Consider the following 144,179-nt stretch of genomic DNA (forward strand, 5'->3'; position numbering starts at 1 on the left):
TTAAAAAATCTTTTTATATATATATTCAGTGTATTATGATGATATTTATTCCTAATTTCTCCCTCCAGTTCCTCCCAGCCCCTACCTCATCACTTGCCCAACTCCCTGTCTTATTTTTGTCTCTCTCTCTCTTTTTAAAGATTTATTTATTATTATATGTAAGTACACTGTAGCTGTCTTCAGACACATCAGAAGAGGGCATCAGATATTATTACAGATGGTTGTGAGCCACCATGTGGTTGCTGGATTTGAACTCAGCACCTTCAGGAGAGCAGTCAGTGAGCACTGAGAAATCTATTCAGCCATTTTGTCTTTTTAAAAAATAAACCAGTGAATCCATGCCACCTTACAGACCTAGATAGGCTCTGTTCTATTCAAAAGTCTTCTGGGTTTTCTGAAGAGCTTTTTTTTTTGCCCAGATGATTAATAGGCCCACTGGACTAGGTTTGAAAGGAGGAGAAATTGATGTCATTTTTTGTCAGAAAACCCTGTGCTAGACAGTAATCTTGTAATAGTCCTGCTAGTTCGGAAAGTCAAGTTTCTACTCAGGGTCAGACATTGTTCTCAGATAGTAGTACTTTTTTGATAATGGGAAAAAAAGCATAACTGAACAGATTGAAAGGGGCTAAAAAATGGCCTGGAGAGTTAGTTAAGTGCATTTGTGGTTTCTGGAACCTGCATGGTGACTTAACTATCTGTAACTACAATTCCAAGCAGGTGGCACATTTTTCTTGCCTCTGAGGAGAGTATGTATGCATGAAGTACACATAAAGACATGCAGAAAAATTCATATCCATAAAATAAAAATAAGCGAATACTTTTTAAAAGAGAAAAATTTCCACTTCCACCTTCATACCTTCCATGGACTCATTTTGTCACATTTCAAGTTCTGCCTGAGAATTGAGATTGAACCTTGACCAGGGATGGTAAGTGTTACTGCATCCCTCCTCTGAGGAGTGGCCTAGCCTGGCGCTAAGTGTGTAGATCTCTAAACCTGAAGATTGATAGCTTCTGTTGTTGGCATTTATCTTTCCTACGTTATGAAAAGGTTTAGAAGTTCTGAATAAGGAGGCTGTTATGGACCCTGCAAGCAAGTTAGAACAAGAATAGACTAATGACTTTAAGAAGTAAGGAAACTGTGCTTATATATAGAATTTGCAAATACTAATTATAACAAAAATATAATTTTGGGGTGGGTGTTATGTCACATGACTTTAATCCTAGCATTAGGGAGGAAGAGACAGGTGGATTTCTGTGGATTTGTTTGGTCTCCATAGTAATTTCAAGGACAGTCAGAACTACATAGAAAGACCCTATCTCAAAAATTATGTATGATTGAGTGTAAGCATGGTCTTAAAGATGGAATTAAGGAAATAGTATATGGGATAAAATATGTGAGAAAAGAAAAGTATAGCCCTTCATGAGAAGTTTCTGGAACCTGTCACCATGATTATAATATGAATAAATAAAATCTAGGTTTAAACTGAATTAAACTATCACTTAGAGCTATCTATCCAATATGGTGGCTTCTGGTCACTCATTTTTCACTGGGTATTTGGGATGTGTCTGGACTAGATTCAGAAATGCAATAAATGTGCAATACATACTAAACTTGAATATTTCATTTCAAAAAACGTGCAAAATATTCCAATAATCTTTACAGTGACTCTATGTTGAACTAATACTATTTTAGTATTTGGAATAATGTACAATATTATTTTTTTAAAGAAAGTAAGGGAACTTTTGAAAAGAAATGAGACAATTATACTCCACTGCCAAACTCCTCTATATCATGATATAGTTTTAAATGTGGTAGCAGCAGCAATTTCACAGATACCAGCCAACACCTATCAAGAGTGGTAAGTTTCCTATAAACAAAATACCCACTTATCTTGAGTTTGTTTGGGCATCTATCTAATAGCAATGCTATTCATTATGTAGTTTCATTTTTAATCTATAGCCTTCTGTGAGTTACAACTTATCAGATAATACCTCTTTGAGAACTTGCAAACCCTTTCCTGTAATTGACATGTTCCCTGAGTAGGGTTTTCTCATTGTCTTCTGAGTGTATTTCTGCAAGTATTCTAAGAATTATCCACTCTGTGCTTTTGACAATGTCAGGATGCAACTAAATGGAAGTGCTCTTTAGAAATTCCTTTCCTTCAGGAAGGACAGGATGGCTCAACCTGAAGCAGTGGTTCTCAACCTGTGGGTTGTGAACCCTTTAAAGGTCACAAATTGAATATCTTGTATACAAGATATTTATGTTGATATTAATAACAGTAGTAAAATTACAGTAATGAAGTTGTAATGGAATAATTTTATGTTTGGGTGTTACCACAATGTGAGGAACTATATTAAAGAGTTGCAGCATTAGGAACATTGAGAACCACTGGCCTAAAGATTTGATGTTAATATTTGGACCCAATTTGTCATAGTAGGAAACTATTTTTTATTAATTAATTAATTAACGCCAAAATGCTGCTATACCTGTCGAACTTCAAAGAATTCCTCCTCCCTTCCCTCCTCCCCTTCACCTCTGAGAAGGTTTTTCCTCTGAATATTCCCCTACTCTGTTACATCAGGTCTCTGCAGGCTTAGGCACATCATCTCCCACTGAGCCCAGTCAAGGCAGCCCTCTGCTACATATGTGTCAGTGTGGTGGGAGGGAGCCTCAGACCAGTCATTCTATGCTCTTTGGTTGACATCTCAGTCTCTGGATCTTCCAGAGGTCCATGTTAGTTGATACTGTTGGACTTCTTGTGGGGTTGCCATCCTCTTCAGGGCTTTCAATCCTTCCCCTAACTCTTCCAATAAAGTCTCCAATCTCCACACAATATTTGGCTGTGAGTATCGGTGTTTGTCTCAGTCAGCTGATATGTAGAGCCTCTTAGAGGACAGCTATGCTAGGCTCCTGTCTGCAAACAAAGCATAGAAATAAATTGAAGAATACCATAGAAGATGGATAGATCTCCCATGTTCATGGATTGGTAGAATTAACAAAGTGAAAATAAACATCTTACCAAAGCAATCTACAGATTCAATGCAATTCCTACTGAAATTTCACTACAAGTTTTTACCAGCCTTGAAAAAGTAATTCTCAACTTCATATAGAAAAATAAAAAACCTAGGATAGCAAAAGTAATCCTGAACAACTAAAGAACTTCGAGAGGAATCACCATACCTGAACTCAAGCTGTTTTCCAGAGCAGTAGTGATGAAAGATATGTGGGTATTGATACAGAAACAGACAGATTAATCAATGGAATAGAATCGAAGACCCAGAAATAAATCCACACATCTATTGGCAATTGATTTTTGACAAAGAATCCAAAACCACACAGTGGGAAAAATAAAAAAGCATCTTCAACAAATTATGCTGGTCTAGCTGGCTGACTAATTGCCTGTTTCTAAAATATTCTCTGTCTTATTTGAGATCACAATGATATAGAGATAAACAAATTTTGGGATTAGACCCCAGCAACAATTGGACAACTAATTTCTCAATGTATACTCAAACCAACAGGAGAAATATACAGTTAAGTAGTGGAAAGTTTTTAGACAGTTTATGACTAGTCTATACCATCTCTCTACCATCATAAGAAATGAATGGACAGTTTAAAACATTCCACATATTGATTACATAAAAATAAGATATAAAAACAGAACATATTTTCTGAGAGGTTAGCCAACAGAAGAAAGGAAGTGTCTGGAGGATTTAAGACGTTTGTACTAAACCACACAGGAAGCCACAGGCTCAAGAGCTCATGGTGTTATAGACTATATGCCCAGGGTAGAGAACTTTTCACACAAGGGGCAAGATGATGGTTACAATAATGTCTCTTTTCTTCTTTTCATCCATACACTAGTAAAAGTTTAAATATTTGAGAAATGGTGTATAATATATGAATAATATTTATTCAAATCTTACATTAAATCATTAAAAACATTCAATTTTGTATTGTTTGGTGTAGATTCCCACAAATATTCACTATGACATTCATGAAAAATGTGGTATTGCACTAAAGTTTCTGATTATTTAAAATATAGTGCTTGTCTGAAGAGGTGGGCTGGAAGTACAGCTTCACCATTTTCTTACTTTTCTATTGTTTCTACTGATACCATGACCAGAGGAATATATAAAAGAGAGCATTTAAATTGAGGATTCATGGTTTCAGAGGGTTAGAGTCCATGACATGCATGGGAGAGAGGGTGACATCAGGCATGGAGCTAGAGAAGTAACTGAGCACTTACATCTGATCCACTAGCATTAGACAGAGAAGCTAATTGGAAATAGTATGGGCTTTAGAAAGTTCGAAGTCCACCTCCAGTGATCCACTTCCTTCAACAAAGCCACACCTTCTAATTCTTCCCAAACAGTTCCAGGCTGTGGGGACCAAGCAGTCAAATACATGAGTCTTTAGAGTCATCCTTATTCAGTTCACCACAGCAGTTCTTACAAGCACTGGCTACCATTTCAGAGGACCTGTGTTGGGTTCCCAGCACCCACATAAGGGATCATAACTCCAGTTCTAGAAGTCTGACACACTGTCTCCACAGTCAGTGAGCACATATAATACAGAGCACACATATGCAGGTAAAATATTTAATTTAATTTAATATTTAAATTAACTAATTAATTTAAAATATGTAGTGCTTGGATCCAAGAGTTGTTGACTTTTTAAAAAATAACTTCAAATGGGCTTGTCAGTATTTTAAAAATATTTTCTCACTGTGTTTTACTTTAAATTCTGTATTATGTGACCTACTAACGTTATTATCTGATTTACTGAAAGAAAATAACTGATTTCTTTCATCATTATCAGCTTTTCAGATATTAGCTTTGGCTCACTCTTCAAGATATTCCTCACATCTCATTGTCTGCAAACTGAGTCAAACCAATCTGTACTGACTTCATAGTCTAAATAGCTTGAAGGTGGGTGGGATTGTTTTATTTTTTCTATCATTACTATTTGACATAAATCACTCTCATGATCCCCCATAAACTGGAGAGTAAATGTGTTATGATCATTTTATAGACACATCTGAAATTTAGAAATATTCAGTGACTCCCAAAAGTATTCCCAATAAATAACTATGCATCTATACATTTGTGTATTATTCTGGTTTGTTGATTATTTTGTAGGTAAGGAATGAAGGCCATCACCAAAAGCTGAAAGAATAAAAAAATAAAAGACTAAGCTTATACTCTTCCTCTGAGGCCCAACCAGGCAGTCCAGGGGTAGGGTAAAGGGATCCAATAGCAGGCAACAGAGTCAGAGACAGCCCCTGCTCCAGTTGTTACAGGACACACATGAAGCTGCATATCTGCTACAAATGTGTAGCAGGTCTGGCCCCAGTCCTGCATGCTCTTTGGTTGGTGGTACAGTCTCAGTGAGCCCCCATGAGTCCAAGTTAGTTAGTTGATTTTGTAGGTTTTCTTGTGTTGTCCTTTCCCAATCCTATTCCCTTTTCTTCCACAAGATATCCCATGCTCTATTGGTCTCTGCATTTGTTTCCATCAGCTACCAGATGAAGCCTCTTGGGATACAATTATGTTAGATTCCTGCCTGAAAGCATAGCAGAGTATCTTATTAGTGTCAGGGATTGGCTCTCTCACATAGGATGAGTCTAAAGTTGGGGCAGTCATTGACTGGCCATTTCCACAGTCTCTGTTCCATCTTTATCCCTGTGCTTCTTATATGCATGAAAATGTTTTGGATGAATGTTTTGTGAGTGGGTTAATGTCCCCCTTTATCCACTGGAAGGGGAACTTCTATCTGGATGTAATCTGAATTAAATAAACTAAGTTATTGAAAAAATACATACTAGTAAAAGAAAAAAAAAAGAAAAGAAAGTAGGAGCAATGGGGAAATGATAGAAAAGCCTTTGGAACTTTTTTACAAAATTCTACCAATAATTTTGTAATAATAATCCCCCTTTCATTCTTCTATAGAACATGGTAAGAGCCTCCCATTGCTTTGTGACCATTTTTCTTAATTAATAATTCTTATTGGAAGCTTTCCTGAAAGCATTGAATACTTGTTTTAAATTTACATCCTTATCAATTATATAAGAATATCAAATATTATTTTTGTTAGTTTAGTTGGTTGGGATTTTAATTTTTATTCTGCTTTTGTTGCTATTGTTGTTTTCTTGAGGTTGGCTTTTGTTTGTGGTTTTTTTTTTTTTTTTTTTTTGATGGTTTGGTTTTCAGCACAAGATTTTTCTGTGTAACACTGAAACTTACTCTGTAGAATTGTCTGGATACAACCTCAAGAATCTGCATGTGTTTCTCCCAAACCCAAGATTAAAAGATGTGTTGAATTCCTGTTCTTTCCAAGACTTTTAGCATGAAAGGATGCTGAATTTTGTCAAATGCTTTTTCAGCATCTAATGAAATGATCATGTGTTTTTTTTCTTTGAGTTTGTTTATATAGTGGATTGCATTGATGGATTTCCTTATATTGAACCATCCCTGAATTCATGGGATGAAGCCTACTTGATCATGGTGGATGATCATTTTGATGTGTTCTTGGATTTGGTTGGCAAGAATTTTATTGAGTATTTTTGCATCGATGTTCATAAGGGAAATTGGTCTGAAGTTCTCTTTCTTTGTTGGATCTTTGTGTGGTTTTGGTATCAGCGTAATTGTGGCTTCATAGAAGGAATTGGATAGTGTTCCTTCTGTTTCTATTTTGTGGAATAGTTTGAAGAGTATTGGTGTTAGGTCTTCTTTGAAGGTCTGATAGAATTCTGCACTGAAGTCTTCTGGTCCCATGCTTTTTTTGGTTGGGAGACTTTTTATGACCCCTTTTATTTCTTTAGGGGTTATGGGACTGTTTAGATGATCTATTTGATCCTTATGGAAAAGTTCCTGAACAGAACACCAATAGCTTATGCTCTAAGATCAAGAATTGACAAATGGGACCTCATAAAATTACAAAGTTTCTGTAAGGCAAAGGACACTGTCAAAAGGATAAAATGGAAACCAACAAATTGGGAAAAGATCTTCACCAACCCTACATCCAATAGGAGGGCTAATATCCAATATATACAAAGAACTCAAGAAGGGAACCAAATAACCCTATTAAAAATGGGATACAGATCTAAACAAAGAATTTTCACCTGAAGAAATTCACATTGCCGGGAAGCAGCTTAAGAAATGCTCAACATCATTAGTCATTAGGGAAATACATAGCAAAACAACCCTGAGATTTCACCTTACACCAGTCAGAATGGCTAAGGTCAAAAACTGAGGAGACAGCAGGTGTTGGTGAGGATGTGGAGAAAGAGGAACACTCCAACACTGCTGGTGGGGCTGTAAGATGGTACAACCACTTTGGAAATCAAGTCTGGCGGTTCCTTAAAAAACTGGACATGACACTTCTGGAAGACCTTGCTATACTTCTCCTGGGCATATACCCAGAGGATTCCCCAGCATGCAATAAGGACACATGCTCCACTATGTTCATAGCAGCCTTATTTATAATAGCCAGAGGCTGGAAAGAACCCAGATGTCCCTCAAAGGACGGATGGATACAGAAAATGTGGTATATTTAAACAATGGAATACTACTCAGTAATTAGAAACAATGAATTCACAAAATCTTTAGGCAAATGGATGGAACTGGAAAATATCATCCTAAGTGAGGTAACCCCATCACAAAAGAATATACATGGAATGAAATCACTGATAAGTGGATATTAGCCCAGAAGCTCTGAATACCCAAGACACAATTAGCATATCAAACGAATCCCATGAAGAAGTATGGAGAGGGCCATGATCCTGGAAAGCTTGATCCAGCATTGTAGGGGAGTACCAGGGCAAAGAAAAAGGAGGGAGGTGATTGAAGAATGGGTGGAGAGAAGAGGGCTTATGGGACATATGGGGAGAGGGGAACCAGGAAAGGCGAAATCATTTGGAATGTAAACAAAGAATTAAGAAAAAAAAAAGATGCATTATGCCATGTCTGACTGGGGTTTGGATTTTTGAGTTAGTATCTCATTCTGTAGCACAAGTGGGCCTCAAACTAATGTTGATCCTTCTGCCTTGGTTTCCCAAATTCAGGGATTATGGGTATAAACACTGTGATTGGCTCTATAGTATATATATCCTATATAGATAGGCTCTATACTCAGCCTTTTCAGTTGGGCACAGGTTTTATCTGGTATTTGGCAATAAAACAGATGTTGTGGAGAAAGTGTATGCATTTTGTCATACATGTTATTTCTGAAGATATATTTCATGGAGAAGCATACTTATTTACTTATTGTTTTTTAAAGAACCAATATATTTTGGTAAGCTTACATGCACTAATGTTATACTAAAAATCCCAATGCAGCCTGGGAGTATATTTACTAAATCTCACCAAGGAGACTTATTTTCAAATTTTTGAGGCTTGAGTTTAATGGAGATTATTGACTTTGCCCAGTGTATAAAAGTCATAAAATCTATTGATCTCTTGAACAAATTTAACCCAAAAATGACAAATAGTACAGATGTCCATGCTTTAAAAGACACACTTCTTATTTGAGTTAAAAAATTGAAAAGCCATTTCAAACCGAGTTACAAACTAAGTCATATGGTGATCATTAAGTCATCTATTCTACCTCAATTCCTGAAGCACCTTCCACTTGTACTCATTGATTTTCCGGTTACTGAGGCTATCTGTAACTTAATGGATCTTTAAAAGTCTTGATCAAAGTATAGAATGAACGTTTTCCTCTCTTTTCCTTTTCTTTCTCTTTCTTTTTCTTTTTCTCCCTCTCCCACTCCCTCTCCCTCTCCTACTCCCTCTCCCTCTCTGTCTCCCTCTCCCTCACCCTCTCCCTCTCCTCCTTCTCCTCCGTCTCCCATTCTCCTCCTTCTCCTCCTCTTCCTTCTTCTTCTTCCCCCCTCTCTCATTTTTTCCCTCTTCCCTCATCATCATCTCTTTCCTTTTCACCTTCATCCACTTATCCCCATGTAAAATAAATTGCCAGGAAACATACAGACCTATGGAGCAAAAGATTCATGACTCTCACCAACAGCCAGAGTGCTCTGAGAGTAGCAAGTAGAGAGCTTGCTAGAAGTAGATCCTCCCTAACTCTACCTTCTGAAAACTGATGTCATCACCTATACCCATAGCATACCTTGCAAAGACCTGCATTGAGGTATAATTTCTGTTCTTGAGGATTTTTAATTAGGTTGAACAAAGACCTGACAAAATTACAAATAAGAAGGCTTGCCTTTGTCTTAGAATCATTGATAACTAACACCATATCTGGAACAGGGGTAACCTTTTATGGGTCAAGAATTTTGACACATTAAATTCAGTGTGTATTTGATAATATTCCAGATAGAGAAAAGATAATAAAAATACATATATTTCTTAAAGAAAACAACAGACAGAACATTGCATGGTGGTTGAGTGACAAGAAAATCTGTCACTGGAAAGGTGAGTTTTCATGTTGCCTGTGGTGATTCATGATCAAATTTCTGCACTCAGGAGAGAATAGAAGAAGATTAAGAGTTTGAAGCTAACCTGGGCTATATAGCAAAATCCTATCTCAAAAAGCAAAAACACAAAGCAAAAGAAAAAGTTTCTTAGTTAACATGCATCATACATGTGTATAGAATATGCACACACATATTTGAGTGTAAGTTTAACTTCCAGAAATTATTTAGCAATAAATGGGTACTGTGGAGAATTTTAACATTTAATTAAGCATTAAAGTAGATTCTACACAAGTTTACCCTAAATGACACTTCTAAGTTTCCTTTAATGAAAGTACACTTTTTATTTCCTTAAATATTTTATAAATTCCTAAAACTGTGTTTGTAAAAATAATTATAAATAAGATTTTTCTATATTCAAAGTGTTTTGAACCTTCCTAGGGCCATAAAAAACAGGACAGTACCTTTCAGTGTCTTTTTGTATCTACTGTTTGGCAGGCTGTTCACATAGGAAACAATCATGGGCTGCCACAGAATGAATATCTAGCACAGGGAAGGTACTGGGATCATTGATATCAGTCAAATAAAGCAGTGAGAATAAGGAAGAACAGTATGAGTCCAAATATACCTTAACACAGCTGTCAATACTACTGTTTTCATAATAACAAGGGCTTGACCTGATTTACTTGAGTTTTATGTGAGAGGAGAGCCATCTTTACCAGGTATGTTCTGTATATTAGCAGATGGGGAATCAAGGAGATAATGTTCTTTCATTTGGAAATATTGAACCCAGCCTCAAAAATCACTGTAGATGTCCTGACTATCACTTCTACACAACTTCAGCTCTTTGTACCATTTGTGTGTATCACATGCAGGAGAAGCAAAGGTAAGCTGGGAAGAGAAATTCACAGATTTCTTGTGTTGTTGCGCATGTGTTCCAAGCTAATGATCCTGCTAACATAATGTTGGTCTGAACAGGAATAATATCAAGTCTTCTTCTTTTTGCCATGAGATTTGGCCAGTGGGAAAACAACCTCCTCAGTTATATCTGGAGTTGAAAGAAAGGAAGTGAGATAAGAAAAAAGGGTGAGTAGTTTCCTTCATAGAAGCACAGGAAAATCAGCACAGTACATACATGTCACATAGAGTACCTATTAAAGGTCATGGCACACACATCCATACTGTGTGTCACATAATGTTGTTAGTAAACATTGTAGCACACACATTCTCACAATGTCACATACATTGACTAATAAAAGCTGTTCCTCCATAGATTTTTTTTCTCCATACAAAGCATTACTCTGAGGGGCCTTCTTAAGTAAAATTTGCATTAGTGTTCCCCACCCTCTATGTCTTCAGGTTTGAGCACTACTGTCTTTTGGTGATAGAGGGAAAATATTTTGCATTCAAAGAAAGAAAATTTTAAGATGTTGTTGCTTCAAAAAGTTTTCCTCCTTCTGTGGGAAGCAGAAAAAGAGTCAGTTTACATAAAAGCAGAGATGTGAGGAAGCGGCCAGAGATCTGCAGCTTTGATAGCCTGAGAGCCCTAGGGTACTGTTAATTTTTCAATCATAAATCACAAATATTTTCATTATGATTGCTGTCTTTTGGAGCTGCTTTTTAAAAATCATCTCATTTTGCAGTGTAGAAATTTATCTACATACTGAACAACCAGGTTGTAAGACCAAGTTTTATAGCTACCAAGATAATAAATCTACAATTATTATGATGGTCCTGTATGTTTGTCTTGCCTTTGAGGGGTTTCCTTCTTTTAGAAACTGCATATATTGTTAAATTCTTCTATGGAATGAGTCCACTGAAATTTATATCAACTATAAGTATATAGTATTTCAGCATATGTTTGCATATACATATGAACACTCTAGTTCATCTAGTTGCTTGAAAATGATTTGAAACCACTAGCTCTCTTAATAACTCTAATCTTTGGCCCATGTCTTGTGACAGTGTTTAAGCTATAGTATGCCTTCCTTAGTTCAGATCAATATTGCTAAAGGATAGAGAGAGATGGGGCATCCAGAAAGCCTCAAGCCAACTTTGTCTTAGGTTTTCATTGGAGAGGTAGTATCAATGGCTATGAGAGCAATCAGGCAGCTAGAGCAGTAACTGGTAGGGAAGGCAAAAACAAATGGCTTTCGTATTGATGTGATTAACAGTTGTTACAAACTTAAGCTAATGGTTATATGAGATTCAACTAAATATCCTGAATTTTTTGAGGAAACTTACCTCAGGCACAAAGACAGACACTACTTCTGAGTAAAAGGCTTGAAATTAATTTTCCAAGCAAATGTTCTTAAGAAACCAACTGGAGATCTGTTCAGGAACTTTTCCCCTGTGCCCATGTCCCCAAGGGTCTTCCCCAGTTTCTTTTCTATTAGTTTCAGTGTGTCTGGTTTTACATGGAGGTCCTTGATCCGCTTGGAGTGAAGTTTAGTACATGGAGATAAGAATGGATCAATTCACATTCTTCTGCATGCTGACCTCCAATTGATCCAGCACCATTTGTTGAAAAGGCTATCTTTTTTCCACTGGTGGATCCTTTGTCGAAGATCAAGTGACCATAGGTGTGTGGATTCATTTTTGGATCTTCAATTCTATTCCATTGGTCCACTTGTCTGGGTTCTTTCAAGCAAGAGATCAAGAATTGACAAATGGGACCTCATAAAATTACAAAGTTTCTGTAAGGCAAAGGACACTGTTAAAAGGACAAAACGGCAACCATCAAAATGGGAAAGGATATTCACCAACCCCACATCTGATAGAGGGCTAATATCCAATATATACAAAGAACTCAAGAAGTTAGACCCCAGGGAACCAAATAACCCTATTAAAAATGGGGTACAGATTAAAAATGGGGTACAAAGAATTTTCACCTGAAGAAATTCAGATGGCCAAGAGGCACCTTAAGAAGTGCTCAACATCATTAGTCATTAGGGAAATGCAGATCAAAACAACCCTGAGATTTCACCTTATACCAGTCAGAATGGCTAAGGTCAAAAACTCAGGAGACAGCAGGTGTTGGCGAGGATGTGGAGAAAGAGGAACACTCTTCTACTGCTGGTGGGGCTGTAAGATGGTACAACCACTGTGGAAATCAGTCTGGAGGTTCCTCAGAAAACTGGACATGACACTTCCAGAGGACCCTGCTATACCTCTCCTGAGCATATACCCAAAGGATTCCCTGGCATGCAATAAAGACACATGCTCCATTATGTTCATAGCAGCCTTATTTATAATATCCAGAAACTTGAAAGAACCCAGATGCTCCTCAAAGGAGGAATGGATACAGAAAATGTGGTATATTTACACAATGGAATACTACTCAGCAATTAGAAACAATGAATTCACAATTTTTTTAGGCAAACGGTTTGATCTGGAAAATATCATCCTAAGTGAGGTAACCCAATCACAAAAGAATACACATGGAATGCAATCTCTGATAAGTGGATATTAATTAGCCCAGAAGCCCTGAATACCCAAGGCACAAATCGCATAACAAATGACTCCCATGAAGAAGTATGGAGAGGGTCCTGATCCTGGAAAGGATTGATCTAGCATTGGAAGGGAATATAAGGACAGAGAAAAAGGAAGGAGGTGATTGGAGAAGTGATGGAGAGAAGGTTTATGAGACATATGGGGAGGGGCGATCCGGGAAAAGGGAAATCATTTGGAATGTAAACAAAGAATATAGAAAATAAAAATATTAAAAAAAATAAAAAAAGAAACCAACTGGAGTATCCATTAAAATATAGAATAAAATAGACTTTCAACCCTAAGTTATCATAAAGATAAGAAAGGTTTCATACTTCATACTCATGAAAGGAAAACTCAACCAAGATGAACTGTCAACCCTGAACATCTATGCTCCAAATGCAGGGAAACCTACATTCAAAAAAGAAACTTTAATAAAGCTTGAAGCATACATTGTACCTCACACAATAATAGTGGAAGACTTCAAGACCCCACTCTCATCAACGGACAGATCATGGAAACAGAAACTAAATAGAGATACAGTGAAACTAACAGAAGTTATGAACCAAATGGATTTAACAGAATCTATAGAACATTTTATTCTAAAACAAGATAATATACCTTCTTCTCATCACCATATAGTACCTTCTTCAAAGTTGACCATATAATTGATCACAAAACAGCCATCAACAGATATAAGAAGATTGAAATAATCCCATGCACCCTGTCAGATCACAAAGGAATAAGGATGGTCTTCAATAACAACAAAAACAAGAGAAAGCCCATATACATGGAAACTGGACAACATTCTACTCAACAACTTGGACAAGGAAGAAATAAAGAAAGAAATTAAAGACTTTTTAGAATTTAATGAAAATAAAGCACAACATCCCCAAACTTATGGGACACAATGAAAGCAGTGCTAAGAGGAAAAGTCACAGCTCTGGGTGCCTCCAAAAATAAACTGGAAAAAACATACACTAGCAGCTTGACAGAAAATCTGAAGGCTCTAGAACAAAAAGAAGCAAATACCCCCAAGATAAGTAGACAGCAGAGGAAACTCAGGGCTGAAATCAAACACTTAGAAACAAAATGAACTATACAAAGAATCAACCAAATCAGAAGCTGGTTGGAAAAACCAACAAGATAATCTCTTAGTCAAACTAATCAAAGGGCATGGAAATAGTATCGAAATCAACAAAATCTGAAAAGAGTAATAACAGATATCGAGGAATTCTAAAAAAATCATCAGATCTTACTACAAAAGCTTATATGCAACAAAACTGGAAAATCTAGATGAAATGCACAGTTTTCTAGACAGATACCAGGTACCAAAGTTAAACCAGGATCAGAAAAATGATCAAAATAGTGCCATAACCCCAAAAGTAATAGAAGCAGTCACTAATTGTCTCCCATCTAAAAAAGCTCAGGACCAGATGGGTTTAATGCAGAGTTCTATCAGAACTTCAAAGAAATTCTAATACCAATACTCTCCAAAGTATTCCACAGAATAGAAACAGAAGGAACACTACCCATTTCATTCTACTAAGTCACAATTACTCTGAAACCAAAACCACAAAAAGACCCAACAAAGAAAGAGAATTTTAGACAAATTTCCTTTATGACTATCAATGCAAAAATACTCAATAAAATTCTTGCCAACTAAATCCAAAAACACATCAAAACGATCATCCACCATGATCAAGCAGGCATCATCCCAGGGGTGCAGGGATGATTTAATATATGGAAATACATCAATGTAATCCAGTACATACACAAACTCAAAGAAAAATAACCCACATGATCATTTCATTAGATGCTGAGAAAGCATTTGGCAAAATCCAACACCCCTTCATGATAAAAGTCTTGGAAAGATCAAGAACTCAAGGCTAATAGCTAAACATAGTAAAAACAGTTTACAACAAAGCAGTAGCCAACATCCAACTAAATGGAGAGAAACTCGAAGCAACTCACTGAAATCAGGGACTAGAAGGTTGTCCACTCTCTCCGTACCTGTTCAACATGGTACTCTAAGACCTAGTCAGAGCAAGTAGACAAAAAAGGGCGGTCAATGGGATACAAATGGAAAGGAAGAATTCAAAGTATCACTATTTGCAGATGATATAATAGTATACATAAGTGACCCAAAAGTTCCATCAGAGAACCCCTAAACCTGAAAAACAAGTTCAGCAAAGTGGGTGGATATAAAATTAACTCAAGCAAATCAGTAGCCTTCTTACACTCAAAGATAAAGAGGCTGAGAAGGAAATTAGAGAAATGACACTCTTCATAAAAGTCACAAATAATATAAAATACCTTGGTGTGACTCTAACCAAGGAAGTGAAAGATCTGTATGACAAGAACTTCAAGTCTTTGAAGAGAGAAATTGAAGAACATCTCAGAAGCTAGAAAGATATCCCATGCTCATGGGCTGGCAGGGTTAATATAATAAAAATGGCCATTTTGCCTAAAGCAATCCACAGATTCAATGAAGTCACCATCAAAATTCCAAGGCAATTCTTCATAGAGTTAGAAAGAGCAATTTTGAAATTTATCTGGAAAAACAAAATACCCAGGATAGTGAAAACTATTCTCTACAATAAAAGAACTAATGGCAAAATCATCATCTCTGACCTCAAGCCATACTTCAGAGCAATAGAGATAAACTCTGCATGGTATTGGTACAATAATAGTCAGGTAGATTAATGGAATAGAATTGAAGACCCAGAAATGAACCCACACACCTAGCTCTTTTGACAAAGGAGCTAAGACCATCCAGTGGAAACAAAAAAGCATTTTCAACAAATGATGCTGATTCAACTGGCAGTCAACATGCCAAAGAATACAAAGTGATCCATTCTTATCTCCCTCTACAAAACTCAAGTCCACTTGGATCAAGGACCTTCACATAAAACCATATACACTGAATCTAATAGAAGAGAAATTGGGGAAGATCCTGGAACACATGTGCACATGGGAAAATTTCCTGAACAGCACACCAATAGCTTATGCTCTAATATCAATAACTGACAAATAGGTTGGGCAGTGTTGGCACACACCTTTAATCCCGCACTTGGGAGGCAAAGGCAGGTGGATTTCTGAGTTTGAGCCTGGTCTACAGAGTAAATTCCAGGACAATGAGGGCTATACAGAAAAACCCTTCCTCAAAAAACAAACAAAAAAATGACAAATGCTACTTCATAAAATTCCAAAGTTTCTGTCAATAGGACACTGTCAATAGGACAAAACAGGAACCAACAGATTGGGAAAAGATCTTTATCAATCCTACATCTGATAGAGGGCTAATATCCAATATATACAAAGAACTCAAGAAGTTAGACTCCAGAGAACCAAACAACCCTATTAAAAATGGGGATGCAGAGCTAAACAAAGAATTCTCAACTGAGGAATGCCAAATGACAGAGAAGCAACTAAGAAAATGTTAAACGTTCTTTTTTTTTTTTTAATCTTTTTTTTTGAATCTTTTTTTTATTCGATATATTTTTATTTACATTTCAAATGATTTCCCCTTTCCTAGCCCCCCCACTCCCAAAATGTCCCGTAAGCCCCCTTCTCTCCCCCTGTCCTCCCACGCACCCCTTCCCATTTCCCCGTTCTGGTTTTGCTGAATACTGCTTCATTGAGTCTTTCCAGAACAAGGGGATGTTAAACGTTCTTAATCATCAGGGAAATGTAAGTCAAAACAACCCTGAGATCCCACCTCACACCCATCAGAATGGCTAAGATCAAAATCTTAGGTGACTGCAGATGCTGGTAAAGGATATAAAGAAAGAGGAACACTGCCCCATTGTTGGTAGGATTGCAAGCTGGTATAACTACTGTTTATATCAGTCTGGTAGTTCCTCAGAAAATTGGACAAGCCTTAAAGACAGCTACATAAAGTTCATCCTAGTATTGATGATGGACTCCTGAAATTTGATCATGGAGCTCCATACATAATTTACAGGCAGCTCAGTTGGTAGGAGGGTTATCTTTCCCAGCAATTATTACTGCTTATATAAATTTGCAAGAGGGTCCTTGTGTATCTTATGAATTTCATGAACTTTTTTGACTCTTGAACTTTATTAACTTCCTGGGTTTTCAAGAGACTCCCTACAGAAGAGACTCCTTTAGTGCCAAGGAAATACTTTACTTGACATAACTCTTAAGCTAGAATAAAAACCAACTATGACAAAACACTCAAAAAAACAATATAATTTCTAAAAAAAGGAAAGGTATATTTATATCTGCTCCCTTTCATCTTATTGGTATGTATAATTCACATTATTCAGTTCCATAAAAAATGTTTTAGATAATGCAACACATCGATTCTGGTGGAAAGAAAGATATTTTGTTGTGAGATACTCATACCTTTCTATTTGGTTCTTGGTCTACTGAAACAAGTTCTAAAAATTGTCAGTCTATCCTGTAGAAGAGACTGAAGCAAAGACTGGGGTGATAATTGGAAATACACTATGAACAGTATTTCTCATTTATGCATATCTCTTGAGCTCTATTTTAAATCTAAGCCTACTGTTTTTGTTTTTCTGTTTTCTGTGATAGTCAGATGGAATGCATCTACTTTCCCTGCTTTTCTTTAAAAAGCAAGAGATTCGTTTTCATAAGCTTCCAAAATCTCAGCTCAACACTAAGGATACTACTGTGGTTGTTTAATTCAAATGTACACCATAAGTTTAAGCATGTGAACTTCTTGGTCCTCAGTTGGTGGCTGTATAAGGAAGATCAGGAATTGTGGTCTTGCTAAAGGAAGCATATCACTGGAGGCAGGCTTTGAAATGTTAAAAGACTTTACTACATTTGGAATTAGCTTTGTCTGCTTCCTGCTTGTGATTCTAGATGTGAGCTACCATTTATTCTACTATGTCATTACTCACCATCATGGGAGGGTACAAACTTCTGGTACCCTAAGCCTAAAATCAACACTTGCTTCTATATGTTATCTTGGTCAATGAATTTTAATAAACATTAGTAAGCAATCCTTAAATGAACTTAGGAGAAAAAGAGTGAAAAGATGTCCAAGCAAACAGAACTAAGAAACAAACAGCCATATCTATTTTGCCAAAAAATTTTTTTTCAGACTGATACCTTTATGGAAAACTAATCTGACAAAATAAACTTCAAATAGAAACTTCTGGGAAGCAGCAGAAAAAGTCATTTCATATTAATTAAAGGAAAATTCCATTAGAAGATATCCAATTCTAAACACTCTCTGGCTTCAATGAAGTGATTCTCACTCTTTACTCCAAACTTAGAGGAAGCCTGTGGTCACTTGGGTGAAATAAATATTTGCACCATATGCATTTATGATTTCCTGAGTTTTCTCAGTGCCTGTTGTAAAGTCTCTCTTTTCATCTCTAATTATATTAACTTGGATCCTCTCAATTTACTTGGCTAATTTGGCCAAAGGTTTGTAAATCTTATTAACATTTCCAATGAACCAACTCCAGGACATGCCCCACACCTAAAAGTAACTGGATGACAGGACTTGATGAATTTTAAGAAAAGAGAAGAGCAAAGAGAGAATAGAATGGGTATGGAGCTAGGAGTAAAATAGGTATAGTTAGATGAAGGGAAATGAATATGATTGAAGTACATGGTATGAAAGTATCACAGAATTAATTAAATATTTTAAGAAAGAAGTTGTAGGTTAAAGTTTTAAAAGTGCTAAGCAAAAAGGGAGATACAAAGTTGCAATGGAATAGAATTAATTTACAGTGAAAGAGAACAAAGATGAGGCAAGAAAAAACTTTGAGAAGAGCTGGAAATACTCTTTTTTGGATTTGATGGAGGATTTCCTGTGTTTCTCAGTGGGGTATTATTGAACATGTTTTTAATCTCAGCACTTGGGAGGCAAAGGCAGATCTCTATGAGTTTGCGGGAGGCCTTGTCTATATAGCAAGGGCCAAGGCCAGTGTGTGTGTGTGTGTGTGTGTGTGTGTGTGTGTGTGTGTCCGCAGGCATACATATTTCTCATGACATGAAAAGTGAGTATATATTTTATATACACAAACTCACACCAGAAGTTCATTTATAAAATATTAAGGCAAAATGCCAAAACCAGAAGCATGCCTTTAATCTTAGTACTCAGGAAGAAGAGGTAAATGAATCTGAGTTCCAGGTCAGCTTGTTCTACAGAGAATGCCAGTATAGCTAAGCTTTACTGTATAATGCCAGTATAGAGAAAAGCTTTCTCAGAGCAAACAAAAACCAAACAAAACCACCATGAAAACCAAACGAACAGAAAGCAAATGAAACAAAACAAAGCAAAACAAAATAAAAACATTCAGTACACAAGGACACTAAAATGACATAATCAATGAACTCATGGGAACCTAAACATGGAGGAAATACCTAGAGTGGCATTATCCAGTCAATGGAATAGATACACAGATCCTAGATTAGAACAAGTTTCTGTATCAATACTAACTGTTCTGAGTTTTATCATCTGAGTACAGCTGTAAAATATAAAGTGTTGTCCATGGAAAATATTGAGGAATACACGTGTCTTGGTTTTGTTTGGTTTGTTTGGCTCTATGACATAAGCTCTCACTTTATTCATTTTTCAGCAATCATGTCTGAGCCTCCTAATAGCCAGTATCACAGTGTAAGCCACTACAACTTGCCAACTTCAATTGTTACCACCATTTCTATAAGGTCTCAACTCATCCTAGATGGATCAAAGTGGGCCAGTAGGACAACTGATGCCTTACATAAAAGATAATCAGCATTTCATTGAACTATGCTTTCAACTGCTCACAAACTTTAAATTATATTTTATAACCAAAAGAAATGTTTGTAATAATTAGAAAAACTTCTACAAGAAGCAAAACAACAAAAGAAGGAAAACCTACTTGACTAACAAATGAGAAATCAAAACCTACAACTACATTCTATCTCTTAATTGTGCGTTCAATTAAGAGGATTTATTCTAATGATAATGCAATACTCAGGCAGTTTATTTGGGTTCTTTATTTAATTCTGTAAGAGTTTAAGAAAGATAAAAAAAAAAAAACATAGTCCTGGAGGCTTTGGGGAAAAGTGTGTCCAAGCACCAGAGGAGATGTGTCTTGTCTCCAGCAGGAAGGAAGAAGACTCTGCTCTGTCATGTCAGATTCCAGAGAACATTCCCAACCTCTTCCAGCTCATATCTCTGCACAGTGGACTAACTCCTGTGAACAAAACAATTATTTGTAGGCATTCACAAATTATTACCAGAAACAAATGAGGATGAGCATATTTTATTTTTTATTTATTTATTTATTTTTATTTTATTTTTTCGATATAATTTATTTACATTTCAAATGATTTCCCCTTTTCTAGCCCCCACCCCCCACTCCCCAAAAGTCCCATAAGCCCTCTTCTCTTCCCCTGTCCTCCCTCCCACCCCTTCCCAGTTCCCTGTTCTGGTTTTGCCGGATACTGTTTCACTGAGACTTTCCAGAACCAGGGACCACTTCTCCTTTCTTCTTGTATCTCATTTGATGTGTGGATTATGTTTTGGGTATTCCAGTTTTCTGGGTTAATAACCACTTATTAGTGAGTGCATACCATGATTCACCTTCTGAGTCTGGGTTACCTCACTTAGTATGATGTTCTCTAGCTCCATCCATTTGCCTAAGAATTTCATGAATTCATTGTTTCTAATGGCTGAATAGTACTCCATTGTGTAGATATACCACATTTTTTGCATCCACTCTTCTGTTGAGGGATACCTGGGTTCTTTCCAGCATCTGGCAATTATAAATAGGGCTGCTATGAACATAGTAGAGCATGTATCCTTATTACATGGTGGGGAATCCTCTGGGTATATGCCCAGGAGTGGTATAGCAGGATCTTCTGGAAGTGAGGTGCCCAGTTTTCGGAGGAACCGCCAGACTGATTTCCAGAGTGGTTGTACCAATTTGCAACCCCACCAGCAGTGGAGGAGTGTTCCTCTTTCTCCACACCCTCTCCAGCACCTGCTGTCTCCTGAATTTTTAATCTTAGCCATTCTGACTGGTGTAAGATGAAATCTTAGGGTTGTTTTGATTTGCATTTCCCTAATGACTAATGAGGTTGAGCATTTTTTAAGATGCTTCTCCGCCATCCGAAGTTCTTCAGGTGAGAATTCTTTGTTTAACTCTGTACCCCATTTTTTAATAGGGTTGTTCGGTTTTCTGGAGTCTAACTTCTTGAGTTCTTTATATATATTGGATGTTAGCCCTCTATCTGATGTAGGATTGGTGAAGATCTTTTCCCAATTTGTTGGTTGCCGATCTGTCCTCTTGATGGTGTCCTTTGCCTTACAGAAACTCAGTAACCTTATGAGGTCCCATTTGTCAATTCTTGCTCTTAGAGCATACGCTATTGGTGTTCTGTTCAGAAACTTTCTCCCTGTACCGATGTCCTCAAGGGTCTTCCCCACTTTCTTTTCTATTAGCTTCAGAGTGTCTGGCTTTATGTGGAGGTCCTTGATCCATTTGGATTTGAGCTTAGTACAAGGAGACAAGGATGAATCAATTCGAATTGTTCTGCATGCTGACCTCCAGTTGAACCAGCACCATTTGTTGAAAAGGCTATCTTTTTTCCATTGGATGTTTTTAGCCTCTTTGTCGAAGATCAAGTGGCCATAGGTGTGTGGGTTCATTTCTGGATCTTCAATCCTGTTCCATTGATCCTCCTGCCTGTCACTGTACCAATACCATGCAGTTTTTAACACTATTGCTCTGTAGTATTGCTTGAGGTCAGGGATACTGATTCCCCCAGATTTTCTTTTGTTGCTGAGAATAGTTTTAGCTATCCTGGGTTTTTTGTTCTTCCAGATGAATTTGATAATTGCTCTTTCTAACTCTGTGAAGAATTGAGTTGGGATTTTGATGGGTATTGCATTGAATCTGTATATTGCTTTTGGCAAAATGGCCATTTTAACTATATTGATTCTACCGATCCATGAGCATGGGAAGTTTTCCCATTTTTTGAGGTCTTCTTCCATTTCCTTCTTCAGAGTCTTGAAGTTCTTGTCATACAGATCTTTCACATGTTTGGTAAGAGTCACCCCAAGATACTTTATACTGTTTGTGGCTATTGTGAAGGGGGTCATTTCCCGAATTTCTTTCTCAGTCTGCTTATCCTTTGAGTACAGGAAGGCCACTGATTTGCTTGAGTTGATTTTATAACCTGCCACTTTGCTGAAGTTGTTTATCAGCTGTAGGAGCTCTCTAGTGGAGTTTTTTGGGTCACTTAGGTAGACTATCATGTCGTCTGCAAATAATGATAGTTTGACTTCCTCCTTTCCAATTTGTATCCCTTTGACCTCCTTATGTTGTCAAATTGCCCGAGCTAGTACCTCAAGTACAATATTGAAAAGATAAGGAGAAAGGGGGCAGCCTTGTCTGGTCCCTGATTTCAGTGGGATTGCTTCAAGTTTCTCTCCATTTAGTTTGATGCTGGCTACCGGTTTGCTGTATATTGCTTTTACTATGTTTAGGTATGGGCCTTGAATTCCTGTTCTCTCCAAGACTTTAAGCATGAAAGGATGCTGAATTTTGTCAAATAATTTTTCAGCATCCAATGAAATGACCATGTGGTTTTGTTCTTTGAGTTTGTTTATGTAGTGGATTGCATTGATGGATTTCCGTATATTGAACCAACCCTGCATTCCCGGGATAAAGCCTACTTGATCATGGGGGATGATCGTTTTGATGTGTTCTTGGATTCGGTTGGCAAGAATTTTATTGAGTATTTTTGCATCGATGTTCATAAGGGAAATTGATCTGAAGTTCTCTTTCTTTGTTGGATCTTTGTGTGGCTTTGGTATCAGCGTAATTGTGGCTTCGTAGAAGGAATTGGGTAGTGTTCCTTCTGTTTCTATTTTGTGGAATAGTTTGAAGAGTATTGGTGTTAACTCTTCTTTGAAGGTCTGGTAGAATTCTGCACTGAAACCATCTGGTCCTGTGCTTTTTTTGGTTGGAAGACTTTCTATGACTCCTTCTATTTCTTTAGGCATTATGGGACTGTTTAGATGGTCTAGTTGGTCCTGATTTAATTTTGGTATTTGGTATCTGTCAAGGAAATTGTCCATTTCCTCCAGATTCTCCAGTTGTGTTGAGTACAGGCTCTTGTAGTAGGATCTGATGATTTTTTGGATTTCCTCAGTTTCCGTTGTTATATCTCCCTTTTCATTTCTAAGTTTGTTAATTTGGATACTTTCTCTGTGCCCTTTGGTCAGTCTGGCTAAGGGTTTATCTATCTTGTTGATTTTCTCAAAGAACCAGCTCCTGGTTTTGTTGATTTTTTGTATGGTTCTCTTTGTTTCTACTTGATTGATTTCGGCCCTGAGTTTGATGATTTCCTGCCTTCTCCTCCTCCTGGGTGAAATAGCTTCTTTTTGTTCTAGGGCTTTCAGGTGTGTCATTAAGCTGGTAATGTATGCTCTCTCCATTTTCTTTTTGGAGGCACTCAGGGCTATGAGTTTTCCTCTTAGCACTGCTTTCATTGTGTCCCATAGATTTGGGTATGTTGTGTTTTCATTTTCATTGTGTTCTAAAAAGTCTTTAATTTCTTTCTTTATTTCTTCCTTGACCAAGGTATCATTGAGTAGAGTATTGTTCAATTTCCACGTGTATGTGGGTTTTCTATTGTTTCTGTTGCTACTGAAGACCACTTTTACTCCATAGTGATCAGATAGGAGGCATGGGATCAGTTCGATCTTCTTATATTTGTTGAGGTCTGTCTTGTGACCAATTATATGGTCGATTTTGGAGAAGGTACCATGAGGTGCTGAAAAAAAGGTATATTCTTTTGTTTTAGGATAGAATGTTCTATATATATCTGTTAAATCTAATTGGTCCAAAGCTTCAATTAGTTTCACTGTGTCCTTGTTTAGTTTCTGTTTTCCTGATCGGTCCATTGAGGAAAGTGCAGTGTTGAAGTCACCCACAATTATTGTGTTAGGTGCAATGTGTGCTTTGAGTTTTAATAAAGTTTCTTTTATGAAAGAGGGTGCCCTTGCATTTGGAGCATAGATGTTCAGGATTGAGAGTTCTTCTTGTTGTATTTTTCCTTTGACCAGCAAGAAGTGTCCCTCAGAGTCTCTTTTGATGACTTTGGGTTGAAAGTCAATTTTATCTGATATTAAAATGGCTACTCCAGCTTGTTTCCTGAGACCATTTGCTTGTAAAATTGTCTCCCAGCCTTTTACTCTAAGGTAGTGTTTGTCTTTGACCCTGAGGTATGTTTCCTGTAAGCAGCAAAATGTAGGGTCCTGTTTACATATCCAGTCAGTTAGTCTGTGTCTTTTTATTGGGGCATTAAGTCCATTGATGTTAAGAGATATTAAGGAATAGTGATTGTTACTTCCTATCATTTTTGACGTTATTTTTTAAATTTGATTGCTTAACTTCTTTTGGGTTTGATGAAAGGTTTCTATCTTGCTCTTTCCAGGGTGAAGTTTCCCTCCTTTTATTGGTGTTGTCCTCCTATTATCCTTTTTAGGGCTGGGTTTGTGGATAGATATTGGGTAAACTTGGTTTTGTCGTGGAATATCTTAGTTTCTCCATCTATGGTGATTGAGAGTTTTGCTGGATATAGTAGTTTTGGTTGGCATTTGTGTTCTCTTAGAGTCTGCATGAGATCTGCCCAGGACCTTCTAGCCTTCATAGTCTCAGGTGAAAAGTCTGCTGTGATTCTGATAGGTCTTCCTTTATATGTTACTTGGCCTTTTTCTCTTACTGCCTTTAATATTCTTTCTTTGTTTAGAACATTTGGTGTTTTGATTATTATGTGACGGGAAGTATTTCTGTTCTGGTCCAGTCTGTTTGGAGTTCTGTAGGCTTCTTGTATATTAATGGGCATCTCTCTCTTTAGGTTAGGGAAGTTTTCTTCCATAATTTTATTGAAGATATTTGCTGGCCCTTTAAGTTGTAAATCTTCACTCTCATCTATGCCTATAATCCTTAGGTTTGGTCTTCTCATTGTGTCCTGGATTTCCTGGATATTTTGGGTTACAAGCTTTTTGCATTTTGCATTTTCTTTAACTGTTGAGTCCATGGTTTCTATGGAATCTTCAGCATCTGAGATTCTTTCTTCTATTTCTTTTATTCTCTTGTTGATGTTTGCATCTCTGTCCCCTGATTTCTTCCCAAGGCTTTCTATCTCCAAAGTTGTCTCCTTTTGAGTTTTCTTAGTTGTTTCTACTTTTGATTTTAGATCCTGGATGGTTTTGCTTAGGTCCTTTACGTGCTTGTTTGTGCTTTCCTGTAATTCTTTAAGAGATTTTTGTGTTTTCTCTTTCATGACCTCAGCCTGTTGACCAAGGTTCTCCTGTATTTCTTTAAGAGATTTTTGTGTTTCGTCTTTCATGACCTCAGCCTGTTGACCAAAGTTCTCCTGTATTTCTTTAATTGTTTTTTGCATTTCCTCCTTGTTGGCTTTTGTATTCTCCTGGATTTCTTTCAATGATTTTTGTGTTTCCCTTGCAAGGGCTTCTAACTTTTGATCCATTTTCTCCTGAAATTCTTTAAGTATGTCCTTCATGTGTTCCTGTACCAGCATCATGACCAGTGATTTTAAATCCAAATCTTGTTTTACTGGTGTGATGGGGTATCCAGGACATGCTGGTAGAGGAGAATTGGGTTCAGATGTTGCCATATTGCCTTGATTTCTGTTAGTGACGTTCCTGCGTTTGCCTTTTGCCATCTAGCTCTCGCTGGTGTTACTTGGTCTTGTCAATGCTGGACTCACCAGTGCAAGCTGCCCCTTCCCCGTTGGCCTCTGGTGCACAGCTTACACCCTGCACTGCCTGTAGACAGGGTGCTGCTGTCCAGGCTGTTCAGATCCTGAAGCAGGCACCTGAAGGCTCCAGCTGGGGCCTGCTGGGTTCACTGGAGCACACTGACTTCTCCCAGCTGGCTGCCCGGAAGCCCCCGCTAGCCTCTTGAGGGACCTGGAGATGTGGTGTGGCCGCCCAGGCTGATCTTAAGCAGAGAGAGTTGAGCTGGGGGCTTCTACCTGAGGCCTTGCCCCAGTTTGTGTCTGTGGACCAGATGGGGCCCGTGTGCCCTCCCAGGGAGCGCCGAAGGTGTATGGTGCTGTGACCTCCCCTGTGCTCCACTCACTCTGCTAGGCAGCCGTTTCCCTGATCGGGCTGGCGCACACAAGGTTAGCCTGGTCGCCCAGGCCCTGAGTCCAGGCAAAAGCCTGGGAGGCCAAGGTTCGAGCAAAGTTCCCCTAGGGCTATGACTGTTAATTGGGTCTGCCAGGTGACCCGGATGGCCGGCGTGCGCGTCCGCGCTCCCCGAAAGCACCTGGAGAGTCTGTTGTGCTAACAACCTCCTGGGCGGGTTGACTCACAGATGGTCCACCAAGCCGCCCAGTTCTTGGGGTCAGTCCTGTGCCTTTTGGGGCCTAGACCCCCGTTTTGTTAGCCTCAGGCTATGCTTGCTAGCTGTCTCTGCCCTCCCGAGCACTCTGGGTCCTGTAGGCAAGATGGAGGCGCGTGCGCCGGCCAGGGCAAAAAAACCTCCTGGCTGGGTTGGCACCCCGATGGTCACCCGAATGGCCCAGGGCCTGGGTGCAGGCCAACGACCGTCGGGCTCAGACCCCTGCGGTGTTGGCCTCGGATTATGTTTGTGTACCTCAGTCTGTCCGATCTCTGAAGTCCGTGATCAAGATGGAGGTGAGTCTCTCCTGACTGGCGGGAAGCCGAGTTCTGAAGTGGCTTCTGTGCAGCGAAAGGCTCCGCAGAGCCGCAGCGGTTTGCCGCCCGGCTGGTCAGCGAAGGTCAGTGGTCGTGGGCGCAGGGCCTAACTGGACCCTGTGTCGCCTTGGTTCCACCGCTGATGGCCCTTCAGCTGGAGCAGCCACTGCTGCCGCCGCCGCCGCTGCCGCTGCCGCCGAATCCCCTGAGCATATTTTATTTTTACCTTTAACTCTTTTTTAGCAAATATTATTTTTTGTTTTGTTTTTTATTCTTTTTTCTTTTTTATGGATTATTCTATTTATTTACATTTCAAATGTTATCCCCCTTCACAGTTTCCCCTCCACAAAGCCTTTATCCCCTCTTTCTCCCCCTGCCTCTATGAGGAAGCTCCCCCACCCACCTGCTCATGTCTCAGTGCCCTAGCATTCCCCTACACTGAGTCATCAAGCTTCCACAGGACCAAGGTGTTGCCCCCCCCCACACTGATGCCAGATAAAGACATCCTCTGTGACATATGCAACTGGAGCCATTGGTCCATCTATGTGTATTCTTTGGTGGGTGGTCTAGTCCCTGGGGACTTTGGGGAATCTGGTTGGTTGATACTGTTGTTCTTCATATGGTGTTGCAAGCCCCTTCAATTCCTTCAGTCCTTCCCTTAACTCCTCCATTGGGATCCCTGCACTCAGTCTGATTGTTGGCTGCTTACATCCAGATCTGTATTGGTTAGGCTCTGGCAGAGCCACTCAGGAGACAGTTATACCAGGCTCCTGTCAGTAATTGCTACTTGGCATCAACAATAGTCTCTGGGTTTGGTGTCTGCATATGAGATAGATCCCTAGGTGGTGCAATCTCTAGTCTCTGATCCACTCTTTGTCCCTGTATTTCCTTTTGACAGGAACAAATCTGTATTATTATTTTTGAGATGGGTGGGTGGTATCTTCCCTCAACCGAGGGACACGCGTATCTTTTGGATATGGTCTCTAGAGGCTCTATGTCTTCTTTGTTATGTATTTCAGCTAATATCATCCCTGTTGTGTCCTGGGAACCTCTTGGGTCCCTTGGCACCTGGAACTTTCTAGTGGCTACCCCCAGTTCCCTATGCCCCATTACTACACATCTCTGTTCAAATTCCTGACCCTCTGCACTTCTACCCTGTCTCCTCTTCCATCTGATTCTGCCCCCCTTTTCCTTCCTCCTCCTCTTTCCATCCCAGATCTCTCCTTCCCTGTCTCCTGTGATTATTTTCTTCCCCCTTCTGAGTAGGACTGATGCATCCACACTTTGATCTTCCTTCCTCTTGGGTTTTATATGGCCTGTGAGTTATATTGTGAGTGTTCCAAGCTTTATTGGTTAATATCCACTTATCAGGAAGTACATACCATGTGTGTTCAATCCTCACTCAGGATGATATTTTCTAGATCCATCCATTTGCCTAAGAATTTCATGAATTTATTGTTTTTAATAGCTGAGTAGTATTCAATTATGTAAATTTACCACATTTTCTGTATCCATTCCTCTGTTGAAGGAGATCTAGGTTTTTTTCTAGCTTTTGGCTATTATAAATAAGGCTTCTACGAATATAGCAGGTATCCTTGTTATATGTTGGATCATGTTTTGGGTATATTCTCAAGAGTGATATGGCTGGGTCCTCAGGAAGAACTATTTTCAATTTTCTGTGGAACTGCAAATCTGATTTCCTTAGTCGTTGTACCAGCTTGCAATCCCAGCAGCAATGGAGGAGTGTTCCTCTCTCATCACAACCTAGTCAGCATCTGCTGTCACCTGAGTTTTTGATCTTCATATAAGTTTGTATGGTTTGAGGTGGAATCTCAGGGTCGTTTTGACTTGCATTTTCCTGAAGATTAAGGATGTTGAACATTTGTTTAAGTGCTTCCCAACCATTCAATATTCCTCAGTTGAAAATTCTTTGTTTATCTCTGAACCACATTTTGAAAGAGTTATTTGATTTTCTGGAGTCTAACTTCTTGAGTTCTTTGTATATTTTCAGTATTAGCCATCTATCAGATGGTTGGTTGGTAAACATCTTTTCCCAATTAGTGGGTTGCCGTTGTAGTGAAAATTGCCACCTTACCAAAAGCAATATGCAGATTCAAAGTAATCCCCCATCAAAATCCCAACACAATTCTTCACAGAGATAGAAAGAACAATTCTCAACATCACATGGGATAACAACAACAACAACAACAACACAAGGAAAAACAAAAACCATTCTCAACTATAAAAGAACTTTTGGGGGAATTACCATCCCTGACCTCAAGATATACTACAGAGCAATAGTGATAAAAACTGCAACAAGCAGGTTGATCAATGGAATAGAATTGAAGACCCAGAAATGAACCCACACACCTATGGTCACTTGATCTTTGACCAAGAATCCAAAATCTCGAGTGGAAAAAAGACAGCATTTTGGACAAATGATGAAGGTTAAACTGGTGATCAACATGTAGAAGAATACAAATTGATACATTCTTATCTTCTTGCTCAAAGCTCATCAAGGACCTCTACACAAAACCAGTTATGCTTAATCTAATAATAGAAAAGAAAGTGGGAAAGAACCTTGAACACATTGGCACAGGGGAAAATTATTTGAACAGAACATTAATTTTTCTTTCTCTAAGATCTACAATTGACAAATGGAGCCTCATAAAATTGAAAAGCTTCTGTAAGGCAAAGAAAACTGTTAATAGGAGAAAGTGGCAACTTACCTTTAAATCTTGTTGGCAAGTCAATCAGAAAACTTACACAGTCTCTTCTCACAAATACAGGAGTGGTAGCTGTCACATTTACTATTTTCTAGTCTTGTTTTAGATAAGAACATACATCCTTCATCCTTTGCATTGTATTTCATTATGTTCAAGGCACTGAAGAACAAAAACAATAATGGGTAACTGTTTAACATTGAACATTCACTGAAATAAGTCAGGACATTAAAAATTTCATTGGCCATAATATACAGAATATGGAACTATAAATCATAAATGCATCACCAAAATATTTTCATTCCTCTAAGCTCATAAAAAGAAATGGTCTCTATATTACATAAAAAAAATCTCCATCTTATTTTACACTCACAATTTTTTGTTCAGCAGGTAAAATGGATTTTCAATGTTTCCAAAGATTTATTTAAGCTAAACCTTCTTTCACATTGATATTTTGTCAATAAAAATGTTAGGGTGATAGTAAATCAGATGTGTGCGGCACAGAGAACAAGGTCTTACATGTTTATGTTTGAAAGAGAAAGGGGAGATTTGAAATTTAATCATACGTGAGGGCTCATAACTAATGTTTTCGACTGTTTTCCTTTCTTCCTGCCCCCCTCACAATGAAGCTGAGACTTCATAGTAATCTACTGAATTTTCTGTATGTGACACAACTCTGATTTCTGCAAGAAGTTATATTAGAAGCCTTTCTGTTAAAAAATGCAGCTAAATAAAAAAAACAGAATTAGAACACACAGCAAATTATCACTAAAACAGAAAGATTGTGAGTTCTGGTACAGCCTGGGCTACATAGCAAAGTACAAAGTAAAAAAGATAATTATTTTAATAATTAATAATTAAGTTCCAGTTGTATAAAAAAATCAGATTATATTTCAGGGTGAGATGTTAGCATGAGTGGGACAAAAATCTCAGATGGTCACAGAAGCACTGTAGCCGGGTTTTTTTTCCTAGTGGAGGAAGCTGACTAAAAAATGCACTAAAAATGGACATCCTGAATGATATATCTACCCAGGCCTAGTGGTACTCCTAGTCCTGTTTTGTGGGGATGAAAATAGGAGGATCACAGTTCAAGGCTAACTTTTAACATATAGGGAGTTTGAGGCTAGTCTGAGTTAATGAGAGTCTGTCAAAGACTGAGAGAAAGAGAATTAAATTCACCCTAACTTCATGGACTGAGACTTCAAAGGGATCAGTCTTCAGCAAAGCATGTCAATGTCTTTGAATCTTTGATTTAAGATGATGAGAAATGAAATTTTCAAATTTACCAAATGTAGGAAAGTAAAACAACAACAACAACAACAACAACAACAACAAATAAATCAACCAAACAATGCAAGGTAAATGAAACTAAACTAAGTGACTTATGGAGTATATACATAACAGGTAACATTCATTAGGAAGTTTAATATATAGGAAAGTATTTTAAAGAAAACGGAACTGAGGTGATTTTCATAATTTATATTTTTAAAAAAATTAACAATCAGAAAAATGATAAATACATGGTATGGAGGCAGAAGGGTAATTCTGGGGATTCTAGGACAAAGTTGGATGAGTACTGGAAAATAAGGGACAGGAGGGAAGGGGAAGGATGGATTAACCAAAACTAAAGAGGTATAAAAAGGCCATATGGAAACCCACTAGTTAGTAAGCTTATAGTTGACCAACACAAAACACACTCTTGCTGATTTAAAGACACCTCACTTCCAGAAGATCCTGTTATGCTACTCCTGCGCATATACCCAAAAGATTCCCCAGCATGTAATAAGGATACATGTTCCACTATGTTCATAGCAGCCCTATTTATAATTGCCAGAAGTTGGAAAGAACCTAGGTATCCCTCAACAGAAGAGTGGATGCAAAAAATGTGGTATATATACACAATGGAGTACTATTCAGCCATTAGAAACAATGAATTCATGAAATTCTTAGGCAAATGGATGGAGCTGGAGAACATCATACTAAGTGAGGTAACCCAGACTCAAAAGATGAATCATGGTATGCACTCACTAATAAGTGGATATTAACCTAGAAAACTGGAATACCCAAAACATAATCCACACATCAAATGAGGTGCAAGAAGAACGGAGGAGTGGCCCCTTGTTCTGAAAAGACTCAGTGAAGCGTATAGAACAAAATCAGAACAGGGAAGTGGGAAGGGTTGGGTGGGAAAACAGGGGGAGGGAAGGGGACTGATGGGACTTTCGGGGAGTGGGGGTCCAGAAAAGGGGAAATCATTTGAAATGTAAATAAATATATCAATAAATTAAAAAAATAGAAAAAAAAGAAAAGTCAACAATTAATATAAGAGGAAAAGACATTGTCTTTAATGGTGTACCTACTAGTAAGGTGACTATACTCTTATAAACAGACTGTCACTCATATTCCTTTATGTAACTTTAATTAAACTCAATGGTCTTCACAAAAAAAGAATAAAGACTTGTGTCTGTGATTTTGTGTGTTTGCTTGTTTGTTTGGGGGCAATTTTTGTCTTTTGGGTTTTTTTATTATTTTGCTTGGTTAATAGATTTTCTTTCCCATTTTTGCTTTGTTTGTTATTGTTGTTGTTGATTTTGGGAGAGAGTGAAATAACATGAAGTTGAGTAGTTAGGAAGATAGGGAGAAAGAAGAAGAATATAGTGGGGAGGGAACCTGATCAAATTATAGTCCATGAAAAAATATAACTAAAACTATAATGCAAATTTATAAAAGAGTTACAATTATAGAAGATATGTGTTTTTAAAAGAAAACCAAAATGCAAGTCAAAGGATACCTCCAGATTAATTACTTACTGCTCAGGGAAATAACAGAGGTCCCCCATGCAGCACAGGCTATTGCTATTGCTCTTGCTTCCCATAACTACATGCTAAGGCCCTATTGCTAAAGATACTCAACATTTTGACATCAACACAAGAGAAGTCAATATCAAACCAATATTGAAATATCTTCCCTTGGGGTAGCTTTCAAAGGACTATAAGGTTCTTTTGCAGGTTACATGGAAAAAAAGATATGAGTAGTCCTATCGTGCAATGGACCTTACATGCTACAATGCATACCTGCTAGGCAAGACATATTACAGAATAAATAGATGCTTTCTTATTGTAACCATGGCCTTTATCATAAGGAAATCATGTTTGTTATTGCAATCCAAATCAAAACCCAAGATTGAGGGAGGTCAGAAGTAAGAAACTCTTAAAATCATTCTGCTAATATGTCAGGGGTTAAATTGCATTCTTAAGTTTTATAGTTGTTATGCCCTAGACCTGGGTTGCCCTTAATCTCCAGGAGAGAAGCTTCTTTTACAATGGATAGAATTTGGTGCAGGCAGAATTGGTCAAAGTGCTTAAGAGAAGAGAATATGTACTCAGCTCTAAAGGAGACATTTATATCAACTTCTTCCCCTCCTTTCCACAAGCAACACTCGGGGAACACCAGGAAAAAGGACAGAGGAAGAATATGAGACACCAAGAAGTGGAAGATCTCTGTGAAATGCAGCTTTCTGGACAAGATGATTTCTGCAAAAATGGGGCCGTGCTCTTTACATCATAAGAAATTACTATTACTAATTGACTACTACTGCAAAAGGAATATTCATTCCTTTTTGAGTGGTTTGTTACTGGTGTGTGTCCTAGCTTCAGTGAATGGCCTACAACCACGTACTTATGGACAGTTAATTATGAAGACATAGTTAGTTGGGCACATGTTAGAATTGATGCAGAGGCAGTTCCTGGATGGTGTGGAGATGACATGATCTTATTTTATGAATGTGAGAGTCTAAAAAATATTATTAATAAAGATAATCAGTGAACAGTTTTTATCAGATTATAAATAAACATAAAACTTGGAGTTTACATACCACAACATCTTGAAATGGAAGTTAGGCATACATGCATATGTATTTGTAAACAAACTGTTATATTTATAAGTAACCAACAATTATATAAGCTAATGAAAGTAAAAACATGTCAAGTGAATATGTGAGAAACTCACATTCATTGAATCTGTCATGGTGATTCATTGACTTCACACCATCTAAAGTGTACACTTTCTAGTACACTAGACATCTTAGAACACACAATCCTGAGATGTATAAAGTATTAATCCAGTTTTGGCCAGCTTCTGGACCATACATTTTCTGTCTGTATCACTTGCTCAGACACTGTGTTCTGAAACTTGTCCTTACCACTGACCTCTATAGTAAATGAGGAAAGCCATGTGAAATGAGAAAAAAACTCTTTGCACAGAATCATCCCAATTACCACAACAGTGTTAGAGTATGAAGGGTTCAGAAACTCACAGTTTAGATGGACCACTGTCAATCCATGTCCATTCCCTTTGTGTATTATCATATTTAAATCCAATCCAGTAACTGTCTGGAGTAACTTGGAATTGAAGGAAAATCTGTAAAGGACAAAACACACCTTATAATAAAAGTTCTGTTGATTTGATGAGAGGAGATTAGAACAATCAGGAAAAGTTTCCAGGATTCCTGTGTCATTGTCTGCCATCCTGTTTTCCCACTGCTCAGTCCCACCATGTTCATTTTCTAAAGTGACTTCCTATTAGAAGCACATGTAAATCAAAACTAATGCAGGTCAATAAGTTATTTAAAATAAATTTTCAGGTGTCCTGAAATACTGGGTTCATGAAATGATTTGTGACTGTGTTTCTTAGACAAAGTCTCATAATATAACCAAGCCTATTCTTGAACTCACAATCTTCCTGCTTAAGGCCCATAAAAAACATGGACTACTAAACAATTTCTTATGTGCTACAAAATTATTCAAATGTGCATTCCTGAATACTATACAAGCATATGGAAAATAATTATCTGTCTTCAAAGAAATATCATAAGGATGAAAAGTGCTATGTGGAATGCTGTGCATTGAGCTCCATGCTCCAGTGAGGAACTTTTCCTACTTCCAATCCAGAAGAGACAGAACTGAGAAAGTGGAAAGATATTTGGAAATAAGTAGAGTATCTTACACATGACATTTGAATGGTATGATGTCTAATTAAGTGACTGATTATATTTTATATTATGGGTGGGCTTAAATATAATTATGTTTATTATATCTGTGTATTTGTGTGTCTGTGTGTGTGCACACCAGCTTGTTTGGACTGGTATGGAATTACTTTTTTCCTGTTTTTTCTTGGATATAGTTATCCTCCTTGAGTTAGAGTTTTCCTTCTAGTATTTTCTATAGGGCTTGATTTGTGGAAAGATATTCTTTGAATTTGGGTTTGTGCTGAAATATCTTCTATTCTACAACTATGGTTGTTGAGAATTTTGATGAGTATTGTAGTCTAGGTTGGCATCTGCTATTTTAGAGGTTGCAATATATCTGTCTAGGACTTTCTAGTTCTTACTGTCTCTGTAAGTAGATGGGTGTAATTCTGATGTCTGCCTTTGTTAATTACCTACCCCGTTTCCCTTGCTGTTTTTAATATTCTTTCTGTTTTCTGTATATTTTTTATTTTGATTATTATGTGGAGAAGGACTTTCTTTTATGGTTCAGTCTAATTTGTGTCATATAAACTTCATTTATGTTCCCAAGCTTGTCATGCATTAGGTTAGAAGTGTTTTTTCCTACGATTTTGTTGAGAATATTTTCTGGGCTTGGAGCTGGGACTCATCAACTTCTTCTCCACCTATTATTCTTATGTTAGGTCTTTTCATCATATACCAGATTTCCTGGATGCTTTGTGTCAAGAAATTTTTAGAATTAACATTTTTTCTTCCATTATCTTCAAAGACTAAGCTAAACAAAGAATTCTCAACACATGAATCTTGAAAGGCTTAGAAGCACTCAACGAAATGTTCAAAGCCCCTCATCACTAGGAAAATGCAAATCAAAAAGATCTCTGAGATCCAGTGTTACTCCAGTCAGAATGGCTAAGATAAAAAACTCAAGTGATAGCACATGCTGGTGAGGATGTGAGGCAAGGGAAACATACCTTCATTGCTAGAGGGATTGTAACTTGTACAATCACTCTGGAAATCAATTTGGCAGTTTCTCAGAAATTTTGAATATTTCTACTTCAGGACCAAGCTTTACCACTCCTGAGAATATACCCAAAGAATGCTACACTGCCTCCAAAGAACACCTGCTCAACTATGTTAATAGTAGTTTTATTCATAATAGGAAGAAACTGAAAACAACCTAGATAGATACCCCTCAACTGAAGAATGGATGACGTAAACCTGGTACATCTACACAACAAAATACTATTCAGCCATGACAAAGTATATGAATTTTGTAGGCAGATGAATGGATCTTGACAACATCATCCTGAGTGAGAAAACCCAGTTCCAATTGGCCAAACATAGTATGCACTCACTTAAAAGTTGATATTAACCCTAAAATACAGGATGCCAGCTCTGCAGGCCACAGACTGAAAAAGGTTGGACAGGAAGGAGGGTACAAGCAAGGACGCTTAAGTCTCAATGGGAAGAGGGAATGGAGCAGTCTTGGCAGGCAAATGGAGAGGGCAAACTATGTAGGAGAGCATGAACTGAGTAGGAGAGGAGATCATGAGGGGAATGGAGGATCTGGAGTTCCAGTATGGAGAGGGGCAGAGTAGAAGGCTGGATGGCTGTGCAAATGAATGTTCACCTGGTTGGGAGGTAGGGGGCATCTCTAGGAAGAGAAAGAGACCTGGGATGGAGAGTCCCAAAGAATCAATGGGTGCATCCTTCAGTGTGACTTACAGCATTGGGCCGTATGAAGCCTGGGGAGACTATCTCCTGTGGCTTGGCAGAAGATCAAGTGGAGCTACAGAGCCACTAACCCTCCTATAAGACATTCAACCCCAAATTTATCCTGTCCACAAGAAATGCAGGAATTGTTGATAAAGCAGAGACTGGGGGAACAGTCAACCAAAAACCCGCCCAACTTGAGGCCCATCCCACGGCCAAGCACCAATCCCTGACAGCATTGATAATGCTCTCTTATGCTTGTAGTCAGGAATCTAGAATGGCTGTCCTCTGAGAGTTTCCACCTATCATCTAACTCAGACAGGTGCAGACACTCACAGGCAAACACTGGATGGATCTTCAGAACTCTTATGGAAGAATAGAAGAAAGGATTGTGGTCCCTAAGAGGATAGGAACTCCATAGGATGACCAACAGAATTAACTAACATGGAAGCTTGGGGATTTCAGAAACGGAACCACTAACCAAAGAACATACATGGGCTAAACCTAGGCCTCTCACATATGTAGCAGATGCATGGCTTGGTCTTCGTGTGGGATCCACCTGGAAGGGATCAGGGCATATCCCAAAAGCTGTTGCCTGTATGTGGAATATGTTCTTCTATTTGCACTACTTTGTCTGGCCACAGTGAGCCAGGATGCACCTATCTTCAAGGAAACCTGATGTGTCAGGGTGGAGGGATATCCACGGAAGCCTCCACCTGATCAGTGGGGAAGGACAGGGTGTATGGGGGAGGGATTGTAGGAGAGATAGACCAGTATGGGTTATTGAGTGGAATATAAAATGAATTAGTAAAATAAATAATAATAATAATAATGTTTACTGTATCAAATGGAAAATTATACTATTATTTGACATTAAAACCCTTTTAAGTTTTGTTTAAACATATATTAAATTGATGTATAAATATTCTATGGTGTTATAAGTAAGCAAAGTTTCAATGATGTTCTGAACTCATTATTCTTGAAACAAATAGTCTTTGTATTTTAAGAGATTTAATTAGAAATAATGTAAACATAAACTATCAGAATCTTGGAAACTTTGTTATTCTTTACTCATTTCCAAAGATAGGATTCATTTTTAAAAAAATAAAATTACTATGCAGTAAAAATTATAGACAGTTTCTGTGAAAATCGCAAGGGGGTTAACTGGTTAAACCATTAGTTTGCATGATTCTTATATTATTTCCATTCTGCAGACAGGTGCAGAGTTCAACTCTTGTCCTTGTTGTCACCTGATTATTTATCTCAGGCAGCTGCACTTCCCAGTTCCAAAGAGCAAACCCTATACAATGGACTTCAGAGATTTAAATGTCATTCTATAGAAATAACTGTCCATCATAGGAAGTGCTCTACCAAATTGTCTTGGCACTATGTTAGGAGCAGGAGGGAGTCACCTGAGACACTGTAACTGCACAGTTTAGTTCACATTACAGGAAAAACCTTATACAAATAAATGTAAAGGTCTTTCTGTAAAAAAACCTGAACACAGTAACTCATTATCCAACGAGTAGCAACAGAGTGTAAGAGAATAAATGGATATGTAAGAGTTGGTGGTACCAGTTCATCTTCATCATCTATCCTCAGAAGAGGTAAGCTGCAATCCTGGCAGATTTGTTTACATCCATTCCAGCTTTTGTCCATGATGAAATAATAACATTTTATGCCACAGCAGAACCAGTGTCCATCCACATGTTTGCCTGCAACAGAGAAGGTGAATGTTTTACCTATATATTTTCTGGAATTATGTTATCTGAACAATTTATTTATTAAATCTGTGTTAAACAAAGGAAAATCTCACAGGTCTCAGAGATTGAGATTCTATAATGCCCAGACCCCTGTATACCCACAATCTATGCAACATTGTTAATAACAGTAGAGATATAGAAATATTTTATGTGTCAAGCATGAATGAATAACTCGAGAAAATGTAGCACATTCACACAAAAGAATATTATTTAGCCTTTAAAGGGAAATTAATTAGCAGTGCATGATGACTTATGCCTATAACCAGAGCACTCTAAAGAGAGAGGCAAGAGGGTCACTACCTATTTGAGGCAAACCTAGGCTAATTGTGACTTCAATACCAGGCTTGGTTATACAGTGAGTTCCAAGTTACCCTGGGCTGCAGAATGACATCATGCCTCACACTGAAACCCAATGGCGAGATCCTGACCTAAGTGATGAACATGGATGAACTTGAGTATAGTGTGCAAAGTGAGCCACACCAGGCCTAGGACCACACAGTAGAAATAAAGACAAATAGCCAATCACTGGATGAAAATGAAGAGGCAGGCTTTCCGGAAAAGACAGGAAGAGGAGGCGAGGAAGAAGAGTTGAAGGAGACTGCTGACAAAGGAGGACAGAGGGAGAGATGCTGGAAAGATGATGGAGCAGATGTGCATGTCCTGGAGAAACTGCAAGTAGCAGGGATTTCATAGCTGGGATAGAAAGTGGTGTAGAGGCATATCTTCCCAACATATGAGTGCATTTTATAAATATATAAGTGAGTTGTGTTTTCCTTGCATAGACTTATTGTGGCTGGAGGTTTACAGAAACATCACATGGTATGATTCTATGAAGATCAGGATTCTAAAACAGCCAAGTTCTATGATGCAAAGTCTTGTGATATATCAGTTGCTGGATGTCAGTCTATGAGCACTTGCTACTCAGAGGCAGTTAAACTGATGACAAAATTCTAGATCTGCAGTAATCCATTGTGATCACACTGGTCCGCTTAGCATTGTGACATGGTCTATGTTAAATGCTCTTACCTTAAGAGAAATAAGAGACATACAAGAGAGATTTGGATGTAGTCTCCTGATTGTGGCAATGCCTTCAGTGTCATGCCACATGCTTAAATCTGTCAAGCTGAAGACATTAAAATGTGTGTAGTTAGTGTAACAAGAGCACCTCAATAGTATTTTTTTGCTTAGTGAGGTGCTGGGGATGGATATACTCTATTAATAAACTTTATCTCCAATGTTTTCTTTTCTGTAAAAAGGTATTATTTTGTAGCTCAGGCTGGCATTGAATTTCGTGTGCTGTCCAGATTGTCCTGAAGGTTATAATCTACCTCCCTCAGACTCCTAATCACAGGGATGAAATCATTTATAGATGAAGAAGTTATTTTAAAATAATGACCAGACTCTTTTTCCTGAGTCTGGAATACTTCAATGATATTTTTGGACCCTTTTTACTTTTCCTGTCAAATATTTTATAATGTAGCTATTTTAATGATAATAGACCTAGCATAATGAGGAACATTACCCACTACTAATACAGCACAGTGAGATTATACACAAGAACTTTTTGTAAACTTTAAATCCTGAAGAAAATAATGACAATTGATAAACTGTGTCAGTTAAAGATGACTGGTCAGGATGAAAATTAAGAAAGGTTACTTGTGACACTTGATATTTTTATCTTTCCAGCCTAATTCACTGTGTCACTGACAGAGTTACAATGTGTGCACAGCATGGTGAGGCCCCCATGTCTGTTCCAGGGTGGGTTCGTTTGTTACACACAGACCAACTCTCTGAGAACAAGTCATATGGAAAACACACACACACACACACACACACACACACACAGAATAAATTTTCTGAATGAATCCATATAAATGTTCATTTTAGAGTAAGTGTTTGGTAGATGCATTCTTACTAAAAGCTATCACATTCTGTCAGCAACAGTGTTAGAGATTCAGATTTTCCAGTATAGCACAAGGACCCGAATTCTTGGGCGTGCTGACTTGTGATTCCATCTTCTGGGACCAGTAGGAGACAGAAAGTTCCCTAAGTACTATCATCTATAAGATTCTCCTAGTCCAAAGAGTAATTTCTAGGCTTCTAGGACCTGAGACAAGTTAAAGAAACCCCAGACCATTAACTCACACATCAACAGCATCATAAGTGATACTTGACTTCAAAGATTTGGGAAGGAAAGAACAATAGAAAATAATGGAATTCTTTTTTCAAGATCCCCCTTTACCTCTGTGCTCTTAGCAATCCAAAACAATCTTGGTTTCCCCGTGGCATCTGTTCTGTTGCCTGTTGGTGTCCAGAAGATTTTTGTAGGAATCACATTGTATAGACTTATTTGTCAGCATCTCTTCCTTTAAATAACTTTGATTTTTCATGGTGCTGTAGTTATAGTGGAGGTTGTTTAAAGTTGCCTGCAGTTCATGTTTTTCTTGACTATACTGAAAAACTAAAGTTAGTAGCAGAAATAACATCAAAAAGACTCATAAGGAGTATATTGAAATTTAAGATTAGAGAAAAAAACTTCATGTTGACAACCAATACATGTCGTTACTTGAGTTCCTACTTTAACATTTGTAAATCAGCACTTCAATGAACTCACTGTACAAATAGTAACAGTAATATTCTCTATATGTAAGTTGAATATAAAGTAAATAATACAGCTCTATAAAATTGTTATAGAATATTCTTTATGCTGGAAGTAACTTCTAATTACTTAATTTTTACAGCATACACAAATAAATACCTAAGTAAAATATTCAGTGAATACATAACCCACAATGAAAATTTGAACTAAAAGAATGATCAGAACTGGCATAATTCTTGTTAGAGCACATGGAAATCAAAATATCCACATATATAAGTATGTTTAAGCACAGCCTGGAAGTGATATTCTGTATATGTGTGAAGGAATCCAATAAAGTTGGATTAAAAATTTAAAATTTTATGTCTTTTTACAGATGCCTTTTTGCTTAACCATGGACTCAATATATGTTGAGGCATAATGAAAGGAAGGTTATCATTTTTTTTTTGCACAGCTGTTCATCTCAGAATATTTATCTAAGTTCACAATTACCTGAGTTAAAAAAAAGCTGGTTATCAACAACTCCTTAGAAGAAACATAACAAAGACTAAGGAAGCACCAGGCAACTAACAGCAGTCCCACAGCTGACAGATTAGGTATGTAAGAGAACATGACATTGCAGCAAGTCAGGGGAAAATGTTAAAGTCCAGAGACTCTGGATCATCCCCTTATTATAGGCAGGATGATGGACAGAGCATGTAACTTCACAGTTCCTATCTAAAGCTATTCCTTAATCAAAAGCTGAAAGTAGATATGTATCATTTACTCACTGTTTGTCATCAACACTGCAACAATTACCAGCCGAAGGGAACAGAGGATTCCAAGAGTTATCACAATGAGCTGCCATGGGACTGAACATTCTTAAATCAACAAAACCAAGCAAGAAAATCATCAACATGAAAAGAGCACATCTCAATATGAATTACAAATTTTATAGCATGGAAACAGGGGAAAATTTTGCACAAGTCAATGATGCAAACATATTGAAAATGTAATGTCAAAATTGTACATTTCTCCCCAAAACGGACCCATTGTAGTTCACAAAATTTGAACCTATTTCTGCTTTGGCTTTATATTGTGACTCCTCCTGACTCAACCTAGGAGGAGCTGGATGACAGGAATGTGCTTTCACCCAGTGATACAGGAATAAAAGCACATTTTACAGAGGGCTTTGGAGGCATAGTTACAATCTAAGTACAAGATACAGAACTGGAGCATGCAGTCCAGTAAAGAAGATAACTGAGGATGGAGAGGAAGAAAATAGGGATGGATGTTCTTGAAAACTGGTAAAGAACTAAAGTTGCTCTGGACCTGACTATATACATCTCCATCCTTTAAAGGTCTGATAAGTCAATGATCTCTTTTTTCCTGTAAGTTAGAATTTGTTCTATATAATAGTAAATATTTTGCCATATCTAAGGCATTTGGAATCTGAAGTTCATGTTTCTGATCACCACTCCATAAAAGAAGAAAAAGAACCCAGCTGAGTACTAAGTAGTTAAAATCAAGTCAAAAGCAAAATTTCCTCTTTTTATCAATAAACAAATTATTCTTTGACATTTTGGGGGAACTTACAGTGGGGATTAGTCATTCCCACACCAACTAATACTCTCTTCCCCTCTCTCTTCCTCTGCACATTTGTTCTCAGGAGGAAACTTCCCCTTCTGGTGGACAATCGTTGTTGCCTTGTTGCATTAGATGTTGGAGATATTTATGACATTTTAAACAATTTCTTCAAGAGTAAAAGCATTGTTTCTAAATCATAGGCTTCATTTTCTTAGGATTTTATTTGCCTAGAATATTTGGTGTTTTTTCAGACTCTAGTTTTTCTGTCAGTTCTAAACATTTCTGAATTCTTCTTGATTAGACTGAATATAAAAATATCCTAAAGATTTCTCACATGTTCTTGATTTTCAAAGTTTTTTTTTTTTAATAGACTCCCAATTTTCTACTCTGGCCATCTGTCTTCTTCTATTGCCAGGTAACAACTAAAGAGTCGACCAGATCTAACACAACAATCAGGGCTTACACATCAATCTTGCCATTGTGCCATAGCATATAAAATTCATTAGAACATATTTGATCATTTGATAGAAAAAGAAGTAAGAAAAGCTGTTACCTGTGCCTCTACACCAAAGTGTTTCTGTTGGAGGAAATTGATTTTCCTATTGGGGGAAAAGTTGGTCTTTCCTGGTCTGTGTTCCCTAAGAGGCTGCAAGAGGAAAGGTAGAACTAAATTACCTCTAAGCTCTAATCAACCTCATAATTTTCTGCCCCTTCCTTTAACCAAACCGAAAAGAGGAAATTGCTTAATGAAACCTAACTCTGAGAGCAAAGCAGAGAAGCATCATATTATGCAAGATGCTGCAAAAATAATGTCCATATTTGATATTTGAAAAAGGAGAAGATGAACACTCCTGCAGAGAGAGCAAAACCAGTGTCTTTAGAAAAACTACTAGGATAAGGGGGGAATGACGTTCCTCTGCACAGTTTTGTAATAGGCTGTTGGAAATTTTCTTGTTACTATTTTTAATTTACTTCTTGATTTTAAATTATGCGAATTGTAGCTATGTATGTATTAGGAGTGCCTTTAAAGTACTCACATTTCCATTGGTAACATCTTCCTTTACACTCTTATATTTTTGTAATCATACATAATGTTTACTGTAAACACTGAAGCCATTCCATATGGAGTGGTTTACTGCTGACGTTTGCATGGTTCTGGGAAATCTAATCTAAGGCAATAAGCATGATCATCAAATATACTTCCCCTGATCTACAGTCAGGCCCCAGTTTTGTTTTGTTCTGATGATGTGTTTTCAGTTTGTGGGGACATTGTAATAGTGTGAAACTAGGGAGTAGTTGTTTTACCAGGGCTAGCTCTAGCCCTTTAATAACCTGTGTCAGAACTAACATCCTGTGAATAATAGTTAAAAAATTCATGAAATCTATGAAGATAGAAGACCACTAGCATCCACCAACATGAAGGCTATGAATGTCCTCTGATGACTGCCCCATCTTTTTTTTTTATTTATTGATATATTTATTTACATTTCAAATGATTTCCCCTTTTCTGGACCCCCACTCTCCAAAAGTCCCATAAGCCCCCTTCTTTCCCCATGTCCTCCCACCCACCCCTTCCCACTTGTTCTCCAGCTCCATCCATTTGCCTAAGAATTTCATGAATTCATTGTTTCTAATGGCTGAATACTACTCCATTGTGTATATATACCACATTTTTTGCATCCACTCTTCTGTTGAGGGATACCTGGGTTCTTTCCAAATTCTGGCAATTATAAATAGGGCTGCTATGAACATGATAGAAGATGTATCCTTATTACATGCTGGGGAATCTTTTGGGTATATGCCCAGGAGTGGTATAGCAGGATCTTCTGGAAGTGAGGTGCCCAGTTTTCGGAGGAACCGCCAGACTGATTTCCAGAGTGGTTGTACCAATTTGCAACCCCACCAGCAGTGGAGGAGTGTTCCTCTTTCTCCACATCCTCACCAACACCTGCTGTCTCCTGAATTTTTAATCTTAGCCATTCTGACTGGTGTAAGGTGAAATATCAGGGTTGTTTTGATTTGCATTTCCCTAATGACTAATGAAGTTGAGCATTTTTTAAGATGTTTCCCCACCATCCGAAGTTCTTCAGGTGAGAATTCTTTGTGCGGCTTGGAACAAAGGGTGTCTATTCTCCAGACACAAGCTACTGGATTTAGTAGATAGGAAGATGGCTTCTGCTCTGTTAAGACAAATTTCAGATCATTTCTTCATTTTCCGTAGCAGCATTCTGCACATCCCATAATGATGCTCATCTAGTTTTCTACACAAGAAGCCTGCATTAGACTTACAGTTGCTAAGTGGTTTTATTGCAAGATGACATTGTAAGCAGGAGCACATCTACATCTTTCCACTGGAAACCTCCTAACAACCAGATTTCCTTACTGGAGCCTCAGTTCTGGTTGTAGTAAGCACATCTACATCAGGGAAAACTTCTGTTGCTCAGTTCAGGCCCAAAAAATTCACTTAACCTGAATGCAGCCATTCTGTCCCCTGATAGAATGTTTTTGGAAATGTTACTACTTACCCATCTCTGCTAGTGTATGGTGCTGTAGGCTATCAACAAATTCTTTACCACTTGGTTGGTCATGGTGGAAAACAGCAGGAAGGCTGGGGCTTGGAAGAGAGAGGAAAGAGGCTATATTGGAAGAGCAAGCCTATGTGAAATTACTCTTCTTTTGCAAAACAAAATATGCAACAATATTGATAATTGTTGTATTTTAAATATATGAATACACCTAGTTAGCCTGTCTGTTCCATGGACACCTATACAACAACTTGCTTGTAATGTGCTAGGAGGCAAGAGAGAAAGTTGTTTTTCTGCAGATTTGTAACCTTGTATCCTCACGGGTAGTGCCATATTTAATCAGAATTGAGAGACTTACCCTGTTCCCAGGTACTGAATGAAAGACTCTTGAGGAAGTTACTACTATGGATATTATGCCTCAGATAATTTGTGCTGTTTTTGAAGAGGGAACTCATTGACTGCCCCAAAGAAAGTGACATGAGCAAAAGCCAGTAGAAACCATATGTCCAAAGCAAAAAACATCAGATACTACGATTATGATATAAAGCATAAAAAATAAGAATGGTTGATAACTTCACAGAGAAAATGAAGAGGACAGTCACAGTCAAACTTGCTTGTATGCCCAGCACCTGAGAGATAGAGATAGAGACACAATAGTCAGGAACTTAAAACAAGTCTGAGTAAGTGAATCTTTATCTTTAAAAACAACAAAGATCAATGAATATTAAAACAATTTTAAGTGATACAAATGCAATTTAAAATATATGTTATTGCTAGTGTTATTTTAAGAGAACTACATAATGCTTAAATGAGGACTTTCAATGATTAATGTATTTAAATACATCAATAAGCAGAAGGGGTAATAAACAATGTGATATAAAAAATAGAGGAGGGAATTACAAGGACTAAAAATTAAATGGGCATAGGATTTTAGGATGAGGGACAGGAGTCCTTACAGGATCCTTTTAAAGGACAAAGAGTGAGTTAAATAAATTAAAGGGTTTATAAATGACTGTATAGACATGCACTACTTAGTAAGTTCATAGGTAAGAAAGCCAGTACAGACACCATAATACTTTAATTGATTAAGGTTTTGTGTGTGTTTGGGTTTTTTACAGTATATTTTTCTATGATTTGATTTATGGTTGTTATTTGTTTGATTTTCACCTTCTTGCGAGAGATAAAGACCACAAAATTAGGTAGAGATAAAAAGATTTGGAGAATCGTGGAGGTGTTAGGGAGTAGGAAATCTGATCAAAATATATTCTTCAAGATTTATTATATATAAAAGGAAAAAGATAACTTTTAAAAAGAGAGCCATAAAACATGAGTAAATAACTAAAAATCAATACGAAAGGCATGGCTTATTACCATAGGAATTACCTGGTCTGGAAGATCACAGAGGTCTCCAATAGAGCACAGACTATCTCAATTACCATGTGTTATCATCCATACCTACATAGTAAGGTCCTATTGTGGGAAACACTACACATTTTAACATTAACACATAGAGAAATCAGTTTTAAGCTAATCAGAAACATATTCTTTTGGTTGGCTTACAAAAGATCAGAAGATGCTTTTCAGGCTGCAAGGGAAGAGAAGATAAGAATTGTTCTATACTTCACTTAGTCCTGCATACTACAATGCTGACCTGCTAGGTATGATGAGGCAATGGTACTATTATTACAGGACAAAAAGCTGCCCTAATTTTATTTTATTTTTTTGGTCTTTTTATTTGACATATTTTTTTACATTTCAAATTATTTCCCCTTTTCTGGCCCCCCACTCACCGAAAGTCACATAAGCCCCCTTTCCTCCCCCTGTTCTCCCACCCATCCCTTCCTACTTCCCTGTTCTGGTTTTGCCTTATACTGCTACACTGAGTCTATCCAGAACGAGGGGCCACTCCTCCGTTCTTCTTGTACCTCATTTGATGTGTGGATTATGTTTTGGGTATTCCAGTTTTCCAGGCTAATATCCACTTATTAGTGAGTGCATACCATGACTGATCTTTTTGAGACTGGGTTACCTCACTTAGTATGATGTTCTCCAGCTCCATCCATTTGACTAAGAATTTCATGAATTCATTGTTTCTAATGGCTGAATGGTAGCACTCCATTGTGTATATATACCACATTTTTTGCATCCATTCTTCAGTTGAGGGATACCTGGGTTCTTTCCAGCTTCTGGCTATTATAAATAGGGCTGCTATGAGCATAGTGGAGCATATATCCTTATTACATGCTGGGGAATCCTCTGGGTATAAGCCCAGGAGTGGTATAGCAGGATATTTAGGAAGTGACATGCCCAGTTTTCTGAGGAACCACCAGACTGATTTCCAGAGTAGTTGTACCAATTTGCAACCCTACCAGCAGTGAAGGAGTGTTCCTCTTTCTCCACATCTCGCCAACACCTGCTGTCTCCTGAGTTTTTAATCTTAGCCATTCTGACTGGTGTAAGGTGAAATCTCAGGGTTGTTTTGATTTGCATTTCCCTGATGACTAATGAAGTTGAGCATTTATTAAGATGTTTCTCCGCCATTCAAAGTTCTTCAGGTGAGAATTCTTTGTTTAACTCTGTACCCCATTTTAATAGGGTTATTTGGTTTTCTGGGGTCTAACTTCTTGAGTTCTTTGTATATATTGGATATTAGCCCTCTATCTGTTGTAGGGTTGTTGAAGATCTTTTCCCAATTTGCTGGTTGCCGATTTGTCCTTTTGATGGTGTCCTTTGCTTTACAGAAACTTTATAATTTTATGAGGTCCCATTTGTCAATTTTTTATCTTAGAACATACACTATTGGTGTTCTGTTCAGAAACTTTCCCCCTGTACCGTTGTCCTCAAGGGTCTTCCCCAGTTTCTTTTCTATTAGCTTCAGAGTGTATGGCTTTATGTGGAGGTACTTGATGCATTTGGAGTTGAGCTTAGTACAAGGAGACAAGTATGGATCAATTCTCATTCTTCTGCATGCTGACCTCCAGTTGAACCAGCATCATTTGTTGAAAAGGCTATCTTTTTACCATTGGATGTTTTCAGCCCCTTTGTCGAGGATCAAGTGGCCGTTGGTGTGTGGGTTCATTTCTGGATCTTCAATCCTGTTCCATTGATCTGCCTGTCTGTCACTGTACCAATACCACACAGTTTTTAACACTATTGCTCAGTAGTATTGCTTGAAGTCAGGGATACTGATTCCCCCAGAAGTTCTTCTGTTGTTGAGAATAGTTTTAGCTATCCTGGGTTTTTTGTTATTCCAGATCAATTTGAGAATTGCTCTTTCTAACTCTATGAAGAATTGCGTTGGGATTTTGATGGGTATTGAGTTGAATCTATATATTGCTTTTGGCAAAATGGCCATTTTAACTATATTAATCCTGCCTATCCATGAGCATGGGAGGTTTTTCCATTTTTTGAGGTCTTCTTCTATTTCCTTCTTCTGAGTCTTGAAGTTCTTGTCATACAGATCTTTCACATGTGTGGTAAGAGTCACCCCAAGGTACTGAATACTGTTTGTGGCCATTGTGAAGGGTGTCATTTCCTAATTTCTTTCTCAGCCTGTTTATTCTTTGAGTATAGGAAGGCTACTGATTTGCTTGAGTTGATTTTATAACCTGCCACTTTGCTGAAGTTGTTTATCAGCTGTAGGAAATCTCTAGTGGAGTTTTTTGGGTCACTTAGGTAGACTATCATATCATCTGCAAATAATGATAGTTTGACTTTTTCCTTTCTAATTTGTATCCCTTTGACCTCCTTTTGTTGACTAATTTCCCATGCTAGTACCTCAAGTACAATATTGAAAAGATAAGGAGAAAGGAGACAGCCCTGTCTAGTCCCTGATTTTAGTGGGATTGCTTCAAGTTTCTCTCCATTTAGTTTGATGCTGGCTACTGGTTGCTGTATATTGCTTTTACTATGTTTAGGTATGGGCCTTGAATTCCTGTTCTTTCCAAGACTTTAAGCATGAAAGGATGCTAAATTTTGTCAAATGCTTTTTCAGCATCCAATGAAATGACCTTGTGTTTTTTTTCTTTGAGTTTGTTTATGTAGTGGATTGCATTGATGGATTTCCTTATATTGGACCAACCCTGCATCCCTGGAATAAAGCCTACTTGATCATGTTCTTGGATTCAGTTGGCAAGAATTTTATTGAGTATTTTTGCATTGATGTTCATAAGGGAAATTGGTCTGAAATTCTCCTTCTTTTTGGATCTTTGTGTGGTTTTGATATCAGCATAATTGTGGCTTCGTAGAAGGAATTGAGTTGTGTTCCTTCTGTTTGTATTTTGTGGAATAGTTTGAAGAGTAGCAAACTTTAGAAGCACTTATAAGGGAAACACAAAAATCATTGAAAGAAATTCAGGAGAATACAAGCCAATAAGGAGGAAACACAAAAATCACTTAAAGAAATACAGGAGAACTTTGGTCAACAGGCTGAGGTCATGAAAGAGGAAACTCAAAAATCTCTTAAACAAGTACAGTAAAATACAAACAAGAAAGTGAGGAGTCAAGCAAAACCATCGAGGATCTAAAATCAGAAGTAGAAACAACTAAGAAAACTCAAAGGGAGACAACTTTGGAGATAGAAAACCTTGGGAAGAAATCAGGGGACATAGATGCAAATATCAACAACAGAATACAAGAGATAGAAGAAAGAATCTCAGATGTTGAAGATACCATATAAACCATGGACTCAACAGTTAAAGAAAATGCAAAATGCAAAAAGTTGAAACTCAAAACATCCAGGAAATCCAGGACACAATAAGAAGACCAAACCTAAGGATTATAGGTATAGATGAGAGTGAAGATTTACAACTTAAAGGGCCAGCAAATATCTTCAACAAAATTATGGAAGAAAACTTCCCTAACCTAAAGAGAGAGATGCCCATGAATATACAAGAAGCCTACAGAACTCCAAACAGACAGGACCAGAACAGAAATACTTCCTATCACATAATAATCAAAACCCCAAAAGTACTAAACAAGGAAAGAATATTAAGAGCAGTAAGAGAAAAGGCCAAATAACATATAAAGGAAGAACTGTTAAAATTACAACAGACTTCTCATCAGAGACCATGAAAGTTATAAGATCCTGGGCAAATCTCATACAGACTCTAAGAGATCACAAATGCCAGCCAAGACTACTATACCCAGCAAAACTCACAGTCACCATAGATGGAGAAACCAAGATATTACATGACAAAACCAAATTTACACAATAGCTTTCCACAAACCCAGCCCTACAAAGGATAATAAGTGGAAAACACCAATACAAGGAGGGAAACTACACCCCAGAAAAAGCAAGATAGTAAACTTCTTTCATCAAAAGAAATTTACTACTCAAATATAAAAATATCATAAAAAATAACATGAAGTAATAGTCACTATTCCTTAATATCTTTTAACATCAATGGACTCAATTTCCCAATAAAAAGATGTAGATTAACAGACTGATACATAAGCAGGATCCTACATTTTGCTGTGTACAGGAAACACATCGCAGTGTCAAAGACAAACACTACCTCAGAGTAAAAGTCTGGGAAACAATTTTACAAGCAAATGGTCTTAGGAAATAAGCCGTAGTAGCCATTCTAATGTCAGATAAAATTGAATTTCAACCTAAAGTCTTCAAAAGAGACCCAGAAGGACACTTCTTACTGGTCAAGGGAAAAATCCAACAAGAAGAACATCTGTGCTCCAAATGCAAGGGCACTCTCAATTGTATATGAAACTTTACTAAAGCTCAAAGCACACATTGCACCTAACACAGTAATTGTGGTTGACTTCAACACTCCACTCTCCTCAATAGACAGATCAGGAAAATAGAGACTAAACAGGGACATAGTGAAACTAATTGAAGCATTGGACCAATTGGATTTAACAGATATATATAGAACATTTCAGCCTAAAGCAAAAGAATATGCCTTTTTCTCAGCACCTCATAGTACCTTCTCCAAAACTGACCATATAATTGGTCACAAGACAGACCTCACATATATAAGAAGATCGAACTAATCCCATGCAGTCTATCAGAACATTAAGAATAAGAGTGGTCTTCAATAGCAACAAAAACAATAGAAAGCCCACATACACATGGAGGCTGAAGAAAGAAATCAAAGACTTTTTAAAATTTAATGAAAATTAAGGCACAACATATCCAAATCTATGGGACACAATGAAAGCAGTTCTAAGAGGAAAATGCTTAGAGCCAAATAACCCTATTAAAAATGGGGTACAGAGCTAGACAAAGAAATTTCCTGAATCAACTTCGAGTGGCTGAGAACCACATTAAGAAATGTTAGGCATCATTAGTCATTAGGAAATGCAAATCAAAACAACACTGAGATTTCACCTCACCCCAGTCAGAATGGCTAAGATTAAAAACTCAGGATATAGCAGGTGATGGTGAGGATGTGGAGAAAGAGGAACACTCCTCCTCTGCTGGAGGGAACGCAACTTGATATAACCACTCTGGAAATCAGACTGGCAGTTCCTCAGAAAACTGGGCATGATACTTCTGGATAACCCTGCTATACCACTCCTGGCCATATACCCAGAGGATTCCCTGGCATGCAATAAGGACACATGCTCCACTATGTTCATAGCTGCCTTATTTATAATGGCCAGAAGCTAGAATGAACCCAGATGTCCCTCAGTGGAGGAATAGATACAGAAAATGTGGTGTATTTACAGAATGGAATACTACTCAACATTTAAAACCAATGAATTCATGAAATTCTTAGGCAAATGGTTGCATCTGGAAAATATCATCCGAAGTGAGGTACCCTAATCACAAAAGAACACACATGGAATGCAGTCACTGATTAGTGGATATTAGCCCAGAAGTTTCGAATACCCAAGACACAATTTACCTATTGTGAATTGTGAAATGATTCCCAAGAAGAAAGGAGAGGTCCCTGGTCCTAGAAAGGCTTGATCCAGCATTGAAGGGAAGTACCAGGAGAGAGAAGTAGGAGGAGATTGATTGGTGAATGGGCAGAGGAAAGAGGGCTTATAGGACTTATGGGGAGGGGGGGAACTGGGAAAGGGAAAATCATTTGGAATGTAAACAAGGAATATAGAAAATAATATTTAAAAATTCTTAAAAAGAAAAGAAGTGAGCCAGATCTGCCATGTTCCCAGGCACTGAATGAAAGATTCCTGAGAAAGTAACCACTGTGTGTACAATTCCTCAGATAATTTCTTTTGAGGAAGAAACCAAATGAATGTTACAAAGAAAATGTCATTGTGAACAATAGACAACAGAAACAGTACATTAAGCTCATAGAAGTACAGACAAAATGATTTCCAAATAACATTCATAAAATTATTATTCACATCTGTCAAGATATAATAACACAGGCCTGCCTGTAGTTTTAACACCTGAGAGTTGGAGATGTGAGAATCACAAGTTCAAGGACAGCCTAGGTGAGATGGACCCCTATCTCATAATATCAACAAAATCATAAAAATTAATTTTCAAATTATATAAAAAGCACAATAATATCTAAATAACTAATTAATTAAGAATAATTAAATATAATTAGTTAAATTAATAAAACAAACTAAAAATAAAATGTAACTTTAAAAAAGTTACAATTACAGAAGATACATGTGTTTAAAAGAAAACCAAAATTTTAATAATTTATATTTCTAAAAATAAGTAACAATGAGAAAAAAGTGATAAATACATGGTATGAAGGCAGAAGGGAGATTTTGAGGGTTCAAATACAAAGGTGGATGTGTACTGGAAAATAAAGAGAAGGAGAGAATTAAAGATGACTTAACCAAAACTAAGGATGTATAACGGGCCATATGGAAACCCATGAGTTAGTAAGTTTATAGTTGTCCAACACAAAATACACTCAATGTTTTCTTGCTGGTTTGGAGTATTTTGTATATGTGATTTTGTTTGTGTGCTTGCTGTTTGAATTGGGACAATTTTTGTCTTCTTGGGTTTTTGATTCTTTTGCTTGGTTGATTGATTTTATTTTCTCTCTTTTTTTTTAAATTTTTTTATTCGATATAATTTATTTACATTTCAAGTGATTTCCCCTTTTCTAGCCCCCCCCCACTCTCCGAAAGTCCCGTAAGCCCCCTTCTCTTCCCCTGTACTCCCTCCCACCCCTTCCCAGTTCCCCGTTCTGGTTTTGCCGAATACTGTTTCACTGAGTCTTTCCAGAACCAGGGACCACTCCTCCTTTCTTCTTGTATCTCATTTGATGTGTGGATTATGTTTTGGGTATTCCAGTTTTCTAGGTTAATAACCACTTATTAGTGAGTGCATACCATGATTCACCTTTTGAGTCTGGGTTACCTCACTTAGTATGATGTTCTCTAGCTCCATCCATTTGCCTAAGAATTTCATGAATTCATTGTTTCTAATGGCTGAATAGTACTCCATTGTGTATATATACCACATTTTTTGCATCCACTCTTCTGTTGAGGGATACATGGGTTCTTTCCAGCATCTGGCAATTATAAATAGGGCTGCTATGAACATAGTAGAGCATGTATCCTTATTACATGGTGGAGAATCCTCTGGGTATATGCCCAGGACTGGTATAGCAGGATCCTCTGGAAGTGAGGTGCCCAGTTTTCGGAGGAACCGCCAGACTGATTTCCAGAGTGGTTGTACCAATTTGCAACCCCACCAGCAGTGGAGGAGTGTTCCTCTTTCTCCACACCCTCTCCAACACCTGCTGTCTCCTGAATTTTTAATCTTAGCCATTCTGACTGGTGTAAGATGAAATCTTAGGGTTGTTTTGATTTGCATTTCCCTAATGACTAATGAAGTTGAGCATTTTTTAAGATGCTTGTCTGCCATCCGAAGTTCTTCAGGTGAGAATTCTTTGTTTAACTCTGTACCCCATTTTTAATAGGGTTGTTCGGTTTTCTGGAGTCTAACTTCTTGAGTTCTTTATGTATATTGGATATTAGCCCTCTATCTGATGTAGGATTGGTAAAGATCTTTTCCCAATTTGTTGGTTGCCGATCTGTCCTCTTGATGGTGTCCTTTGCCTTACAGAAACTCTGTAACCTTATGAGGTCCCAATTGTCAATTCTTGCTCTTAGAGCATACGCTATTGGTGTTCTGTTCAGAAACTTTCTCCCTGTACCGATGTCCTCAAGGGTCTTCCCCAGTTTCTTTTCTATTAGCTTCAGAGTGTCTGGCTTTATGTGGAGGTCCTTGATCCATTTGGATTTGAGCTTAGTACAAGGAGACAAGGATGGATCAATTCGCATTCTTCTGCATGCTGCCCTCCAGTTGAACCAGCACCATTTGTTGAAAAGGCTATCTTTTTTCCATTGGATGTTTTCAGCCCCTTTGTCGAGGATCAAGTGGCCATAGGTGTGTGGGTTCATTTCTGGATCTTCAATCCTGTTCCATTGATCCTCCTGCCTGCCAATGTACCAATACCATGCAGTTTTTAACACTATTGCTCTGTAGTATTGCTTGAGGTCAGGGATACTGATTCTCCCAGATTTTCTTTTGTTGCTGAGAATAGTTTTAGCTATCCTGGGTTTTTTGTTGTTCCAGATGAATTTGATAATTGCTCTTTCTAACTCTGTGAAGAATTGAGTTGGGATTTTGATGGGTATTGCATTGAATCTGTATATTGCTTTTGGCAAAATGGCCATTTTAACTATATTGATTCTACCGATCCATGAGCATGGGAGGTTTTCCCATTTTTTGAGGTCTTCTTCCATTTCCTTCTTCAGAGTCTTGAAGTTCTTGTCATACAGATCTTTCACATGTTTGGTAAGAGTCACCCCAAGATACTTTATACTGTTTGTGGCTATTGTGAAGGGGATCATTTCCCTAATTTCTTTCTCAGCCTGCTTATCCTTTGAGTATAGGAAGGCCACTGATTTGCTTGAGTTGATTTTATAACCTGCCACTTTGCTGAAGTTGTTTATCAGCTGTAGGAGCTCTCTAGTGGAGTTTTTTGGGTCACTTAGGTAGACGATCATGTCGTCTGCAAATAATGATAGTTTGACTTCTTCCTTTCCAATTTGTATCCCTTTGACCTCCTTATGTTGTCGAATTGCCCGAGCTAGTACCTCAAGTACAATATTGAAAAGATAAGGAGAAAGGGGGCAGCCTTGTCTGGTCCCTGATTTCAGTGGGATTGCTTCAAGTTTCTCTCTATTTAGTTTGATGCTGGCTACCGGTTTGCTGTATATTGCTTTTACTATGTTTAGGTATGGGCCTTGAATTCCTGTTCTCTCCAAGACTTTAAGCATGAAAGGATGCTGAATTTTGTCAAATGATTTTTCAGCATCCAATGAAATGACCATGTGGTTTTTTTCTTTGAGTTTGTTTATGTAGTTGATTGTATTGATGGATTTCCGTATATTGAACCAACCCTGCATTCCCGGGATAAAGCCTACTTGATCATGGTGGATGATCGTTTTGATGTGTTCTTGGATTTGGTTGGCAAGAATTTTATTGAGTATTTTTGCATCGATGTTCATAAGGGAAATTGGTCTGAAGTTCTCTTTCTTTGTTGGATCTTTGTGTGGCTTTGGTATCAGCATAATTGTGGCTTCGTAGAAGGAATTGGGTAGTGTTCCTTCTGTTTCTATTTTGTGGAATAGTTTGAAGAGTATTGGTGTTAACTCTTCTTTGAAGGTCTGGTAGAATTCTGCACTGAAACCATCTGGTCCTGTGCTTTTTTTGGTTGGAAGACTTTCTATGACTCCTTCTATTTCTTTAGGCATTATGGGACTGTTTAGATGGTCTAGTTGGTCCTGATTTAATTTTGGTATTTGGTATCTGTCAAGGAAATTGTCCATTTCCTCCAGATTCTCCAGTTGTGTTGAGTACAGGCTCTTGTAGTAGGATCTGATGATTTTTTGGATTTCCTCAGTTTCCGTTGTTATATCTCCCTTTTCATTTCTAAGTTTGTTAATTTGGATACTTTCTCTGTGCCCTTTGGTTAGTCTGGCTAAGGGTTTATCTATCTTGTTGATTTTCTCAAAGAACCAGCTCCTGGTTTTGTTGATTTTTTGTATGGTTCTCTTTGTTTCTACTTGATTGATTTCGGCCCTGAGTTTGATGATTTCCTGCCTTCTCCTCCTCCTGGGTGAAATAGCTTCTTTTTGTTCTAGGGCTTTCAGGTGTGTCATTAAGCTGGTAATGTATGCTCTCTCCATTTTCTTTTTGGAGGCACTCAGGGCTATGAGTTTTCCTCTTAGCACTGCTTTCATTGTGTCCCATAGATTTGGGTATGTTGTGTTTTCATTTTCATTGTGTTCTAAAAAGTCTTTAATTTCTTTCTTTATTTCTTCCTTGACCAAGGCATCATTGAGTAGAGTATTGTTCAATTTCCACGTGTATGTGGGTTTTCTATTGTTTCTGTTGCTATTGAAGACCACTTTTACTCCATAGTGATCAGATAGGAGGCATGGGATTAGTTCGATCTTCTTATATTTGTTGAGGTCTGTCTTGTGACCAATTATATGGTCGATTTTGGAGAAGGTACCATGAGGTGCTGAAAAAAAGGTATATTCTTTTGTTTTAGGATAGAATGTTCTATATATATCAGTTAAATCTAATTGGTCCAAAGCTTCAATTAGTTTCATTGTGTCCTTGTTTAGTTTCTGTTTTCCTGATCGGTCCATTGAGGAAAGTGCAGTGTTGAAGTCACCCACAATTATTGTGTTAGGTGCAATGTGTGCTTTGAGTTTTAATAAAGTTTCTTTTATGAAAGAGGGTGCCCTTGCATTTGGAGCATAGATGTTCAGGATTGAGAGTTCTTCTTGTTGTATTTTTCCTTTGACCATCAAGAAGTGTCCCTCAGAGTCTCTTTTGATGACTTTGGGTTGAAAGTCAATTTTATCTGATATTAAAATGGCTACTCCAGTTTGTTTCCTGAGACCATTTGCTTGTAAAATTGTCTTCCAGCCTTTTACTCTAAGGTAGTGTTTGTCTTTGACCCTGAGGTGTGTTTCCTGTAAGCAGCAAAATGTAGGGTCCTGTTTACGTATCCAGTCAGTTAGTCTGTGTCTTTTTATTGGGGCATTAAGTCCATTGATGTTAAGAGATATTAAGGAATAGTGATTGTTACTTCCTATCATTTTTGACGTTATTTTTTAAAATTGATTGCTTAACTTCTTTTGGGTTTGATGAAAGGTTACTATCTTGCTTTTTCCAGGGTGAAGTTTCCCTCCTTGTATTGGTGTTGTCCTCCTATTATCCTTTTTAGGGCCGGGTTTGTGGATAGATATTGGGTAAACTTGGTTTTGTCATGAAATATCTTAGTTTCTCCATCTATGGTGATTGAGAGTTTTGCTGGATATAGTAGTTTTGGTTGGCATTTGTGTTCTCTTAGAGTCTGCATGAGATCTGCCCAGGACCTTCTAGCCTTCATAGTCTCAGGTGAAAAGTCTGCTGTGATTCTGATAGGTCTTCCTTTATATGTTACTTGGCCTTTTTCTCTTACTGCCTTTAATATTCTTTCTTTGTTTAGAACATTTGGTGTTTTGATTATTATGTGACGGGAAGTATTTCTGTTCTGGTCCAGTCTGTTTGGAGTTCTGTAGGCTTCTTGTATATTCATGGGCATCTCTCTCTTTAGGTTAGGGAAGTTTTCTTCCATAATTTTATTGAAGATATTTGCTGGCCCTTTAAGTTGTAAATCTTCACTCTCATCTATGCCTATAATCCTTAAGTTTGGTCTTCTCATTGTGTCCTGGATTTCTTGGATATTTTGCGTTACAAGCTTTTTGCATTTTGCATTTTCTTTAACTGTTGAGTCCATGGTTTCTATGGAATCTTCAGCATCTGAGATTCTTTCTTCTATTTCTTGTATTCTGTTGTTGATATTTGCATCTCTGTCCCCTGATTTCTTCCCAAGGCTTTCTATCTCCAAAATTGTCTCCTTTTGAGTTTTCTTAGTTGTTTCTACTTCTGATTTTAGATCCTAGATGGTTTTGCTTAGCTCCTTCACTTGCTTGTCTGTGCTTTCCTGTAATTCTTTAAGAGATTTTTGTGTTTTCTCTTTCATGACCTCAGCCTGTTGACCAAAGTTCTCCTGTATTTCTTTAAGAGATTTTTGTGTTTCGTCTTTCATGACCTCAGCCTGTTGACCAAAGTTCTCCTGTATTTCTTTAAGTGTTTTTTGCATTTCTTCCTTGTTGACTTTTGTATTCTCCTGGATTTCTTTCAATGATTTTTGTGTTTCCCTTGCAAGGGCTTCTAACTTTTGATCCATCTTCTCCTGAATTTCTTTAAGTATGTCCTTCATGTGTTCCTGTACCAGCATCATGACCAGTGATTTTAAATCCAAATCTTGTTTTACTGGTGTGATGGGGTATCCAGGACATGCTGGTAGAGGAGAATTGGGTTCAGATGTTGCCATATTGCCTTGATTTCTGTTAGTGACGTTCCTGCGTTTGCCTTTTGCCATCTAGCTCTCACTGGTGTTACTTGGTCTTGTCAGTGCTGGACTCACCAGTGCAAGCTGTCCCCTCCCCGTTGGCCTCTGGTGCACAGCTTACACCCTGCACTGCCTGTAGACAGGGTGCTGCTGTCCAGGCTGTTCAGATCCCGAAGCAGGCACCCGAAGGCTCCCGCTGGGGCCCGCAGGATCCACCGGAGCACACCGACTTCTCCCAGCTGGCCGCCCGGAAGCCCCCGCTAGCCTCTTGAGGGACCTGGAGATGTGGTGCGGCCGCCCAGGCTGATCTGAAGCAGAGAGAGTTTAGCTGAGGGCTTCTGCCTGAGGCCTTGCCCCAGATTGTGTCTGTGGACCAGATGGAGCCCGTGTGCACCCCCAGGGAGCGCCGAAGGTGTATGCTGCTGTGACCTCCCCTGTGTTCTGCTCACTCCGCTGGGCAGCCGATTCCTCAACCGGGCTGGCGCACACAAGGTTAGCCTGGTCGCCCAGGCCCTGAGTCCAGGCAAAAGCCTGGGAGGCCAAGGTCTGAGCAAAGTTCCCCTAGGGCTATGACTGTTAATTGGGTCCGCCAGGTGACCCGGATGGCCGGCGTGCGCTTCCGCGCTCCCCGAAAGCACCGGGAGAGTCTGTTGTGCTAACAATCTCCTGGGCGGGTTGACACACAGATGGCCCACCAAGCCGCCCAGTTCTTGGGGTCAGTCCTGTGCCTTTTGGGGCCTAGACCCCCGTTTTGTTAGCCTCAGGCTACGCTTGTTAGCCGTCTCTGCCCTCCCGAGCACTCTGGGTCCTGTAGGCAAAATGGCGGCGCGTGCGCTGGCCAGGGCAAAAAGACCTCCTGGCTGGGTTGGCACCCCGATGGCCACCCGAACAGCCCAGGGCCTGGGTGCAGGCCAACGCCCATCGGGCTCAGACCCCTGCGGTGTTGGGCCTCGGATTATGTTTGTGTACCTCAGTCTGTCCGATCTGTGGAGTCCGAAATCAAGATGGAGGTGAGCCTCTCCTGACTGGCGGGAAGCCGAGTTCTGAAGTGGCTTCCGTGCAGCGAAAGGCTCCGCAGAACCGCAGCTGCTTGCCGCCCGGCTGGTCAGCGAAGGTCAGTGGTCGTGGGCGCAGGGCCCAACTGGACCCTGTGTCGCCTAGGTTCCACCGCTGATGGCCCTTCAGCTGGACCAGCCACTGCCGCCGCCGCCTATTTTCTCTTTTTGTTTGGTATTATTGTTATTGATTTTAGGAGAGAGTGAAATGACATAAAGTTGACTGGTTAGGAATGTAGAGAGGAACAAGGAGTATATAGTGGGGAGGGAAACTGATTAAAATATATTCCATTAAAATTTAATTAAAAATAAAATGTAACTTTAAAAAGAGTTGCAATTATGGAAAATATGTATTTTTTAAAATATTTTTATTTTATATATTCTTTGTTTACATTCCAAATGATTTCCCCTTTCCCAGATCCCAATCACAAAAGAATACACATGGAATGCAATCTTTGATAAGTGGATATTAATGTGTTTTTAAAAGAAAACCAAAATGCAAGGCAAAGGATACCTCAACATTGATTACTTATTGTTCTGGGAGATAGCAGAGTCTCCCATGCAGCACAGGCTATTGCTGCTGCCCTTGTTTGCCATAACTACATGGTAAGGCCCCATTGCTGAATATAGTGTAAACTATGACTTCAACACAAAATAAGTTAATCTCGAAAAAATATTGAAATACCTTCCTGTGGGCTGGCTTTCAAAGGATTACAAGGTTCTTTTTGCAGGTTGCAGGGGAGAAAAGGTATGAGTGCTTTTATATATAAATGCACTGAACCCTTCATGCTACAATGCTGACCTGCTTGGAAAGATATGTTTTAGAATAATTAGATGCTGTCTTATTGTAACTGTGGCCTTTATCACAAGGAAATCATGTTTGGTATTGCAATCCAAATCAAAACCCAAGATTGAGGGAGGTCACAGGCCCTAGGTAGGAAACTCTTAAAATCACTCTTCTAAGAGGTCAGGAGTTAAGTTGTATTTTAAATTTTTATAGTTATGTCCTAGACCTGGGATGACCTCAACCTCCATGAGAGAAGCTTCTTTCACAATGGGAAGAATTTGGTACAGGCAGAATCTGTCAAAGTGCTGAAGAGAAGAGAATATGGACCAGGTAGTGGTGGCACATGACTTTGATCCCAGCATTCTGAGTTTGAGGCCAGCCTGGTGTACAGAGTGAGTTCCAGGACAGCCACGGCTACACTGGATTGTACAGAGAAAAAAACCAAATGAGAGAGAGAGAGAGAGAGAGAGAGAGAGAGAGAAAAGACAATATGTGCTCAGCCCTAAAGGAGACATTTATATCAACTTCCTCCCCTCTGTACCACCAGCAACACCCAGTGAACACTAGGAAGAAGGACAGAGAAAGAATGTAAGACACAGAGAAGGAAAAGCTCTGTGAAATGCAGCCTTCTGGACAAAATGATTTCTGCAATAATGGGGACGGGCCCTTTACATCATATGAAATTACTATTGTTAGTTGACTACTACTGAAAAGGGGATATTTATTACTTTTTGAGGGTGTGGTCAGTAGTGTGTGTCCTAGCTCCACTGAGTCACCTACAACCATGTACCTATGGGCAGTTAAATATAAAGTAATAGTTAGCTGGGCACATGTTGGAAATGATGCAGAGGAAACTTCTGGGGTGGTGTGCAGATGACATGATCTTATTTTATGCATGTGAGATTTTCAAGAAAATAGTATTAATAAAGATAATCAGTGAAAGTTTTCTATCAGATTATAAATAAACATAAAACTTGGAGCTTACATAACACAACATCTTGAAATAGAGTTAGGCATATGTAAACATGCTCTTATATTTATAAGTAACCAACAATTACATAAGCTAATGACAGTAAAAACATGTCAAGTAAATATGTGAGAGACTCACATTCATTGAATCTGTCACGATGATTCCTTGAATTCACACCATCTCAAGTGGTTGTCTGTCTAGTGCATTGGACATTTTAGAACACACAGTCCTGAGATGTATGCAGTACTAAGACATTCTTGGTCAGCTCCTAGACCATACATTTTCTGTCTGTAACATTTGCTCAGACACTCTTATGAAATATTTTTTACCACTGAGCTCAATAATAAATGAGGAAAGCCATGTGAAACAAGAAAAAAAGCTTTGCACACAATCCTTCTGATTCCCACAAAAGGGATAGACATTAAAAGTATCTGGAAACTAACAGTTTAGATGGGCCATTGTCAATCCATGCCCATTCCTTTTTACGATCATCATATGACAATCCAATCCAGTAAGTGTCTGTAGTAATTTGGAGCTGAAGGAACTTCTGTAAGAAAAAAAACACACCTTATGAGGAAATTTCCATAGGTTTGATGAGAGGAGATTAAAACAATCAGGAAAAGTTTCCAGCATTCCTCTGTCATTCTCTGCTGTCTTGTCCACTCACTGCTCAGTCCCACCATGTTCATTTTCTAAAGTGACTTCCTATTAATAGCACACTTAAATCAAAACTAACATCAAGTCAATAAGGTATTTAAAATAAATCTTCAGGTGTCCTGAAATACTGGGTCCATGAAATTATTTGTGACTGTGTCTCATAGACAAAGTTTCACTATGTAAGCAAATCTGTTCTTGAAATCAAAATCTTCCTGCTTAAGGCCCATAAAAAACATGGACAGCTAAACAATTTCTGATGCTCTATAAAATTATTCAAATATGCATTAATGAATACTATGGAAATGTATAGAAAATAATTTCCTGTTTTCAAAAAAATGTCACAAGGATGAAAAGTGCTATGTGGCATGATGTGCATTGAACTCCATGCTCCAGAGAGGAATTTTCCTGTTTCTAATCCAGAAGTGACAGAACTGAGAAGGTGGAAAGATATTTGGAAATAAGTAGAGTATCCTACACATGACATTTGAATAGTATGATGTCTAATAAAGTGACTGCTTAAATTTAATTATGTTGATTGTATCTGTGTGTTTGTGTGTCTCTCTGTGTGTGCACATGCCCTTGTTTGGGTTGGTATGGAATTACTTTTTTTTCTGTGTTTTCTTGGATGTAGTTATCCTCCTTGAATTAGAGTTTTCCTTCTAATATTTTCTATAGGTCTGGATTTGAGGATAGATATTCTTAGAATTTGGGTTTGTGTTGAAGTATCTTCTCCATTGATGGTGGTTGAGAATTTTGCTGAGTATTGTAGTCTAGGTTAGCATCTGCTATTTTAGAGGTTGCAATATATCTGTCCAGGCCCTTCTAATTCTTACTGTCTCTGTTAAGAAGATGGGTGTAATTCTGATGTCTGCCTTTGTGAATTACCTGCCCCTTTTCCTTTGCTGCTTTTAATAGTCTTTCTTTTTTCTGTATATATTGTATTTTGATTATTATGTGGCAGGAGAATTTTCTTTTCTTGTTCAGTCTAACTTGTGTTATATAATCTTCATTTATGTTCACAGGCATGTCTTTCTTTAGGTTAGAAAAGTTTTCTCCTATGATTTTGTTGAAAATATTTTTGGGTTTCGAGCTGGAACTCATCAACTTCTTCTATTCCTAATATTTTTTGTTAGGCCTTTTCATCATATCCCAGATTTCCTAGATGTTTTGTGTAAGGAAATTTTTAGATTTAACATTTTCTTTCAAACATCTCCTGCCACAGCACATCATGTCCAAGTAGCACAGAAAGCCAGGTATCTACCCAACCGTGTGGAGGAGACAGCCAGCATAGCCTGCACCCAGAGTTGATTGGGGCCACAGAGCTACATACCCAAATACAACTACAAAAGAGTGGGTCTCACAGAAGTACTTACATACTGGTATACACAGAGAGAATGGGTCTCTCAGGAGCACAGAGAAGACACTGTCAGCGATAGCAATAGCAGCTAATACTAGAGATAACCAAATGGCCAAAGGCAAAGGCAAGAACATCACCAACAAAAACCATGGCAATATGGCTTCATTTGAACCAAGCTCTCCAACAACAGCAAGTTCTGGATATCTCAACATATCAGAAAAGCAAGACGTGGATTTAAAAATCACACCTCAACATGCTGTTAGGGGATTTCAAGGACATTAATAACTCCCTTAAAGAAATTTAAGAGAACATGAGCCAACAGGTAGATGGCCTTCAAAAGGAAACACAAAAATCACTTAAGGAAATACAGGAGAACATGGTTCAACAGGTAGAAGCCCATAAAGAGGAAGCACAAAAATCTCTTAAAGAAATATAGGAAAACATCAACAACAGAATACAAGAGATAGAATAATCTTGGGTGCTGAAGATACCATAGAAAACATTGACTCAACAGTCAAAGAAAATACAAAATGCAAAAAGCTTGTAACCCCAAAATATCTAGGAAATCCAGGACACAATGAGAAGATGAAACCTAAGGGTAATAGGTATAGAAGAGAGTTAAGATTTACAACTTAGAGGGCCAGTAAATATCTTCAACAAAATTATAGAAGAAAACTTCCCTAATTTAAAAATAAAGATGCCCATGATCATAAAAAAAAGCCTACAGAACTTTAAACAGACTGGATCAGACCACAAATACCACCTGTCACATAATAATCAAAACATCAAATGTACTAAACAAAGAAAGATTATTAAAACAGTAAGAGAGAAAGGCCAAGTAATATCTAAAGGAAGACCAATCCAAATTACTGCAGACTTCTCACCAGAGACCATGGAAGCTAGAAGATCCTGGGCAGATATTATACAGATTCTAAGAGAACATAAATGCCAGCACAGACGACTATACCCAGCAAAACTCTCAATCACCATAGATGGAGAAACCAAGATATTCCATGATAAAACCAAATTTACACAATATCTTTCCACAAATCCAGCCCGACAAAGGATACTAGATGGAAAACACCAATACAAGGAGGGCAACCACATCCTAGAAAAAGCAAGACAGTAATTTTCTTTCAACAAACCCAAAAGAAGATAACAACTCAAACATAAAAATAGCATCAAAAATGACAGGAAGAAACAATCACTATTCCTTAATATCTCTTAACTTCAATGGACTCAATTCCCTGATTGAAAAAACATAGACTACTAGACTGGATACATAAACAGATCCTAGCATTTTGTTGCATACAGGAAATGCACCTCAGTGTCAAAGACAAACACTACCTCAGAGTAAAAGGCTGGAAAACAATTTTCTTAGCAAATGGTCCCAGGAAACCAGCTGTAGTAGCCATTCTAATAAAAGTTACTTCCAACATAAAGTCATCAAAAAAGACCTGGAAGAACACTTCATACTCATTGTAGTGGCTATTCTTGGTTGTCAACTTGACTATATCTGGAATGAAGTACAATCAGGGATTGGAAGGCTCATCTATGATTCTAATCTGGAGGCTCAGAGTTAAAAATATCTGACTTGGATCTTGGCATGGAGAGCTTGAAGCATAGTGGCTATGAATTCCAGAAGGTTAAGACAAGGAGATCACTGAATTCAAGGCCATCTAGGTTTAAAGGCATGGTGGCACCCACCTTTAATCTGGGCCATACCCTCTGCTGGAGACCTATATAAGGACATTGGAAGAAGAAAGATTCACTCACTCTTCCTTGCCTGCTTGCCTCATGGGACTGAGCAACTGCTAGATCCTTGGACTTCCATCCACAGCTGCTGCTGACCATTGTTGAGGAGTTGGCTGTAAGTCATCAACAAATTCCCTAACTGTATGGAGACTGTCCATATGTTCTGTGACTTGAGAACCCAGACTAATAAACTCATCAAAGGAAAAATCCACCAAGAAGAACTCTCAATTCTGAAAATCTATGCTTCAAACACAAGGGAAATCTCATTTGTAAAAGAAACTTTACTAGAGCTCAAAGCACACATTGTACCTCACAAAATAAATGTGGGTGACTTCAACACTCAACTCTCCTCAATGAACTGATCAGGGAAACAAGAACTAAACAGAGACACAGTGAAATTAATTGAAGTTTTGGACCAAATTGATTTAACATGTGTGTGTGTGTGCACGTATGCGTATGCATATGTATATGTATATGCATATGTTTATGCATATATATATATATATATATATATATATATACAGAGAGAGAGAGAGAGAGAGAGAGAGAGAGAGAGAGAGAGCATTTCATTGTAAAGCAAAAGAATATACATAGATTCTTTTCAGCACCTTATGGTATCTTCTCCAAAGTAGACCATATAACTGGTCACAAAAGAGTTTTCAAGAGATATAAGCAGATCGAACTAATCCCATGCCTCTTATATCGAACTAATCCCATGCCTCTGATCAGATCACTACGGAGTAAGGGTGGTCTTCAATAGCAACAAAAACAACAAAAGGCGCATATACACATCGGAGCTGAACAATGCAGTACTCAATGATAACATGGTCAAGGAAGAAATAAGGAAAGAAATCAAAGACATTTTAGAATTTAATGAAAATTAAGGCACAGCATACATAAACTTATGGGACACAAGGAAAGCAGTGCTAAGAGGAAAACTCATAGCCCTGAGTGCCTCCAAAAAGAAACTGGAGAGAGCATACACTAGCAGCTTAATGGGACACCTGAAAGCTCTGAAACAGAAAGAAACTAATCCGCCCAATAGGAGTAGAAGGTAGGAAATCATCAACCTCAGAGCTGAAATCAACCAAGTAGAAACAAAAAGAACCATACAAACAATCAACAAAAAACAGGAGCTGATTCTTTGAGAAAATCAAAAAGATAGATAAACCCATAGCCAGACTAGCCAGAAGTCACAGAGACACTATTCAAATTAACAAAATCAGAAACAAAAAGGGAGATATAACAACAGAAACTTAGGAAGTTAAAAAAATCACCAGATCCTACTACAAAAACCTATAGTCATCACAACTGGAAAATCTGGAGGAAATGGACAATTTCCTAGGCAGATACCAAATATCTAAATTAAATCAGGATCAAGTAGACCTTCTAAACAGTCAAATAACCCCTAAAGAAATAGAAGTGGTCACTGAAAGTCTTCCAACCAAAAAAAGCACAGGGCCAGATTGTTTTAGTGCAGAATTCTATCAGACCTTCAAAGAAGACCTAACACTAATACTCTTTAAACTATTCCACAAAATAGAAACAGAAGGAAGACTACCCAACTTGTTCTATGAATCCACAATTATACTGATACCAAAGCCACACAAAGACCCAACAAAGATAGAGAACTTCAGACCAATTTCCCTTATGAATGTCGATGCAAAAATACTCAACAAAGTTCTTGCCAACCAAATCCAAGTACACATCAAAACTGTCATTCACCATGATCAAATAGGCTTCATACCAAGGATGCAGGGTCAATATACCAAAATCTGTCAATGCAAACCACTATATTAACAATCTCAAAGAAAAAAAACCACGTGGCCATTTATATAGATGCTGAAAAAAGCATTTGCCAAAATTCTGCATCCTTTCATGCTAAAAGCCTTGGAAATATCAGGAATCCCATGTCCATATCTAAAGGTAATAAAAGCAATATACAACAATCCAATATCAGACATCAAACTAAATGGAGAGAAACTTGAAACATTCCCACTGAAATCAGGGACCAGAAAAGGCTGCCTTCCCTCTCCATATCCATATCTATTCGATATAGTACTTAAAGTTCTAGCTAGAGCAATTAGACAAGAAAAGGAGGTCAAAGGGATATAAATAGGAAAGGAGGAAATCAAGTTATCATTGTTCGCAGATGATATGATAGTATACTTAAGTGAACCAAAAAGCTCTACTAGAGAACTCTGGAAGCTGATGAACAACTTCGGCAGGGTGGCCAGATATAAAATTAACTCACACAAATCAGAAGCCCTCCTATACTAAAAGAATAAACAGGCCGAGAAGGAAACTGGGGAAATGACTCCCTTCAAAATAGTCACAAACAATATAAGATATCTTCGGGTGGCTCTAACCACACAAGTGAAAGATCTGTATGAGAAGAACTTCAAGTCTCTGAAGAAAGAAATCAAAGAAGACCTCATAAAATGGAAGATATCTCATGCTTATTGACTGGCAGGATTAAATAGTAAAAATGGCTCTCTTGTCAAAAAAGCAATATACAGATTCAATACAATCCCCAACAAAATCCCAACTCAATACTTCATAGAGCTAGAAAGAGCAATTTGCAAATTCATCTGGAATAACAAAAAAACCCAAAAAACCAAAAAACCAAAAAAAAAAAAAAAAAAAAAAAAAAAAAAAAAAAAAAAAAAAAAAAAACAGGATAGCTAAAACCATTCTCAATTGTAAAAGAACTGCTGGGGGAATCAATATCCCAGACCTCAAGCAGTACTACAAAACAATAGTGTTAAAAACTGCATGGTATTGTACAGTGACAGGCAGGTAGATCTATACAATAGAACTGAAGACCCAGAAATGCACCCACATACCTATGGTCACTTGATCTTTGATAAAGGATCTAATTTCATCCACTGGCAAAATGATAGCCTTTTCAAGAAATCCCTCTGGATCAGAGAGGCGGCAGCAGCGGCGGCGGTGGCGGCAGTGTAGCAGTGGCTGGTCCAGCTGAAGGGCCATCAGCTGTGGAACCAAGGCGACACAGGGTCCAGTTAGGCCCTGTGCCCATGACCACTGACCTTCGCTGACCAGCGGGCTGCAAGCAGCTGCGGATTTGCAGCGCCTTTCGCTGCACGGAAGCCACTTCAGAACTCGGCCTTCCGCCAGTCAGGAGAGGCTCACCTCCATCTTGGTTTCAGACTCCAGAGAGATTGGACAGACTGAGGTACACAAACATAACCCAAGGCCAACACTGCGGGGGTCTGAGCCCAACGGGCGTTGGCCTGCACCCAGGCCCTGGGCTATTCGGGGGGGGGGCCATCGGGGTGCCAACCCAGCCAGGAGTTTTTTTTTGCCCAGGCTGGCGTGTGCGCCGCCATTTTGCCTACAGGATGCCAGAGAGCTCTGGCGGGCAGAGCCTTAACAGGCATAGCCTGAGGCTAACAAAGCGGGGGTCTAGGCCCCAACAGGCCCTGGACTGACCCCAAGAACTGGGCGGCTTGCTGGGCCATCTGTGTGTGTCAACCCGCCTAGGAGGTTGTTAGTCCAGCAGACTCTCCCGGCGCTTTCGGGGAACGCGAACGCACATGCCCGCCATCCTGGTCACCTGGCGACCCCGATGACAGTCATAGCCAGAGGGGAACTTTGCTCGGACCTTGGCCTCCCAGGCTTTTGCCTGGACCCAGGGCCTGGGCGGCCAGGCTAACCTTGTGTGCAACAGCCGGGTTGGGGGATCAGCTGCCCAGCAGAGTGATTAGCACGTGGGAGAGGTGCCAGCAGCATACACCATCTGGGATCCCTGGGGCTGCACACTGGCTCCATCTGGTTCACAGACACAATCTGGAACAAAGCACACTAGAGCTGCAAGGGCACCCAAGAGCACATCAGCAATCTGCTACAGGGGAAACCCAACCATATAGTGTTGCAGTAATAGCCCCAGAGCCCCTCAGGAAGCCCAAACACCAGCTAGGGACAAGACTAACTCCAGAGAACAAGATGGCAAAGGGCAAATGCAGGAACGCTACTAACAGAAATCTAGGCAATATGGCAGCATCTGAACCAAACTCTCCAACTTCAGCAAGTCCTGGTTATACCAACACACCAGAGAAACAAGATTTGGATTTAAAATCACTGATCATGATGCTGCTAGAAGAACACAAAAAGGACATAAATGAATCTCTTAAAGTAATACAGGGGAACATGAATAAGCTAGAAACCCATATAATGGAAACAGAAAAATCACTTAAAGAAATGCAGGAGAATAAGGCTCAAGAGATAGAAGCCAATAAAGAAGAAAGGCAAAAAAAAAAAAAAAAAAAAAAAAAAAAAAAAAAAAAAAAAAAAAACAACAACAACTTAAAGAAATGCAGGAGAACTTGAGTCAAGAGACAGAAGTCATGAAAGAGGAAACACAAAAATCTCTTAAAGAATTACAGGAAAACACAAACAAACAAATGATGGAACTGAGCAAAACCATCCTGGATCTAAAACCAGAAGTAGAAACAACTAAGAAATCACAAAGGGAGACAACTTTGGAGATAGAAAACCTTGAGAAGAAATCAGGGGCCATAGATGCAAATATAAACAACAGAATACAAGAGATGGAAGAAAGAATTTCAGATGCCGAAGATACCATAGAAAGCATTGACTCAACAATCAAAGAAAATGCAAAATGCAAAAAGCTTGTGTCCCAGAACATCCAGGAAATCCAGGATACAATGAGAAGACCAAACCTAAGGATTATAGGTATAGATGAGAGTGAAGATTTACAACTGAAAGGGCCAGCAAATATCTTTAACAAAATTATGGAAGAAAACTTTCCCAACTTAAAGAGAGAGATGCCTATGAATATACAAGAAGCCTACAGAACTCCAAACAGACTGGATCTGAGCAGAAATACCTCACGCCACATAATAATTAAAACCCCAAATACACTAAACAAAGAAAGAATATTAAAGGCAGTAAGAGAAAAAGGCCAAGTAACATATAAATGAAGACCTATCAGAATCACACCAGACTTCTCACCAGAGACCATGAAAGCTAGAAGATCCTGGGCAGATCTCATGCTGACCCTAAGAGAACACAAATGTCAGCCAAGACTACTATACCCAGCAAAACTCTCAATCACAATAGATGGAGAAACCAAGACATTCCATGACAAAACCAAATTTACACAATAATATCTTTCTACAAACCCAGCTCTACAAAGAATAATAGGAGGAAAACTCCAATACAAGGAGGGAAACTACACCCTGGAAAAAGCAAGGTAGTTACCTTCTTTCATCAAACCCAAAAGAAGATAATCACTCAAATATAAAAATAACATCAAAAATGACAGGAAGTAATAATCTCTATTCCTTAATATCTCTTAACATCAATGGACTCAATTCCCCAATAAAAAGACATAGACTAACAGACTGGATAAGGAAACAAGACCCTACATTTTGCTGCATACAGGAAACACACCTAAATGTCAAAGACAAAAACTACCTTAGAGTAAAAAGCTGAAAGACAACTTTACAAGCCAATGGTCTCGGGAAACGAGCCGGAGTAGCCATTCTAATATCAGATAAAATTGACATTCAACCTAAAGTCATCAAAAGAGACACTGAGGGACACTTCTTGCTGGTCAAAGGAAAAATCCACCAAGAAGAACTTTCAATTCAGAACATCTATGCGCCAAATGCAAGGGCACCCTCATTCGTAAAAGAAACTTTACTAAAGCTCAAAGCACACATTGCACCTAACACAATACTTGTGGGGGACTTCATCACTCCACTCTCCTCAATGGACTGATCAGGAAAACAGAAACTAAAAAGGGACACAGTAAAACTAATTGAAGCTTTGGACCAATTGGATTTGACTGATATCTGTAGAACATTTCACCCTAAAGCAAAAGAATATACCTTTTTCTCAATAACTCATGGTACCTTCTCCAAAATCGACCATATAATTGGTCACAAGACAGACCTCAACAAATACAAGAAGATCGAACTACTCCCATGCCTCCTAACAGATCACTATGGTGTAAGAGTGGTTTTCAATAGCAACAAAAACAACAGAAAGCCCACATACACATGGAGGCTGAACAATACTCTACTCAATGACACCTTGACCAAAGAAGAAATAAAGAAAGAAATCAGAGACTTTTTAGAATTTAATGAAAATGAAGGCACAACATACCAAAATCTTTGGGACACAATGAAAGCAGTGCTAAGAGGAAAACTCATAGCCCTGAGTGCCTCTAAAAAGAAAATGGAGAGAGCATATACCAGCAGCTTAATGACACACCTGAAAGCCCTGGAACAAAAAGAAGCTATTTCACCCAGGAGGAGTAGAAGACAGGAAATCATCAAACTCAGGGCTGAAAACAATCAAGTGGAAACAAAGAGAACCATACAAAGAATCAACAAATCCAGGAGCTGGATCTTTGAGAAAATCAACAAGATAGATAAACCCTTAGCCAGACTGACCAAAGGGCACAGAGAAAGTATCCAAATTAACAAAATTAGAAATGAAAAGGGAGATACTACAACAGAAACTGAGGAAATCCAAAAAATCATCAGATCCTACTACAAAAGCCTATACTCAACACAACTGGAGAATCTGGAGGAAATGGACAATTTCCTAGACAGATACCAAATACCAAAATTAAATCAGGACCAAATAGATCATCTAAACAGTCCCATAACCCGTAAAGAAATAGAAGGGGTCATAGAAAGTCTTCCAACCAAAAAAAGCACAGGAACAGATGGTTTCAGTGCAGAATTCTATCAGACCTTCAAAGAAGACCTAACACCAATACTCTTCAAACTATTCCACAATATAGAAACAGAAGGAACCCTACCCAATTCCTTCTACGAAGCCACAATTACGCTGATACCAAAACCACACAAAGATCCAACAAAGAAAGAAAACTTCAGACCAATCTCCCTTATGAACATCGATGCAAAAATACTCAATAAAATTCTTGCCAACCGAATCCAAGAACACATCAAAACGATCATCCACCATGATCAAGTAGTCTTTATCCCAGGGATGCAGGGTTGGTTCAATATACAGAAATCCATCAATGCAATCCACTACATAAACAAACTCAAAGAAAAAAACCACATGGTCATTTCATTGGATGCTGAAAAAGCATTTGACAAAATTCAGCATCCTTTCATGCTTAAAGTCTTGGAAAGAACAGGAATTCAAGGCCCATACCTAAACATCGTTAAAGCAATATACAGCAAACCGGTAGCCAGCATCAAACTAAATGGAGAGAAACTTGAAGCAATCCCACTAAAATCCGGGACTAGACAGGGCTGCCCCCTTTCTCCTTATCTTTTCAATATTGTACTTGAGGTACTAGCATGGGTAATTAGACAACGTAAGGATATCAAAGGAATACAAATTGGAAAGGAAGAAGTCAAACTATCATTATTTGCAGATGACATGATAGTGTACCTAAGTGACCCAAAAAACTCCACTAGAGAACTCCTCCAGCTGATAAACAACTTCAGCAAAGTGGCAGGTTATAAAATCAACTCAAGCAAATCAGTGGCCTTCCAATACTCAAAGGATAAGCAGGCTGAGAAAGAAATTAGGGAAATGACCCCCTTCACAATAGCCACAAACAGTATAAAGTATCATGGGATGACTCTTACCAAACATGTGAAAGATCTGTATGACAAGAACTTCAAGACTCTGAAGAAGGAAATGGAAGAAGACCTCAAAAAATGGGAAAACCTCCCATGCTCATGGATCGGCAAGATCAATATAGCTAAAATGGCCATTTTGCCAAAAGCACTATACAGATTCAATGCAATACCCATCAAAATCCCAACTCAATTCTTCACAGAGTTAGAAAGAGCAATTCTCAAATTCATCTGGAATAACAAAAAACCCAGGATAGCTAAAACTATTCTCAGCAACAAAAGAAATTCTGGGGGAATCAGTATCCTTGACCTCAAGCAATACCAAAGAGCAATAGTGTTAAAAACTGCATGGTATTGGTACAGTGACTGTCAGGCAGATCAATGGAACAGGATTGAAGATCCAGAAATGAACCCACACACTTATGGCCACTAGATCCTCGACATAGGGGCTGAAAACCTCCAATGGAAAAAAGATTTCCTTTTCAACAAATGGTGCTGGTTCAACTGGAGGTCAGCGTGCAGAAGAATGGGAATTGATCCATTCTTGTCTCTTTGTACTAAGCTCAAATCCAAATGGATCAAGGACCTCCACATAAAGCCAGACACTCTTAAGCTAATAGAAAAGAAACTGGGGAAGACCCTAGAGGACATCGGTATAGGGCAGAAGAATGGGAATTGATCCATTCTTGTCTCTTTGTACTAAGCTCAAATCCAAATGGATCAAGGACCTCCACATAAAGCCAGACACTCTTAAGCTAATAGAAAAGAAACTGGGGAAGACCCTAGAGGACATCGGTATAGGGAGAAAGTTTCTGAACAGAACACCAATAGCATATGCTCTAAGATCAAGAATTGACAAATGGGGAAAGTACAGCTTAGGCGGCGGCGGCGGCGGCGGCGGCGGTAGCAGTGGCTGCTCCAGCTGAAGGGCCATCAGCAGTGGAACCAAGGCGACACAGGGTCCAGTTAGGCCCTGCGCCCACGACCACTGACCTTCGCTGACCAGCCGGGCGGCAAGCAACTGCGGTTCTGCGGAGCCTTTCGCTGCACGGAAGCCACTTCAGAACTCGGCTGCCCGCCAGTCAGGAGAGACTCACCGCCATCTTGATCCCGGGCTCCAGAGATCGGTCAGACTGAGGTACACAAACATAATCCTAGGCCCAACACCGCAGGGGTCTGAGCCAGACGGGCGTTGGCCTGCACCCAGGCCCTGGGCTGTTCGAGTGGCCATCGGGGCGCCAACCCAGCCAGGAGTTTTTTTTTTGCCCCGGCCGGTGCACGCGCCGCCATTTTGCCTACAGGAGCCAGAGTGCTCGGGAGGGCAGAGACTGCTAACAAGCGTAGCCTGAGGCTAACAAAACGGGGGTCTAGGCCCCAAAAGGCACAGGACTGACCCCAAGAACTGGGCGGCTTGGTGGGCCATCTGTGTGTCAACCAGCCCAGGAGGTTACTAGCACAACAGACTCTCCCGGTCAGACTCTCCCGGTGCTTTCGCGGAGCGCGGACGCGCATGCCCGCCATCCGGGTCACCTGGCGGACCCAAATAACAGACATAGCCCTAGGGGAACTTTGCTCGGACCTTGGCCTCCCAGGCGTTTGCCTGGACTCAGGGCCCAGGCGACAAGGCTAACCTAGTGTGCGCCAGCTCGGTTGGGAAAATCGGCTGCCCAGCGGAGTGAGCGGAGCACAGGGGAGGTCACAGCAACATTCACCTTCGGAGCTCCCTGGGGGTGCACACGGGTTCCACCTGGTCCACAGACACAATCTGGGGCAAGGCCTCAGGCAGAAGCCCCCAGCTCAACTCTCTCCGCTTCAGATCAGCCTGGGTGGCCGCCACATCTCCAGGTCCCTCAAGAGGCTAGTGGGGGCTTCCGGGCGGCCAGCTGGGAGAAGTCGGTGTGCTCCAATAAATCCTGCGGGCCCCAGCGGGAGCCTTCAGGTGCCTGCTTCGGGATCTGAACAGCCTGGACAACAGCACCCTGTCTATAGGCAGTGCAGAGTGTAAGCTGTGCACCAGAGGCCAACGGGGAAGGGGCAGCTTGCACTGGTGAGTCCAGCACTGACAAGACCAAGTAACACCAGTGAGAGCTAGATGGCAAAAGGCAAACGCAGAAACGTCACTAACAGAAATCAAGGCAATATGGCAACATCTGAACCAAATTCTCCTCTACCAGCAAGTCCTGGATACCCCATCACACCAGTAAAACAAGATTTGGATTTAAAATCACTGGTCATGATGCTGGTACAGGAACACATGAAGGACATTGAGGAGAAAATGGATCAAAAGTTAGAAGCCCTTGCAAGGGAAACACAAAAATCATTGAAAGAAATCCAGGAGAATACAAAAGCCAACAAGGAGGAAATGCAAAAAACACTTAAAGAAATACAGGAGAACTTTGCTCAACAGGCTGAGGTCATGAAAGACGAAACACAAAAATCTCTTAAAGAAATACAGGAGAACTTTGGTCAACAGGCTGAGCTCATGAAAGAGGAAACACAAAAATCTCTTAAAGAATTACAGGAAAACACAAACATGCAAGGGAAGGAGCTAAGCAAAACCATCCAGGATCTAAAATCAGAAGTAGAAACAACTAAGAAAACTCAAAGGGAGACAACTTTGGAGATAGAAAGCCTTGGGAAGAAATCAGGGGACAGAGATGCAAATATCAACAACAGAATACAAGAGATAGAAGAAAGAATCTCAGATGCTGAAGATTCCATAGAAACCATGGACTCAACAGTTAAAGAAAATGCAAAGTGCAAAAAGCTTGTAACCCAAAATATCCAGGAAATCCAGGACACAATGAGAAGACCAAACCTAAGGATTATAGGCATAGATGAGAGTGAAGATTTACAACTTAAAGGGCCAGCAAATATCTTCAATAAAATTATGGAAGAAAACTTCCCTAACCTAAAGAGAGAGATGCCCATGAATATACAAGAAGCCTACAGAACTCCAAACAGACTGGACCAGAACAGAAATACTTCCCGTCACATAATAATCAAAACACCAAATGTTCTAAACAAAGAAAGAATACTAAAGGCAGTAAGAGAAAAAGGCCAAGTAACATATAAAGGAAGACCTATCAGAATCACAGCAGACTTTTCACCTGAGACTATGAAGGCTAGAAGGTCCTGGGCAGATCTCATGCAGACTCTAAGAGAACACAAATGCCAACCAAAACTACTATATCCAGCAAAACTCTCAATCACCATAGATGGAGAAACTAAGATATTTCACGACAAAACCAAGTTCACCCAATATCTATCCACAAACCCAGCCCTAAAAAGGATAATAGGAGGACAACACCAATACAAGGAGGGAAACTCCACCCTGAAAAAAGCAAGATAGTAACCTTTCATCAAACCCAAATAAGTTAAGCAATCAAATTTAAAAAATAACGTCAAAAATGATAGGAAGTAACAATCACTATTCCTTAATATCTCTTAACATCAATGGACTCAATGCCCCAATAAAAAGACACAGACTAACTGACTGGATACGTAAACAGGACCCTACATTTTGCTGCTTACAGGAAACACACCTCAGGGTCAAAGACAAACACTACCTTAGAGTAAAAGGCTGGAAGACAATTTTACAAGCAAATGGTCTCAGGAAACAAGCTGGAGTAGCCATTTTAATATCAGATAAAATTGACTTTCAACCCAAAGTCATCAAAAGAGACTCTGAGGGACACTTCTTGCTGGTCAAAGGAAAAATACAACAAGAAGAACTCTCAATCCTGAACATCTATGCTCCAAATGCAAGGGCACCCTCTTTCATAAAAGAAACTTTATTAAAACTCAAAGCACACATTGCACCTAACACAATAATTGTGGGTGACTTCAACACTGCACTTTCCTCAAGGGACCGATCAGGAAAACAGAAACTAAACAAGGACACAATGAAACTAATTGAAGCTTTGGACCAATTAGATTTAACTGATATATATAGAACATTCTATCCTAAAACAAAAGAATATACCTTTTTTTCAGCACCTCATGGTACCTTCTCCAAAATCAACCATATAATTGGTCACAAGACAGACCTCAACAAATATAAAAAGATAGAACTAATCCCATGCCTCCTATCTGATCACTATGGAATAAAAGTGGTCTTCAATAGCAACAGAAACAACAGAAAACCCACAAACACGTGGAGATTGAACAATACTCTACTCAATGACACCTTGGTCAAGGAAGAAATAAAGAAAGAAATTAAAGACTTTTTAGAACACAATGAAAATGAAAACACAACATACCCAAATCTATGGGACACAATGAAAGCAGTGCTAAGAGGAAAACTCATAGCCCTGAGTGCCTCCAAAAAGAAAATGGAGAGAGCATACATTACCAACTTAATGACACAGCTGAAAGCCCTAGAACAAAAAGAAGCTATTTCACCCAGGAGGAGTAGAAGGCAGGAAATCATCAAACTCAGGGCCGAAATCAATCAAGTAGAAACAAAGAGAACCATACAAAAAATCAACAAAACTAGGAGCTGGTTCTTTGAGAAAATCAACAAGATAGATAAACCCTTAGCCAGACTGACCAAAGGGCACAGAGAAAGTATCCAAATTAACAAACTTAGAAATGAAAAGGGAGACATAAAAACGGAAACTGAGGAAATCCAAAAAATCATCAGATCCTACTACAAGAGCCTGTACTCAACACAACTGGAGAATCTGGAGGAAATGGACAATTTCCTTGACAGATACCAAATACCAAAATTAAATCAGGACCAACTAGACCATCTAAACAGTCCCATAAAGCCTAAAGAAATAGAAGGAGTCATAGAAAGTCTTCCAACCAAAAAAAGCACAGGACCAGATGGTTTCAGTGCAGAATTCTACCAGACCTTCAAAGAAGAGTTAACACCAATACTCTTCAAACTATTCCACAAAATAGAAACAGAAGGAACACTACCCAATTCCTTCTACGAAGCCACAATTACGCTGATACCAAAGCCACACAAAGATCCAACAAAGAAAGAGAACTTCAGACCAATTTCCCTTATGAACATCGATGCAAAAATACTCAACAAAATTCTTGCCAACCGAATCCAAGAACACATCAAAACGATCATCCACCATGATCAAGTAGGCTTTATCCCGGGAATGCAGGGTTGGTTCAATATACGGAAATCCATCAATACAATCCACTACATAAACAAACTCAAAGAACAAAACCACATGGTCATTTCATTGGATGCTGAAAAAGCATTTGACAAAATTCAGCATCCTTTCATGCTTAAAGTCTTGGAGAGAACAGGAATTCAAGGCCCATACCTAAACATAGTAAAAGCAATATACAGCAAACCGGTAGCCAGCATCAAACTAAACGGAGAGAAACTTGAAGCAATCCCACTGAAATCAGGGACCAGACAAGGCTGCCCCCTTTCTCCTTATCTTTTCAATATTGTACTTGAGGTACTAGCTCGGGCAATTCGACAACATAAGGAGGTCAAAGGGATACAAATTGGAAAGGAGGAAGTCAAACTATCATTATTTGCAGACGACATGATCGTCTACCTAAGTGACCCAAAGAACTCCACTAGAGAGCTCCTACAGCTGATAAACAACTTCAGCAAAGTGGCAGGTTACAAAATCAACTCAAGCAAATCAGTGGCCTTCCTATACTCAAAGGATAAGCAGGCTGAGAAAGAAATTAGGGAAATGACCCCCTTCACAATAGCCACAAACAGTATAAAGTATCTTGGGGTGACTCTTACCAAACATGCGAAAGATCTGTATGGCAAGAACTTCAAGACTCTGAAGAAGGAAATGGAAGAAGACCTCAAAAAATGGGAAAACCTCCCATGCTCATGGATCGGTAGAATCAATATAGTTAAAATGGCCATTTTGCCTAAAGCACTATACAGATTCAATGCAATACCCATCAAAATCCCAACTCAATTCTTCACAGAGTTAGAAAGAGCAATTATCAAATTCATCTGGAACAACAAAAAACCCAGGATAGCTAAAACTATTCTCAGCAACAAAAGAAAATCTGGGGGAATCAGTATCCCTGACCTCAAGCAATACTACAGAGCAATAGTGTTAAAAACTGCATGGTATTGGTACAGTGACAGGCAGGAGGATCAATGGAACAGGATTGAAGATCCAGAAATGAACCCACACACCTATGGCCACTTGATCCTCGACAAAGAGGCTGAAAACATCCAATGGAAAAAAGATAGCCTTTTCAACAAATGGTGCTGGTTCAACTGGAGGTCAGCATGCAGAAGAATGCGAATTGATCCATCCTTGTCTCCTTGTACTAAGCTCAAATCCAAATGGATCAAGGACCTCCACATAAAGCCAGACACTCTGAAGCTAATAGAAAAGAAACTGGGGAAGACCCTTGAGGACATCGGTACAGGGAGAAAGTTTCTGAACAGAACACCAATAGCGTATGCTCTAAGAGCAAGAATTGACAAATGGGACCTCATAAGGTTACAGAGTTTCTGTAAGGCAAAGGACACCATCAAGAGGACAGATCGGCAACCAACAAATTGGGAAAAGATCTTCACCAATCCTACATCAGATAGAGGGCTAATATCCAATATATATAAAGAACTCAAGAAGTTAGACTCCAGAAAACCGAACAACCCTATTAAAAAATGGGGTACAGAGTTAAACAAAGAATTCTCACCTGAAGAACTTCGGATGGCGGAGAAGCATCTTAAAAAATGCTCCACTTCATTAGTCATTAGGGAAATGCAAATCAAAACAACCCTAAGATTTCATCTTACACCAGTCAGAATGGCTAAGATTAAAAATTCAGGAGACAGCAGGTGTTGGAGAGGGTGCGGAGAAAGAGGAACACTCCTCCACTGCTGGTGGGGTTGCAAATTGGTACAACCACTCTGGAAAGCAGTCTGGCGGTTCCTCCGAAAACTGGGCACCTCACTTCCAGAAGATCCTGCTATACCACTCCTGGGCATATACCCAGAGGATTCCCCACCATGTAATAAGGATACATGCTCTACTATGTTCATAGCAGCCCTATTTATAATTGCCAGATGCTGGAAAGAACCCAGGTATCCCTCAACAGAAGAGTGGATACAAAAAATGTGGTATATCTACACAATGGAGTACTATTCAGCCATTAGAAACAATGAATTCATGAAATTCTTAGGCAAATGGATGGAGCTAGAAAACATCATACTAAGTGAGGTAACCCAGACTCAAAAGGTGAATCATGGTATGCACTCACTAATAAGTGGTTATTAACCTAGAAAACTGGAATACCCAAAACATAATCCACACATCAAATGAGATACAAGAAGAAAGCAGGAGTGGTCCCTGGTTCTGGAAAGACTCAGTGAAACAGTATTTGGCAAAACCAGAACGGGGAACTGGGAAGGGGTGGGAGGGAGGACAGGGGAAGAGAAGGGGGCTTACGGGACTTTCGGGGAGTGGGGGGGGGCTAGAAAAGGGGAAATCATTTGAAATGTAAATAAATTATATCAAATAAAAAAAAAGACAAAAAAAAAAAAAGAATTGACAAATGGGACCTCATAAAATTACAAAGTTTTTGTATGGCAAAGGACACCATGAAAAGGACAAATCGGCAACCAACAAATTGGGAAAAGATCTTCACCAATCCTACATCAGATAGAGGGCTAATATCCAATATATATAAAGAACTCAAGAAGTTAGACTCCAGAAAACCAAACAACCCTATTAAAAAATGGGGTACAGAGTTAAAAAGAGAATTCTCCCCTGGAGAACTTCGGATGGCAGAGAAACACCTTAAAAATGCTCAACTTCATTAGTCATTAGGGAAATGCAAATCAAAACAACCCTGAGATTTCACCTTACACCAGTCAGAATGGCTAAGATTAAAAATTCAGGAGACAGCAGGTGTTGGAGAGGATGTGGAGAAAGAGGAACACTCCTCCACTGCTGGTGGGGTTGCAAATTGGTACAGTCACTCTGGAAATTATTCTGGCGGTTCCTCCAAAAACTGGGCACCTCACTTTCAGAAGATCCTGCTATACCACTCCTGGGCATATACCCAGAGGATTCCCCACCATGCAATAAGGATACATGCTCCACTATGTTCATAGCAGCCCTATTTATAATTGCCAGATGCTGGAAAGAACCCCGGTATCCCTCAACAGAAGAGTGGATGCAAAAAAATGTGGTATATCTACACAATGGAGTACTATTCAGCCATTAGAAACAATGAATTCATGAAATTCTTAGGCAAATGGATGGAGCTAGAGAACATCATACTAAGTGAGGTAACCCAGACTCAAAAGGTGAATCATGGTATGCACTCACTAATAAGTGGATATTAACCTAGCAAACTGGAATACTCAAAACATAATCCACACATCAAATGAGGTACAAGAACAGAGGAGTGGCCCCTTGTTCTGAAAAGACTCAGTGAAGCAGTATAGAGCAAAATCAGAACAGGGAAGTGGGAAGGGTTGGGTGGGAAAACAGGGGGAGGGAAGGGGACTGATGGGACGTTCGGGGAGTGGGGGTCCAGAAAAGGGGAAATCATTTAAACTGTAAATAAATATATCAATAAAATAAAAAAAAAGAAATTCTGCTGGATTTACAGGTGGTTAGCATGCAGAAGAATGCAAATTAATCCATTCTTATCCCGTTGAACTAAGTTCATGTCTAAGTACATCAAGGACCTCTACATCAAACCAGACACACTGCAACTAATAGAGAAAAACTGGGGAATAGCCTTGAGCACATAGGGTACAGGGGAAAATTTTCTGAAAAGAATCCCAATAGCTTATGCTCTAAAATCAAGAATTGACAAATGGAACCTCATAAACTTAAAAAGCAAAGGATACTCTCAATAGGACAAAATGGCAACCAACAAATTGGGAAAAGATCGTTACCAACCCTACATACCACAGAGGGCTTATATCCAATAATACAAAGAACTCAAGAAGTTAGACTCCAGAGAACCAAATAACCCTATTAAAATGGTGTACAGAGCCAAACAAAGAATTTTCATCGGAGGAATATTGAACGGCTAAGAAGCACCTAAATAAATGTTCGACATCCTTAGTTATCAGGGAAGTGAAAATCAAAACAACCCTGAGATTTTACCTCACACCAGGCAGAATGGCTAAGACAAAGACATTAGGAGACAGCAGGTGCTGGAGAGGTTGTAGAGAAAGAGGAACACTCCTCCACTACTGGTGGGATTGCAAGCTGGTAAAGCCACTCTGGAAATCAGTCTGGGGGTACTTTGAAAAATTGGGCATAATACTATTGGAGGACTATTCTGTACCTCGCCTGGGAATATACCCAGAGGATTCTCCCACATGTAATAAGGACACATGCTCCACTATGTTCACAGCAGGCCTGCTTATAATAGCCAGAAGCTGGAAAGAACCCAGATGTCTTTCAATGGAGGAATGGATACAGAAAATGTGGTATTTATACGCAATGGAGTACTATTAAGCCATTAAAAACAATGAATTCATGAAATTCTTAGGCAAGTGGGTGGAACTGGAGAATGTCATCCTGAGTGAGGTGACCCAATCAGAAACAATAAGAGTCACCAAGTACTCCCACAGCTCCCAGGGACAAAACCATCAACCAAAGAGTATACATCTCAGAGTCACCCATGGCCCCAGATGTATCGGCAGCCGAGGATGATCTTGTTGGACACCAAATCAGGGACACACCATTGGCCTGGAAAGACTTGATGCCATAGTGTAGAGGAATATCAGGACAGGGAAGTAGGGGAGGGTTGATTGGGGAAGGGGAGATGGCTTATGGGATTTATGGGGGAAGGGGGATCCAGGAAAGGGGACATTTATAAATAAAGAATATACCTAATTAAAAATCATTCTTTTTATCTTCTAAGACTGAGATAAACAGAGAATTCTCAACACAAGGGTCCCAAATGGCCTAGAAGCACTCGATGAATTCTTAAAAATCCTTCATCATTAGAAAAAGGCAAATCAAAAACATCTCTGAGATCCAGTCTTATACCTGTCACAATGGCAAAGATAAAAAACTCAAGCAATAGCACAGGCTAGTGAGGTTGTGAAGCAAGGGGAACATGTCTTCATTGCTAGTGGGAGTGTACAATCACTCTGGAAATCAATTCGATAGTTTCTCAGAAAATTGGGTATAGCTCTACCTCAGGACCAAGCTATACCACTCCTGGGCATATTTCCAAAGGATGCTACACTACCTCACAAAGACATGCACTCAACTATGTTTATAGTAGTTTTATTTATAATAGCAAGAAACTGGAAACAACCTAGACCGATTTCCCTCAACTGAAGAATGAATAAAGTTAATGTGGTACATCTATGCAACAAAATATTATTTAGTCATGGAAAACAAAGACATATGAAATTTGCAGGCAGATAAGTGGATCTTGACAACATCCTGTGTGAGATAACCCAGTTCCAATGGGACACACATGGTATGTACTCACTTAATAGTTGACATTAGTCCTAAAATACAGGATGCCAATGCACCAGGCCACAGACTGAAGGAGGATGGACTGGAAGGAGGGTACAAGCAAGGATGCTTAAGTCTTACTGGGAAGAGGAAACAGAACAGTCTTGGTATGCAAATAGAGAGTGCAAACTGGGTGGGAATAGTGATCATAAGGAGAGTGGAGGATCTGGAGTTCCAGTATGGAGAGGGGGCAGAGTGGAAGACAGGATGGCTTTGTGAATGAAAGGAAATGTGCAACTGATTAGGAGGTAGGAGGCATCTCCAGAAAGAGACAGAGACCTGGGATAGGGGAATCCCAAACAATCAATGGGTGTATCTTTCAGTGTGACTTACAGCATTGGACCATATGAAGCATGGGGAGACTATCTCCTGTGGTTTGGCAGGAGATTGAGTAGAGCTATTGAGCCAATAAGACTACTACTAGACATTCAACCCCAGATTTATCCTGTCTATGAGAAATGCAGAGATTTTGGATAAAGCAGAGACTAAGGGAACAGTCAACCAAAAACACACCCAATTTAAGGTTCATCCCATGGCCAAGCACCAATCCGTGACACCATTGATGATGATCTGTTATGCCTTTAGTCAGGAGTCTAGAATGGCTGTCCCCTGAGAGTTTCCACCCATCAGCTAACTCAGACAGGTATAGACACTCACAGTCAAACACTAATGGTATAATAGATGAAAGGATTGTGGTCCTTAAGAGGATAGGAACTCCACAGGAAGAACAACAGAATTAAGCAACCCGGAAGGTTGGGGCTTTCAGAAACTGAACCACTAACAATAAAACATACATGGGCTGAACCTAGGCCTCTCCTCACATATGTAGCAGATGTCCACCTTGGTCTTCATGTGGGATCCAAATAAAGGGATCAGGGCTTATCCCAAAAGTTGTTGCCAGTATGTGGAATATGTTCTTCTAGTTGCACTACCTTGTCTAGCCACAGTGAGAAAGGATGCACCTAGACTCAAGAAAACCTGATATGTCAGGTGGAGGGATATCCAAGGGAGGATCTGCTCCGTGGGCAAGGACAGGAAGTATGGGGGAGGGATTGTAGGAGACATTGACCAGGAGGGGTTATTGACTGGAATATAAAGTGAACATGTAAAATAATAACAATAATAGTAATAATAATTTTGATGATGTTTACTGTATCAAATGGATAATTATACTATTATTTGACATTAAAACCATTTTAAGTTGTTGCTTAAACATATATTAAATTGATGTATAAATATTCTACCATGTTATAAGTGAGCAAGATTTCAATGATATTCTGAAATCATTTCTCTTGAAAAAAATCTTTGTATTTTATGAGATTTCATTAGTAATAATGTAAACATGTCAGAATCTTGGAAACTTTGATTTCTTTTAAATACTCATTTCTAAAGATGGGATTCATTTTTTTACAAAACATAAAATTACTATTCAGTAAAAATTATAGACAGTTTCTGTGAAAAACGCAAGGGGTTTAACTGGTGACACTATTGGTTTGCATGATTCTTATATTATTTGCATTCTGCAGACAGGTGCAGAGTTCAACTCTTGTCCCTGTTGTCACCTGATTATTGATCTCAGGCAGCTGCACTTCCCAGTTCCAAAGAGCAAACCCTATACAATGGACTCTGGAGATTTAGTTCTCACTCTATAGAAATAAATGTCAGACACAGGATGTGTTCTACCAAAGGGTTGTGGCACTATGTGAAGAGAAGGAGTAACCTACCTGAGACACTCTTACTGCAAAATTTGGTTCGCTTTAAAGGAAAACTATGTACAAATAAATGTATAGGTCTCTTTTTAAAAAACTGGATAGAGTATGTCATTATTGAAGGACTAGAATCAGAGTGTAAGAGAATAAGTGGATTTGTAAGAGTTGGTGGTACCAGTTCATCTTCATCATCTATCCTCAGAAGAGATAAACTGCAATCCTGGCAGATCTGTTTACATCCATTCCAGCGTTTGTTGCCCATGATGAAATAATAACATTTTATGCCACTGCAGAACCAGTGTCCATCCACACTTTTGCCTACAACAGAGAAGGTAAATGTTTAAACTTCATATTTTCTGGTATTCTGTTATCTGAACATCTGAACAACGTATTGATTAAACCTGTGTTTAAAAAAATAACATTTCACAGTTCTCAGAAAATGAGATTCTATAATTCCCAGAGACCCCTGTACACCTACAATTTATACAACACTGTTGATAACAGTATAGATATTGAAATATTTTATGTCCATCATAAATGAGTCAGTAGAGAAAATGTAGCACATAGACACAAAAGAATACTGTTTAGCCTTTAAAGGGAAATGAATTACCAGTGCATGATTATGTCTGCCTATAACCAGAGCACTTAAGAGTAAAGCAGGAGGGTCACTACCCATTTGAGGACAACCTATGCTAATTGTGACGTCAATGCCAGGCTTGTGTATACAGTGAGTTCCAAGTCACCCTGGGATACAGAATGGCATCATGCATCACACTGAAACCCAATAGTGGGATCCTGACTTAGGTGATGAACATGGATGAATTTGAGGATAGTTTGCAAAGTGAACCATGCCAGGCCTAGGACCACATTGTAGAGGAATTTCCCTTAATTGTCTGATTGGTTAATAAAGAAAAATAGCCAACACTCGATAAAAATGAGGAGGCAAGCTTTCCAGACAAGAGAGGAAGAAGAGGGGAGGAAGAGAAGTTGGAAGAGACTACTAACAGAGGAGGACAGAGGTAGAGAAGTTGGAAGGATGATAGAGCAGATATGCATGGCCTGGAGAAACTGCAAGTAGCAGGTATTTCATAGCTCGGAAAGAAAGCGGTGTCGTGGCATATCTGCCCAATATATGTGTACATTTCATAAATATATAACTGAGTTGAGTTTTCCTTGCATGAGCTTATTGGGCTTGGAGGTTTACAGCAACACCACACTGTATGATTGCATAAAGATCAAGTTTCTAAACCAGGCAAGTTCTATGATGCAAAGGCTTGTGGAATACTAGTTGCTGGAGGTTACTCTATGAGCACTTGCTACACAGAAGCAGTTAAACTGATGACAAAATTCTAGATCTGCAGTAATACATTGTGAATACACTGGTCCACTTAGCATTGTGACATGGTCTTTGTTAAATGCTCTTAAGAAAATAAGAGACATAAAAGAGATGTTTCTATATAATCTCCTGATTGTGGTAATGCCTTTAGTGTCATGCCACATGCTTAAATCTGTCAAGCATAAGATATTAAAATGTGTGTAGTTAGTGTAAAAAGAGCACCTCAATACTATTATTTTGCTTAGTGAGGTTCTGGGGATCACTTAAGACATTAAAATATGTGTAGTTGGTATAACAAGAGCACCTCAATACTACTATTTTGTTTAGTGAGGTGCTTGGGATAGATATACTCTATTAATAAAATTTATCTCCAACATTTGCTTTCCTGCAGAGAGGTATTATTGGGTAGCTCAGGCTGGCCTTGAATTTTGTGTGCTGTCCAGATTTTCCTGACAGTTATAATCTTCCTCCCTCAGCCTCCTAATTACAGGGATTAAATCATTTATAGATAAAGATGTTATTTTATAATAATGACCAAACCCTTTATCATGAGTCAGGAATACATCAATGATATTTTTGTGTCCTTTTTCATTTCCTGTCAAATATTTTATAATGTAGCTATTTTAATCATAATAGTCCTTGCATAATGAGGATCATTACCCACTATTAACACAACTCAGTGAGATTATATACAAGAGCTTTTGTAAACTTTAAATCCTGAAGAAAATGTTTAATGACAATTGATAAACTGTGTAAGTTAAAGATTACCAGTCAGGATAAAAGGCAAGAAAGTTTCCTTGTAACACTTGACATTTTCATCTTTCCACCCTAATTCACTGTGTTACTGACAGAGTTACAATGTGTGCACAGCATGGTGAGACCCCATGTCTGTTCTAGGGAAGGTTCCTTTGTGACAAACAGGCTAGCTCTCTCAAAACAAGTCAGATGTAGAACACATACACACATATACACACATATACACACACATACATACACACACACATGATAAATTTTCTGACTGAATCCATATAAATGTTCATTTTAGAGTAAGTATTTGGTAGATGCACTCTTACTAAAAGCTGCCACATTCTATCAGCAACAAAGTTAGAGATTCAGATTTTACAATATAGCACCAGGATCTGCATTCTTGGGGGTTATGACTTGTGATTCATTCTTCTGGGACCAGTAGGAGCTAGAAAGTTCCCTAAGTTCTATCAACTATAAGATTCTCTTTGCACAAAACAGTGATTACCAGGCTTCTAGGACCTGAGAAAGGTTAAAGAAACCCCAGATCATTAACTCACACATCAACAGCATCATAAGTGATACTTGACTTCAAAGCTGTGGAAGGGAAAAAACAATAGAAAATAATGGAACCCTCTTTTCAATATCCCCCCCCCCCTTACCTCTGTGCTCTAAGCAATCCAAAACAATCTTGGTTTAACCGTGGCATCTGTTCTGTTGTCTGTTGAGGGTGTCTAGAAGATTTTTGTAGGAATCACATTCTATAGACATATTTGCCAGCATCTCTTCCTTTAAATAGCTTTCATTTTGCATGGTGCTGTAGTTATGGTGGAGGTTGTTTAGTGTTTCCTGCAGTTCATGTTTTTCTTGATTATTCTGAAAAACTAAAGTTAGTAGCAGACATAACATCAAAAATGCTCCTAAGGAGTTTATTGGAATTTATGATTACAGAAAAAACTTCATGGTGACAGCCAATACATGTCAATACTTGAGTTCCTTCTTTAACCTTTGTAAATCAGCACTTCAATTAACTCACTGTACAAATAGTAACACCAATATTCTCTATAGGTAAGTTGACTATAAAGTAAATAATGCAGCTGAATAAAATTGTGGTGGAATATTCTTTATGTTGCAAGTAACTTCCAAATACTTAATATTTACAGCACACATTTACAAACAAATACCTAAGCAACATATACAGCAAATACATAACCCACAATGAAAATTTGAGCTAAAAATGATAAGAAATGGCACAATTCTTATTGGAGCACATGAAAATCAAAATATCCACATATATATCTGTGTTTAAGCACAGTCTGGAAGTGATAGTCTGTATATGTGTGAAGGAATCCAATAAAGTTTGATTAAAAATTTAAAATTCCATGTCTTTATTCAGGTGCCTTTTTGCTTAACCATGGACCCAATATATGCTGAGGCAAAATGCAAGGGAAGTCATTTTTTTTTTTTTGCACCACTGTTCATCTCAGAATATTTACCTAAGTTCACAATTACTTGAGTTAAAAAAAACAAGTTATCAACAACTCCTTAGAACAAACATAACCAAGAACAATAAAGAACAAGGCAACTAGCAACAGTCCTAGGGATGACAGATTAGATATGTAAGAGAACGGGACATTTCAGCAAGTCAGGGAATAATTTTAATGTCCAGAGACTCTGGATCATCCCTTTATTATAGGCAAGATGATGGACAATGTGTAACTTCACAGTTCCTATCTAATGCTATTCTTTAGACAGAAGATCAAAGTAGATGTGTCTCATTTACTCACAGTCTGTCATCAACACCGCAACAATTACCAGCCGAATTGAACAGAGGATTCCAAGAGTTATCACAATGAGCTGCCATGGGACTGAACACTCTTAAATCATCAAAACAAAGCAAGAAAATCATCAACATGTAAAGAGCACATCTCGATTCTAATTATAAATTGTGTAGCATGGAAACAAGGGGAAATTTTGTACAAGTCTATGGAACAAACTTATTGAAACAGTAATATCAAAATTGTATATTTCTACTAAAAATTGACTCATTGTAGTATTCCTACATATGTGAAGGAATTTGAACCTATTTCAGCTTTGGCTTTATATTGTGAATACTCCTGATTCAACCTAGAAGAAGTTGAATGACAGAAATGTGCCCTTACCCAGTTATACAGGAATAGGAGTACATTCTACAGAGGCATTTGGAGGCAAAACTACAATCTAAGTACAAGATACCAAACTGGAGCATGCATTTCAGCAAAGAGGATAACTGAGGATGGAGAGGAAGGAAACAGGGATGGACGTTCTTGAGAACTGGTAGGGAACTGCAACTCCTCTGGAACTGATATATCCCCAACTTTTAAAGGTCTGATAAGTGAACTATCTCTTTTTCCCTGTAAGGTACAGTTTGTTCTATATAATAGTAAATAATTTTGTGTACCTAAGGCATTTGCAACCTGAAATTCAAGCTTCTGATCACCATTCCATAAAAGAAGTAAAAGATCTCAGCTTCAAAAGCAAAATTTTCTCCTTTCATCAATATACAAGTTATTCTTTGACATTTTCTGGAACTTACAGTGGTGATTAGTCAGTTCCATACCAACTAATACTCTCTTCCCCTCTCTCTTCCTGTGCACATTTGTTCTCAGGAGGAAATTTCGTCTACTGATCGACAATTGTTGATGCCTTGTTCCATTAGATGTTGGAGATATTTATGACATTTTAAACTATTTCTTCAAGAGTGAAATATTTGTTTCTAAATCATAAGCTTCATTTTCTTAGGACTTTGTTTACCTAGAACATTTGGTGATTTTTCAGACTCTAGTTTTTCTACTAGTTTTAAACTGTTCTGAATTCTTCTTTATTATACTGAATATATTAAAAACCCTAAAGATTTCCTAGATCTTGATTTTCAAGAAAGTTTTGGTGTTTTTTTTTTTTTTCTATAGACTCCGATTTTACTACTCTGGTCATCTGTCTTCTTCATTTGCCAGGTAACAATTAAAATGTTGAAGTAGGATTCTATATTTTCTTTCTGTTTTGTTTTTTTTTTATTGATATATATTTTATTTAAATTTCAAATGATTTCCCCTTTTCTGGATCCCTACTCCCCACAAGTCCCATAAGCCCTCTTCCCTCCCCCTGTTCCTCCATCTACCCCTTCCCGCTTCTCTGTTCTGGAATTCCCCTATACTCTTGAACTGAATCTTTCGAGAACCAGGGGCCACTCCTCCATTATTTTTGGCCATCATTTAATATGTCGATTATGTCTTGGGTATTCAAAATTTCTAGGCTAATATCCACTTATCAGTAAGTGCATACCATGATTGATCTTTTGAGACCAGGTTACCTCACTTAGTATGATGTTCTCCAGCTCCATTCATTTGTCTACGAATTTCATGAATTCATTGTTTCTAATGGCTGAATAGTACTCCATTGTGTATCCATTCCTCCATTGAAGGACACCTGGGTTCTTTCCAGCTTCTGGCTACTACAAATAAGGCTGCTATGAACATAGTGGAGCATGTGTCCTTATTGCATGCTGAAGAATCCTCTGGATATATGCCCAGGAGTGGTATAACCGGGTAGTCAGGAAGTGTCATGCCCAGTTTTCTGAGGAACTGCCAGACTGATTTCTAAAGTGGTTGCACCATCTTGCAATCCCACCAGCAGTGGAGGAGTGTTCCTCTTTCTCCACATCCTCGCCAACACCTGCTGTCTCCTGAGTTTTTGACCTTAGCCATTCTGACTGGTGTGAGGTGAAATCTCAGGGTTGTTTTGATTTGCATTTCCCTAATGATTAATGATGTTGAACATTTCTTATGGTGTTTCTCAGCTCTACAAAGTTCTTCATGTTAAAATTCTTTGTTTAGCTCCGTACTCCATTTTTTAATGAGGTTATTTGGTTCTCTGGGTTCTACATTCTTGAGTTCTTTGTATATATTAGATATTAGCCCTCTGTCAGATTTAGGGTTGGTGAAGATCCTTTCCCAATCTGTTGGTTGATGTTTTGTCCTTTTGACTGTGTCCTTTGCCTTACTTTGTAGTTTTATGAGATCCCATTTGTCAATTCTTGAACTTAGAGCATAAGCTATTGGTGTTTTTTTTTCAGGAACTTTTCCCCTGTGCCCATGTCATCCGGGGTCTTGCCCAGTTTCTTTTCTATTAGTTTCGGTGTGTCAGGTTTTATGTGTAGGTCTTTGATCCATTTGGAATTGAGCTTAGTGCAAGGAGATAAGAATGGATCGATTCACATTCTTCTGCATGCTGACCTCCAATTGAACCAGCACCATTTGTTGAAAAGACTATCTTTTTTCCACTGGATGCTTTCAGCTCCTTTGTTGAAGATCAAGTAACCGTAGGTGTGTTGGTTCATTTATGGGTCTTCAATCCTATTCCATTGATCTGCTTGCCTGACATTGTACCAATACCATGCAGTTTTTATCACTATTGCTCTGTAGTAAAGTTTAAAGTCTGGGATACTGAATCCCCCTGAAGTTCTTTTACTGTTGAGAATAGTTTTAGCTATCCTGGGTTTTTTGTTATTCCAGATGAATTTGAGAATTGCTCTCTCTAGTTCTATGAAGAACAGGGTTGGGATTTTTATGGGGATAGCATTGAATTTGTAGATTGCCTTTGGCAAGATGGCCATTTTAACTATATTAATCCTGCCAATCCACGAACATGGAAGATTTTTCCATTTTCTGAGATCATCTTCAATTTCCTTCTTCAGAGATCTGAAGTTCTTGTCATATAGGTCTTTCACTTGTTTTGTTAGAGTCACCCCAAGATACTTTATGCTGTTTGTAGCTATTGTGAAGGGAGTCATTCCCCTAATTTCTTTCTCAGTCTGCTTATCCTTTGAATATATAAAGGCTACTGATTTGCTTGAGTTGATTTTGTAGCCAGCCACTTTGCTGAAGTTGTTTATCAGCTGTAGGAGTTCTCTAGTAGAGTTTTTAGGGTCACTTAAGTATACTATCATATCATCTGCAAATAGTGATAGTTTGACTTCTTCCTTTCCAATTTGTATCCTTTGACCTTCTTATGTTGTCTAATTGCTCTAGCTAGGACTTCAAGAACTACATTGAAAAGATACGGAGAGAGGGGGTAGCCTTGTCTAGTCCCTGATTTTAGTGGGGTTGCTTCAAGTTTCTCTCCATTGAGTTTGATGTTGGCTACAGGTTTGCTGTGTATTGCTTTTACTATGTTTAGATATGGGCCTTGAATTCTTATCCTTTCAAAGACTTTTAGCATGAAAGGATGCTGAATTTTGTGAAATGCTTTTTCAGCATATAATGAAACGATTGTGTGTTTTTTTTCTTTGAGTTTGTTTATGTAGTGGATAGCATTTATGAATTTCCTTATATTGAACCATCCCTGCATCTCTGGGATGAAGCCTACTTGATCATGGTGGATGATCGTTTTGATGTGTTCTTGGATACGGTGGGTAAGAATGTTATTGAGTATTTTTGCATCGATATTCATAAGGGAAATTGGCCTGAAATTCTCTTTCTTAGTTGGATCTTTGTGTGGTTTTGGTATCAGTGTCATAGTGGCTTCGAAGAAGGAGTTGGGTAGTGTTCCTTCTGTTTCTATTTGGTGGAAAAGTTTGAAGAGTATTGGTGTTAAGTCTTCTTTGAAGGTCTGATAGAATTCTGCACTGAAACCATCTGGTCCTGTGCCTTTTTTGGTCAGAAGCCTATCTATGACCCCTTCTATTTCTTTCGGGGTTATGGGTCTGTTTAAATGGTCTATTTGATCCTGGTTTAATTTTGGTAATTGGTATCTGTCTAAGAAAATGTCCATTTCCTCCAGATTCTCCAGTTGTGTTGAGTACAGGTTTTTGTAGTAGGATCTGATGATTTTTTGAATTTCCTCGGTTTCTATTGTAATATCTGTTTTCATTTCTAATTTTGTTAATTTGGATACTTTCTCTGTGCCCTTTGGTTAGTCTGGCTAAGGGTTTATCTATCTTGTTGAATTTTTCAAAGAACCAGCTTTTGGTTTTGTTGATTCTTCGTATGGTTCTCTTGATTTCTACTTGATTGATTTCAGCCCTGAGTTTGATGATTTCCTGTATTCTTCTCACCCTGGGTGAATTAGCTTCTTTTTGTTCCAGGGCTTTCAGTTGTTCCATTAATCTTCTAGTGTATGCTCTCTCGAATTTCTTTTTGGAGGCACTCAAAGCTATGAGTTTTCCTCTTAGCACTGCTTTCATTGTGTCTTATAGATTTGTGTATGTTGTGCCTTCATTTTCATTAAATGCTAAGAAATCTTTGATTTCTTTTTTTATTTCTTCCTTGACCAAGGTATCATTGAGTAGAATATTGTTCAGTTTCCATAGATATGTGGGCTTTCTGTTGTTTTTATTGTTATTAAAGACCACTTTTACTCCCTAGTGATCTGATAGGAGGCATGGGATTATTTCAATCTTCTTATATTTATTGAGGTCAGTCTTGTGACTAACTATGTGATCTATTTTGGAGAAGGTCCTATGAGGTGCTGAGAAAAGGGTATATTCTTTTGCTTTGGGATGAAAAGTTCTATATATATCTGTTAACTCCAATTATTCCAAAGCTTCAATTAGTTTCACTGTCTCCCTGTTTAGTTTCTGTTTTCCTGATCGGTCCATTGGTGAGAGTGGAGTGTTGAAGTCACCCACAATTATTGTGTTAGGTGCAATGTGTGCTTTGAGCTTTAGTAAAGTTTCTTTTATGAATGCGGGTGCCCTTGTATTTTGGGCATAGATGTTCAGGATTGAGAGTTCTTCTTGTTGGATTTTTCCTTTGATCAGCAAGAAGTGACCTTCCATGTCTCTTTTGATGATATTAGGTCGAAAGTCAATTTTATCTGATATTAGAATGACAACTCTGGCTTGTTTCCTGGGACCATTCGCTTGTAGAATTGTCTTCCAGCCTTTTACTCTAAGGTAGTTTTTGTCTTTGACACTGAGTTGTGTTTCCTGTATGCAGCAAAATGTAGGGTCCTGTTTATGTAACCAGTCTGTTGTCTATGACTTTTTATTGGGGAATTGAGTCCATTGATGTTAAGAGATATTAAGGAGTAGGGGTTATTGCTTCCTATCATTTTTGATTTTAATTTTATACGTGTATGGTTATCTTCTTTGGGTTTGATGCAAGAAGCTTAATATCCTGCTCTTTCCAGGGTATAGTTTCCCTCGTTGTAATGGTGTTTTCCCCCTATTATCCCTTGTAGGGCAGGGTTTGTGGAAAGATATTGTGTAAATTTGGTTTTGTCATGGAATATCTTGGTTTCTCCATCTATAGTAATTGAGAGTTTCAATGGGTATAGCAGTCTCTGCTGGCATTTGTGTTCTCTTAGAGTCTGCATGAGCTCTGCCCAGGATCTTCTAGCTTTCATGGTCTCTGGTGAGAAATCTGGTGTAATTCTGATAGGTCTTCCTTTATATGTTACTTTCCCTTTTTCTCTTACTGTCCTAAGTATTCTTTCTTTGTTTAGTGCATTTGGGGTTTTGATTATTATGTGATGGGAGGTATTTCTGTTCTGGTCCAGTCTGTTTGGAGTTCTGTAGGCTTCTTTTATATTCATGGACATCTCTCTCTTTAGGTTAGGGAAATTTTCTTCCATAATTTTGTTGAAGATATTTGCTGGCCCTTTAAGTAGTAAATCTTCACTCTCATCAATGCCTATAATCCTTAGATTTGGCTTTCTCATTGTGTCCTGGATTTCCTGGATGTTTTGGGTTACAAGCTTTTGCATTTTGCATTTTCTTTAACTGTTGAGTCCATGGTTTCTATGATATCTTTGGCATCTGAGATTCTTTCTTCTATCTCTTGTATTCTGTTGTTAATATTTGCGTCTGTGGTCCCTGATTTCTTCCTAAGGTTTTCTCTCTCCAAAGTTGTCTCCCTTTGTGCTTTCTTAGTTGTTTCTACTTCTGTTTTTAGATCCTGGAAGTTTTTGCTCAGTTCCGTCATTTGCTTGTTTGTGTTTTCCTCTAATTCTTTGAGATTTTTTGTGTGTCCTCTTTCATGACTTCTGCCTGTTGATCAAAGTTCTCCTGTATTTCTTTAAGTGATTTTTTCATTTCCTCCTTATTGGCTTTTGTATTCTCCTGAATTTCTTTCAGTGATTTTTGTGTTTCCCTTGTAAGGGCTTCTAATTTTTGATCCATTTTCTCCTGAATTTCTTTAAGTATGTCCTTCATGTGTTCCTGTACCAGCATCATGACCAGTAATTTTAAATCCAAATCTTGTTTTTCTGGTTTGTTGGAGTATCTAGGACTTGCTATTGATGGAGAATTGGGTTCAGATGCTGCCATAATGCCTTGGTTTCTGTTAGTAACATTCCTACGTTTGCCTTTAGCCATCTAGTTCTCCCAGGTGTTAGATGGTCTTATTGTCACTGGTTGGTGCTTCCACCTACTGTGGATCTTTAAGGTTATCTCTGCAACACTGGATGACTGGCTTTTCTCTGGCATAGATTACTGATATGCTTCCTTCCTCTTTTGTGCTGTTGGAGTCCTTCTCAGTCTTGCCTCAGGCAATGTTATACTTAGGTTGTCAAGGTCAATCAGGCGATCTCTGTCTGCTTTATTGAAGTGAAGATGGTGTGGTGGGGGTCACTCCCTCTGTTGATTCTCACATGGACACAGGCCCTGTGACAGACTGGCTTGCAGATGAACCGCCTATGTGCTCAGTTCCTGAGTGCAGACAGACCCCTGGAGATTTGCACCCCCAGAGATCTAAAGCTCAGGGTGATCCAGTACCTAGTGACCATTTTCTATCCTGGCAGGGAGCAAATATGGCCACAGGGAATCTCTACTCTGCTGTTCTCTGGGCAGGTCACAGATCCCACTCCTGGCGGTCTGGCAGACAAACCGCCTATGTGCTCAGTTCCTGAGTGCAGGCAGACCCCTGGCAGTGTGCACCACCAGAGATCTAAAGATTAGGGTGATACAGTACCTAGTGATCCTTTTCTGTCCTGGCAGGCAGCTAATATGGCCATGGGGCTTCTCTCCTTCCGCAGGTCTCTGAGCGGACTGGCAGACAAACTGTCTATGTTCTTGGTTCCTGAGTGCAGGCAGACCCCTGGTGGTTTGCACCACCAGAGATCTAAAGCTCAGGGTGATACAGTACTTAGTGACCCTTTTCTGTCCCAGCAGGCAGCGAGTATCTCTTTCTGTTTTTTAATTTGAAATTTTTATTATTTTATTTTTAAACTTAATTTTCAACAATTTCATACGTGAATTCACGCCAATTAATACTCGTTTCTTCACCCCCACCTTTGTGCATAATCAAGCCCAAATGAAATGGAATATTATAGCTTCAATACAAGGCTGTCGGATATTTTTAATTTGTTAATAGTTTAAAGGGCATTTAAAATGTGTGATTTTAGACACTTAGAGCACTTACCTCTCTGGTGAGCTTTTCTGGACACCAGAGTCTATTCATGTTTCATTTGCTTCAGCAAATCTGTAGACTTATGAAATTGCACAGTTGAGAATGTAACCTCTTGATCACTCATCTTGGTAGTGTGTAAAGTATGTTCTCTGTTAAAATGTGTTCTAGGTTATCCCAGAGTAATTCATCATAGAGTTATAAAGAGCAATTCTCAAATTCATCTGGAATAACAAAAAACCCAGGATAGCTAAATCTATTTTCAACAGTAAAAGAACTTCTGGGGGAATCAATGTCCCTGACCTCAAGCAGTACAACAGAGCAATAGTGTTAAAAACTGCAAGGTATTGTTACAGTGGCAGGCGAGTAGATAAAGGGAATAGAATTGAAGACCCAGAAGTGAACCCACACACCTGTGGTCACTTGATCTTTGGCAAAGAAGCTTAAACCATCCAGTTGGAAAAAAGATAGCCTTTTCAACAAATGGTGCCAGTTCCACTGGGAACTAACATGCAGAAGAATGCAAATCAATCCATTCTTCTCTCCTTGTACTAAGCTCAAGTCCAAGTGGATCAAGGACCCTCACATAAAACCAGACACGCTGAAACTAATAGAAAAGTAACTGGGGAAGAGCCTTGAGCACATGAGCACAGAGAAAAATTATTTGAACAGAACACCAATATCTTATGCTGTAATATCAAAAATTGACAAATGGGACCTCATAAAATTACAGCATTTCTGTAAGGCAAAGGACATTGTCAAAATGGCAAAATGAAAACCAACAAATTGGGAAAAGTTCTTTACCAATTCTACACCGGACATAGGGATAATATCCAAGATATAAAAAGAACTCAAGAGAGACAAATAACCCTATTAAGAATGGGGTACAGTGCTAAACAAAGAATTTTCACCTGAGGAATATTGAATGGCAGACTAGCACCTAAACAAATTTTCAACAACCCTAGTCATGAGGGAAATGCAAATCAAAACAACCCTGAGATTTCACCTCACACCAGTCAGAATGTCTAAGAAAAAATACTCAGGAGAAAACAGGTGCTGGAGAGGATGGGGAGAAAGAGGAACACTCCTCCACTACTGGTGGGGTTGCAAACTGGAACAACCACTCTGGAAATCAGTCGGGTGGTTCCTCAGTAAACTGGGCATGATACTACTGGAGGACCTGGCTATACCACTCGTGGGCATATGACCAGAGGATTCCCCAGCATTTAGTCAGGATACATACTCTACTATGTTCATAGCAGTCCTACTTATAATAGCCAGAAGCTGGAAAGAACCCAGATGTCCTTCAGTGGAGAAATGGATACAGAAAAGTTGGTATATTTACTCTATGGAATACTACTAAGCTATTAAAAACAGTGAATTCATGAAATTGTTAGGCAAGTGGGTTGAATGTCATCCTGAGTGAGGTGACCCAGTCACAAAAGAACACACATCCTATGCACTCACTTATAAGTGAATATTAACCCAGAAGCTTGGAATACCCAAGAATCAATTCACATATCAAGTGATGCCCAAGAAGAAGGAAGGAGAGGCCCCTGGTCCTGGAAAGGCTCAGTGCAGCAGTGTAGGGGAATACCAAGACAAGGAAATAGGAAGGGGTTGATTGGGAAATTGGGGGCGGGAAGAGGGTTAATGGGACTTTTGGGGAGGGGGGATAAAGGAAAGGGGAAATCATTTGAAATGTATATAAATATATCAAATAAATAAATAAATAAATAAATAAATAAATAAATAAATAAATAAATAAATAAAATACTTACCTGCAAAGACAAAAATGTGTTCTTGGGTGATTTCAAAATAAAAGGTTAAAATATCCACTTTTAGGAAGGCACCGGTATCTAATGAGACAGAGGACTGGGAAAGGGTGGGTTCTAACTAATCACTTATTATTCCAAACATCCTGACATGCATTGGACATGATTTCCATTATAAGAGAACTCTTTACAGGTTTGTGTCAAAGTTATTTCTATGTCTAATGGTCACAGAAAAAAATTAAGTACTTTGGAAAGAATCAAAAATTTTATTAATAATGATATAATATTGACACTGTCTGCTTGTTCAAATATTTATTACATAAAAATGATAGTTAAAATTGGTAACGCTGAAAGTCACTGAAAAACTTTTAAACAATCTTTCCAAAAATCAAAGAGTCAAAGCTTTAAGAATAGTAAAAAAAATATTTTATCATTATTTACCTACTTTGATAAACACATGAATAATATATGATGTTCTTTCAGTCTTTTTATTTATAAATGACTCTCAGAGTTTTCCAGACACTACCTTCAAACGAATATTTAAAGGCACATACTACAGGTGAACCAAGACACATAAATATCTCTTGCATTTAAGACCCCACCTGCTGAGATATCTAACCTTTCTATCCATATCTAGTATACACATTCCTCTCCATGCTTGGACCTGGTAAGTGGAATTAACTAACAATGTTCCTATTGGGTAGGATAATCCAGGCACAGAAAGACAATAATGTATATTCTCTGTCATCTGAGGCTCCTGGCTAAAAGTCTTCAGAAATGATTTGTAAACTTTGGGACTTCAGCAGCCTGGAAAGTAGAAAGGGGACATTTTTTGGTAGGGTGTGAGTTCTACAGAGAGTGGTATAGAGGATACAATATGAAGGTCTAATCTCAAATCATTACGCATTTATAATCATGCTATATGTAATATACTCATACATGTTGTTGCAAGAAGAGGGTATATGAAATTAAATTTAGTCACAATGCAGCATACTTGAGGTAATGCCAATAAAGCATACAATTTGATAATAATTATCAATGTATCAGTAAATAGTATTTCTAACTAACATTATTGTTGCATTAATAACTGAAATGGTAACTAGGGCATAAGAAAGACAACAAGCTGCACATTTTACAGGATTCTTCTCTAGTTTTATAATTTATGAAATTTTCTGAAGTGACTTACCTTTTGCCTTATTTCTTCTAGAGAAGTAAAGAGTTCTTCAATTCCAGAATTTTTTATAAAAATTGTTGTTTATTATTATTGCTCTTGGGATGACCATGCACAAGCCAACATGTATGTGTCCAGAAGACCATAAGACAATATTATAAAGTGAGTTCTCCCACCCTATCTTCATTTGAGTTCCAGGGATCAAATTCAGACATTCAGTCCAGCTTGTGTAGCAGGTACATTTACACACTGACCCAACTTAACTGGATTCTATTATAACATCTTATAGGTAGGTAATACATAAACATTTAATGAACTTAAAGAGTCATGAGCTCCATAGATTCCTCTACCTTACTTTCTTAGCACACAATTCCTAGCATATTCTGAAAAAGAAAATAACCAGTACAAAATTAACAGTGTTCACACGCTATCAGAGTTGACCTAAAAGAAGTAAGGAAAACTGTTGCCTGTGTCTCTACCCCAAAGTGATTCTGTTAGAGGCAATTGATGTCCCAACTGGGGGAAAAGTGGGTCTGTCCTGATCCTTGTTCCATAAGAGACTCCAAGTGGAAATGTAGAACTAAATTTCCTCTAAGCTCTAATCAACCTCATAATTTCTGCCCCTCCACTAGACCAAAGCAAAAGAGGAAATTGCTTAATGAAACCTACCTCTGAGAGCAAAGGAGAAGAATCATATTGTGCAAGATGCTGCAAAAATTTCCATATTTGATATTTGAAGAAGGAGAAGATGAACAATTCTGCAGAGAGAGCAAAACCTGTGTCTTTAGCAAATCTACTAGAATAAAGAGGGACTGACATTGTAATAGTCTGCTGGAAATTTTCTCTTATGTTACTATTTTTTCATTTACTTCTTGATTTTAAAATATGTGAATTGCAGCGATGTATGAATTAGGAATGCCTTCCAAGTGCTCACATTTCCACTGATAACTTCTTCCTTTACACTCATATCTTTGTAATCATTGATAATGTTTACAGTGATCATTGATGTCACTCCATATGGAGTGGTTCCCACATGATTCTGGGAAATCAAATCTAAACAATAAGCATAGTCATCAAATATACTTCCCCTGAGCTACAGAGTCAGGCCCCAGTTTGGTTTTGTTCTGGTGATTTTTTTTTGGCTTGTGGGGACATTTAAGTTTGTGGGCCCAGGGATTAATTATTTTACCAAGGTTAGCTTTAGTTCTCTAATAACCTGTGTCAGAACTAACATCCTGTGATATTTAATATTTAATCATTTAATATTTAAATAATTTAACATTTAAATAATTTAATATTTAAATAATTTAATATTTAAAATTTCATAAAATCTGTGAACATAGAAGACCACTAACTTCCACCAACTTGAAGGCTACAAATGCCCTTGATGACCTATAGAAAATCTTCCCCAATCTTGATGCAACCAGTTCTCTGATTTATCCACCAAAGTATGTTGAAAATGCCTTGATTTATGACTTTCTAGGTTCTTTAAACCTTGAAAACATTGTAAAATTGCTTCTACATTGGAACATGGAGTCATGCAAACTCACAATTGTTCCAGTATATATTATCATTTATTTCTTTTAAGGTGAAAGCTGGGTTTTACATTTATAGATCTTCATTCAAACCTCTTGCTGTGCATGCTGCCTTTAGGATACATATGATAAATACTTTATACACTTCACTAGGATTGAGGGTACAGTTTAGGGTACAGCATCTATGAAGGCTTGACTTCATATAACACAATAATGATAATAACAACTATAATAATACAAATGACAATGATAGTAATTTAACAATGATGATACTAATAGAATAAAGAGAGTATGTAAAACACTATTTGTTTTAAATAGTCTCTTGCCATGAGCTCTTCCTTTTTGGAATAAATTCATGTCTCTCACTACATGGTATTTTCATTTGAGTGTAGATTTTCCAACTGACTGGCTAGTTTTTGATGAAATAAATTTAAATTGTTCTTCAAATGAAGTGTCAGTGATTAACCAAGCACTGGGAAATGGTGGGTGACTGAAGACTAGAAGAGGAACTGAAGATGCACTGACAAGCCTGATGCCTAATGTCAGAGAGGAATCTGCTAATTTTCTCCTCCATTACTAACTTCTAGCCAGCCTTTATTCATCAGTGCTCAGAAGCTTCCTTATACTTTTTCACTCAATTCTCCAAGGTTTTCTCCTACTTCTTAGTCAACTCATGTCTTACTAATATACTTCACTGCCTGTGTCTTATATGACCAGGTTCTCTATCCTAAAATTGATTCATTTATATACTTAAAGAAAAAAAACCAAGTTTTATATCGATCATTATCATTTCCCATATGTAAGTGTGTGTGTGTGTGTGTGTGTGTGTGTGTGTGTGTGTGTGCATGAGAGAGAGAGAGAGAGAGAGAGAGAGAGAGAGAGAGAGAGAGAGAGAGAGAGAGAGAACAGAAAGAGGTAAAGAGAGGTTAAATTTCATACAAGCCATATGGTATACATGGTGGTCAAAGGACAACTTTAGTGAGTTAGTCCTTTTCTTCTACTGAGGATTCCATGGTCCAAATCTGGGCATGTCATCATGCTTCTGTGGCCAGAGATTTTACCCACTGAAAAATCTTGAAAGTCATGGTTTTGGTATTTTAAACCAACTAACTCTGAGTGATCACTCATGTCTGCATTATCATACACCTGATGTCATCTGAACACTTTATAGACATTATATCATCACAACAGTGTAAGAAATTTCCCATGGGTTCAGTGTGGATGATTCCTGTATAACTCTATCTAGTCTCTTCTCTCTACCCCCTTGCCCTGGGAGAATCACTCTATTTCTAGCCTACACACACACACACACACACACACACACACACACACACACACTTGGAGGACATAGGAAGTGGGTTGGAGGTATATCAGTGTTGAAGAAAATGTTCACAGTGTCTCAGTACAGGCAGATACTTGTGCTATCTCAGCTTGCCACAGGAAAGACTCTGAAGAAGTCAGCTGACTTACTTAAGGACACTATAAATAACCCTTGACCTATGCTCCAAATACATCATTTAAGTGTATACAGTATATGGAGACAATGAATAGTGAGATGGCCTTGGGTTTTAGCTTCCCACAAAGCAAGAATCTTGGATCTTGGGGGACATGAGTGGAGACACCAACCCAGGATCTTGTGACTTGATGTAAGACTCATCATTCACAAATTGTTTGACCACAAAAATCAGAAGAACCATTTCTTCACAAGGTTTCTTTAGCATGTAGGGAAAAATACATAACATAGCACAACAAAACAAGGAAACCTGCTAATCACCAGAGTCAGTGTTCTATTCACCCCATGAGTAACACTGTGGCCTTTTCCCCATGATTCCAGTAGGTAGATGCTGCCAAGAGCTTCAATCTTCCCAGGCCATCCACCCACTGTGTTTAACTGCTGGCTCAGATCCTCTTAGCCCTGTAAAATGAAAACACTAGAGACTTGTAATTTACCCTCCAGAGTTATAAAGGTTAATTTCCAACCCCAAAATGCCCTCACAAATAACATAAACTCAATTGATATAAGCTACACACCTAATCAGTCAAATGTACCCTATACTACTCCTTTTCCATTTATGAAATCCCTAGCTAATTTTGGCCTGTCCAGGCCACATGGTTCTGGTTCATTTTCTTTTCCCCCATTTACTCTGTCTTCTGTCTCTCTCTGTTTCTCCTTCTCCAGTTCCCCCTCTCTAAATCTTTTATCCATGCCCCATCTTTCCTCTGCCGAATCACAGGTTCTAGCATTATCTGACTAATTAAGATTTCACCTGACATCACCTGAGTACAGGCACATGGCTTGATGGAGCAGAAAAATGAGCAATAGACAACAGGTTGCTCTGAAAGTTTAGATACAAAAATAGCTTTTTGTTTTGTTGTGTCTTAGAGAGTGTTTCACTGTTTATCTTGGACTGGCCTGGAACTCATCATCTGGCTTGGTTGGCTTCAAAACAATAGAGATTGTCTGACACTGTTTACCAAGTGCTGTGATTAAAGGTGTGTATAACTATACAAAACTTTAAATAATGTCTTTAATCATAACCTGGCAAATGGATAGTAAATTACATTCAACTTTAAGCTTTATTATTTATAGTGCAATGCTCTTGTCCTTGCATAGCATATAAATCTGAACAAAGCTCTGAATCTGTAAGCCTGTGTTTTCAGGAGATCATCCTGAGTGTGTCACTTACTTCCTCGATTTTGAGTAACTATGGTAAGTCATGAGCTCATAGATTACAAGAGAAGTTTTTTGCTTTTCTTTTCTTTTTGTTTTGTTTGTTTGTTTCTTTTATGAGCCTTCTAGCCTCAAAAAGGTTCTCTAAGATTCAAAATAAACTAAATTTTCTGCCTGATCATTTAAAAGAGTGCAGATGTTTGGAAGGACAGAACAGCGAGTGTATATGAGCAAAAGTTAAAAACTGACAAACCTACAGCACTCAATCATTGCTGCTCTATAAAATCATGGTCCCTACTCAAATCTAAGGAGGTTTATGTCAACTCTCCACGAAAATTTTAATGGTGTTGAAATTTTTTGACATTATTATCTATGCTGAGTGGTGTCATTTTTACTACTGAGACTTTTTTTATTTTTTTAATTTTAATTTTTTTAATTTTTTATTTACATTTCAAATTATTTCCTCTTTTCTGGTCCCCCACTCCCCAAAAGTCACATAAGCCCCCTTCCCTGCCTCTGTTCTCCCACCCATCCCTTACCACTTCCCTGTTCTGGTTTTGTCTTATACTGCTACACTGAGTCTTTCCAGAACCAGTGGCCACTCCTCAATTCTTCTTGTACCTCATTTGATGTGTGGATTATGTGTTGGGTATTCCAGTTTTCCAGGCTAATATCTACTTATTAGTGAGTGCATACTATGATTGATCTTTTGAGTCTGGGTTACCTCACTTAGTATGATGTTCTCCAGCTCCATCCATTGATTAAGAATTTCATGAATTCATTGTTTCTAATGGCTGAATAGTAGTCTATTGTGTAGATATACCACATTTTTTGCATCCATTCTTCTGTTGAGGGATACCTGGGGTCTTTCCAGCTTCTGGCTATTATAAATAGGGCTGCTATGAACATAGTGGAGCATATATCCTTATTACAGGCTGGGGAATCCTCTGGGTATATGCCCAGGAGTGGTATAGCAGGATCCTTTGGAAGTGAGGTGCCCAGTTTTCTGAGGAACCGACAGACTGACTTCCAGAGTGATTGTACTAATTTGCAACCCCACCAGCAGTAGAGGAGTGTTCCTCTTTCTCCACATCCTCGCCAACACCTGCTGTCTCCTGGGTTTTTAATCTTAGCCATTCTGAGTTGTGTAAGGTGAAATCTCAGGGTTGTTTTGATTTGCATTTCCATGATGACTAGTGAAGTTGAGCATTTTTTAAGATGTTTCCCCGCCATCCGAAGTTCTTCAGGTGAGAATTCTTTGTTTAACTCTGTACCCCATTTTTTAATAGGGTTATTTGGTTTTCTGGGGTCTGACTTCTTGAGTTCTTTTTATATATTGGATATTAGCCCTCTACCTGATGTAGGGTTGGTGAAGATCTTTTTCCAATTTGTTGGTTGCCGATTTGTCCTTTTGATGGTGTCCTTTGCCTTACAGAAACTTTTTAATTTTATGAAGTCCCATTTGTCAATTCTTGATCTTAGAGCATAAGCTATTGGTGTTCTGTTCAGGAACTTTGCCCCTGTACTGATGTCGTCAAGGGTCTTCCCCAGTTTCTTTTCTATTAGCTTCAGAGTGTCTGGCTTTATGTGGAGGTCCTTGGTCCATTTGAACTTGAGCTTAATACAAGGAGAGAAGGATGGATCAATTCTCATTCTTCTGCATGCTGACCTCCAGTTGAACGAGCACAATTTTTTGAAAAGGCTATCTTTTTTCCATTGGATGTTTTCAGCCCCTTTGTCGAGGATCAAGTGGTCATAGGTGTATGGGTTCATTTCTGGATCTTCAATCCTGTTCCATTGATGTGCCTACCTGTCACTATACCAATACCATGCAGTTTTTAACACTATTGCTTGGTAATATTGCCTGAGGTAAGGGATACTAATTCCCCCAGAACTTCTTTTGTTGTTGAGAATAGTTTTAGCTATCCTGGGTTTTTTGTTATTCCAGATGAATTTGAGAATTGCTCTTTCTAACTCTATGAAGAATTGAGTTGGGATTTTGATTGGTATTGCGTTGAATCTGTATATTGCTTTTGGCAAAATGGCCGTTTAAACTATATTAATCCTGCCAATCCATGAGCATGGAAGGTTTTTCCATTTTTTGAGGTCTTCCTCTATTTCCTTCTTCAGAGTCTTGAAGTTCTTGTCATACAGATCTTCACATGTTTGATAAGAGTCACCCCAAGCTACTTTATACTGTTTGTGGCTATTGTGAAAGGTGTCAGTTCCCTAATTTCTTTCTCAGCCTGCTTGTCCTTTAATTATAGGAAGGCTACTGATTTGCTTGAGTTGATTTTATAACCTGCCACATTGCTGAAGTTGTTTATCAGCTGTAGGACTTCTCTAGTGGAGTTTTTTGGGTCACTTAGGTAGACTATCATATCGTGCAAATAATGATAGTTTGACTTCTTCCTTTCCCATTTGTAACCCTTTGACCTCCTTATGGTGTCTCATTGCCCGAGCTAGTACCTCACGTACAATATGGAAAAGATAAGGAGAAAATGGGCAGCCCTGTCTAGTCCCTGATTTTAGTAGTATTGCTTAAAGTTTCTCTCCATTTAGTTTGATGCTGGCTACTGGTTTGCTGTATATTGCTTTTACTATGTTTAGGTATGGGGCTTGAATGCCTTTTCTTTCCAAGACTTTAAGCCTGAAAGGATGCTGAATTTTGTCAAATGATTTTTCAGCATCCAATGAAATGACCATTTGGTTTTTTTTTTTGAGTTTGTTTATGTAGTGGATTGTGTTTATGGATTTCCTTATAATGAACCAACCCTGCATCCCTGGAATAAAGCCTACTTGATCATGGTGGATGATCATATTTATGTGTTCTTGGATTCTGTTGGCAAGAATTTTATTGAGTATTTTTGCATCGATGTTCATAAGGGAAATTGGTCTGAAGTTCTCTTTCTTTGTTGGATATTTGTGTGGTTTTGGTATCAGCATAATTGTGACTTCATAGAAGGAATTGCGTAGTGTTCCTTCTGTTTCAATTTTGTGTAATAATAGTTTGAAGAGTTTTGGTGTCAGGTCTTCTTTGAAGGTCTGATAGAATTCTGCACTGAAGCCATCTGGTCCTGTGCTTTTTTTGGTTGGAAGGCTTTCTATGACCCCTTCTATTTCTTTAGGGGTTATGGGACTGTTTAGATGATCTATTTTGTCCTGATTTAATTTTTGTGTTTGGTATCTGTCTAGGAAATTGTCCATTTCCTCCAGATTCTCCAGTTGTGTTGAGTATAGGCTTTTGTAATAAGGTCTAATGATTTTTTGAATTTCCTCAGTTTCTGTTGTTATATTCCCCTTTTCATTTCTAATTTTGTTAATTTGGATACTTTCTCTCTGCCCTTTGGTCAGTCTGGCTAAGTGTCTATCTATCTTGTTGATTTTCTCAAAAAAAAAAAACCAGCTTCTGGATTCATTGATTCTTTGTATGGTTCTCTTTGTTTCCACTTGACTGATTTCAGCCCTGAGTTTGATGATTTTCTGTCTTCTACTCCTCCTGAGTGAAATAGCTTCTTTTTGTTCCAGGGCTTTCGGGTGTGTCATTAAGCTGCTAGTGTATGCACTCTCCATTTTCTTTTTGGAGGTACTCAGGGCTATGAGTTTTCCTCTTAGCACTGCTTTCATTGTGTCCCAAAGATTTGCGTATGTTGTGCTTTCATTTTCATTAAATTCTAAAAACTCTCTTTCTTTATTTCTTCTTTGGCCAAGGTGTCAATGAGTAGATTATTGCTCAGCCTCCATGTGTATGTGGGATTTCTGTCGTTTTTTTTTTTTTTTTTTTTTTTTTTTTTTTTTTTGCGATTGAAGACCACTCTTACTCCATAGTCATCCGGTAGGAGGCATGGGATTAGTTCGATCTTTTTATATTTGTTGAGGACTGTCTTGTGACCAATTATATGGTCTATTTTTGAGAAGGTACCATGAGGTGCTGAGAGAAAGGTATATTCTGTTGTTTTGTGGTGAAATGTTCTATAAATATCAGTCATGTCCAATTGGTCCAAAGCTTCAATTAGTTTTATTGTGTCCCTGTTTAGTTTCTGTTTTCCTGATCGGTCCATTGAGGAGAGTGGAGTGTTGAAGTCACCCACAATTATTGTGTTGGGGGAAGGGGAATTTTCCCATACTGCATAGAATGAAAATATTCAAAATATGCTAGAGATTCCTTGTGAAATGAACCTGAATTTAATATACATATTCTGATATCACAATTCTAAATGTTTACTAAAGAATATTAAAGATATGTTCACATAGAGACACACAAGTTGGCACAAGACCTTTATTCATAATTGTTAAAACTCATAAGCACATCATGTGTTCACATGTGAATGACAAAATATTTTGGAATATTTGTGTAATAAGGTGCTTTATAACAAAAATAATCACTTGATTTGTGAAGAAAGCTTGAAGTAGCTAAAAAATAATGTTAATAATAACAATTATTGAAAGTTGCAGAGATATGTGGATCTTGCCACAAATTGTACTTAGTGTACGAATATGGCACTCTGGAATAGGCCATACTAATTTATAGTACATGTATCATTTGTCTGCTCATGTGGCCCAAGTAAAGAAGGACAAGGGGCAGAAATGAAATTTAGGTGGTGAAAGAATTGCTCTGTTAATATTTGATGGTTATCTTAATTATGTTTTTAGTTATGAAACATCATGATAAAAGCAACTTTGGGGAAAGGCATTATTTTCTTACACTTCCACATCACAGACTCAATGAAGGAAGTCCTGACAGGATCTCAGGAGGTGATGATGTAGAGGCAGGCCATGGAGAAAATGCTTATGGACAGTTTTTTTTATTACTAATGATATTGCTATTATTATTATTATTATCATTATCATTATTATTATCATTATTGTGCTTTATGAGACAGTCTAATGCTATAGTCCACAGTGGTTTAAGCTTTCTATGCACCCAAACTCATGTACCTGTAAATTTTATGTCTGAGCCATGGCAAGCAGCTCGTCTCAGTGAACATTATTGTATCTAAGTGATTTCAAAATTATGAACAAATGTGTTTGTGTATGTGTGATAGAGAAGCAGAGAGAGAGAGAGAGAGAGAGAGAGAGAGAGAGACAGAGAGAGACAGAGAGAGACAGAGAAACAGAGAGAGACAGAGGGGCAGAGAGACAGAGAGAAAGAGACAGAAAACAAACAGGAGATATATAGAGATATAGAGATAGAGAGATAAATATAGATATAGATAGATAAGAGACAGAGAGAGGATAAGAAGATGTATGTTGAATGGATAGTTGTATGAATTTATTGATGCCTAATCACCAAATATGAAATTATATTTTTAATCAAAAAATTATTTTAAAAAAATATCCTTCTACATGAAACAAATGAACACTAGGCAACCAAGTAGCAGAAAGAAACCCATTACAGCATTCTAGTTTTTTCTTGTGATGTCAAAACAATGGGGCATTAAAATGGCATATCCTCGTGTGCCATCTCAGGATGATAAAATATGTTTTTTATTTCCTGGGTTCTGTGTGTCATTCAGGAAAGAAAGAGTTATTTCATGGCACTAGGAACAAAGGGTGACCATTCTTGAGACACAAGCTGCTGCATTTAGTAGAGAGGAAGATGACTTCTGCTCTGTTAAGTAAGTTTCAGAACATGTCTTCATTTTCCATGGCAGCATTCTGCACATCCCATAGTGATGCTCATCTCGTTTTCTATGCAAGAAGAATGAATTAGATTCACAGTTGCTAATTGGTTTTATTATAAGATGTCATTGTAAGCAGGAGCACAGTTTCTACATCTTTCCACTGGAAAATTTTTGGTAGTGACACCACAAACCTCCTCTCAACCATATTTCCTTACCAGAGCCACAGGTCTGGTCATAATAAGCACATCTACATCAGGGAAAAGTTCTGTTGCACAGTCAAGGTCCACAAAGTTCACTTAACCTGAGGGCAGGCATTCTGTCCCCTGATGGAATGTTATTGGAAATGTTACTACTTGGCCATCTCTGCCTGTGTATGGTACTACATGCTCTAAACAAATGTTTTAACTCTTTGTCAGTAATGATGGAAAAAAGGCTGTTAGCCTAGTGCGTGCAAGAGAGAGAAAAGAGGCTATATGGAAAGAGCATCCCTATGTGAAATTATCCTTCTTGTGCAAAACCAAATTTGTAATAATACTGATAATTTTATATTTTAGACATATGAATACATCTTGTAAGCCTGTCTGTTCCCTGACTACCTACACAACAATGTGCTTAAGAGTCTTGTATGAGACAAGAAAAGTTTTCTGAAGATTTGCAAACTTGCTATCCTCACTTGCTATTCCTCATGGGAAAACCACGTTTGGTATTATAGTCTCAATAAAAAAAAAACATCATTAGGGAGGTTAAAGGCCCTAAGAGAATCTTCCTACAGTCCATTTGCTAAGTGATTAGATGACCAATTTATACTGTTGACATTCATATGCATGCTGTCAAACTTGGCCAGGGAAGATTCTCTTTGCAGTAGTAAGTGGGCAGTTCAGAGCTATAGAACTGTCAAACTGCTGAAGAGAAGATAAAATGTGTTTGGCTCTATGGAGATATCTTGATCAATTTTGTCCCCTCACAGTACCCACAAGACTCAGAAAAATTTTTTCTATCCTTTCTATTCTTTCTATCCTAGATCGCTCAGGCCTGACCTGTGTTCATTATGCAGATACCTTCTGGACCAGTCCTCTTCCTTGTCTAATATTTGCTCAAACACTGCCTCTGACCTTCACAGATAACATGCACCAAAGTTAAACCAATATCAGGTAAACAATTTAAAGAGTCACAAAACTCAAATAGAAAGAGATATTAAAATGCGCCCAAAAAAGATACAACAGCAAAACAACAAGAGAGGGCTAATATCCAATATATATAAAGAAATGAAGAAGTTAGACTCCAGAAAACCAAACAACCTTATTAAAAAATGGGCTACAGAGTTAAACAAAGAATTCTCACCTGAAGAACTTCGGATGGCAGAGAAACATCTTAAAAAATGCTCAACTTCATTAGTTATTAGGGAAATGCAAATCAAAACAACCCTGAGATTTCACCTTACACCAGTCAGAATGGCTAAGATTAAAAATTCAGGAGACAGCAGGTGTTGGAGAGGATGTGGAGAAAGAGGAACACTCCTCCACTGCTGGTGGGGTTGCAAATTAGTACAGCCACTCTGGAATTCAGTCTGGCGGTTCCTCCGAAAACTGGGCACCTCACTTCCAGAAGATCCTGCTATACCACTCCTGGGCATGTACCCAAAAGATTCCCCAGCATGTAATAAGGATGCATGTTCCACTATGCTCATAGCAGCCCTATTTATAATTGCCAGAAGCTGGAAAGAACCCAGGTATCCCTCAACAGAAGAGTGGATGCAAAAAATGTGATATATCGACACAATGGAGTACTATTCAGCCATTAGAAACAATGAATTCATGAAATTCTTAGGCAAATGAATGGAGCTGGAGAACATCATACTAAGTGAGGTAACCCAGACTCAAAAGATGAATCATGGTATGCACTCACTAATAAGTGAATATTAACCTAGAAAACTGGAATACCCAAAACATAATCCACACATCAAATGAGGTACAAGAAGAACGGAGGAGTGGCCCCTTGTTCTGGAAAGACTCAGTGAAGCAGTATAGGGTAAAATCAGAACTGGGAAGTGGGAAGGGGTGGGTGGGAGGACAGGGGGAGAGAAGGGGGCTTATGGGACTTTCAGGGAGTGGCGGGCTAGAAAAGGGGAAACCATTGGAAATGTAAATAAAAAATATATCGAATAAAAAAAAAACCCAGGCCAGATGGTGCAGAATTCTACCAGGCCTTTAAGGAAGAACTATTACCAACACTCTTGAAACTATTCCAGAAAACATAAACAGAAGGTAAGCTACAGAATTAATTCTATGAAACCACAGTTACTCTGATACCCAAACAATACAAAGGCCCAAAACAGAAAGAAAAATTCAGACAAATTTTGCTTATGAATATCTAAGCCAAAGTACTCAATAAAATTCTTAAAAACTGAATTCAATAATACACTAAAATACTCATTCCCTAAGATCAAGTAGGCTTCATCCGAGAGATGCAGAAATGGTTTAATTTACTATATGAACAAAGTCAAAGAAAAAAATTAAATGATCATCTCATAAGATACAGGAAAAGACTTTGACAAAATTCAATGCCCTTTCATATTAAAAGTCTTGACAAGATAAGAAATTTATTGTACATACCTAAAGATAATAAAAACAATATATAGCAAACCAACATCCAACCTCAAATTCAATGGAGGGAAACTTGAAGCAATCCCACTCAAATCTCAGACAAGACAGGGATGCCTGCTCTCTTTCCTTATATATTAAATGTAGTATTTGAAGTACTAACTAGAGCAATTCAACAAGAAACAAAGATCAAATGGATACAAATTGGAAATGAAGTCAAAATATCACTATTTGTGAATTATATGGTAGGATACAAAAGTGACCCCAAAAATTCTACCAGAAATCTTGAGTTGATAAACAGCTTCAGCAAATTGGCTGGATAGAAAATTAACTCAAACAAATCAGTAGCCTTCTTTTCTACAAATGATAAAGGATCTGATAAAGAAATTATAAAAACAACACCCTTCATACTAGCCACATGTAATATAAAATATCTCGATGTAACTCTAACCAAACAAGTGAAAGATGTATACGACAAGAATTTTAGTTCCCTGAAGGACAAAATCAAACAAGACCCCAGAATATGGAAAGATCTTCATGCTCATGGATCAGTAGTGGTAACATAGTGAAGATGGTCATCTTACCAAACAAATCTAAAAACTCTGTGAAATCCCCATTAAATTCCAACACAATTCTTCACAGATACAGAAAGTTCATATGGAAAAACAAATAAAAACCAAAACAAAGAAAGAAAAAAATTATAGCAAGAGCTATTATTAACAATAAAAATCTTCTGCAGGAATAACCATTCTTGACCTCCAGCTGTACTACAGAGAAATAGTAAAAAGAAAACTAAGTTGGTACAGACACAGAAAGGTAGATCGATGGAAAGGAAGTGAAGACCCAGAAACAAACCCACACTCCTATGGACACCTGATGTTTTACAAAGAAGCCAAAATCATACAGTGGAAAAAGAAAGCATCTTCAAAAAATGGTGATAGTCTAACTGGCACACTGTATGTAGAGGAATGAAAATTGATTCATATTTATCACCTTCTACTAAGCTCAAATTTGAATGAAACAAGGAACTCCACTTAAAATCTGATATACTGAAGCTGAAGAATAGAAATTGGAAAGTCTCCAACACCTTTGCACAAGGGAAAATTTCCTGAACAGAACACCAATGGCTCAGGCTATAAGATTAACAATTGACAAATGGCACCTTATGAAACTGAAAATTTCTGTAAGCCAAAGGACACTCACTGTCAATAGTACAAAATGGCATCATAAAGATTTGGAAAAGATGTTTAGCAACCCCACATCTGATAGAGGGCTAATATCCAAAATATCCAAAGAACACAAGAAATTAGACTCCAGAAAACCAAGTAATTTAATTAAAAATGGGATACAGAGCCAAATAGAGAATTCACAACAGAAGAACCATGAATGGCTAAGAAACGCTTAAAGAAATATTTAAAGTCCTTACTCATCAGATAAATGCAAACCTAAATTACCTGAGATTCTACCTTATCCCAATCAGAATGGCTAAGATCAAAAACATAAGTGACGGCACATGCTGACCAGGATGTAAAGGAATAGGAACACTTCTTCATGCTGATGGTATGACAAACACATACAACCACTGTTAAAAATCAATCTAGCAGTTCATTAGAATATTGGAAATAGTTGTACCTGAAGTTGCAGCTATACTACTCCTAGGCATATGAAAAGATACCCTGGAGGCAGCAGCAGAGGCAACAGCAGTACGAGCTGATCCAGTGGAAGGGCCATCAGCAGTGGAACCAAGGGGACAGGGTCCAGGTAGGCCCTGCACCCACTACCACTGGCCATCGCTGGCCAGACGGGCTGCAAGCAGTGGTGGATTTACAGAGCCTGTCACCACACAGAAGCCACATCAGAAATCAGCCTCCTGCTAGTCAGTTACAAGAGACTCGCCTCCATCTTGTTTCTCGGATGCCAGAGAGATCAGATAGCCTGAAGTACACAAACATAACCGGAGGCCAACATCACGGGGGTCTAAGACCGACAGGCATTGGCCTGCACCCAGGCGCTGGGCTGTTCGGGGGGCCATTGGTGTGCCAAGCCGGCCAGGAGGTGGTTTGCCCGGCCCAGGGCACACTGCCATTTTGGCTACGGGTAGCCAGAGAGATCTAGCAGGCAAAGCCTGAGGCTAACATAGTGAGGGTCGAGGCCTGACAGGCCCTGGACTGCCCCCAATACCTGGGCTGCTCGGTGGGCCATCTGTGTGCCAACCCAGCCAGGAGGTTGTTAGCCCAGCAGACTCTCCCAGTACTTTCAGGGAGTGTGTTCATACCACCATCCTGGCCACCTGACAGGCCAATTAACACTCATAGCCCAAAGGGAACTTTCCTCAAACCTTTGCCTAGACTCGGGGCCTGAGCAGCTAGGCTAGCCTATTGTGCACCAACCCAGTTGGGAGATCGGCTGCCTAGCAGAGTGATCATCACTCAGAAAAGGTCCGGCAGCATACATCATCAGCATTCCCTGAAGGAGCAAATGGGCACCATCTGGTTCACAGTGAGAATCTGGGGCAAGGCACACTAGGGCTGCAAGGGCACCCAAGAAGAAGACAGCACATCAGCAATCTGCAACAGGGGAAACCCTGCCATCCAGTGTTGCAGAAATAGCCCTAGAGCCTCACAGGAGGCTCAAACTCCAACCAGAGACAAGACCAACTAATGCCAGAGAACAAGATGGCAAAGGGCAAACACAGGAACACTACTAACAGAAATCTAGGCAGTATGGCAGCATCTTAACCAAACTCTCCAACATCAGCAAGTCCTGGTTATGCCAACACTCCAGAAAAACAAGATTTGGATTTAAAATCACTGGTCATGATGTTGCTAGAACACAAAAAGGGCATAAATGAATCTCTTAAAGAAATATACATGAATAAGGTAGAAACCCGTATAATGGAAACACAAAAATCACTTAAAGAAATTCAGGAGAATAAGGCTCAAGAGATAGAAGCCAATGAGGAGAAATGCAAAAAAAAAAAAAAAAAAAAAAAAAAAAAATTAAAGAAATGTAGGAGAACTTGAAAGAGGAAACACAAAAATCTCTTAAAGAATTAAAGGAAAACACAAACAAACAAATGATAGAACTGAGCAAAACCATCATGGATCTAAAAACAGAAGTAGAAGCAATTAAGAAATCAAAAAGGGAGACAACTTTGGAAATAGAAAACCTTGAGAAGAAATCAGGGGCCATAGATGCAAATATCAACAACAGACTAAAAGAGATGGAAGAAAAAAAATCTCAGATGACAAAGATACCATAGGAACCATTGACTTAACAGTCAAAGAAAATGCAAAATGCAAAAAGCTTGTATCCCAGAACATCCAGGAAATCCAAGACACAATGAGAAGACCAGACCTAAGGATTATAGGTATAGATGAAACTGAAAGGGCCAGCAAATATCTTTAACAAAATTATGGAAGAAAGCTTTCCCAACTTAAAGAGAGAGATGCCCATGAATATACAAGAAGCCTACAGAACTCCAAACAGACTGGACCTGAGCAGAAATACCTCCTGTCACATAATAACCAAAACCTCAAATGCACTAAACAAAGAAAGAATATTAACAGCAGTAAGAGAAAAAGGCCAAGTAACATATAAAGGAAGACCTATCAGAATCACACCAGACTTCTCACCAGAGACCATGAAAGCTAGAAGATCCTGGGCAGATCTCATGTAGACTCTAAGAGAACACAAATGTCAGCCAGGACTACTATACCCAGCAAAACTCTCATTCACCATATATGGAGAAACCAAGATATTCCATGACAAAACCAAATTTACACAATATCTTTCCACAAACCCTGCTCTGCAAAGAATTATAGGAGGAAAACTCCAATACAAGGAGGGAAACTACACCCTGGAAAAAGCAAGGTAGTTACCTTCTTTCATCAAACCCAAAAGAAGATAACCACTCAAATATAAAAATAACATCAAAAATGACAGGAAGTAAAAATCACTATTCCTTAATATCTCTTAACGTCAATAGACTCAATTCCCCAATAAAAAGACATAGACTAAGAGAATGGATAAGGAAACAGGACCCTACATTTTGCTGCATACAGGAGACACACCTAAGTGTCAAAGACAAAAACTACCTCAGAGTAAAAGGCTGGAAGACAATTTTACAAGCCAATGGTCTTGGGAAATGAGCTGGAGTAGCCATTCTAATATCAGATAAAATTGACTTTCAACCTAAAGTCATCAAAAGTGACATAGAAGGACACATCTTACTGCTCAAAGGAAAAATCCACCAAGAAGAACTTTCAATCCTGAACATCTATGCACCAAATGCAAGGGCACCCTCATTTGTAAATGAAACTCTACTAAAGCTCAAATCAAACATTGCACCTAACACAATAATTGTGGGTGACTTCAACACTCCACTTTCCTCAATGGACCGATCAGGAAAACAGAAACTAAACAGGGACACAGTAAAACTAATTGAAGCTTTGGACCAATTGTATTTGACTGATATTTATAGAGCATTTCACCCTAAAGCAAAAGAATATACCTTTTTCTCAGCACCTCATGGTACCTTCTCCAAAATCAACCACATAATTGGTCACAAGACAGACCTCAACAAATATAAGAAGATTGAACTAATCCCATGCCTCCTATCAGATCACTATGTCGTAAGAGTTGTTTTCAATAGCAACAAAAACAACAGAAAGCCCACATACACATGGAGGCTGAACAATACTCTACTCAATGATACCTTGGCCAAAGAAGAAATAAAGAAAGAAATCCAAAAAGATACCCTACCTTACCACAAAGGCATGTCTCCACTATGTCCACAGAAGCTTTACTAGTAACCACCAGATGCTGGAAACAATCCAGATGTTCCTCAACTGAAGAATAGATACAGAAAATGTGGTTCATTTACACAGCAGAGTAGTAATCAGCTAACAAAAATGAGGGCATCATGAATTTTGCAGGAAAATTGATGGAATAAAAAAAGGTCATCCTGAGTGAGATAACCAAGACCCAAAAGGGCATGTTTAGTATGTAATCATAGATAAGTGGATATTAGCTAAAAATAAGGAACTCCACTGATAGAGCTCACACATCATAGGATATTTAACAAGAAGGAAGACTCAAGTAATGATGCTTGGATTTCATGTAGAAGACAGAAAAATATAATAATAGGAGGAAGAGGGAGGGAGAGAAGAAGGGAAAGAACACAGGAGGGAGAGAGGCAGGGAGGAAAGGATGAGCACTCCAACCTAGGATAAAAATTCTTGCTGTAACCTACTTTCCTATTATGCCCTAACATCAGATTCATGCCCAAATCCCTTGTCCTTGGCCAACGTCAAGTTCCTACCATGTGGCATGACACCCCAACATGGCTCTGTACAACCCACCTACCTTTAAAATATTTGACCCAGAGTTTCTGTCTAAAGTAAATGCAGGGGAAATATGGAACAGAGACTAAAGGAAAGGCCGTCCAGTGAGCAGCCCGACTTCTGATCTATTCTATGTGCAGACACCAAGAGATGACAATATTACTGATGCCATGTTGTGCTTGCAGGAAATAGGCTACCATGGTTTCCTTCAGAGAGTCACCCAGCAACTGGCTGAGGCAGATGTAGATACTTATACCCAACCATTTGAATGAGGCTGGGAGCTCCTATGAAACAGTTAGAGGAAGGATAGACAAATCTGAAGCGATGGCAATCCCTTAGAATGAACAACAGTATCAACTAACTTGGAACTTGTAGTGTTTCAAGAGTTTGAACCACCAACCAAAGAGCATACATTGGATGGTTAGTGGCTCTCAGGGAACATTTGTATCAGAGGACTGCCTATTTTGGCATCAGTTGGAGATGATATGTCTAACCACATAGAGACTTGATGCATCAGAGAAGGGCAATGGGCTGAGGTGAGCATAAAGGCATTTGTGAAGGTGGCTCATCCTCTCAGAGTCAAATGGGAGGGAGAGGGACTGAAGAACTCTGCGTGGGTGACTGGGAAGTAGGCAGCATTTGGGATGTAAATAAAATAACTTAAAAAAGAAACAAAAGGAAAACGATGAAAGCCATGTGAAATGAGAAACAAAAAAAAAGCTTTGTTTGCAAGTCTCCAACTTCTGTACTAGTGTGAGAGTGTGAAAGGTTCAGGAAACTCACAGTTAGGATGGGCCATAGCCAATCCATTACTATTCTCCTTTGATATTATAAGATAATATAGTCCAGGAACTGTTTGGAGAAAGAAGTTTGAAGGACTTTTATACAGCAAATAACACATCTCATGATAAAATTTCTGTGGAATAATATTTTTGTGGGAAAGGAGCAAATATTTCAGGTCCCAGATATCCTATGTCAGTTTTCTGATGTCCTGTCTTCCATCCCTTCAATCTTTCCAAGTTCATTTTTAAGTGATTTCTCACTAGTAACTCAATTATGTCAAAACGAATGTCAGTTACATAAGTTATTTTAATGAAAACTTCAGCGGGATAGAGATACTTGATGTATAAAATGATTTGTGACTCTGTTTCATAGACAAGTCTTACTATATAGCCAAAGAGGGTCTTGAATTCACAATCTCCTAGCTTTAGACTCCTAAATGTATATTGCATTAAATAAGTCTAACATTTCATGAAATTATTTAAATGTACAATTCAGAAGACCACAAAAGCATGTGGGTTGTGGTCATCATATATGACCTCCTTTCTTCAAATAAATTTATTGAGATGTAAAATCCTGTGTGAAAAAAATGCATTGAGCTCCAATGTCTACAGAGGAAGATTTTCTGACTTTCTAAACTGGAAGTGAGAGAACTTGAGGAGGAGAGGGGAAATCTTACTTATGACATCAAAGTAGAATGATGTCTACTAAAATTACTGAAAAAATTTTAAAATATAGGTTTAAACTATGTTTATTGTTCAGAATGGAAAATTATATCATTACTTGACATTGAAATTTATTTTAGGCTGTAGTTGTATAAACATGTATTAATTTGGCATATAAATTGTGCATCATGTTATAAATGGCAAAGGGTTCAAGTTGACCCTGACACCATTTCTGTAGAAAAACACGAGATACATATTTGGAGAAATTTCTTCAGTAACAATAATGAAATTGACAATGTTAAGAACTAGGTTACTTATAATCTTTTGAATACTCATTTCTAAAGACAAATATCGTTTATAAAATATAAGAATGCTATAACGTATATATTATAGGCAGATCCAGGGAAGATCAGCATGGGTTAACTCTTACACACCATTCACTTGCACAGTTCTCATATAATTTCCATTTGGCCCAAGAAACAGAAGTCAATTACTTTCCCTGTTGCTGTCCATTTAGTCTTCTCAGGCAGCCTCACTTCTGGGTTACATAGAGTGAGCTCTAGACTATGACCTCTGGAGTTGTAGTTGGCACTCTATGGAGATAACTGTCTGGTACAGGATGTGCTTTACCAAAGGATTAAGTTTATTCTGGGAGAATGTGCCTCTGTAATGGACTATCTTGCAGATTCCTGAGAAAGTGATCAGATTAATGAGACATAATTGTCAATTTAGCAACATTCTCCTATAAGATATGTTGTGTCCTGCCACTAAGTCAGAAGAAGGAGGGATTTGATGGAGGATAAAAAGTATACTTATTTATTAAAGTCCATGTTTCTCAGCTGGATATTAAGACACCATACTATAAGGCCTCAACTAATCCTAGGTGGATTAAAGAGGGTATAATAACTGATGACATGGATAAAAGATATTCAGCATTTCCCTAAATTATGCTAGCAACTGTTCACCGAACTTGAAATTATATTTAATGGCCAAAAGAAATGTTTGTAACAATGAGAAAAACTTCTACATGAAACAAAATTCAGAAGAAAACAAATTAGTAATAAACTAACAAATGAGAAACCAAAACATAAAATTACATTCTGATAACTGTGCTTTCATTTAAGAGGATGTATTCTACTTATAATGAAATACTCATGTTGTTTATTGGGGTTCTTTATTTAGTTCTATACAAGTTTAAGAAAGCAGTAAGAGCAGAGTCCTAGAGGCTTTGGAACAAAGTATACCCATGCACCAGTGGAGATGTGTCCTGTCTCCACCAGGAAGAAGACTCTGCTCTATCACATCAGATTCTGGAGAACATTCCCAAACTCTTCCAGCTCTTCTCTCTGTTTACACAGCAGACTAAGACCTGTGAACAAATCACTTTTTTGTTTTTGCGTTTTTGTATTTGTAAGCAGTCACAAATTATTACAAAAAGCAAATGATAATCAGCTCATGGAATTTTTACCTTTACCTGTTGTTGGAGAATCAATCAGGAAACTTTTCCAGTCTCTTCTCACAAATACAGGGGTAGGTATTTTCACAATTATCATTTTCTAGTCTTGTTTTGGATAAGAACATGCATCCTCTACCCCTTACATTGCTTTCCATTATGTTCAAGGAACTGAAGAACAAAAACAATAATGGGTAACTGTTCAATTTTGAACATTCATTGAAATGAGTAATAGTTTAAAATGTTCCATTGGCCAAAGTATACAGAATATAGAACTAATAATCATAGGTTCATCACCAAGTGTTCTTTGAAAAGTAATAGTGTCAGGATCACACAAAGTTTCAATTTGATTTCCCACTCACAATTATTTGGTCAGGAGGTAAATCAGATTTTCAATATTTTCAAAGAATTATTTTGCCTTAACCTGCTTTCACATTTGTATTTTTTCAACAAGAATGGTAGGGTAATACTAAAACAGATGTGTGTATTACACAGAACAAGGCCTTATGTTTGTGTTTTAAGAAGAAAGAGGAGATTTGAAATAGAGTCACAGATGAGGGTTTGTAACTAATGCTTTAGACTATATCCCCCTCTTCTTCCCTACCTCATAACTAATAGGTTCATGGAAGCATGGTAATCTACTGAATTGCCTGTATGAAACACAGCTCTGATTTCCTCAGGATGTTATACTAGAGGCCACAGCTACCCTTCTGCCAAAAAATACATAGCTAAATGAAAAAAACTACATTAGAACACAAAGCAAATTACCACCAAAGAAGAAGGATTGTGAGATCCAGGACAGTCTAGGCTAAGTAGCAAAACAAGAAATAAAAAGTAATTATTTCATAATTGATAATTAAGATCCTATTGGATAAACCAACAGAAATCAGATTAACACTTTACACTAAGGTGTTTGCAGGAGCTGAATTAACTCTAGATGGTCAGGGAAGGATTATAGGCAGTTTTATTTTCCTAATAGAGGAAGCTGACTAAAGAATACACTTGAAATGGAGAGCCTCAATATTAAATCTAACCTGCCCAAGTGGGACTTGTAGTCCTGTTTCATACTAATCAATATAGGAGGATCAAAGTTCAATGCTAGCTTGCAACATATAGGTAGTTTGAAGCTAGTTGTGTTAATGAGAGATTCTGTCAAAGAGAGAAAGAGAATGAAATGCATCCTAACTATGTGAGACTGACACTTCAAAGGGATCAGTCTTTAGGAAAATATGTCACTGTTTTTGATTGTTGGATTTAAGATGAGAAGAAATGAAATATTCAAATTTATCAAATTTAGGAATGTAAAAAAATCCAAGGTAAATGAAAGTAAGTTACTTATAGAGCATAGACCTAACAGGCAATATTCTGTAGGAATGAATATGGACATCAGTCAGCCACGAGATAGACTCATGAGTGCGTTCATAAAATCACATGCATACATCAAACATAGGCCAAAGGAATAACCCAGTATACACCAGTTGTTAACATAAGATAATTAATAAGAAATAAAATGCATGTGCACACAGAAACTTGCACATAAATTGACATGACAGCTTCTGTAATTGTCAAAATTTTACAATTGACCAAATTTAGAAACACATATGTTCACATGTGAGTGGAGAAATAATTTGGAATATATTTGTGCAGTACAAAAGTTCTTTGTAACTAAAATAATGAAAATCTGATCAAGAAAACAGCTTGAGTTAGCTAAAACATCATAGTGACAACAATAATATGGAAAGATACAAAGAAATACAGAGTTAATCACAAGTCCGTGCACTGCATATGATACTCTGGACTAGGACAACTCATTTTATTACATGCAGACTCCAGTATCAAAACTTAACTTTTGAAATTCAATTCTTAAACAGTGACCCAAACTGTTTTAGAATTTAAGGACATGAGGTAATATACTGTATGATCCTAAACATGAAAAAAAAATATCAAGAGAGACATAGTCCAAAAACTAATAATTATGAATATGGATTATGGATTAAGACATATTACTAGATCTATACTGAATATTCAAAGGTTAATTATGATGCTATAAAGGAAATTTCTTCAACCTAGAAAGTATTTCTGGGCAGATTAGTATTGTAACCAATAGACCTCATGTCTCCTTGTACAGGGTCAAATGCTGGGAAAGGGACAGAGAAATGAACTTCAGAAGGTTACAAAATTGTCCTGTTTTAGTTTGATGGTTTATATTGCCGTGAGAACATACCGTGACTAACACTACTTGGGGAAGGAAAGGATTTATTTTGCTTAAACTTCTATATGATTGTTCATTGTTCCAGAAATTCAGGGCAAGAATCACATTGGGAATGAGCTTGAAGGCACATATGATGCAGCTTATTGTCTTACTCTCAAAAATTTGCTTGTCCTTCTTTCCTAGCATAGCCAACACAATAGTCCCAGGGGTGATACCAACAATAGTTTGTGCCCTCGAACACCAGTTAATAATTAAGAAAATGCTCTACAGGCTTGCTTACAAGCATATCTTATAGAGGCACTTTCTCAATTGAGATTCCCTCCACTCAGATGACAACACTTTTGTAAAGTTGACATCAAACTTCTTTGCAGAATGTTGCTTGAAAAAATATAGGTATTTATTAAAATTCATATTTTTTTAAGATTTACAATGATTTAATTTTATTATATGTAGACTCCTGTGTCAAGACATGAACTTTTAAATTTAATTCTCAAACTGAGCCAAACAGTTTCAGAACATAAGGACTTTCTGAGTGAATATACTGCATGATCCTGATTATGAAGAAATGTTGACAAGAGACATGATTGAAAAAACTGATAATTATGGATATGGATTATGGATTAAAATGTATTATTAGATCCATACAGAATTTTTAAAGGTTAATTATGATACTATAAAAGAAATTGCATCACCCTGAAAATATTCCTAGGCAGTTTAGCATTATTACCATTATCATTGTTATTATTATTATTAGGGTTCATAAGACAGATTCTCATTCTGTAGTACAGCATGATTTCAAACATTCTGTGAAGCCTAGGCTGGCACCAAACCCATGTACCTATCAGATTGCACATCTTGAGCTATCTTAAGCAGCTGGCTGCAGTGAATATTACTATATCTGTGAGATTTCAACTTTCATCAAATAGACAGTGAATGAGGACATATATAGATTATGGAAGTTTGAATGAAATTCTTGAACTACTCTGGTAACTATTAATCCACTCTAAATAATTACATGTAGTAAATGCACTCTAAAAGTATAAATTATCCTATGTGAAAAAAGTAACAAACACTACCCAACCAAATAACAAATAGAAACCCACAATGACATCCTAATTGTGTTGCGAAACCCATGGATTGTTGAAGTGGTTGATACAGGTGATGATAAAGTGTGTACTGTTTATTGGGATTATGCAAGTGCTACTGTGCCATTTGGGAAACAGAGATGAATTCCTCAGGTTTTGGAACAAAAGCATCCATTCTAAAGACAAAGCTGGGTACCTGGAAGAAAGATATCTTCTGCTGTGTTAAGACAACAAATTTCAGAAGACCATTTCTTCCCTTTTCATCTCATCACCATAGTTATATAGTAGACTGAGACCTGTTAAAACATTGTGACCTATGGTCACTAAGGAGTCACAAATCATCAGGAAATTAACAAAATGACAAATGTTCCACTTTCATCTTTCTTTCACTTGTCACACCAAATAAGGGAATTTGTCTACTCTCTTTTCATAGACCTAGAAACAGGCTTTGCCACAGTCATTATATCTGTGAAACTGTAAAAATGAACTTCCTCTTTCTTATGTAATGATGCATCCTCTGGGGTTGAGAGGTGGGGGGATCCTCTAAAAAGTACCAGAGACCTGAGCGTGAGTGGCTCTCTGGAATCAATGGGGGTTACCTTAGCTAAAATATCCAACAATTGGGAGGGGGAACTCGCACAGTCCACCACTACTACATAGATAGGACCTCAATTGGAGGGACAGGGTTACTAGACCACAGTCAAAGCTTCATACCCAGAATAGGCCCTGTCTAAAAGAACTGCAGGGACAAAAATGGGGAAGAGACTGAAGGAAAGGTGGTCTAGTGACTGCCCCAACTGGGGATCTACCTCATGTGGAAACACCAAATCCTGACACTATTGCTGATGTGCCTACAGACAAAAGCCTAGCATGTCTGTCCCCTGAGAGGCCCTACCCATAAGTGGATGAGACAGATGCAGATACTTATACCCAACCATTGGAGTGAAGGTGGGAACCCCCTTTGGTTGAATTAAGTAAAAGATTAAAGAAGCTGAAGGGATGGGTGACACCATAGGAAGACCAGCAGTGTCAACTAAGCCTGATCCCAGGGAGCTCCCAGAGATGGATTCACCAACAAGGCAGCATACATAGGTTGGTCCTAGGCTCCTGGCACAAATATAGCAGAGGAATGAATTGTTTGGTCTCAGTGGGAGCTGAAATTTGAGGCCCCAGGAAAGGGGAAATTTTGTGGGGGAGGCTCTCAGAGTAAAGGGGAAGGAGAAATGGGAAGAGGAACAGTGGCAGTGGGACATGGACAGGAGGGCAATGACTGCAATGTAAATAAATAAAATAATTTTAAAAATCAGTATAAAACAAAAAAACAAAATGGATAGTTATTTAAGTCAGAAGCTTACATTTATTTAGGCTTAGGTTTTTAAAGCAATGTTTATGAATATGGACTTAATCATAATTGCATCAATACAAAAGTTTAACTTTTTTAAAGTCATAAAAAGGTCTTGGGCCAGTAACATAGCTGACTGAACCTGACAACCTGAGTTCAGACTTCAGACCTCACAATGTATGAGAAAAATAACTCCCTAATTTCCCTCTAGCTACATTACTGCTGCAGAATGCACATGTGTATACATAAGACAAAAATAAATGAAGTAAAAATGAAAAATAAAAGTGATCTTCTGGTCCAAACTTATCTCCTCATATAGTTTGCACTGTTAATTTTTCATTAAGAAGTTAATTTTATTTTCAGTATTTCTATGGGATAATTTTATATTGAAGTTGGTTTACCCTGATACTCTTCACAAAAAAAAGATATATAAAAATAAGAAAGAAGTTATGTGGCACAGAGGACTCCTCCTATGCCTCCATATTAAGGAGAAAGGTGAGGAATGTAGTACAGTCACAGAAGAGGATTTATGACTACTGTTGTGGTTCTTGCTCTCCTGCCTCAGAGACAACAGCAGTTCCCTGAAATATGGTGACCAAATGACTTCCCAAAATGCAATACAACTGCAGTCTTAGAAAATGTAATTTCAAATGTAGAGAAAAAATACAACACTAGGAAAGGCTAGACCTATAAACTCACCAATTTGGAGGCTGAATTAGGAAGATTATAATAAGGTCAGATTAGGATATAGAGTGAGGCCCTCATTAGATATTAACTAATAGTTAAAGTATCACTCAGCTTTGTGAAGTGGCAGTATTGTAGCCAATGAGGTGTATCTGAAGTGTGATTATTGCTAATTAAAGTATCACTCAATAGAGTTATGAACAGTCAGTAAGCAGATTCCTATACAGACTTAGGATTCAGCAGAGCTGACATTTCACAGGATCAGCATAGCCTGGCAGCCAGTCTTTCTCCTAATAGTCAGAAAAAAAGAAAAGTGAATGAATGTGAAATGGTCATTTAAATACTAAATGATACATCCAAGCTGATGAGAAGTTCAAGACATGTTGGGAAATACAGTGAATTTGAACCGGCCTAGCATAATGTGAATCTGTGTCGAAGAATTCCAGACAGAGAATTAAATCTGCCAAAATCCATGGTGCTCAAACCCCAAATAGACAAAACTTTAAAAAACAATTACCTTTCTTTAAAATTGGATTCAAATGAGGGAGAAACAAAATGTTTAAATTCATTATAGAAAGAGAAAAGAAAGGCAAATGAAACTACATAGCCCATGGATAACAGGCAGGAGAGGTGAGATACAGCAAGAATGTAGATACATGCATTAGGCATCCAAGAGATATCCTTATGGGCACTCTCATTAAGGATGTATGGTGAACATGTGGAAGGATGAAAAGGATCCAGTAGACACTAACTATTCACAAATACACATGAAGCACCAGAGGTGCACCATGAGCTCTTATGTTCACTTTCACAGTGATGTTCACCTAGACCTGTTCACAGGCAACAAGAGTTAGGCTCACAGTTACTCAGTCTTTAGAAGTAATTGTAACATATGGGCAAGCATCTGCATCTTTTCATTGTAGAATATGCTTGTGGTGGCCAGAGAAGCCTTTTGCCTCCTATACATTCTTACTGAAGTCTCTGGTATGGCAACCAGGGAACTGTTCTACAGAATAGTCAATGTCCACAAAGATATTTTAAACTGTATTCACACATCCTCTCAGCTTCTGGGACCTCACTATAAATATTACCACAGACCCATCTCTGTCTCTGTATGAAGGCTATAAACAAATTAATTGGCTCTATGGAAAATACCAGCAACCCCAGTGCTTGGGAGATCAAGTCAGGAAGACTAAGGCTAGTCTGTGTGAAATGATACTCTATATAGGCAAACCAAAATTATTAACAGTACTAATAATCTCTGAGATTAGAACATATTAGTACATCTTGTAAGGCTGTCTGTGCTCTGGCTACTTCTGTGATAGACTTCTTGAGAGTGTCATTAGAGGAGTGAAAGGAACGTATTTTCCTGAAGTCTTGAAACCTGGCTGTCCATGCTGTCAGGACCACTTTAGAATAGAAGTGAGTGCCCACCATCTTGGCTCCTGTGGCCAAGCAACCAGCTCAGCAGGGAGCACATCTGACCTGAGGTCACCACCATCTTGGCTCCTGTGACCAAGCAGTCAGCTCAGCCAGAGACCTGTGCCACATCTGACACAGGGAAGATCCCATTTCCTGATACTCTCTAGAGAACAGGTGAATCACCACTGCCCCTTCCCATCAGATGTGGTAGACATGTGCCACATCTGACACGGGGAAGATCCTACTTCCTGATATTCTCTCAAGAACAGACAGGTACAGGTTATTTGGTAGAAGTGGGGCATTCAAGAACCAGCATCAGCAGAGCATTTGAAATCCAGCAGCAAGCCCTGTCCTAGGCCATTTGCTCTACAGAATGACTGGCGCTTGGAGGGTCATCCTAAGGAGTCCACAATCTTCACTACCAGGCTGACCAGACAGGCAACACCAGGTACACAGAGAAAACCTGAGAATAACATTGCTTGAGACAAGGCATACTAGGGCTCTAATGGCATCTAATAATAGGACAGCCCATCAGCTATCTGTGCCAGGGAAAACCCAGTTATCCAGGTGTGCAGAAATAGCCTTACAGGCCCTTTGGAGGTTCAAGCACCGACCAGCAACAGCAGAACCAACTAAGGCCAGAGATAACCAGATGGCAAAAGGCAAATGCAGGAACATTACTAACAGAAATCAAAGCAATATGGCAGCATCTGAACCTAATTCTCCAACAACAGCAAGTGCTAGATACCCCAACACACCAGAAAAACAAGATTTGGATTTAAAATCACTGGTCATGATGCTGTTAGAGGAACACAAAAAGGACATAAATAAATGTCTTAAAGAAATACAGGGAACATGAATCAGTTAGAAGCCCTTACAATGGACACACACACACACAAAAAAATACTTAAAGAAATTCAGGAGAATATGAGTCAACAAATAGAAGACAATTAAGAAGAAACAAATAAATCACTTAAAGAAATGCAAGAGAATTTGAGTCAACAGGCAGAAGTCATGAAAGAGGAAACACAAAAATCTATTAAGGAAATACAGGAAAACACAAACAAGTGAAGGAACTGAGCAAACCTGTCCAGGTTCTAAAAGCAGAAGTAGAAACAACTAAGAAATCACAAAGGTAGACAACTTTGGAGATAGAAAACCTTGGGAAGAAATCAGGGGCCATAGATTCAAATATCAACAAGAGAATACAAGAGAGAGAAGAATCTCAGATGCCGAAGATATCATAGAAACCATGGACTCAACAGTCAAAGAAAATGCAAAAAACAAAAAGCTTGTAACCAAAAACATCCAGGAAATCCAGGACAGAATGAGAAGACCAAAACTAAAGATTATAGGTATAGATGAGTATGAAGAATTACAACTTAAAGGGTCAGCAAATATCTTCAACAATATTGTGGAAGAAAACTTTCCTAACCTAAAGAGAGTTGTTCATGAATATACAAGAAGCCTACAGAACTCCAAACATATTGGACCAGAAGAGAAATACCTCCTGTCACATAATAATCAAAACCCCAAATGTACTAAACAAAGAAAGAATACTTAGTGCAGTAAGAGAAAAATGGCAAGTAGCACATAAAGGAAGACCTATTAAAATTATAACAGACTTCTCATCAGAGACCATGAAAGCTAGAAGATCCTGGGCAGATCTCATAAAGACTCTAAGAGAACACAAATGCCAGCCAAGACTACTATACCCAGCAAAATTCTCAAATCACCATAAATGGAGAAACCAGTATATTATATAACAAAAGCAAATTTACACAATAGCTTTCCACAAACCTAGCCCTACAAAGAATAATAAGTGGAAAACACCAATACACAGAGGGAAACTATACCCTGGAAAAATCAAGATAGTAAACTTCTTTCATCAAAAGAAGTTTATCACTCAAATATACAAATAACATAAAAAATAACAGGAAGTAATAGTCACTATTCCTTAATATCTTTTAACATCAATGGACTCAATTTCCCAATAAAAAGACATAGAATAACAGACTGGACACATAAACAGGACCCTACATTTTGCTGTGTACAGGAAACACATCGCAGTGTCAAAGACAAACACTACCTCAGAGTAAAAGGCTGGAAAACAATTTTGCAAGCAAACAGTCTTAGGAAACAAGCTGGAGTAGCCATTCTGATGTCAGATAAAATTGAATTTCAACCTAAAGTCATCAAAAGAGACACGGAAGGACCCTTCTTACTGGTCAAGGGAAAATGGACCAAGAACAGCTCTCAATTCTGAACATCTATGCTCCAAATGCTAGGGCACTCTCATTTATTTAAGAAATGTTACTAAAGCTCAAAGCACACATTGCACCTAACACAATAATTGTGGTTGACTTCAACACTCTATTCTCCTCAATGGACAGATCAGGAAACAGAAACTAAATAGGGGCATAGTGAAACTAATTGAAGCATTGGACCAATTGGATTTAACAGATATATATAGAACATTTCAGCCTAAAGCAAAAGAAAATGCCTTTTTCTCAGCACCTCATAGTACCTTCTCCAAAATCAGCCATATAATTGGTCACAAGACAGACCTCACAAATATAAGAAGATCGAACTAATCCCATGCTGTCTATTAGAACACTAAGAATAAGAGTGGTCTTCAATAGCAACAAAAACAACAGAAAGCCCACATACACATGGAGGCTGAACAATGCTCTACTCAATGACACCTTGGACAAAGAAGAAGTAAAGAAAGAAATCAACGACTTTTTATAGTTTAATGAAGATGAAGGCACAACATATCCAAATATATGGGAAACAATGAAAGCAGTGCTAAGAGGAAAATGCTTAGAGCTAAATAACCCCATTAAAAATTGGGTACAGAGCTAGACAAAGAATTTTCACTTGAATGAACTTCGAATGGCTGAGAAGCACGTTAAGAAATGTTCAGCATCATTAGTCATTAGGAAATACAAACCAAAACAACACTGAAATTTCACCTCACTCCAGTCAGAATGGCTAAGATTAAAAACTCAGGATACAGCAGGTGATGGTGCGTATGTGGAAAAAGATTAACACTCCTCCACTGCTGGAAGGAAAGCAAATTGGTACAACCACTCTGGAAATCAGACTGGCAGTTCCTCAGAAAACTGGGCATGACACTTCTGGAGGCCCCTGCTATACCACTCCTGGCCATATACCAAGAGGATTCCCTGGCATGCAATAAGGGCACATGCTCCACTATGTTCATAGCTGCCTAATTTATAATAGCCAGAAGCTGGAATGAAACCAGATGTCCCTCAGTGGAGGAATAGATACAGAAAATATGGTATATTTACAGAATGGAATACTGCTCAACAATTAAAAACAATGAATTCATAAAATTCTTGGCAAATAGTTGCATCTGTAAAATATCATCCTAAGTGAGATAACCCAATCACAAAAGAACACATATGGAATGCAGTCACTGATAAATGGATATTAGCCAAGAAGCTCTGAACACCCAAGACACAATTCACCTATCAAATAATTCCCAAGAAGAAGAAAGGAGAGGTCCCTGGTCCTGGAAAGGTTTGATCCAGCATTGAAGGGGAGTACCAGGACAGAGAAGTAGGAGGAGGTTGATTGGTGAACGGGCAGAGGGAAGAGGGCTTATTTGACTTATGAGGAGGGGGAACTGGGAAAGGGAAAATCATTTGGATTGTAAACAAGGAATACAGAAAATAATATTAAAAATTCATTTTTTCTTTTTTTTAATATTTTTATTTTCTATATTCTTTGTTTATATTCCAAATGATTTACCCTTTCCCAGATCCCCCCCTCCCCATATGTCCCATAAACCTTCTTCTCTCCATCCATTCTCCAATCACCTCCCTCCTTTTTCTCTGTTCTTATATTCCCCTCCAATGCTAGATCAATTCTTTCCAGGATCAGGACCCTCTCCATACTTCTTCATGGGAGTCATTTGTTATGCGATTTGTGCCTTTGGTGTTCAGAGTTCCTGGGCTAATTAATATCCACTTCTCAGAGATTGCATTCCATGTGTATTCTTTTGTGGTTGGGTTACCTCACTTAGGATGATATTTTCCAGATCAAACCATTTGCCTAACAATTTTGTGAATTCATTGTTTCTAATTGCTGAGTAGTATTCCATTGTGCAAATATACCACATTTTTTGCATCCATTTCTCCTTTGAGGGACATCTATGTTCTTTCCAGCTTCTGGCTATTATAAATAAGGGTGCTATGAACATAACGGAGCATGTGTCTTTATTGCATGCCGGGGAATCCTTTGGGTATATGCCCAGGAGAGGTATAGCAGGGTCCTCGGGAAGTGTCATGTCCAGTTTTCTGAGAAACCACCAGACTGATTTCCAAAGTGGTTGTACCATCTTACAGCCCCACCAGCAGTGGAGGAGTGTTCCTCTTTCTCCACATCCTTGCCAACACCTGCTGTCTCCTGAGTTTTTGACCTTGGCCATTCTGACTGGTGTAAGGTGAAATCTCAGGGTTGTTTTGATCTGCATTTCCCTAATGACTAATGATATTGAGCACTTCTTAACCTGCCTCTCGGCCATCTGAATTTCTTCAGCTGAAAATTCTTTGTTTAGATCTGTACCCCATTTTTAATAGGGTTATTTGGTTCCCTGGGGTCTAACTTCTTGAGTTCTTTGCATATATTGGATATTAGCCCTCTATCAGATGTAGGGTTGGTGAATATCCTTTCCCAATTTGATGGTTGCTGTTTTGTCCTTTTAACAGTGTCCTTTGCCTTACAGAAACTTTGTAATTTTATGAGGTCCCATTTGTCAATTCTTGATCTTAGAGCATAAGCTGTTGGTGTTCTGTTCAGGAACTTTTCCCCTGTGCCCGTGTCCTCCAGGGTTTTCCCAGTTTCTTTTCTATTATTTTCAGTGCATATATATATATGTATATATATATATATACATATATATATATGCACTGAACCCTTCATTGTACACTGCTCGGAAAGATATGTTATAGAATAATTAGATGCTGTTGTATTGTAACTGTGGCCTTTATCACAAGGAAATCATGTTTGATATTGCAATCCAAATCAAAACCCAAGATTGCGAGTGGTCACAGGACCTAGGTTGGAAACTCTTAAAATCACTCTTCTAAGAGGTCAGGAGTTAAGTTGTATTTTAAATTTTTATACTCATGCCCTAGACCTGGGATGACCTCAACCTCCATTAGAGAAGCTTCATTCACAATGGGAAGAATTTGGTATAGGCAGAATCGGTCCAAGTGCTGAAGAGAAGAGAATATGGGACAGGCAGTGGTGGCACATGCCTTTTATCCCAGCACTCAGTAGGCAGAGGTAGGTGGATTTCTGAGTTCGAGGCCAGCCTGGTCTACAGAGTGAGTTCCAGGAGAGCCAGGGCTACACAGAGAAAAACCAAATGAGAGAGAGAGAGAGAGAGAGAGAGAGAGAGAGAGAGAGAGAGAGAGAGAGAGAGAAGAGAATATGTGCTCAGCCCTAAAAGAGACATCTATATCAACTTCTTCCCCTCTGTACCACCAGCAACACTCAGTGAACACTAGACAGAAGGACAGAGAAAGAATGTAAGACACAGAGAAGGAAAAGCTCTGTGAAATGCAGCCTTCTGGAGAAGATGATTTCTGCAATAATGGGGATGGGCCCTTTATATCATATGAAATTACTATTGTTAGTTGACTACTACTGGAAAGGAGATATTCATTACTTTTTGAGGGTGTGGTCACTGGTGTGTGTCCTACCTCCAGTGAATCACCTACAACCATGCACCTAATAGTTAGTTGGGCACATGTTAGAAATGATGCAGATGAAGCTTCTGGGGTGGTGTGGAGATGACATGATCTTATTTTATGACTGTGAGATTCTCAAAAAAATAGTATTAATAAAGAAAATCAGTGAACAGTGTTCTATCAGATTATAAATTAACATAAAACTTTGAGTTTACATAACACAACATGTTGAAATGGAAGTTAGGCATACATACATATGTATATGTAAACATACTCTTATATTTATAAGTAACCAACAAGTATATAAGCTAATGACAGTAAAAATATGTCAAGTACATATGTGAGAGACTCACATTCATTGAATCTGTCATGATTATTCCTTGACTTCACACCATCTAAACTGGTTGTTTTTCTAGTGCACTGGATATTTTAGAACTCACAGTCCTGAGATGTATGCAATACTAAGCTATTCTTGTTCAGCTCCCACACCATACATTTTCTTCTGTAACACTTTCTCAGACACTCTTATGACATTTTCCTTACCACTGAGCTCCATAATAAATGAGGAAATCCATGTGAAACAAGAAAAAAGTTTTGCACACAATCCTTCCGATTCTTACAACACTGTTAGACTCTAAAAATATCTGGAAACTTACAGTTTAGAATGGGCCATTGTCAATCCATGCCCATTTCTTTTTTTTTTTATTATCGTATGATAATCCAATCCGGTAAGTGTCTGTAGTAATTTGGAGCCGAAGGAACTTCTGTAAGGAAAAAACACATCTTATGAGGAAATTTCCATAGGTTTGATGAGAGGAGATTAAAACAATCAGGAAAAGTTTCCAGCATTCCTCTGTCATTCTCTGCTGTCTTGTCCACTCACTGCTCAGTCCCACTATGGTCATTTTCTAAAGTGACTTCCTATTAATAGCACACTTAAATCAAAACTAACATCAAGTCAATAAGGTATTTAAAATAAATCTTCAGATGTCCTGAAATACTGGGTCCATGAAATTATTTGTGACTGTGTCTCTTAGACAAAATTTCACTATGTAAGCAAATCTGTTCTTGAAATCACAATCTTCCTACTTAAGGTCCATAAAAAACATGGGCAGCTAAACAATTTCTGATGCTCTATAAAATTATTCAAATGTGCATTAATGAATACTATCAAAGTGTATGAAAAATAATTTCCTGTCTTCAAAGAAATGTCATAAGGATGAAAAGTGCTATGTGGCATGATGTACATTGAACTCCATGATCCAGAGAGAAATTTTGCTGTTTCCAATCCAGAAGTGACAGAACTGAGAAGGTGGAAAGATATTTGGAAATAAGTAGAGTATCTTACACATGACATTTGAATGGTATGATGTCTAAGTGACTGCTTATATTTTAAAATATGGGTGGGCTTAAATTTAATTATGTTGATTGTATCTGTGTGTTTGTGTGTCTCTCTTAGTGTGCACATGCCCTTGTTTGGGTTGGTATAGAATTACTTTTTTTCCTGTTTTTGTGGATGTAGTTTTCCTCCTTGAATTAGAGTTTTCCTTCTAATATTTTCTATAGGGCTGGATTTGAGGCTAGATATTCTTTGAATTTGGGTTTGTGTTGAAGTATCTTCTCCATCTATGGCAGTTGAGAATTTTGCTGAGTATTGTAATCTAGGTTAGCATCTGCTATTTTAGAGGTTGCAATATATCTGTCTAGGCCCTTCTAATTCTTACTGTCTCTTTTAAGAAGATGGGTGTAATTCTGATGTCTGCCTTTGTGAATTACCTGCCCCTTTTCCTTTGCTGCTTTTAATAGTCTTTCTTTTTCTGTATATTTTGTATTTTGATTATTATGTGGCAGGAGAATTTTCTTTTCTTATTCAGTCTAACTTGTGTTATATAATCTTCATTTATGTTCACAGGCATGTCTTTCTTTAGGTTAGAAAAGTTTTCTCCTATGATTTTGTTGAAAATATTTTTGGGTTTCGAGCTGGAACTCATCAACTTCTTCTGTTCCTAATATTTTTTTATCAGGCCTTTTCATCATATCCTAGATTTCCTAGATGTTTTGTGTAAGGGTATTTTTAGATTTAACATTTTCTTTCAAACATCTCCTGCCACAGCACATCATCTCCAAGTAGCACAGAAAGCCAGGTATCCACCCAACCATGTGGAGGAGACAGCCAGCATAGCTTGCACCCAGAGTTGATTTGGGCCTCAGAGCTACATACCCAAATACAACTACAAAAGAGTGGGTCTCACAGAAGTACTTACATACTGGTATACACAGAGAGAATGTGTCTCCCAGGAGCACAGAGAAGACACTGTCAGCGATAGCAATAGCAGCTAATACTAGAGATAACCAAATGGCCAAAGGCAAATGCAAGAACATCATCAACAAAAACCATGGCAATATGGCTCCATCTGAACCAAGTTCTCCAACAACAGCAAGTTCTGGATATCTCAACACACCAGAAAAGCAAGTCCTGGATTTAAAAATCACACCTCAACATGCTGTTAGGGGATTTCAAGGACATTAATAACTCCCTTAAAGAAATTTAAAAGAACATGAGTCAACATGTAGATGGCCTTCAAAAGGAAACACAAAAATCACTTAAGGAAATACAGGAGAACATGGTTCAACAGGTAGAAGCCCATAAAGAGGAAGCACAAAAATCTCTTAAAGAAATAAAGGAAAACATCAACAACAGAATACAAGAGATAGAAGAATCTTGGGTGCTGAAGATACCATAGAAAACATTGACTCATCAGTCAAAGAAAATACAAAATGCAAAAAGCGTGTAACCCAAAAATATCTAGGAAATCCAGGACACAATGAGAAGATGAAACCTAAGGGTAATAGGTATAGAAGAGAGTTAAGATTTACAACTTACAGGGCCAGTAAATATCTTCAACAAAATTATAGAAGAAAACTTCCCTAACTTAAAAATATAGATGCCCAGCATTTTGCTGCATACAGGAAATATACCTTAGTGTCAAAGACAAACACTACCTCAGAGTAAAAGGTTGGAAAACAATTTTCTTAGCAAATGGTCCCAGGAAACCATCTGGAGTAGCCATTCTAATATCAGATAAAATTGACTTCCATCATAAAGTCATTAAAAAAGATGCATAAGGACACTTCATACTCATTGCAGTGGCTATTCCTGGTTGTCAACTTGACTATATCTGTAATGAAGTACAATCAGGAATTGGAAGGCTCATCTATGATTCTAATCTGGAGGCTCAGAGATACAAGTATCTGACTTGGAACTAGGCATGGAGATCTTGAAGCATAGTGGCTATGAATTCTAGAACATTAAGACAAGGAGATCTCTGAGTTCACGGTCATCTACTATTAAAAGCATGGTGGCACAGGCCTTTAATCTGGGCCAAACCCTCTGCTGGAGACCTATATAAGGACATTGGAAGAAGGAAGACTCACTCACTCTTCCTTGCCTGCTTGCCTCATGGGACTGAACAACTGCTAGATCCTTGGACTTCCATCCACAGCTGCTGCTGACCATTGTTGAGGAGTTGGATGTAAGTCACCAACAAATTCCCAAAGTATATGGAGACTGTCCACATGTTCTGTGACTTTAGAGAACCCGGAATAATGCACTCATCAAAGGAAAAAACCACCAAGAAGAACTCTCAATTCTGAAAATCTATGCTTCAAACACCAGGGCCCCCTCATTTGTACAAGAAAATTTACTAAAGCTCAAAGCACACATTGCACCTCACACAATAAATGTGGGTGATTTCAACACTCCACTTTCCACAATGGACTGATCAGGGAAAGAAGAACTACACAGAGACACAGTGAAATTAATTGACGTTTTGGACCAAATGGATTATATATATATATACACACATACACACATAAACACACACACACACACACACACAGAGAGAGAGAGAGAGAGAGAGAGAGAGAGAGAGAGAGAGAGAGAGAGAGAGAGCATTTAATCTTCAAGCAAAAGAATATACATTCTTTTCAGCACCTTATGGTATCTTCTCCAAAATAGACCATATAACTGGTCACAAAAGAGACTACAAGAGATATAAGCACATCAAATGAATCCCATGCCTCTTATCAGATCACTATGGAGTAAGGGTGGTCTTCAATAGCAACAAAAACAACCAAAGGCCCACATACACATGGGAGCCATGAACAATGCTCTACTCAATGACACCATGGTCAAGGAAGAAATAAGGAAAGAAATCAAAGACATTTTAGAATTTAATGAAAAACAAGGCACAACATACCTAAACTTATGGGACACAAGGAAAGCAGTGCTAAGAGGAAAACTCATAGCCCCGAGTGCCTCCAAAAGGAAACTGGAGAGAGCATACACAAGCAGCTTAATGAGACACCTGAAAGCTCTGAAACAGAAAGAAGCTAATCCGCCCAATAGGAGTAGAAGGTAGGAAATCATCAACTTCAGAGCTGAAATCAACCAAGTAGAAACAAAAAGAACCATACAAACAATGAACAAAAACAGGAGCTGATTCTTTGAGAAAATCAAAAAGATAGAAAAACCCTTAGCCAGACTAGCCAGAGGTCACAGAGACACTATCCAAATTAACAAAATCAGAAACAAAAAGGGATGTATAACAACAGAAACTTAGGAAGTTCAAAAAAACACCAGATCCTACTACAAAAATCTATAGTCATCACAACTGGAAAATCTGGAAAAAATGGACAATTTCCTAGACAGATATCAAATATCTAAATTAAATCAGGATTAAGTAGACCTTCTAAACAGTCAAATAACCCCTAAAGAAATAGAAGTGGTCACTGAAAGTCTTCCAACCAAAAAAGGCACAGGGCCAGATGGTTTTAGTGCAGAATTCTATCAGACCTTCAAAGAAGACCTAACACCAATATTCTTTAAACTATTCCACAAAATAGGAACAGAAGGAACACTACCCAACTTGTTCTATGAATCCACAATTATACTGATACCAAAGCCACACAAAGACCCAACAAAGATAGAGAACTTCAGACCAATTTCCCTTATGAATGTCGATGTAAAAATACTCAACAATGTTCTTGCCGACCAAATCCAAGTACACATCAAAACTGTCATTCACCATGATCAAATAGACTTCATACCAGGGATGCAGGGTCAATATACCAAAGTCTATCTATGTAAACCACTATATTAACAAACTCAAAGAAAAATCCACGTGGCCATTTATTTAGATGCTGAAAAAAGCATTTGCCAAAATTCTGCATCCTTTCATGCTAAAAGCCTTGGAAATATCAGGAATCCCATGTCCATATCTAAAGGTAATAAAAACAATATACAACAACCCAGTATCAGACATCAAACTAAATGGAGAGAAACTTGAAGCATTCCCACTGAAATCAGGGACCAGACGAGGCTGCCTTCCCTCTCCATATCTATTCAATATAGTACTTAACTAGAGCAATTAGACAAGAAAAGGAGGTCAAAGGGATACAAATAGGAAGGAGGAAATCAAGTTATCATTGTTCACAGATGATATGATAGTATACTTAAGTGAACCAAAAAGCTCTACTAGAGAACTCTGGAAGCTGATGAACAACTTCAGAAGGGTGGCCAGAAATAAAACTAACTCACACAAATCAGAAGCCCTCCTATACTAAAAGAATAAACTGGCCAGGTATCCCTCAACAGAAGAGTGGATGCAAAAAATGTGATATATCGACACAATGGAGTACTATTCAGCCATTAGAAACAATGAATTCATGAAATTCTTAGGCAAATGGATGGACCTAGAGAACATCATACTAAGTGAGGTAACCCAGACTCAAAAGATGAATCATGGTATGCACTCACTAATAAGTGGATATTAACCTAGAAACCTGGATTACCCAAAACATAATCTACACATCAAATGAGGTACAAGAAGAAAGAAAGAATGGCCCCTTGTTCTGGAAAGACTCAATGAAGCAGTATTCAGCAAAACCAGAACGGGGAAGTGGGAAGGGGTGGGTGGGAGGACAGAGGGAGAGAAGGGGGTTACGGGACTTTTTGGGAGTGGGGGGGCTAGGAAAGGGGAAATCGTTTGAAATGTAAATAAAAAATTTACCGAATAAAAAAAATTAAAAAAAAAAAGAAATAAAAAGCTAAGGTTCTTTCTTAAAAAAAAGAGAGAAAGAAAGAAAGAAAGAAAGAAAGAAAGAAAGAAAGAAAGAAAGAAAGAAAGAAAGAAAGAAAGAATAAACAGGCCGAGAAGGAAACTGGGAAAATGACTCCCTTCAAAATAGTCACAAACAATATAAAATATCTTCGGTGACTCTAACCACACAAGTGAAAGATCTGTATGACAAGAACTTCAAGTCTCTGAAGAAAGAAATCAAAGAAGACCTCATAAAATGGAAGATATCTCATACTTATGGACTGGCAGGATTAAAATAGTAAAAATGGCCATCTTGCCAAAAAAGCAATATACAGATTCAATACAATCCCCATCAAAATCCCAACTCAATACTTCATAGAGCTAGAAAGAGCAATTTGCAAATTCATCTGGAATAACAACAACAACAACAAAAAAAACCCCACCAGGATAGCTAAAACCATTCTCAATTGTAAAAGAACTGCTGGGAGAATCAATATCCCAGACCTCAAGCAGTACTACAGAGCAATAGTGTTAAAAACTGCATGGTATTTTACAGTGACAGGCAGGTAGATCTATAAAATAGAATTGAAGACCCAGAAATGAACCCACATACCTATGGTCACTTGATCTTTGATAAAGGATCTAATTTCGTCCACTGGCAAAATGATAGCCTTTTCAAGAAATGCTGCTGGCTTAACAGGTGGTTATCATGCAGAAGAATGCGAATTAATCCATTCTTATCCCCTTGTACTAAGGTCATGTCTAAGTGCATCAAGGACCTCTATATAAAACCAGACACACTGCAACTAATAGAGAAAAACTGGGGAATAGCCTTGAGCACATAGGCACAGGGGAAAAATTTCTGAACAGAACCCCAATAGCTTATGTTCTAAAATAAAGAATTGACAAATGGAACCTCATAAACTTAAAAAGAAAAGGATAATCTCAATAGGACAAAATGGCAACCAACAAATTGGGAAAAGATTGTTACCAACCCTACATCCCACAGAGGGCTAATATCCAATAATACAAAGAACTGAAGAAGTTAGACTCCTGAGAGCCAAATAACCCTATTAAAATGGTGTACAGAGCCAAACAAAGAATTTTCACTGGAGGAATATTGAATGGGTAAGAAGCACCTAAATAAATGTTCGACATCCTTAGTTATCAGGGAAGTAAAAATCAAAACAACCCTGAGATTCCACCTCACACCAGTCAGAATGGCAAGACAAAGACATTAGGAGACAGCAGGTGCTGGAGAGGTTGTAGAGAAAGAGGAACACTTCTCCACTGCTGGAGAGATTGCAAGCTGGTAAAGCCACTCTGGAAATCAGTCTGGGGGTACTTTGGAAAATTGGGCATAATACTACTGGAGGACTATGCTGTACCTCTCCTGGGAATATACCCAGAGGATTCTCCCACATGTAATAAGGACACATGCTCCACTATGTTCACAGCAGGCCTGTTTATAATAGCCAGAAGCTGGAAAGAACCCAGATGTCTTTCAATGGAGGAATGGATACAGAAAATGTGGTATATATACACAATGGAGTACTATTAAGCCATTAAAAATAATGAATTCATGAAATTCTTAGGCAAGTGGGTAGAACTGGAGAATGTCATCCTGAGTGAGGTGACCCAATCAGAAACAATAAGAGTCACCAAGTACTCCCAGAGATCCCAGGGACAAAACCATCAACCAAAGAGTATATATCTCAGAGTCACCCATGGCCCCAGACATATCAGCAGAGAGGATGATCTTGTTGGACACCAAATCAGGGAGACGCCATTGGCCTGGAAAGACTTGATGCTGTAGTGTAGAGGAATAGCAGGACAGGGAAGTGGGGGAGGGTTGATTGGGGAAGGGGAGATGGCTTATGGGATTTATGGGGGAAGGGGGATCCAGGAAATGGGACATTTGTAAATAAAGAATATACCTAATTAAAAATCATTCTTTTTATCTTCTAAGACTGAGATAAACAGAGAATTCTCAACACAAGGGTCCCAAATGGCCTAGAAGCACTCGATGAATTCTTAAAAATCCTTCATCATTAGGAAAAGGCAAACCAAAAACATCTCTGGGATCCAGTCTTATACCTGTCACAATGGCAAAGATAAAAACCTCAAGCAATAGCACAGGCTAGTGAGGTTGTGAAGCAAGGGGAACATGTCTTCATTGCTAGTGGGAGTGTAAAATCATTCTAGAAATCAATTCGATAGTTTCTCAGAAAATTGGGTATAGCTCTACCTCAGGACCAAGCTATACCACTCCTGGGCATATTCCCAAAGGATGCTACACTACCTCACAAAGACATGCACTCAACTATGTTTATAGTAGTTTTATTTATAATAGCAAGAAACTGGAAACAACCTAGACCAATTTCCCTCAACGGAAGAAAGAATAAAGTTAATGTGGTACATCTATGCAACAAAATATTATTCAGTCATGGAAAACAAAGACATATGAAATTTGCAGGCAGATAAGTGGATCTTGACAACATCCTGTGTGAGATGACCCAGTTCCAATGGGACACACATGGTATGTACTCACTAAATAGTTGACATTAGTCCTAAAATACAGGATGCCAATGCACCAGGCCACAGACTGAAGGAGGTTGGACTGGAAGGAGGGTACAAGCAAGGATGCTTAAGTCTTACTGGGAAGAGGAAACAGAACAGTCTTGGTATGCAAATAGAGAGTGCAAACTGGGTGGGAGTAGGGATCATGAGGGGAGTTCCAGTATGGAGAGGGGGCAGAGTGGAAGACAGGATGGCTTTGTGAATGAAAGGAAATGTGCAACTGATTAGGAGGAAGGAGGCATCTCCAGAAAGAGACAGAGACCTGGGATAGGGGAATCCCAAACAATCAATGGGTGTATCTTTCAGTGTGACTTACAGCATTGGGTCATATGAAGCCTGGGGAGACTATCTTCTGTGGCTTGGCAGGAGATTGAGTAGAGCTATTGAACGAATAAGACTCCTAGTAGACATTCAACCCCAAATATATCCTGTCTATGAGAAATGCAGGGTTTTTGGATAAAGCAGAGACAAAGGGAACAGTCAACCAAAAACGCACCCAACTTAAGGTTCATCTCATGGCCAATCACCAATCCCTGACACCATTGATGATGCTCTGTTATGCTTTTAGTCAGGAATCTAGAATGGCTGTCAGCTGAGAATTTCCACCCATCAGCTAACTCAGACAGGTATAGACACTCACAGCGAAACACTAATGGATAATAGAAGAAAGGATTTTAGTCCTTAAGAGGATAGGAACTCCTCAGGAAGACCAAAATAATTTACCAACCTGGAAGCTTGGGGCTTTCAGAAACTAAACCACTAACAGAAGAACATACATGGGATGAACCTAGGCCTCTCCTCACATATGTACCAGATTTCCACCTTGGTCTTCATGTGGGATCCAAATGAAGGGATCAGGGCTTATCCCAAAAGTTGTTGCCAGTATGTGGAATATGTTCTTCTAGTTGCACTACCTTGTTTGGCCACAGTGAGAAAGGATGCACCTAGACTCAAGAAAACCTGATAAGTCAGGGTGGAGGGATATCCAAGGGAGGATCTGCTCTGTGGGGAAGGACAGGAAGTATGGGGGAGGGATTGTAGGAGACATTGACCAGGAGGGGTTATTGACTGGAATATAAAGTGAACATGTAAAATAATAACAATAATAGTAATAATAATTTTGATGATGTTTACTGTATCAAATGGATAATTATACCATTATTTGACATTAAAACCATTTTAAGTTGTTGTTTAAACATATATTAAATTGATGTATAAATATTCTACCATGTTATAAGTGAGCAAGATTTCAATGATATTCTGAAATCATTTCTCTTGAAAAAAATCTTTGTATTTTACGAGATTTCATTAGTAATAATGTAAACATAATATGTCAGAATCTTGGAAACTTTACTTTCTTTTAAATACTCATTTCTAAAGATGGGATTCATTTTTGCAAAACATAAAATTACTATTCAGTAAAAATTATAGACAGTTTTTGTGAAAATCGCAAAGGGGTTAACTGGATAAACCATTAGTTTGCATGATTCTTATATTATTTCCATTCTGCCGGCAGGTGTAGAGTTCAACTCTTGTCCCTGTTGTCACCTGATTATTGATCTCAGGCAGCTGCACTTCTCAGTTCCAAATAGCAAACCCTACACAATGGAGTCTGGAGATTTAGTTCTCACTCTATAGAAATAAATAAATGTCAGTCACAGAACGTGTTCTACCAAAGGGTTGTGGCACTATGTGAAGAGAAGGAGTAAGCTACCTGAGACACTGTTACTGCACAATTTGGTTCACTTTAAAGGAAAACCATGTACAAATAAATGTAAAGGTCTCTTTTTAAAAACTGGGTAGAGTATGTCATTATTGAAGGACTAGAGTCAGAGTCTAAGAGAATAAATGGATATGTAAGAGTTGGTGGTACCAGTTCATCTTCATCATCTATCCTCAGAAGAGAGAAGCTGCAATTCTGGCAGATCTGTCTACATCCATTCCAGCGTTTGTTGCCCATGATGAAATAATAACATTTTATGCCATTGCAGAACCAGTGTCCATCCACACGTTTGCCTACAACAGAGAAGGTAAATGTTTAAACTTCACATTTTCTGGTATTCTGTTATCTGAACATCTGAACAACAATGTATTGATTAAATCTGTGTTAAAAAATTAAATCTCACAGTTCTCAGAAATTGAGATTCTATAATGCCCAGAGACCCCTGTACACCTACAATCTACACAACACTGTTGATAACAGTATAGATATAGAAATATTTTATGTCCATCATGAATGAGTCAGTAGAGAAAATGTAGCACATAGACACAAAAGAATACTATTTAGCCTTTAAAGGGAAACGAATTACCAGTGCATGATTATGTCTGCCTATAATCAGAGCACTCCAAAGAATAAGGCAGGAGGGTCACTACCTATTTGAGACCAACCTATGATAATTGTGACGTCGATGCCAGGCTTGTGTATACAGTGAGTTCCAAGTCACCCTGGGATACAGAATGACATCATGCATCACACTGACACCCAATAGTGGGATCCTGACTTAGGTGATGACCATGGATGAATTTGAAGATAGTTTGCAAAGTGAACCATGCCAGGCCTAGGACCACATTGTAGAGGAATTTCCCTTAATTGTCTGATTGGTTAATAAAGAAAAATAGCCAACACTCGATAAAAATGAGGAGGCAATCTTTCCAGACGAGAGAGGAAGAAGAGGGGCGGAAGAGAAGTTGGAAGAGACTACTGACATAGGAGGACAGAGGTAGAGAAGTTGGAAGGATGATAGAGCAGATATGCAAGGCCTGAAGAAACTGCAAGTAGCAGGTATTTCATAGCTCAGAAAGAAAGCGGTGTCACGGCATATATGCCCAATATATGTGTACATTTCATAAATATATAACTGAGTTTTGTTTTCCTTGCATGAGCTTATTGAGCATTGAGGATTACAGCAACACCACCCTATATGATTCCATGAAGATCAAGTTTCTAAAACAGCCAAGTTCTATGCTGCAAAGGCTTGTGAAATAGTAGTTGCTGGAGGTCACTCTATGAGCACTTGCTACACAGAGGCAGTTAAACTGATGACAAAATTCTAGATCTGCAGTAATACATTGTGACTACACTGGTCCACTTAGCATTGTGAGATGATCTTTGTTAAATGCTCTTAAGAAAATAAGAGACATAAAAGAGAGGTTTTTATATAATCTCCTTATTGTGGTAATGCCTTTAGTGCCATGCCACATGCTTGAATCTGTCAAGCTTAAGATATTAAAATGTGTGTAGTTAGTGTAAAAAGAGTACCTCAATATTATTATTTTGCTTAGTGAGGTTCTGGGCATCACTTAAGACATTAAAATTTGTGTAGTTGGTGTAACAAGAGCACCTCAATACTTCTATTTTGTTTAGTGAGGTGCTTGGGATAGATATACTCTATTAACAAAATTTATCTCCAAGATTTGCTTTCCTGCAGAGAGGTATTATTGTGAAGCTCAGCCCAGCGTTGAAATTTGTGTGCAGTCCAGATTGTCATGACAGTTATAATCTTCCTCCCTCAGCCTCCTAATTACAGGGATTAAATCATTTTTAGATGAAGACGTTATTTTATAACAATGACCAAACCCTTTTTCATGAGCCTAGAATACATCACTGATATATTTCGTATCCTTTTTCATTTCCTGTCAAATATTTTATAATGTAGCTATTTTAATGATAATAGTCCTTGCATAATGCTGGTC

The 144,179-nt window shown here is 38.3% G+C and overlaps 1 protein-coding gene, 1 long non-coding RNA gene and 1 pseudogene across 6 annotated transcripts in view; all 3 read right to left on the minus strand.

Moving 5' to 3' along the window:
* Positions 1 to 9,265: 9,265 nt before the first annotated feature.
* On the minus strand, positions 9,266 to 12,127 carry LOC127679315 (uncharacterized). Its single transcript, XR_007976732.1, has 2 exons — positions 11,682 to 12,127; positions 9,266 to 10,485 (listed from the first exon to the last, which is right to left on the minus strand). It is a non-coding gene; the product is annotated as an uncharacterized LOC127679315 (long non-coding RNA).
* Positions 12,128 to 19,896: 7,769 nt separating this feature from the next.
* LOC127678129 (killer cell lectin-like receptor 4) lies at positions 19,897 to 99,667 on the minus strand (annotated as a pseudogene).
* Positions 99,668 to 107,135: 7,468 nt separating this feature from the next.
* LOC127679301 (killer cell lectin-like receptor 5) overlaps positions 107,136 to 144,179 on the minus strand; it is a 403,713-nt gene continuing 366,669 nt past the window's right edge. For 4 of the 5 annotated variants that reach the window (XM_052175035.1, XM_052175037.1, XM_052175046.1 and 1 more), the window contains exon 8: positions 117,955 to 119,253. In XM_052175035.1, the coding sequence (XP_052030995.1) occupies positions 119,247 to 119,253 (7 nt within the window). In that variant the 3' untranslated portion in view covers positions 117,955 to 119,246. Of the gene's footprint in view, positions 108,562 to 117,954; positions 119,254 to 144,179 lie in introns of those variants that run through there. The other variant, XM_052175050.1, reaches the window with a different exon arrangement.

This window comes from Apodemus sylvaticus, chromosome 2 (genome assembly GCF_947179515.1).
Source record: "Apodemus sylvaticus chromosome 2, mApoSyl1.1, whole genome shotgun sequence".
Lineage (NCBI taxonomy): Eukaryota > Metazoa > Chordata > Mammalia > Rodentia > Muridae > Apodemus > Apodemus sylvaticus.